We start from the raw sequence: 113,636 nt of genomic DNA, 5'->3' as shown, positions 1-113,636 counted from the left end.
AAAAAAAAGAGTGGGAAGAAAAGACCTTACACGCACATCTCAGTCACCCACCCCCCTAATTATACGTCTCAATCCGCAAACTATCCGGACTCCCCCGCCCCCGCCGCGTCTGAATCGTATCCCTCGACCCCCGTCGAGACATATCCTCCCCACCCACCAACCCCTCGCTTGATCTCTGCGCCAGTTCCTGCCGTCGCGCCATCACCACCGGTGAGTCCGAGAAAAGCACCCGCCCGGGGGCATACGTGCACGGGCTCTCGCGGCCCTCGTCCTCCGCAAAGTCCTCGTGCGCCGCCTCCCGCACGATCCGGGGAAACGTCCGCAGGATCACATGCCGCGTGGGATCCCCCTTCAACCCGACGCATCCTTCCTTGGGCGTTCCGTGTTCGTCCCATGCGTCGTTGCTGACCGCGTCTGCGTTGGGAGATGGCAGGGACGCCAGGATGAGCTCGCGCTCGACCCGCGCCAGTCGCCATGTCTCTGCTGCAAGCTTGACGATCCGTCGTACCGCCGTGAGCAGCGCGTCCAGGCGCGTCGGGTCCACGAATGGCTTCAGCTGTCCGACGATCTCGTCCACGATGACCGCCGCTGCCACGTTGATTGATTCCTTGGCGTCCGAGGTCGTGTACGCCGCTTTGAGCGTCTGCTGACGCCAGAATGTCTCGCGCCGGACGGACTTGCGGCGGATGTCCATCGACAGCATCTGGAAGAATGTGTCGGCCTTGTCGTATCGCCGGCCGAGCGTGAACAGGAACGGTTGGAAGATCCGGTAGGTCAGGGTTTTCGACAGGACGTGCTGCACAAACGCCGATCGCAACTCGCGCGACGCCCGGGTGTTGTCCAGGAACGACGGCAGCTCCGAGGGTAACTTGTCCAAGACGTCCTTGGGGGGAGCAATGGGAAGGTACGCAAAGTACTCCTCGGACAAGGAGACAATCTGTTGGGAAAGCTGGTCGAAGCAGTCGACGCTAGATATTCAAATTCTTAATCAGAGAAGGTACATTTATAACATTATCCATATATCCTCATCATACTCATAATCATAAAGTTCTATCCAAAAAAACAAAGACAGAAAGAAAAAAGACATGAACAAGAAGAGAAAGACCGAGATATGCAATGTGGTCTGGTTCTGTTTTGGAAAAGAGAAAGAAAAACACAAAGAAAGGATACAAATGAAAGTTTTAAAGGAGAGGCATGTCAATGCTTTCAGAGACAGAAGATCGAAAAACAGTAAAAAGAAATGAAATAAGGATGAAAAGCAAAAGGTCTTCGACTGCGATGCAGTCTCAATGCACTAGGGCACTTACAAGAAAGAATCACCCTTCGTGCTCTTCAGGTCAGTGGCTTCTCCGAGGCTGGTCAGGGTCTTCCGCAGCCGGTCACAGTCATTGCCCAGATTATCAATCGTCAGGCGCATCCCTTCCGTGGCACCTTGAAGCTGCCGATCCTTGAAAGCGCCCTCTTCCTCCAGCTTGGCGATCTGTTCCAGTCGTTCCGCAATCTCCTTCTCTAACCCGGCCACCTCCTCGGCGTGGCTGGCCTTGAGAGAATCCACCTCCTCGGTATGCGACTGCTGCATATCCGCAACCTCCTTAGCATGTTGCTCCTTCGTCTGCTCTAACTCGTTGTGTTTGTCTTCAAGCTGCGTCTTGGTCGTATTGAGATCGGCCACCGTGGAGTCAAACTCGGACTGGAGCGCGTCACGCGACGCCTGCATCTCCTCCTTCTGCTTCTCGTAGTCGGCCTTCATCGCTTCCTGGTCGTCGAGGAGCTCCTTCTCGCGCGCGGCCAAGGCCTCGGCCGCCGCCTTCTCATCTTCCGCCTTGATCTCCTCGAAAAACTCGGTCAACTCCTGCTTCTGAGTCGTCAGGGCTTGCTCTTGCTCTTCCGTCCGTCGCTCCAGCTCCTTCGCATGGCTTTCGCGGGTTTCCTCCAAGTCGTGGTTGAGGTTTCGGACCTGCGTCTCAAGCTCGGATTTCGAATGCGACAACTCCACGTTGGCTTTCTCCGAGTCCTCGTATCTCTCCTCAAGGTCTTTCCACTTCTCTTCAAGGTTCCCCAACTCCATGCGCAGTTCGTTGATCGAGTTTTTAAGGTTCCTCGACTCCTCTGCGCTCTCATTGGCCGCTTTCCGCATCTGGCTCTGTAGGGCTTCAATGTAGAAGTCCTTGGACATGATGGCCTGCTCATGCTGCGTCTCCAATTGCTTGAACTCGATTTCGCGATTGTGCAGCTTGCTCTTGGTGTTCCTGTAACTGCCCATTAGGCGGCTGATGTCGGGAATAGCATCCTGGATCCTTTGTAGAAGCTCGATGGGCTCGTCATGGTGCTCCGGAGGCGACATGGTCCCCTTGCCGTTGATCCCAGGTGCGCCCCCGAACCCTAGATCGCGCAGGGCTTGGAAAGACGCGGTGTTGGGAGTCTGCTGGGGCGCGGCGTGATGCATGGTGGGAGAGGCGTGATAGTATGGGTGGTACGGCGGCAAGAACCCCGCGGAGCTCATCACCGGGGACTGGTAAGCGGCAGCGTAACTGGGCGCCATAGTGACGGGGGCAGTTGGGGGAGGCATAGATCCCATGGACTGCGGCATATGCGTCACGTGGGGGGCCATCATCGGAGACATATATGGGCGGGCCAGGGGACTGCTGGCCTTGGGTAAGGGGGAGGCGGATTTGGGAACCGGAGAGGCCCTCCTCTGTCCAGGAGACGCGGTCTTGGCAGCCGAGGAGCTGGACTTGCGCACAGGAGAAGCGGTTTTGGGGGACGGAGAGTGTAGAACGGGCGAAGGGGCATGGTTTGTAGAATACGGCGGCGGTGCCGGAGAAGCAGGCTTTTGAACAGGACCAGCAGTCTCTGACAATGGTGAAGCAGGTTGGGCCATGGGAGAAGCCCGAGGGGAAGATGAAACCGGCTGCGGGACTGGCGAAGCAAGTTGCGGTATGGGGGACGTGATTGGGGGTGTAGGAGCCACCTGCACGTTGGGCGAAGCTGGTTTGACTGACGGTGAGATGGGCTCTAGGGCCGCTGAAGTGGCCTCTGGCACGGGAGTTGCAGGCTTGGATGCGGGTGGAGTTGTCTGATGCACTGGTGAAGAGGCGTGAGGAGCTGGCGACGCAACCGCTGACGAAACGAAAGGGTTCGACATATTCGCTGCATGTGTATCGACCTCGAGAGGACCAGTGTTAGACCGAGGAGAACCCGGGATGAACTGGCGTTCTGTCTCAGAGGGCGACGGCAAAGCACCCGAGGCAGGTTCCTGGAGGCACGTGGGGGTCTGAGGTGCTGTCACCGGCGCCTGCTCTGGTGGTTCCAAAGGACCACCGTTTGTTTCGTGGTAGGTATGCTCTCCGTTACTAGGCCCGGTCCCGTCGACGAACGGGTCGTTGTCAAATTCTTTGAAGTGGGATTCTCGAGGGGTTGTGAAGGCGAGTTGGACATCGTCCGCGTCCTGCTGCTGGTCTATGGACATCTCAGGATTGTCAAGTGGAACACTGTGGTCGGCGTCTGCCCACGAGGGTGGGGTATTTTCGGCAACAGGCTGTGTCGGCTCTTCCGACAGTAGCTGTTCGACACGCTGAAACTCCTCTTCAGGCTGAAACTGCTCTTCGGGTTGGAACTGCTCTTCGGGTTGGAACTGCTCCGGCTGCAAGTGCTCTTCAAGCGGTAGCTGTTCTGCAGGTTGAAATTGCTCCTCGGGCTGAAATTGCTTTTCAGGTAGCTGTTCCGCAGGCTGTATCTGGTTCTCGGAGTGTAATTGCTCGTCGAGTGGTAGCTGCTCTGCAGGTTGGATCTGCTCGGCGGCTTGTAATTGATCTTCTGGCTGCAGCTGGTCCTCAGAATGGAGCTGCTCCTGGGGTTGTGATTGCCCTTCGAATTGCCACTGCTCCTCCGATTGTTGCTGTAGCTGTTCCTCGGGCTGCACTTGCTCCTCAGGTTGCAAGTGTTCTTCAGGCAATGAGTGCTCTTGCTGCACGTCTGGCTCTGGGACTACCTCTGGTTCTTGCGTTGGTTCCGGCAGCGAGCCAGTGGCGGGAGCTGTTTCTGACGATGGAGAGTTGACTTGCGTCTCGGGCTCTGCGTCCGACTGCCGTGGCTGCTCTGGCTGCTGCTCTTTTGGTTCCTGTGAGGCAGGTGCGGGTGGAGGTGTCTGGTTATCTGGCGCATCCTGACCCTTTCCCTTCTTATTCTTCTGCTTGTTATCTGGCTTGGCCTTGCCTTTCTTGCCTTGTTTCCCCATCGTGGGTGGTTATGCGTGCCCAAGTGCGAGAGGCGAAAAGACGTGTCTCCAATGGTCTGATTAAACCGTCAGCAGAGACTCGATTGGATAGTGAACGGCTTAGAATAGTACATCTGCGGGCACCTTTTGACAACGTCAGAAGATATATTTCGAGGCGATAAAACAAGGTCCTCGAAGTGGGAGGACTGAAGAAGCGTAGAAGGATAGAAAATCTGCGGGTCGGGTGACCAAACAGGGCAGCGAGCAGCACAGGTAAGATTTAAAAAAAAAAATAAAAAATAAAAGATAAATAAAAAAGTCAAATCAAAATTATTATTTCCTTTTAGGAAAAAAAAAAGGGAAAATGCAAAGAAAAGAGGAGAGTGGCAGGTGCAGGTGGAGGGGGAAAATAATAGCACGCGTGCAAATAACCCGGCGTCAAATGCCCGTCAAGACAGCAAGCATATGGTTCCGGAATGCCAGGAAGTGAAGTCAACCACTAGGCACCAAGACCGTTCATTGGGTTTCTAGAGAATGGAATGGGAGAAGAGAAGCGGCGGAAGAAGGAAAAAAAGGTCAACTAATAACCTATCCTCCGCCAAAAAATCACACCGAAACAGCCAACAAACACAGGAAGCACTGCGGCCAGCCCCAAGGGGGCTGGGCGAGGCGAAAAGCGGATCGAAGCTCAGCAACTGATTGATACCCATTCATCATGGAGCCAGACGGGGCAAGTAGAAAGTTGGACATGCGTTGACTGTGGATCACCATCCGCTCGATCTCCAACCAGGCCAAAGGCTCATCTCCCTATCCAATGCTAATCGGCATTGGGCATCAACGATAGTTCCCAAGGTGGCAGGGGATATCACGGCGGGCAGAAACCGAAGCAGGAAATTTTTCGTTCTGTCTAAAAAAAGGAGGCGCATTCGGACCTGTGGGATTACGGAGAGGCATGGAAATGAACATGGCCATTATCATGAACAACATGCCAGAATACCATGGAATGACGAACCATCATAGGTAGATGGACATGACCGGAGGCCTCGAAAATGAGAGGCAGGGAGATGTGGGGCCCAGAGCTATATTAAGAGGATGACATGTCGCCATGGATATCCAGAGATTCGACCGCCTGCATGAATTGGCATCGGACGCAACACCAATAACAGGATAGGACGATGGAGCCCAGTGGGGGGCAGTCGGAGTCATCAACACATTCTTGGATCTGAGATAGTTGGCCATGCATGCGGACCAGTAGGAGATGCGGTGTGTCAGTGACTAACTCCGACTACGTTAGCTTTGTAGATGAAGGCCAACACAGCGACCCGCCGGACTCGACTGAGAGTATGTCATTTCTCCCTTGTGATTCGGGCAATGAACCGATTCCATGATCCTTGCAGGGATCTAACTGACAATGAGAGAGAGGAGTCGTTGGGCTGTCATGATCGATGAATGAAGGATGAAGGAAGACGAAAGGGGTTTAGCTTGGTGGGAACTACCGCCTCACTGCGCTATGCCTAATCGGGCCACCCGTGATCCAGTGACTTTGGGGCCTGATTCATGAGGGTCCAGATCACGTGCACTCCGACCTCGAATGGACCGCGAACCATCTCAATCCTCCAACCGGCGACGGCCGATTATTACTCAGTTCTCACGACCCCCCTCTTCACCCTCTCCCCTCCCCCTCTTCTCCCCAATTACAGAACATGTTTCTCGCCCGGCGATCCGTGGCGTCTACGCGCCTGTTGCTGCGGAATCAGCAACCCCGTCGATTGGGTTCCCATGCCGCCCATGCTGAGCCCGTGAACGAGGGCGTCGGTGTACGTTGAACCTCCATCCCATATCTGCCTATCAACACGACGTCATGCATATCCCACTCAATTGAATCACTCCACCCCCAATGGAAATACATTGAGAAAGATTCATTCAATCAACTAACGCAATTGGTTACAACAGCGCAGCTTCTACGTAACCATCGGTAGCATCGCATCCGGCCTCGTCCTCTACCGTCTCAGCCAGTCCGACTCCCCTTCATGGATCACCAACCTGATCGAGAAGTGGACTCCCTCGGAGCAGCTGTTCGAGCACCGCAACGCCATCCACACCGTCGCTATGGAGAAGGCCGCCAATGACCGTCACCTGTTTGGCAGCCAGGGTCCCCGTGAATTCTTCGATCTGAAGCAGCAAGAGTGCGTTATTCGCCCACTCCTAGAAGACAAGAAAGAAAGAAAGAAAAAAAAAAAAAAGGAAACAGTGTCAATGTGAATTGGATAATGGCTAACGTCGATCTATCAACAGAGTCAGCTTCCACCCCGGTCCTCCCTACAACAACATCGCCGGCGGCGCCCCCGACTTGAGCCACGTCCGGGCCCACTACGAGCAGGAGCACAAGACCAAGGAGGAAGCTCGTGTTTTGAGGGCTAAGGATGGCAAGGCTGTGAGCTTGTACGATTAGATTAAAATCATATGTATCTTTCTTCTTTTTATTCTTTTTTATGATCTCGCTGTGTTGTATTGCTCTCAGTGGATGGGATGGAATGGATAGATGCCGGAAGGGAATTGATGGCTGGCATGGTGTACATAGGATGCGGAAGCTAAAGATCTTCTATTTTTGTTTTCACGAAGTTACATGAATTCGTAGCCTCGGTGGATATTCCCGTCGAGAAGTAATTGGTCCATCTGTACCGACCTAGGTAGGTAAGTCTAGGCAGGTCGATATCAAACTCCGGCCTCACTAGGTATCCGTACCTACAGCATGTACCATATACCAAAGATAGACATCGTAAATAGATAGATCACTACGGATACACTCAAACCAAACCCACCCCCAAAACCACCCTCCCAACCCCCCCAGACTGCACATCCAACCTCTGCACGACCTCCACCCCGTCACCGCCAATCCGGCCCAACACCGCCAAAAACTCATCCACACCGCCGCCGACCCCAAAATAGACCTTCTTCGCCGCGATCAACGCCCTCCTCTGCTCATCCGGCCCCGAACGACGCAGCAGCTGCAGCAGCGTTTCGGAGAAGGGGGTCAGTGATGCGGGCGCGTAGATCGTTTCGCTGGCGAGGATGAGCGTTTGCTTGTACTGATTTTGGCTGGTGGTGATTAGGTCCACGAAGGCGGGTGACCATGCGCCGGAGATGAAGTCTATGGTTATGTTTCTGGTGGCGAGGTCTTGTTGGAAGGCTGTTAGGAGGTCGGGAGTTATGTCGAGTTCTTCTTCTGATGATGATGATGCTGGCTCTGATTCTGCTGGTGCTGGTGCGTCCGCGCCTTGCTCGGCGTCAGTGCGGTGAGAAGGGGAATTGATGATGTGGTTCCACGTTAGAAGCAGGTTGGGCAGCGTGACCAAACGCAGCACGACATCATTGTAATCCGCAAAGGTGAGGCGAATCTTCTTGCTGTTACTGTCCGACGAAGCCGGTCTAGACAGAAGCTGCGCGAACAGAGCCAGCGAGGGCACGGCTGTTCCTGCGCCGAGCTATATACACTTATCAGCATACAACATTCTCGCGAAGAAAAGAGTGAAAGCCCACCTCAATAACATGCTGATCCCCATCACCGGAGAGAGCATTCTCGGCGATGACCACCTTGGCCAAGTCAAGAGCGCACTCCCACGTCTTGAACCCGCCTTCATAGAAATTAGGCTTGAGGTCGCCTTGCTCCAGGCCGGAGATGAGTTCCTCATTTTCATGGTCCGCTGAGTCTTCGGCCATTAGCTGCGTGCGGATGTCGAAGATCTCCCGACGCGCGATGGTGAGCGCTGCGCCGGGGGTGGGGTTGGTGTCATCTCCAGCGGTGTTAATCGTGAGTGTGTTATACGATATTTGAGATGGAAGAGTTGAGATCTGCGAATATGGTCAGAGAATCTTGCCTCACGAAATTTCCCATGACGAAGAAGAGATATCCCATGCTATGCCTTTCGGAAGATACATGTATACATCATGCACAGCGGAGGATAGACGGTTCGGTTCGGAGATAAACCCGCATAAAGGAGACACACTCACCCACTCGCTAATCTCATGCCGTTGAGCCGGCACCAGCTCAGGCAAGGCACTGTCTTTTACTTGCGCGACAGCCGAACTCGAACTTCCCTGATCGAGACCGCTCTGCAAATCGGTCTCGTCGGCCTCGATATCGTCTCCGGAGAAGCCGAAGCTAAACATGACTGACTAGGTTCCCAACGATTTGGATATAGCCGGTCAAATTGGATAATCAAGGAGCCGAGACAGTATTGTCAGACACAAAAGTAGGCCAGACAGTGTTGATCTGCCCGCTAGTGATCTCTCCGATGTCTATCAAGTAATGGTGGGGTTGGCTTGATAGATGAATCTGTCGATGGAGCCGCGTGTGTACGAATGAAATTGCCGGAGATATCTCTATTCAGTCACAGGGGCTTCTCTTATCTCAAAAATTGAGATGATAAGTACGAGCCGAGCTAGTCGTGGGGATTTTCTCGCGATGTTCATCGACCGTTCGCATTTCATGTCTAAAATTTGCGCTGCATCGATTGATGACTAAGCATATCGGTGCATGCCTAACTATAACTATAGCCAGTTCAGTCTTAAAGGATCACGGCTCTTACGATTTATGTAGGCATCATTGGGGAAAATGAGTAAATTGAGATGGTGAGGAAGAAAGATTCCCCATTCTATTATGTGTCGTAATGTATCGCAGACCCCGGTATAGCTAATTAAGCCACCCGACAGCCAACCCATGACATCGTTAAAAAGAATCTATACTATAGAATAGATCACACTCTATGCATCTAAACAAGTTGTATCCCACGCTTCCACTCAAGCCGAGCCGTTCACACCCGCCTCGATGGCAGCCTCGACCTTCTCAATCGCCTGCAGCGCATCAGCCGTGAGATCCTCCACGTCCTCAACACCGCAGCTCATGCGGACGAGGTCGTCGAAGACGCCGGCGGCCTCGCGCTCGGCCTTGGGGATACCCGCGTGCGTCATGCTCGCGGGGACCTCGCACAGACTCTCGACGCCGCCCAGGCTTTCCGCCAGCGTGAAAACCTTGGTGTACTGGCAGAAGAGGTGGGCCGCCTTTTGGCCACCCTTGATGCGGAAGCTCAGCATGCCACCGCCCATGCCGTTGCGGTGCTGCTTGATGGCGATCGCCCGCTGCGGGTGCGAGTCGATGCCGGGGTAGTTGACGGAGGTGACGTGGGGGGAAGCTTCGAGGGCCTTGGCGACGGCCGTGGCGTTGGTGGTTGCCTCGCGGGCGCGCAGGTGGAGCGTCTTCAGACCACGGTGGGCCAGCCAGCAGTCGAAGGGCGAGGGGACGGCTCCGATGGCGTTCTGGAGGAAGGTGAGGCGCTCTTTCAGGGAGTCCGAGTTGAAGGCGGCGACGCCCATCAGTACGTCCTAGGTTCTTGATTAGCCGTGTATTCTAACGTGCGCAAGCATATAGTTTGAGATCCGAAACCAGGAGCTAAAAACTTACCGAATGTCCGTTGATATACTTGGTCACGGAGTGCACGACAATATCGGCGCCGTGGTTGAGCGGGTTCTGGACGTACGGGCTCATAAAGGTGTTGTCGACCACGACAAGGATGCCATGGCTATGCGCCACCGCGGCCACCTTCTCAATATCCACGAGACCCAGGGTCGGGTTGGACGGGGTTTCGATCCACACCAGCTTGGTCTCGGGCCGGATCAGCTTCTCCACGTCGCATTCCAGCGCGGGGGAGAAGGTGACATCGACACCGTGGGCGGAGGCCACCTTGGTGAAGTAGCGATGGGTGCCGCCGTAGACATCGGAGACGGAGACGACGTGCGAACCGGGGGTGAGCGACTGGAGGATGATGGCGGTGGTGGCCGAACCGGAGGCGAAAGCGAGGGCATACCGGGCGTTCTCCAAGGCGGCGACGGCTTGCTCAAAGTGATCACTATCGGAGTGCGGTTAGTATGCGATAGGAGGATCTGCGGGATCGTCGTTCCTCACCGGTTGGGGTTGGAGCTCCGAGTATACTCGTAGAGGCCGACCGGGCTGCCAACCGTGGTCTGCGCGAACGTGGTGGACAGGGAGATCTACAAACGCACGAGGTTAGTACAACCCACCATTACATTTATCAGATAGGGAAAAGACGAACCGGAGCGATGACGGCGCCGGTGGAGGGGTCGTGAGGCGCACCGGCGTGGACGGCCAGCGTGCCGAAAGCCTTGCGCGGAGCGGAACCGTTCATGGCGGGGGAAGAATCAGAGTGACCAGTCATTGTTCCTGTCAATCTCAGATATATCAAAGGTAGAGAAGTATTAAAGTAAAAGGCAATTGTATCAAGGGTGAAACTCCAAGAGAAATGCAGAAAAGTAGCTGGAAAGGGATGCAGCCAAAAGAATCAAACAACCGACGTCAGTCAACAGGAAGAAAGAAGAAAAAAAGAAAAAGAAAAGAAAAAGATAAGGATGTTCTAGAAGCACAGAAAAAGGTATTGGAATAAATAGAAATCGAATTAGAAATCGCATTCCATCGAACTTGCCATTAATAATCCCAGTCAGCCTTCCATCCTCCAATCTCAATCGCCTTGATTGCGACCCCTCCATCGCTTAGTGCAGGTAAAGCATGCCATTTGCTCGCTAAACCACTGGTTCTATCCACCTGGCCAACTCGTGGTTTCTTTTACGTTTTGCATCACGCCTCGATTTTATCTGAATTTTTTTCTGGCTCTGGTCCGTGGTGAAGACCGACGGAGAGAGGAGGACAGGGCGTGACATCTCCGCCACTAACCGAGGATCGCAGCCCACGGCTAACCGGACCCAGTTTAGGCAGATCCATGATCGGGTCCATTCCGGGTTTGGTTGATTGTCATTGGTGGTTTGGTGAGATTCGGGTTGTCAATAGTAGCAGAATCCTCTCCATCGAGTATCAGATTAGATCTTCCTGTGTCTGAAATTGAGTGCTTGCTCAGGGTTTGAGTAGCTATCCAACGGTGGACCGGAACAGCACTTGAAAATGATCAACCTATGGGATTTTTGTCGAGTAGCAGAGATCATTCCATTAAATATGTTGCTAAGAGTGAGATCTAATGGTAGATTCTTAGCATACTCCACACAATGCTATATCAACTGGGACATGTCAGCGGATATACTATCATGTAATCTGTCAGCTTTGGCTCACTCACGAGCTCAATCATTTATAAATCAAAGCTATCTCCATCACTGATTGGTTGAAACTATTAATATCATTCTTCAATGTGCATGGTTAGATCTGATTTATAATAAACATATAGAGCAGCTTCGTCATTTGAACATATACCTCAAGTGAGGGGCAGAGTCATACCACGTGATGTGGCTCAGATAAAGTCTCGCATATCGAGCAGACCTCCCTCGTACAAACTGGACCCCATTTGTCTTTGCCAAGATTTCTTCTAATTGAAATGCCCATGGATTCGAAACCTGACATATTCACTTATGCGGATTTCAATCTCCAGGCTCTATGTCGTCAAGCGAGCGCGCTGCGGCAGGGCATCTCATGTGCTTGTAATCCAGATCAACGTCCCGCCTCGGGAAGTTTCAACTAGGCTATCTTTATTGCATTTGAAGACGGGGTACAATGGGTTTCAGATCCCCGCACCCCAGAATATTTATGCCGATGGAAATGGGCATGAAGCTTCTAGCAAGTGAAGCTGCCATCCTCCGATACCTCAAAGTTCATAGCGATATCCCAGTTCCAGAAGTATACAACTATTGGTACCAAGTTCTCTCGGACCATAATTATATCCCTAACTTATCATAGCACCTCACCTAATAATGATATTGGTATTCCGTTCATCTTCATGAGCAAAGCGTCTGGTTAGCCATTATCAGAAATCTAGAAACCAGCTGGTTCTATTCAACCGGACTTAGACACTCCCAGTAAGGTCAAAGTTATATCCCAGTTAGGCGACCTTACCTGGAAGCTTTCACAGCTATGATTTGATACAATCGGCTCACTTTTTGAAGAATATGAGATTTTCAAAGTCAAGGAATGCCTCTCTCGTGGTCATATGCTGCATGAACAATATTCTTTAGACATTCCACGTGGGCCTTTCACTTCTGAAGCAGGGTTCTATGACAGTCTTGGTTCCGCGTTCTCCGGACATACAGAGATTCTGCCTCTATCGCATCATTGTTTTATAGCACCTGTTCCACGTCGGGACGACTACCAATCCAGCATGCAATATAAGAGCGCGGTGAACCTGTGGAACGACTTCATGGCTGTTAGGAATAAAATTAACTCGTCGGACAACAGACTGGACTACATTATTATAGGTAATGCTCTACACGATATTGTACGCCGAATTAATCTCCCAGCTGTTGATCCAGAGTCATTTCCATTGTGCCACGCTGATCTGAGCGTCAATAATATATTTATTAACAAAGATTACAACATCACCTGCATTATTAACTGGGCATTCACTTCGACCGTTCCTGAGTCTTTACTATTAGCCGCGCCAGGTTTGCCATAATACCGAGATGAAATCATCCTGGAGTTACATAGACCCTTTATAGATGGCTTTATTACTGCGGTGTCCAAGTTGGTGGAAGAGAGTCTGATTCACAAATACCAGGAATCACTCAGGCGAGGCCCGGTCTCTTGGAGATTGAGTTAACTCCTTGACCTTGACTCTATAGCTGATCATGATTTCTTTACTACTGTCTGGCACTTCATATATGGTTATAAAAAGGAACTGGGTCAATATTTTTTACAACAGCGGCATTCACCTCACTATATGAAGCTTTACAACAAAGTTCGAAAGGAGGATCAGGCACCTTCGAAAGTTGAGAAAGATGAGAAAGATTATTTTCAGAACAAGGATTTCCAAAACACAATAGCTAAGAAGCTGACCTTCGTGTCTGAATGGAACACACAATATACCGCCAATAATCCACCAAGACTTCGAAAAGATATGTTTGTCGCTTCTCCCACATTATGGAAGTGGATTCAGCAAGCTATGCAGGATTGGGAAGACATGCCTTGATATGTCTACTCCATGGTGAGTGACCGCATGCGAATCTTTACCTATTTATTGATGTCTGCCTCTTTTTGGACTCTCAATAGCTCATCATCTAGCTCCAGAAAAGAAACAAGTGACAATAGATTGTGCCTCACCAATCCACTAATAAGTACGGCTTAAAACAAGACCCGCCTGGCGGCATCAATTCCACTAATATTCCATCTCCGCGGCGCAGTCCGATCCATCCACACCGACCAGTCACCCCAGAGAGCAGGTCTCGGAATCTGCACATACTCCCAGTAATCCGGATACCACCCCGCAAATTCCCAGCGAGGACTCCCGTGACGCTATTCTGCTCATCAATCATGATATTGCGAGGTGCAATATCGGCTTGCGTGAATACTGTACTACCAGACCGCGGCAGCATGTCATGTAACTGATGTTCATACCGACGACCCTCGAAATGAAGGTAGCGCTCGACGATGCGAGCCCGCAAACCCGAATCATTCGTCAAGGGTATGGCTGGATTTTGCAGGTCCTCAAGCATTGGATCCCTTGTTGTGGAGCCATCGGCGGCACATTGGAGAAGATCTTCGAGCTCTGATGGACGTGGGATAGCGCGTATCTGGGAGATTAGATCCCATGTTTGAAGACAAACGGATTCTTTGCTCTTCTCGTCTAGCGTATCCTACCTCTCGTCTAGAAGAGATCCCGTAATGAGGGTCATCTCGATACTCCCGTGGTCAGGGCCGAATTTGGCGGAGAACACTCCAGGCACTGGGACAGAGGTGTGCTTGGAGACGAGTTTCATTGCTTCGGCCTCGGCAGGTCGCACCCCCCTCCCGGACTTGGTCACGAAGGAGAAATCTTACTCAAGTATGATCCTGCGAATCTGTTTGCTAAGAACAGTAATGATTCCTTGGTCAGCGGGGAGGGTTGCGATATCGACAGATGAGGGGCACGGGAATAGGGTTTTTCCTGTTTTGATGTATCGGTTCCTTTCTTGCAGGTTTTCTACTCACATGGATACCGTCGGAAGAGTTGGTCATCCTGGGAGAGAGTTTTGGGATGTTGGTGATATTATATCAATTTTCCGGCGATTTTATTGAACAAAACGGCCCGAGGGCTAGAACAAATCCAGGGATTTGTCAGTTGAAGCGCGGCTATGTTTATCAATATAACCAACTCTACATCGTTCTTGAACCCGTATCAATTGGCTTTTATGAATGAGCAGCAGGCAATGGTGGTGAAACAAGCTGCAGACAACGAACCCCCTTGAGCACCCAACCAGCGACCTGTTAGAGAGAACTGCCAAGGCTGGACCGTCTGTACAAGTCACTACTAAGTCTGTAGAAAGAGGTAGTTATCATGATCAGTGCAAAGCGTCAAATGATAACACTAGACAAGATCCTTCCTATTCCCTGTCATTCATCTTCCGAGCTCCTATTGTAGAAAGAACTAAATGAGTGAATGGGAAGGTGAGTGTAGGATAAGCAATTACAGGGTTTGACTCCAATCTGACTGTCATTATCATGACATTGAATAGGAAGGGGTTAATCTTTATCCTCCATTCACTACACAAATAGACAATAGAGGTCGATGTCAAAGGTTTTGAAACTATCTTATCAAATCTTGTCATTCATTCCATGTCATTTTTTGTCCTCAACACACTTCCATCCAGAAGTTAATATCAAATCCGTATAATATATATATCTTTACTTCTTCTCCTCATCCACAATTATATTTCATCATGAATCCCTCCCTACAAGCAAGCATGGCACAGCCAGTGCCTCGGGCACCAGAACGAGAACAGGCCCGAAAGTACCCAAGATATCCAGTGGAGTCAACAAGGGACACAAAATTACACCAGAACCTTCTGGAAAAAAGACCTTGCGACAAAGACAACTTTCGAAAGAGACTTATACTATCTTTTTTGCACTAGACATAGGGTTACCTCAAACTTCCAGCGCCGAACAGATATTGAGTGGTCGTGGCTGTCTTTTTAGTGCGTCGTATCTTTACCGCAGACGGGAGAAAGCACTTGACTTTGACGATAATGAAAATAAATCTCTCCATGATATATAGATATCTATATGGATCCAGGGACTACTAGATCCCTAAGCTTGAAACAGGAAGAGAAATTCCTCGACGTGCTCCATCTCACCTCAATATCCTGTCGTCTTGGAACTAGACTTCGACAGATTAGTCGCCATATCGTTCGAGATACAATCAGTGGCTGCAAGTCATCGAGTATATGAGGAAGCTGGCGGTGATGGTGAACTCGTCAAGCGCACTGATCCGGTTTGGGATCAGCTGGTTTTACCATATGCCAATGGGCAACCCGACAATGTTAATTGAGGGGCTTCATTTTGCCCATACGAACAGCAGTGAGCTTAGCCTTCGTTTTGAGCGGCCCGAGAAAAAGATGTCGCGGGGCGACAATACACACAATATCAGTTCATCGACTCAACGGCCTGATTATATTGATATCAGTGGGCATGTCAGTGAAATGGTAAGGTTCGTCTATCTGGTCAACCAGTCTATCCTTAACTAACTGGCCATAGACCGTCTTGCACCCACCTTAATACAAACAACCATATTATAACGTCATGTATTTGATATTTGATGTTCTGTCCTCCATTATGGCGCAGAGATGGATACCTGATGCTTGAAACGCACTGACCATCGACGGATATGCATTGCTTGGAGGCCAAGGCTTGATGAGGTACAGGAACAGCAGTGATGGAGGTACCGCCTTACAAGACTGCATTTGCATCAACTACATAAATTAGTTTGATCGTGCGGGCCCTGGTAGGGGCATCCATCTACGGAAATTTACTGCTGTGGCTTGGCGCTGCCAGCTTTCTGGCCAGCTCCTAGGGAGCTGGAAGTTTTATCGCCATATACCTATCATCATGTCTTGTATGTGCTACAGGTTATGTAATTGGTCGTTCACACATCTTATTATCAAATATAACTTGATGAAATAGAATAAGAATCTCATTTGCTAAAACCGATATGCTATCTATTTAAATCCTAGTATCCACATCTACCACCAAGAGATAGGTCCCAGCCCAGCCATTTGCATCGATCCCTGTGTGCAGTTAGTCTCGAGTACTTTATATAAAAGGCATGGCTTTGGGAACATATCAACGTACAATAATGGAATAAGGAGGTTTCCGCTCAACGGCGGCCGCATCCCCGAGGTCAGGGGCATTGGGGATCTGATCATGCCACTCTTCCATCTCGACGCGCAGTCGAACGACTTCTCCCACATCGAAGTAGAAAGTGGACCCGTCATCGTTTTCCCAGATCCAAACCTGGTCGGCGTAGTCACTGTGGGGGTTAGTTGAGCTTTCGGATAAAATAGGTAAAGTGGAAATCTTACAATCGAGCGCCGTCGAGGAGAAGGTTAGGTGGGACGAGGATGTCGTTGAAGAACTCTACACCAACTGTGGAGGGTCAGTACAAACGCCAATCCCACCCAGGAGTGAGGATACATACTCTTGATCCCATGCTCCGTCCCGCTTGAGATCTTCCCCAGCATGATCTCCCCCTTGAACGGGCGAAACACGATCAAACGGAACTTGACTGTGGCGGGTGAGATACCGATCTAGCAGATATTGAAGAGAAGAAAAAGCATACCGTTAACATTCACCAAGCCCGTTCCATGGCCGATCAGGCCGTCGGAAGATTCCAACAGATCATAAAAACCAATGCATAGACCGATTTTCTGAATGACCTATATGCATACCAATACGGAACGATGGTCAGCGGGAACACTTTTAAGATTCGACAAGGAATCCCACCTTGTTCGCGTATTTCTCATTGATATTATCTTCCAGCGCAACAGCACTATATTTGGAAAAGTCCTCTGGCGAGATCTGAATCAGATCCGAGAGGGTCGTCTGCGGGACCCTAATTAGCGGGCGGCTTGGAGGCTGCAGCGCGCATTGCGTTTACCCACCAGGATGAACATTTTGTACGGTAATTCCACACCGCGCGGGTGGTAGGGTTCTCTATCCGGATACGGTCACGGAGAATGGGCGTAGGAAGGAAGATATCGTGAGATGAAATTCCATGTTCCACAGCGATGGGAGATCCAGCTACGCATCGACGGCGACCATCATGACTGATAGACAACCTCAGGAATATCAAGATCGATGAAGTCCAACCAGCCGGCCAATCGCAGGTCGCCGATCCGCCTGGATTTTTCGCGGTGGGTGTCCACGTGATCTGCAGCCATCCTGCTGGTGTCGGAACGGATTAACCGTCGGTCCGTGGACCCTACATAGCACCAGCATAAGGCTGACATAATACAAAATATTGGATGAATGGGCAAGGCAAGGACTACAAATTACCTGTCAATAGGTACATCTATTCTCGTGACATCTAGTCCATTCATGGTGGCGTTGACCTCATATCCACGAAGCTAATTGAGTCTAATAATATCCTTGGATCCATCTCCATCGGTTGCGGCACGAGGAAACCGAGGCCGACAGATCAACCACCCACTAGGAAATCCAGGACTGGCTCGGGTTGTCTTTCCTCAAGGAGTGCCCAGAAGTCATCGGCGTTCCTATCATGATAAGCGATCATGGATCTGTCCGCCCGAGGTGTGCGCCCTCACCAATCAGGAGGTCGCATGTCGATCACCTCATTTCCACCAATTGGGAGGGATGGAGGGAGGAGATGATAGTCCGGAGCACGGTTGATCTTACAGACGGACGGAGTACGGAGTACAGGACTTGTAACGTCCCGACAGATGACTGAGGTAAGGTTGCAGGCACAGGAACTAGGGAAGGTACTTAGACATGGCTCATGTCTATTCTTCCCGACAACCATGTCCCATGGGATTGCAAAAACAATTGAGTTATAATTAGACTTCCTCGGCTTCTTTTGAGACTTTGACGGATGGATCAGACGCACCCATGGGAATTCTCGCCACGACTGAGCCACGAAACCGTCCGGATGACTCCAGGTCACATCGGGGTATCTTCGACGGTAGACACTATTCTTTGTTGCCGGTATCCTATGACTAGATTTTGGTCTCAGTTTTGTTCCTTGCGCAATTGTCTGTGCACGATTATTTGCAGGTAGGACGGAGTCCCTGGATAACGGGTAAAGGGAGGTCTGGTAGGGTAAGGACCTGGAGTCATACCAGAAAGAATAAGTTGACAATCCTTATGAAATAATCAAAGAAAAGAAAGAAATAAAAATATAATAATATTAATCATTAATCCCTAGAAAATAAAATGAAGGAAGAAAAAAATAAAAGAAAAAAAAACCGCTAGAGCCACTAGGCACAGACTAGCCGGTCATTTTCCTCGATGATTTGCTGTATTGCGCGCGTCTTCCCCTTACATATCGTGACTAGTGTGGAACATGCTATTGATTTCATTTCCGGATTGTTATGATTCTGATGGCTCTACCTAGTAGGTACTGGGTTAGTGAGTACTCAGTAGGATGATAATTGACTGTGAAGACCTCGTGCGTCTCGTCCGGGGTCAACGCTAGCGGACACCAACGCTAGACGTTATTAGACCGTCATCGCCTCTCTCTCTCGCTTCTCCTCTTCTCTTCCCTCCTTTCCACTCTTTCCTTCCTTCCTTCCTGCCTGTCCTTTCCTTTCTCAGTTCCCAACCCAGTCTTTCCTTAACTTTGCCTCTTTTGCCCCCCATCCTTGGTGTGGTATTTAATCGCACGGTCTCTCTTTTCTGCGAACGATCCTCCGTTCCATCCATTCTTTTTATTCTACTCCCCAATTCAGTCGCCTTATATTCTTGCTTCATCTCTTACGTCTGCATCACGGATTTCGTGGGTGACTTGCTCTATATATCAACCTCGTGACTTGTGATATTCGCGCGACTTTACTCGTTTGGGAATTTCTGCCAAGATGCACGCCTTCATCTATCTGACTCTGAGCGGCCTGACGGCTCTGGCTGCGGCCGCGGCCAACAACGCCAACAGCTTCAACATCCCCAAGGATGGTTACTCCTTCAAGGCCGGTGAACCCACCACCCTGTCCTGGGATCCCACCACCGAGGGAACCATCACCCTGAAGCTCCAGTGGGGCGCCGTCCTGACCCCTGACTCGGGCAAGGAGATCGCGGGTAAGTCTCGCAATGACACCGAATGACGCGACATCGACTGACCCCCAATCCAGCCAACATCCCCAACTCGGGCAAGTATACGTGGGATGTTCCCGAGGACTTGGAGAAGCAGCCCGACTATGCCATCGAGATCATCTCGGATGACGATGCCGACAAAGTCAACTACCTGCCGCGCTTCGTCGTCGCGGGCGCCACCGGCGAACCGTCCAAGCCGACCCCGTCGTCCACCGCCTCGCACTCGACCACGGAGGAGTCGACCTCCACGAGCACCGACAGCTCGAGCGAGACCCCGACCACCATGACCACCACCACCAGCACGAGCTCCTCCACCAAGTCGGAGTCGACGACTTCCACCACCGACAGCTCCTCCTCGGTGCCCTCCACCCCTGCCTCGACCTCGGCCAAGCCCAGCGGCTCGGCGGACCCCTCGTCCTCGGTGCCCAACACCAACGCCGGTATGATCAACCGCGTGTCCGGTGGCATGCTGGCCCTGGTCCTTGGCGCCATTGCCGTCTTGTAAACTCCTCCACGAACTGGACGTCTCATCCCTCCTGGTTCATCTTCTTCCTTTCTCATTCTCAGCCTCGAGCTCTTGTTGGGACACTTACTTCTTGATGATCTCGGATTGGATGTGCTTTATACCTGACTTTATACCCTAACTTGATACCCCGAGTGTGAATTACATGATCGCGGGGAAAACAACCATGCGATCAGAAAAAAAGCCAGAAGCCAAATCCGTCTTTTCCTTCTTTGTCGGGGTTATGCTGTGTCGGCATTTAATTATTATTACCCTTTTTTCTTTACGCTGTTTTTTTCTTTCTTTCGCCTTTGATTGGAGGCAGTTTGGGATACCTGGTTGATGTACGGGTGGATGGACTATGTAGATATGTATTACTGTAATGAATGACATTCGGCCTGAGCCGACTGACCGACTGCTTGACTGAGACTGTTCTCCCGTCCCGAATCCCGTCCGTTCCAGAGAAATTTTTTCTTTTCTTCTTCCAATTTGTTTGTCACGTCGATCATCTCCCACCTGGGAGATCTGTAAGGTTCACAGGCGCAGGTTTGGTGTCTAATAGAGTGAAAAAGGTGGTAATGAGATTTACCCATTACAGGTTCAATCATTTCCCATTGCAGTGGACCACCCTGCACTGCACTGCGGTGCAGCAGCAACAACTGCAAAGTCGACAGAACCCGGCACCACCGTTGTCGGGATCCACCGACGCGGTGGAGAGGGGAGTTTGTGCGATGATTGGATGGGTTGGGTTTGATGGGTTGTTCTGGTTGGGGGTTGGGTTTGGGTGGTGGGCCCGTCCTACAATTCTCCTGGACTATTTTTTATTTTGGGTTGGATGGTTTGATAGGTGTCTTGTTAGGCTGGTTTTTCGTGGATGATTTGATGATGTAGTGATATTGTACTTGATAGTTAGTATAGATAGGTTGGAGGTAGGTGGTGGTAGTAGGCTTGTCCGATTATATTATGATGCTTCCCCAAGTCCACGGTCTCTAGTATATACGGATACAAATAAGTTACCTAAGGTAATAAATAAATAGCAAGGAAGTCGACATATAAAATAGCGATCAACCGCTAAATCTCCAATCCATGCCATCTCCACATCCACCTTCCACCACGGATATTTCCCATCGTATCCATCTCCCGATCGAATCAACAAGCGCTAAATAAGGTAGGAAAGCAGTGCGCAAGCAATGTAAAACACTAGTATGTATGGAGAGATGGACTAGAGTGGTGATCTATCTATCCGTACTTACTACTTACCGAAGTGGTCACTGCCTCCTTGTGTGATATGTATGTACCTTTTTGTTGCTTGATGGGTGTTGGGGGATGGTGCTGTGTTTGATGCTGTCTTGGCTGTTATATGTCTACAGAGTACATACTTACCTCTGCTTCACTAGGCATATTAGGTACCTCTAGGTAGTATCATATTGGCTGGTCGGATTAGTAGGTACTGGGTATGGAGTATGGAGTACGTATACAATATTATATATAGTATTTCTCCGATGACCAACTATCCCTAGCTTCACTTTAATCAGATATGATATGTCTATAGCATCTTTCTTAGAGGTACTGACTACGTTGTACGTACCTGCGTGGCTGTGAAGTGAGGACATTCTCCGGAGTACCTCCGACGTTTCTTGGCTCTGGTCTACTGTAAAGAAGGCTGTCTGTCTTGTCTTACTCTGATTGCCGTTCCTGCAGGTACGTACTTCTCACTTACCTAGGTACGGAGTACTAGTTCATGTCTCGGATAGACCCGAGCGTATGGATTCGGAGTATTGCTATCATTTATTGAGTTACCTTACTGCATTCTAGGTCAAGGTGGAGGATCTTGAAATGTACACAGGGCGGAGTAGATATCTATTTGTGTTTTTGATTTTAGTAGAAATCATCATTATATGATGTATTTTCTTTGATCAACTCTCTTGTTCATTTTCTTCTATATTGATTTCTATATTGTTGATTTCTCTCTAGTGAACTTTCTCTTTACCTTTTACTATGATAATGATACAACAATGACGTTAGCTAGATGGGCCACTCACAGCGGTCTCAGCCCAGCCTACACCTTCCACAGTAAAAGCTACCATGCAACAGCAAGTAAAAACACCAAATTATCGCCTGCTGTCTTCCAGCTCATACACTAATACAGCAGACCTAGGAAGCCATATACTGGCCCACCACAGCGGTGTCAGACTAGCGCCGATCTTCACGGAATCCGTCCCGCCCAACTAGGCGCACTGGCCATTAGTTCCATGTCCCTACTCTGTGTTACTGTTACTACAGAGTAGATTGACGGCAGTTGTTATCGACGCCAGTCATGACACCTGCGTGGAATGTTGCGCAACAGGAACGACCAAGATAAGGCTGGTAAAACCCGTCCCTTCTACCGATCTGACGATGTCGCCAGCGTGGCGGTCCGTCATGTTATGCAGGCTGTGACGTTGTGGTGCAGCATGTAAAGCATGTGTACCTTATGATGGATATTGTGGGTGGATTTGTGTTTGTTCCTAGTCTGAAACTTTGTATGTGTGTGTAGTTAGGTGGTAGGTAGGTGTGTGAGTGTGTTGGTGAGGTTGAATCTCTCCGCCGGTGATGACACTCCTTCCTGGTTGGGCGTTGGCGTCACTGTTGTAGTCACGTGGTCTGATATGATCTGTCAGGACCAGCAAGTGATTGATGGTGGCAATCTGCCTAAAAGTGATGACTCTCTTAGTACAATTACAATGACATTCTTCTTTTGATTAACCCAACTATACTAATATACCTGTAGCACCGACTATAACAAAGATAAGTCACGGGCCTTATCGCGTCGCACCGTAAGGCGGTGAAGACGAGCCATCCGCCCAAAGTTACCGCCGGCAAAACCAAAAATACGGGCGGTATACACGGACGTGACAGTGTTTCCATACGTTCCATCCACCCAATTCTCTCTCTCTTTCGCTCTCTCTTCCCTCTCCTCTCGGCGCTGCTCTTCTTTCTCTTCCTCCCCTCCTCTCATCTACCTACCCTTCCCCCTCTGTCCATCTTCTCTTCACGTTATCGTCGTGTGGAGCTTTACATTTCAGTAGATTGCCTGACTTCTCACTGGGTTGTCGTCTAGATTCCCTTTTCCTTTGACGTCAACCCTCCTCGTTTAATGCCGTCGTTCCTCCCGCTTGCGCTGCACAGTCGTATCGCCCACTACGTGAACTCGTCCTGTCCTCCTTCGCCTTCGACCTCCAGTCCTTGTCCATACATCCAGACACCGATTCCCATCCGGTGCTTCATAAACGCGGTTCACTCAGATCACACAATACCTCCGCCGTAGGAGATCCTCGTTCGCGACCGCTCTGGCCGAAGGATTCACATCGGTCGCGACAGCGGGTGGTACAGCACCTGGTTTCGCGATTGGCGCATTGTTGAACGGTATGTTCTGGAGGTCTATAATCATGTTTTTCACTGGATTCCGATCATCTTGCGATGATTTCCGAAAGAAGCGTGTGCGGAGGCCTCGGGTGTCATGGTCGTGTTGGAACCCCCCCCAAGCGCTCGCTCGCTCATGGCCAGACGGCCCCCGTCGTCACTGGGGGTGTGATCAAATCTCCGCACCGCCTTCCTTTTGCTCGGCTTTCTGCTGCCCCCAGTCATTCGGCGTCCTTTTTCTTCCTCTTTGACCTTTTCTGTTTCTTTTCTTTTTTCGTGGTGACGTCGGTATCTATTCCATGATATCGGTTTTCCGTTTGTACAGTTTCATTGTATTCCTACTCGCGAGTTTTCGCCTTGCGTTCTTCTTCTTCTTTTTGCCTCTCTAACTTGTCGCCGTTGTTCTAGGACTTCACCCGATCCCTCCTCTTGACCGCCGGCTTCTCTTCCCCACAACCTTCCCGACCGCCACACTACCCGCCGCCTCTTCCGCCGACCCTCTATCCTCTTGACCGACAAGAACATCACATCCCGTCCGCTGTACGCCGTCGTTTATGGAGGTGGCCGAGAGTCGGGACCCTGCCTCGGTGGGTCCGCCAACCGGGGCAGACACCAGCACCACCAATGAGCAGCAAAATTTGTTCCTGGACGATTCGCTCGTCGGCGATGATCGGTCCAGCAGTCTCAGCGAGATCGACGAGATGTCGGACAACATGCCCTCCGACTATGAATCGCCAAGACCAGACCCGGCGCCAGCCCCCGAAAATGATTCCGAGGCGGAAACGGAGCGGGTCGATGACTCCCCGAATAACGTCCGCTCCCGAACCAACATTGTCGTGAGCGCGACCAGCGGCTATGAGCCGAGTCCAAGCAAGCTGGTCCAGTCCACGACGTACGACGAAGTCGACGATGATGAGACTCACCCCGTCGACGATTCCCCCACCAAGCCCCGTTCCAAACCGCCCCGCTCGGTGGAACCCCCTCGGGAGGAGACCTTGGAGCCCGACGGTCCCGTCTTGTCAGACAGCGTGGGTAAGAAGCGGAAGCGGCTTGGCTCAGGTGAGGACGCGGGGGCGACGGAGGCCGACGACGAAGGTGGCCCCCCGCAGAAGCGACGCGGCTCTCTGAAGAGCGAGCTCAGCGATCCACCCGCCGACGACATAGTCCTGACGCCCGAACCCGTGGAAGAAGAACCGTCTAAGACGACTGCGGAGGAAGACAACATCCCGGCCGACAACGCCCCCGAATCGGATCTGCCGGCAGCGCCGGTCAAGGGCAAGAAGGGCAAGAAGGGGAAGCGTAAAGGCCGGAAGACGCGAGATGCCGATGAGGACGTTGACGGCGTCGGTGACACCGAAGGCGGCGCTGACGATCACACCGGCGATGACGACACGGCGGAGCGCGGCGAAGAAGCGGACGATGGCGAGGCGGCTGCCCGACTGGAGGAAGAAGGTAAGCGTTGTTGGACCCTCTCACGGTGCTTCTGGTGCTAATCCTTGGTAGCTGCGAAGCGGACGTCCGCCATGGAGTCTCTGGCCGGTCTAGAACGAGAATTTGCGACCCTGCGAGACAAGTAAGCAAGCATCACCTCTTGGCCAGGTCCACTACTAATCACGTTTGACAGGATATATGACGAACGGATATCGAAACTGAATAACGAGCTCGATATGCTCAAAGGCCCTAATCCCACACACCCCGACCTGTTACGACAGCTCGAGTGCCTGCAGCGATACCGGGATGACAAGATCCACTACGAGCACACCCTCTTCCAGTACCGTCTCAAATCCCTCCTCAACAAGAGCCTCGCGGAACGGGCCCAGGCACACAGCACGTACTTCCAGCGCATTCGGGACCTGCGGGAGAAGCACTCGACGAACACGAGCAAGCAATTCTACGCCATCCAACACGATCGGTTCAAGACCGACGAACTCAGCCCGCAGCAGTACATCCCGTTTCCCACGCGCCGGTCCCAGCAGATCGCGCAGCAGACGGCGTACAACCAGGAGGTGTCGGTCCTGGCGGGGGTGGCCAAATACGTGGGATTCCCGGCGGCGCCTTCGCTGTCGGCCGCGCGGCCGTCGGAACTGGAAGATGATCTGGAGAAGATGGGGGTATGTTTCACGTCTGGAGATCTGAGATGCCTTAGCTAACATGTTTTTTTCTTTTAGATCGTCATTGAACCCAAAGCTCCGGTCTCCCAGCCGCCGACCACCATGCCGCGGGGGCCCATGTCCGCCATGTCTTCTAACGTCTTCCGCACGGCTGCCGAGGAAGCGTTCCTGGAGCAGACTCCATGGGCCAATCCTCTGCACCCGGCGCATCAACAGCAGACTGGGTCGCAAAAGCTTCCGGGCCGAGCGCCGGAGGACCACCGTGCGCCCGCGTACACCACGCCAGCGGGGCAGAAGCGGGTCGTCGACGTCAATGCGCCCAACGGGTCCGCGTCCACCATCGCCGAGAACTCCTCCGCCAACAACACACCCTACGGGATGGAGCAAGACGCCGGGCCGTCAGGTCTCGCCCCGATGGGACACGTGGACTACGACGCGGCGCGCCGATCCGGATTCCGGTCCCTCAGCTCGTCCCCGCTGGACGTGCGAAAACCGCACCCGGCGGCGTACGGGGGGCACGACCACCGATCGCCGCCCGGGGCGGGGCAACACGCCGCGTACTCACCCCCTCCAGCTCGACTGGGCCTCTTCCACTCGGCGGCCTCTCGACGAGAATCATCACCCTCAATGTCATCCAAAGCAGTCAACTCCATGGGTGTGCTGGGCGGACCAGGGTCCAACCAGATGGCGGCGCGATAGGATCAACACCCGCGAGTCTTGCGCTGCACCTTCTTGCGTTTTTTCAAATATTGACGGACAAATAAATACCCATTCGCTTTTGCTTGTTTGTTTACTTTGACTTCATTCTGGGCATGATTGATTTGGGGTTGGATTGGATGGTTGTACATGGAATTGTATTCGGTGTTGTAGAGATGCTTTTGACTGACTTATGTGTATGGACTGGCATGTATGATGGACCATATTTTTTTTTTTTTTTCTTTTGGGGATGTGTCAATAGGGGCGAGCGAGTTGATTTTCTTTCTTTGTTTGCTTGCTTACTTGCTTGCTTGCTTTGTTACACTGATCCATCGGGGACGGAGTTTGCTTGATCTTGATTCTTTGAATGTATGGTTAATACATCTGGATCCACATCGGGACATCTGCATGATGAATAGAAGATTACATTATATTCGTGTTTACGTAGGCTGAATCTAGAACGGCTTGAGTATTGAACAAGCGAGACAAGCTACCGCTAACCACCTAGGTACCTACTAGTACCGACTGCCTAATAGGCAGAGCTCGCTTCCCAAGACCAAACAAGAAACGACAAGACCAGACAAGCAATCAAACCACCTACTCAGCCTCATCCCATCCCACACTAGGACTGGGCTGGCTAGGCTGGACCAGGCCAGACCGCGCGGTATTCAAGGTTGGGAAAATCAATAGTCGGACAGGGCTGGAACACCTCCAATGGTTGCCTGGGCTGGGCCCCGTTATCTCGAGACAATTTCCTGGATCCTGGTCAGACCTGGATGTCTATATATAATGCCTCTTTCTCTCCCTTCTTTCTGGGGTTGAGTCGTTGTCTTCGTTGTGCTCTTTATTCTGTCGTTACTAAGTACGGATACGCTGCCAGTCACTCTTTATTCTACATTCTTTTAGTGCAGTACTTATCTAAGGTATGTATGGTTCTGACAACACCTGACCCTACCCAGCCCTAACCATCCTACTATACATATACATACAGTATATCAACACCATCCATATCAAGAATAAAAGAAGACTAACCAATTTCTCCCCAGACCCCCTCCCCCCCAAAACCAACAAAACATTCAAAATGTCCCGCCTCCTAACCCTAACCACCCTCCTCACCACCCTCTCCCTCCTCACCCCCTCCCAAGCCCGCACCGACCTCAAAGGCTGCACCTCCACCGCAACCCGCAACCAATGGAACGAGGCCTCCGTCCTCTGGTACGTCCCCGGCACCGGCGAAATCTGCGACTTCCCGGACTGCGGCGGCGGTCGCGCCCCGCCCAAGTACGACAACCCCGCTTGCCCGGGTTATACGGGGTCGGCGAGTTACGAGCCGACCTTCCTTCCCGGGTTCGGGGAGGCTACTGCCACTGCTACCGCCACTGCTTCTGCCGGTGGGGACGCGGATGATGCGGCCCCTACTGAGGGTGCTTCTGCTACGGGTGGGACCAGACCTGGTGTGACTGGGGTTGTGTCTGCCACGGGCAAGAGCGTGGCTGGATCGGCTCCGGGCTCTGCCACTGCTGGTGGTGTCTCTTCGTCGGCGGCGGCGGTGGCTTCGCCGTCTGGATCTTCTAGGGCGGGTGTGACCAAGTTGGCGTCGACTAAGACTTCGTCGGTGTCGTCTTCTTCGACTGCCGGCTCGGTGCCGACTTTCAATGCTGCGGCGGGTGGATATGCTCGTATTGGTGGTGGTGGTGTTGTTGGGGTGGTTGTTGCTGCTGCTGTGCTGTTGTAAGGGGTGGGATGTTTGTATCTAATGTTGGATTGGCTGGTTGGAAGGGTAAGGGTGTGTTGTTGGTGTTTGGTAGGTGGTTGTTGGTAATTGTAGTTAGAAGTTAATGTGACTTTTGTCTACAGAAATCTTTGTATATGCTACATGTATATGAATCTGACAAGTCTATGTACAACAAAAAAGACAAGAAAGTTGTTATCTATTCGGGCTAGCGATGGTCACCTTTGAATTCTGTCTTGCTGTTCTATTAGAACACCGACTGATTGCGATGGAACACCGACCAAACCGCGCGAACCTGTTCAGTATACTCTCACTGTGTCGAGGCTGTTGAAGGCATCTGTATATTCAGGCTACGGTGTGTTCCACTCACCCAGCTCTAGTACCAACCCACCTTAATTCCATCCCGAACACTATGAAACCCATACACGACGTGGCAACAGTAAGTCAACGAGTTACATCGCCCTCGCAGGCGGCGGCCAGATTCCATCTTCACCAACGTAGTAAGATCCTTCGAGTACTGTGTAACGTGATGGAGCATCGGAAGATCAGAACCCAGTCGATAGGGCTCCCACGGCCAGACAAAAGGTCTGCGCGAGTCCCGCGACTGCTTGGGTTTGTGTATGTATGGCGCGAGAGGTCGCGGGGTTCTTTGATTCTCAAGGTCATACAGGGACACATGGCCCGAGGCACCTTAACTGGCTGGTAGAACGATTGTGTCCACTGTCACTGTGATGTAGTATGTGACTATGTCTGATAGGGCAAATCTATAGTCAGAGACCATTTAATCGCGATAGAGCGAATATGGGGCAATTTATAGAACCATTATAGAGCCATTTGCGGAATCATTCATATGCCACGTATGCAGACTATATGCTCTTGCATAACATGCACGCTATATTAATTCAATGCAGATTCCACTCTGCAAAATAGATATGCGTAAATCGACTGCTTTATAAAGTACAGGTATCATCGGTGCAATAAGAACAACTGCAGACTGACATCTACTAATCTCTTCCTTCCCCCTCCTAAATAACAACTATGACGCCGGAACAGAAGGTTCCCCAGCGGCCGTATTTACCCCCGACTCGGGCTCCGACTTGGCAGGCCGCGAAGCCAAAGGTTGGGATTGGGATGGTGATTGATTCGGAGGGTCTGCTTTGTGGGGCCGCCACCGCGCGAGAACCTTCCCTGCGACGGGTCGAGATTCCTCGTCTGGATTTGTAAGCTCGGTGGAATGGAGTATGACAGAGGTGAGGGGCCACTTACATGTGCGATAGACGTCTTCCACTGCGTTGAGACAGATCTCTCGTGCCGGTGGTCGGTACATGATTAGATACCTGCGCTTGCAGTTAGTGATTTGTGACCGCGGAGGAGAATGGAAGACATACAGGAATGACTGAACACAGAGATTGACGCGCTCCGGGTCCTTGGCTAGACTGGCCACCCGTTGCGTGATGGGGATCGTGATCTCCGGAATTTCACTGAGAAATCGGATGAAGATCTTGGTATCTCGCGAATCCAGATACGGCAGAAACCCGTCGAGCAGCCGAAGCGCCCACTGGTCGTAGTGCAGAGGGACCGTCGTCTCTTCGTCGTCCTCGCTCCGCTGGGACGCCGTGAACTTCATCTGGATCCGATCATTGTACCACTCTTCGTTTAGCCACATGATCCCGACGTTGACCCGGGCTCGGAAATCCTCTAGGATGTACCGGTAGAGGGTTTCGCGGATGGAGTCTGAAATCGCCGGGGCTTTTCGTGACCCATCTGTCCCTGCTTTCTTGTCCGCTGTCTCTAGGCCTGCCGGGGCCCGCGTTGCAAGCCGCGTTAGCAACGTCACCCAGGCATCCCGGTCGAATGTGCTCCCTGCTAGTCGGGAAAAGCCCAGATGTTGTTGGTTTTTGCCCTTGGCGGGTGTTGGCGCTGCGTCCGTTGTCCCTAACATGCTGAACACTCGGGCAACCGCACCGCGGCCGGTCTCCGCGGCCTCCTCTTCGCTCAGCGGGGGAGGCTGAGGCAGAACAAACGGCCCCAGGGACACCAGGTCCGGCTCCAGATCGGCTACCTCGGCCGACACGGCATCACCCTGTCCTGCTTCCGGCACGGGGAGATCCATCGGCTCGTACTCGGGCTCATAGTCGTCGTCCTCCTCTTCTGCAGCGGGTGATGGTACTTGCGGCTTCGGAAGGGACTTGTAGCGCATTCGAATGGCCTGTACGGGTGTCAGAAAAAGTCCTAATCGTAAGGGCGCTATTCACTTACATCGACAGCCTGGTTTAATGCGGACTGGTCAACACGGGTGAGGACTGGGACCAGGATCTTGACCAAAAGGTCGGCAGGAAGCTGTTTCACGTCAAAGGACGACAGCCCTGCGTCCTCGGTCAGCGTGTAGAGCTGCTGGAAGCTGATGGGTCCCGCCGGAAGAGGAGGGACCTTGATCAACGGCGCCTCGGCTTCAAGCCTCAACCGTTTGGCATTGTCCAGTCCATCCGTTGGCTCCGACGGTAAGCCACGCTTCCGAGTCGAGTCGTCGACCGGCTCCAGGCGCGATTGCATCAACCGCTCGATATAGTGCTGCATCTTTCCGGTGAGAGGATGATTGGGGTTCCTATGCCTTGGTATCAGCGTCCATTTCAGGCCCATTCTACACCGCGCGACATCCTACCTCTTCAAGATATTGATCATCAGGGCCTTCGCTGTCCGTTCCATAGACTTGACTCCAACACGTATTGTGGGCGTTATCGGAGAGCGCACTTGTTTTGCGGGGAAGAAGCTGATCACTGCGTTGATGATTTTGTTTCCGACGGACTGTCGGTTTCGGACGAGAACGGCCAAGCAGTTCAAGGTGGCATTGACGAGGAGAGGGTCACTGCAGAGGTCGCTACCGGTCAGTCCAGATCCAATTCGCCCGGGACGGGAAACGCCATCGCTTACCAGTCCTCTTCTTGGAACACGGACAAGAGCCGGTCCAGCAGGCCCGAGGCCTCGGCCTCTAGGTTCGGGAGCGAGAGTATGGGGTGGTTTCGAGGTACAATAGCCAGGGAAGTTTCGTTCTGGTCGGGGCGCTAGAAGACAGGTCAATCCGCCGTCTCTCGTTCTTTCGGACGGGTCAAGCCCGAAGAAGGACATACTCGAGGGTCCGCTATCGAGCCGTGGGTCTGCACCTGCACCACGCGCTGTACGAATTTGATGCAGCACAGTTTGACCGCAAATGGGAAGCCATCCCACCTCCGCAGGATATCTTGCTTAATGGCCGTCATATGCTCCCAGACGCTTGAATCATTTGGGCGATTGATGCTAAAATATTACCAGGAAGAGTTAGTCGCATGTTCGCCCCTCAAAAGCCTGCCACGCGCGGGATTCAAAACCTTCGCCAGGACCTACGAGACCTCATTCTCCAACACCCCGCGCGCGGGTTCAGACCAAACCAAGCAAGCATCGGTTACCTACATGCGTCTAAAAACCAGCGGGTACAAGCTGGCCGCAGCCTCCACGAGATTGCGCAATACCAATTGATCCGTTTCCGGAAGCTCCAACGTCTCCCGGATCGACTTCAGCGAGTCCGCAGCTAGCTGTTCCTTTTGTGAAGATCGTAGCGCCGGGCTGGCGAAGGTCTCGGCGAGGAAGTCGGAGCCCCATCGTCGCAGGTCCACGTGTGCGCGCGCGCCGATGATCGGGAGGACGCCATTGATGATCTGGGGGTAGAAGGCGGCATCACCTAAGACAAGATTACGGGCGGCATTGAGCTGGGAGATTTGTCCGGCGAGTTGGTCGGGCGGTTGAGCCATGGCGGCTCCGATGCGGGTGCGGGAGCCGGCCACGGAGAGGGAAAATCTAGGTTCTTAGACCGATCGACGGTTTCGAACGAACTAAGTGAAGAGATAGTTAAAGTCTACGTCGAACAGCTGGGAAAAAAAATGAGGCGGATTCCGTCAGACGAGAGGTGACGCGACAATTGGTGGAGGTTGAGCTAGGCGCCACGGTATAGAACGAGTCACGCGAGAGTCGAGACAGATGGGAAGTAGGAAAGGAGGGTCGGAGGGAGGATATCAACGGTTGTTACCGAAAAGAGAAGTCGAATATCCAAGGAATAGATCAATGAAGATGAAATGACGTCCGACCATTCGACAGGGATGGGATTGGATCACGATGGAAGAAACGACCGTTGACGCTGATTGTTTCGGAGCCTGGAGAGCCTGGCAACATTTAATGCCCGGTCTCTCGTTGCGCCGTTCCGGTACACCACCGTACGATACGGTGACAATACCGGGAATACCGCACACCATGCCAAGACTCCGCGGATCTGGGCTGATCTTCCGACTCTTCTTCCTCTTCCTCTCTGTCCACTTCACCCACATCAGTTCATTCATCTTACACCCTTCCACCCAGATCCTGTTCGCGGATACCAAACCTCCCAGTCATAATGGCCACGGGACTGTACGTCCAGCCCCATTCCCCTTGTCAACGACACCCGGTCCTTTCTGCAAGCGGTTATGGATATAGACTGACCCTGTCCTGAACCGCCAATAGCTTCAACTCCACCTACTACGGTAAAGACTACCGCGCCGGTGCGGCCTTGCTGCGCGCCCGTCGGCCCTACCTTTTCAAGAATGCCGCCACCGGTATGGCCCTGGTAGCCTTCACCATCAGCGTCTGTACGTGCATCGTCCGATCTCCGCACACCCCCGCGTCCGCATTGGAATGAGAAGAAAGGATGAAAGAATGGACAGATGGATGGATGAAGACTGACAAAACCCCCTCTTTAGACGCATACACCATCCGCGCCGTCGGCCAGGAAGAGTTCTCCGACGTCAAGGTCCCCGACGCCCCTGCGCAGCCGAAGCAGCAATAGATCCCTCGCACATCCCAGCCGATCCGACCCGATATTCCGTGCAGGTCAAATATGGTCTAACGGGGACGGTCCTTCGATGCCGAATCAATCGTTCAATCCCTGTCGGCACATTCCGTCGTTCATGTGCTTATCTTCGCCTCGTTGGGAAATTGGTGCGGACGGAGTCAAGGCCAGGTTGGGACGGAGACGGATTGGACCGTGGCGTGCCTCTCCCCTCCGCTTACTGCGACTGCCACCCGTGCGGGACATAATTAACAGACGGACGGAACCGGACTAACTGGATGGAGAAAATCCCTGACGAATTCTTCCTCTCTACTACGTTTGTACTTGTATATTTAGTTATAGTCATCTCGGAGTCATAAGATACCACCCTGCCAATTTTATACGCCTTACTCAATGGGATATTTTCAAGGTACACATGGTCATTCATACTTGACTATCATTGTGTCGCTGACATGAGGTGTGAATCATCCATTGAATCGGCTAGCTCTACATCTCAACCTAACTAAGACATTTTGAAAATACAAACGGAACCGAAGAATTCATGGACTTGTTACAAAAACACAAAACAAAGCAAACCAAAGACGCTATCAGGGAAATAGGGATAGACAGACCATCCCAAGAGGCAGAACAGAACAGAAATGCCAGACTCTGCTTTCCCCCTCCTTACTCGGTTCGCAGAACCCTCGGTCCCTTGCGCTTGGTCGCTCGCTTGCGCTTCTGGCCGCGGTCAAAGGCCACAGCGTTGTTGTGGGACCGTCCCAGGTTGTCCAGGTCCTTGACCTTGTAGATTCGGATGATCCAGTTCTCGCTCGTGTAGGCTTCTTCCAGTGTGGATAGCTGGGGTCCCTCGGCGGGGAGTCGGGAGCCGCGGACGCGGTCCATGGCTTGGCCGGGTTGGAAGAGGCTGTGGTAGTTGTGGTAGGACATTTTGTACCTGTTGGAATGGCATTAGCATAAGGTCTGAAAGTGGGAAGGGGGAAAAGAAAGGAAGGGAAGAGGCGTACATTAAGCTGTTACGCATGGCGGGCGCGGCTTCGTCGTCGACCCGATACTCGCCCCGCGCCGTGAAGAAATCCCGTTCCTTGACCTCGTCCGGCCAGATGCCTTCCGCAATCCGGACCATCCACAGGAACTTGTTGATGTCGTCGCCGGAGTAACCCAGCAGTCCGCCGAACACCACCAGCACGTAGTCCACGTCGTGCTGGCGGAGGATGGGATAGCTGACCTCCTCGGGCGAGCTCATCGCCTTGCCGACTGTAGCGATGTGAGTGTTGTTCCACGTGTTGTTGTCGACCAAGGTCGGGCGATCCGCCATGCCACCGATCTGGTAGCCGTAGTCCCACCAGGACATGATCTTCGCGTTCTCAGGCGTGTTCTGGCGAAGCCAGTAGTATGCCTCGCGGTAGTCATCGATAATGAACTGGCTTCCATCCGGCAAGCGGCTCGCCAGAACGACGGAGGGAGACGAGTATGCGTTCGAGGTGACCCAAGTGCAGTGTGCGACGAAGAGAAGGAGGTAGATCGCGACTGATACCGTGACGATGGCCTTCGACACATACGAGGTAATGCCAACGACCGGGCCCCGGGTCGAACGCAGCCCGTCCGAAGAGCTGTCCGCGCTGGACTTCGCACGGGGGAGGGGTCCGGGCGTGGTGAGGACGTAGGTATCGATGATGGTCGAGAGAGCCACAGCCGCGGCGACACAGACGATCGGAGTCAGGGTCAGCATGAGGCGAACCATGACACCGGCGAAGTAGCTTGCGAGGACGGAGTAGATGATGACGAACACGTGCTCGTCATGGAGTTCACGGAAGCACATGTAGACACCGGCAGGGAAGAGCCAGATCAGGAAGTTCAGATCGAAGAAAAAGGCGGGCCAGGCAGTCGGTTGGTGTTCGGATACGGACGCAATGATCGGGATATGGATCTTGGCGTAGCCTGTATCCCACAGGGAGTAGAAACGACCGCTCCACGGGGCGATAACGCCGGAGGCCGAGAGGACGACCAGGCCAAGGAAGGCGACGGCAGCAACGAGAATGATCATCGTCGTCAGCAGGCGCTGGAATTGCTTGCCGGGGATGAAGCCCCGGACAAAGTCGGCGAACGCAACGAGCTGAATCAAACCAAAGATACCCAAGGCAGACATGTGGTCACTGTTCCGGATCGGTAGGAATCCGACGAAAGGAATCTGCATGCTAGCCAATGTTCCTAGAGCATACCAGGTCGTGTAGCTGATATACAAACGAGAGCTGTATCGCCCCATGCAGAGAAGGACGAAGACGTGCAGGGGAATCAGGTTGGTGATGAAGACGTAACCGCCCCAGGCCGACACCATGTAGCCGTAGAACAGCGCGGTGAGCGCACCCCACATGATCGAGCCATTCTTGACAGCCTTGATCCACAGGTAGAAGGTAAAGACCAGCAGGAAAATGGCAATCGCCTCGTTGTCGTAGCTACCGGCGACGGACCGCGAGATGTAACCGGGGGTGATGCCCATAAACGCCGCAGCAAGAAGACCGGCGGAGGGCGAAACCGTCATCTCGCAGGTCAACAGATACATGGCGAATGCGGTCAGGCCCGAGAAAGCGGGCGCCAAAAGTACGCAGATGTTGCGAATGTCAACCGGAATCGTCAGGAACCGCAGGATGTGGTAGATAACACCGCTGGTCACCATCAGACCGGGGTACAGCGTACCACCCGTCACTCGTCCCAGCGGGTGCCATGTCCCTAGATGCAGCAATATCTCGTTAGATTCGAGTGTCTATAAATACCAAATGCCATGTTGTCATGACCGGGGCGACCTACGGTCATCGAACCAATCCCAAAAGCTATGGAAGCCATGTTGAACCAAGTACTTTGTTGCGCGAAAGTTGAACCACGGATCGACTGTACAATTGCGAGCGAGTCAGTAATGTGTCTCGGGGAACGATTCCAGAGGTGAGATAGGAATCAATGGATCTTGAGGCTGCTGGGTCTGGGTCGGTTGATGCCAACATACACTCGTGGATGATACTCTCGAAACCTGGGGAAATTCACGTCAGTCTCCAATCCAATTGATTACTCGCAAGCCGACCGTCCAGAAATCCAATACGTACGAATCACACTGAACAGACGGGAGGACACTGCGGCGGCGGCGATAATGGTCAAGATGATGATGCGCAGCATGCCGCGCGTGGTCCTGCCCGAGCTGCCCTTCAAAAGGGCATCAACAGGGGAGTCGGCCATAATGGCCCGGAGAGAAAGGAACGATGAAAACCAATGAAAGATTAAAAAGAAGGGATCATCTGAAGCGACATTCGATCGTCCCTGGTGAAGTTATACCGAGAGGCGGGAGGAAGTCAATGGGTTGATGGGAGGTTGACCGGTAAGTAGTATGTTTATCATGGTAGCTTCGCAAGGTGGTCACTTCGGGACGGCTTGGCAGGTACATCTCCGTATGTAAGTCCGAGCCGTCAACACTAACTATTCTATTCATCGGGTTATGGCGATCAATTCGCTTGGCATTATAAGGATTTAATCATGAAATATACATCTCAAAAATATACTCTTACCATTAATTGGTTAGAAATTCAATGGTGTCGTGGTGAGATCTGGTAAAGTATGGAACGTGTGTATGTAATGACCTGGTTGCCTGAGGCTTGCTCCGGAGTCTCCCCGCACTCAATCATCATCATCATCATCTTTCTTAGTATCTTCGCCATCACATCTCTCTACATTGAACATACATCCACACTATTGTCTCCTCTTCTTGAATACTATTCTTCTCTGTCTGAACTCTATCTATCCATCCTCCTAGTCTACACATCATGAATCAAACGTCACTCTCCCTCGAACAAATCTCCACGGCGCTCACAGAGGCAGCCAACCCCAGCGACCTATACGACACATTAGCCAAATATGAGAGTCCAGCATTATTTCTTTCAACAACAAACGACAAAGAATCAGAGGTCCTCAGCGTCTTCTACTCGACATTCTTCTTCTCCCACCTATTGACCGATCAAACGTGAGTTTGGAGTAGACGATCGCGGCCATGATTGGATGGGTATACTAAAATCAGACCGTCTTCCAACAGATACGAAGCGCGCGCGATGACCCAACGGATGCCGCAAGGCCTAGCACAGAAAGACCCCTCCCTGCAAAACTGTCTGACGCTATTGCGCGCCGTCTGGCAACAAAATCACGAGCAAGTATACCGGATCCTGCGGGACCTACCGTGGCCGGAATCTCTCAAGTCGGTGGTTCAAAGTTATGATAGTACGCGAACACCCCACCTTGCGCTGTGTCACACTTCGCTGTGGATCTTCCTAACGTGGTTTACTTTATAGCATACTTCCAAGAAAAGACGCTGAAGGAGGTCAGCCACGCCTACGAGGCTATCAAACCGGCTGCGGCTGCCGGCTACATGGGGCTGGACCAATCTGCCGCTGAAAAGGGCGATCCGGCTGTGCTGCAAAAATTCACCGCCTGCGGGTGGACGTGGGATGAACAGGCAGGCTTGTTGTATCCCAAACCGGCGGAAGAGGCGCCCCAGCAGGACGATGGGAAACTTTATCACGACGTGAGCCAAATATTGGCGATGTTGGGGAAGGGCGGGAGCCGATAAGGGACTTCGGGGTCTAGACAGACAGACACATACTACATATTGATCCTAGGGGATCCGCGGATGGCTGCACGGTCTAAGCGACGTCGCACCTCGGGAAATATCCTTTTAATGCCTTGACGATCTAAAGAGCAAGCGATAGAATACAATACGGACGAACAGCGCGCGAACTTTTCCGAGAGTGCACACACATCGGGACAAGGGATCCGCATCGCAACAAACGTCAATCTCGTGCTCTGGTCCAACTGTAGTGTACAGGAAGCACGACAGCCCAGGGTATGTACAAGTCTCGGAGAGGATTCTCTATGATAACCAAAAAAAAGGGAAGACGGTGGAAAAAAAGAAAGGAGGAAGAAAAAAAAGAAAACATCATTCCTTTCGCTCGCAATGACACGAATCTGGAAAATTAGACCAAACAATAGTACATAGTCGGGGTCGACCCCAACCGCGGTTCTGGCACCCGAGAAAAACGGCTATCGAACCGTATATCCGGACTGCCACTCATCCTTGACTCCTTTCCCTGGACTTCTTTTCACATCTAGAGCTCCCCAGCCTTCATCTTCAAGAAAGCCTCCAGGTCGAACCGGCTGTCTTCGGGATCCGTGATGACTGGAGTCAATGATTAGCAGTACATCCTCAATGGTTGGCGGTACAACCGACGGGATGGAAGTCCCAAGGGGGGGGGGGGGAAGGTTCGGAAGCACAGGGATCGCGAAATTCGCCAATCATACCTCCGCTGTTCTGTGCCTGGGTGTTCTGAGGTTGCGTCTTCTTCTGCCACTCGGCCTTGGCCTGCTGGATCAGGCGCTCCTGGCGGGCATATTCACGCTGGGTTTCGGCTTGCTTGGCGCTGGAGGAGATGGAGGACTGGTGGTAAACGCCGTAGACGAGACCGGCAACGAGAGCCGAGTAACGGAGGACCTATTGCGCGAGAAACGGGAATCAAGGGTCAGTATCGAGTGGTGAAGCGATATGAGGCCTCTCTATAAAGAGACGGGTGCGGTGGCCCTTGCGGGACACTCACGTTGACGCCTTGTGTGGAAGCCATTTCGATAAGACCCTAACGACCGGAGCGGCGATTCTAGAGCGAGTGGATGAATTCGAGGGAGAGAAAAAAGCCGGGAATGCGAACGACCGATTGAGAGGGTATCGAGAAGTCAATGGCAGGGCTACCGGGAGTGGAATGGGATGAGATGAGAAGAAGCTTGGGAGGAACTTTGCCCGTCGCGAGTTTTTCCGGTCCGGCTCGGGGAGAGTGTCTGCTTATGTCATCCACCCGAACAGACGCCATTGACATACTGTATGATAAGGTAAATAATCCCCTGGAGGTAGAACGTCTGCATGGGAGAATCTCCCCACTCATCATGTCATCCTCCATGCAACAACGAAAGGCTGAGATTCTGGCCAAACGCGCCAAACTTGCGGAACTGAAACGTCAGAGGGAGTTGCGCCAACATGAGTTCTCCCAGGGTAAAGTCAGTAGCGGCGACGGCTCAGAGGTACGATGCTCCCCTTTTGGGTAAACAAACACAGCTTTAACTAATGCCGATTTATTTCGGGTGTTTAGATTGTCTCGCCTGTTCCCAGTCGCTCCGATAGTAGAGCCGAGCTCGATGACTTGATCTCCCGTCTGGTGGACCGCCCCGGGTCGGCCTCCATGAGCCACGGGGCAGATGGCATCTCACGGAAAGGGAGCCGACCCAATTCCGTACTCAGTGCCAGCCAAATCAGTGGAAACGATCCCGAAATCCTCAGCGCGCCATCGCGACCCATCTCCCAGTCCATTGCTGTTCAGACCGTCGGCGCGGAGACGTACCCGGCACCGACTCCTGGAGCCCCACCGCCGGCGGAACCTCCAGTCGAAGTTGTCACATACAGTAAAGGGGTTCAAACGGATGACCTGAAGCAAGGGCTCGACTCGTCTGTCGACTCGGATGGGGAGGACTCGCAGGACCCGTCGGGCGCCGGCAGACCCCTGAGCAAGAAGGAGCGGGAGCGGGAGGAAGAGATCCGCAAGAAGCTCCGCAGAGAGATCGAGGAGGAAGTACAGGCGAGCCAACGGCAGGCGGAGAATGAAGCCGGGGAGGAGGCGGCCAGGTTGCGTTATCCCCTGCGGGCATTGGACGACGATGAGATGAAGGCCGTCACTTCGTCGGACGATTTTCTGGACTTCGTGGAGCGGTCGGCCAAGGTTATTGAGCGTGCGCTGGACGAGGAGTATGATGTGCTTGCAGACTACGAAATGGGGGGTGTGGATGGAGATTTGGAGGAAGACGAGGGCCTGGGCAAGAAGAGACGAAGCATCAGGGAGGTGTGCCAGTTTTACGACGAGAAGGCATCCAAGAAACGGATGATCAGCGATCTTAGCTTCTCCCCCAAGGTTTGTCACTACACGATCATCCCATGTATCATGAAGTATGTTCTCACCAAACTTGCAGTTCCCCGAGCTGGTTTTGGCGTCGTACACCAAGAATCCCTCGGCCCCCCACGAGCCCGATGGCCTGGTCCAGGTCTGGAACCAACACCTGCACTCGCGCCCCGAATACACCTTTCACTCCACATCGGACATCCTGGCAGCCCGGTTCTCCCCGTTCCATCCCAACCTCATTGTCGGCGGCTCCTACTCGGGCCAGGTCCTCCTATGGGACACCCGCTCGTCGCGCGCCGGAGGCGGTGCCCCCGTACAGAAGACCCCCCTGACCGGCTCGGGGCACACCCACCCGGTGTACAGTATCTCCATCATCGGCACCCAAAATGCGCACAACATCCTGACGGCATCGACCGACGGCGTGGTTTGCGGCTGGACTGTGGACATGCTGTCCCAGCCCCAAGAGTACCTCGAACTGTCGACCCCTCCCCCGTCCAAAACCGAAGACCTCGCCCCCACAACCATGTCCTTCCCGCAGTCCGACCCCACCTTCTTCGTCGTCGGCACCGAAGAAGGCGGCATCTACCCCTGCCACCGATACGACCGCGCGGGCGCCAAAGCCGGCACCGACCACCGCCTCGCCTACCGCGGCCACGCCGCGCCCATCATGTCCACGGCCTTCCACCCCGCCCGCGGGCCCGTCGACCTCGGCGACCTAATGCTGAGCTCCAGCCTCGACTGGACAGTGAAGCTATGGCGCGTTCGCCCGCCCGCCACAACAGCACCAACCTCGGCCGCCGACCCCGCCGCCCAAACCGTCTCCCCAATCCTCGATATCAACCGCGAAGACGTAGTCTACGACGCGCGCTGGTCGCCCCACCGACCGGGAGTCTTCTCGCTCGTCGACGGTGCCGGCAACCTCGAGGTGTGGGACCTCTACACAGACACCGAAGTCCCCGCCGTAAAGGCCACGCCGTCCCAAGGCCGCGGCGGCATCCTCACCCGCAGCCTCAACAAGGTCGCCTGGGAGGAGCGCGAAGGCCGCCGCATCGCCACCGGCGGATTGGACGGGGTGGTCACTGTATTCGAAGTCGGCAAGGGTCTCAGCGGGACGCCCGAGGATGTGCCGTCTGAGGAGTGGACAGGGATGAAGCGGCTTGTGGGCAAACTGGAGCAGAAAGACGGAATGAACTGACTGATCTGATCTAATGTGAAATATGGTTCAGGAGCCTTTGCAACATGTACATCACGTCCTTTTCTATTCTCCCTCCCTCCCTTGTACCGGCTTTATGCGGTTATGCGGTGCCTACTTAGCTTACTTATACCCCGGGTGCCCCAATCGATCAATCGATGTTGATAGCAGAAATATTACATTCAGCGAAGACCTTTACAGCGAGGGCGAGACAGAGATAGAACATTGAGTAAAGAGGGAGATTGCCATAATAACAACAATAATCACGCTATAACCAGTGAGTATCCACCGTCTAGAATTATCAATGTACACAAATGGAGTAAGATATTTATAATCTGATATTTCCAGTAAGAATACACCGTACTATTTAGGTACATGGTATCAAAGAAACCCCTATATTCAATTAATCTTATTTTTTAATTATCTCTGCGCATCTAAAACCAGAGAATCTCTTATTTGCAGTTTTGCTCAAGTCCATCACATGACTGACTGTCTCTCAGTGAATCAGAACGATCTATGCTAATCAGTAGGTGAATCGGAATCCGGGCTAAACAAGGGCCAAGTCAGTACGATCGCACAACACAAATATATATACTTGAGATTCAAAGTATGAGGCAAACCGACTTTATTCTGCAGAACCCGCAGGCCCTGCTTCTGCTGCTGATTGCACCGATAGAAGCATACTGTGAATATCCCCACGATGACGATCATTAGGATGTGGGATCTGTCATGGCCGAACCGTAGTAGTTAGCATGCCGTCTAATCTCCTAGCGATAAAAAAAGAAAGCAAGGGGGGATAAAACTCACCCCACAGCAACCCAAACAGCAGTTGGATACCGCGGCGCCTCAACCGACCGCACGATATAGCTCCCCGCAACACCTCCCAGGCCATTACAAGCTGAGACGGCAGCCGCGACGGTAGCGCGGCTCCACTGGCCGACGATGTTGTTAGCCATGAAGGCGTTGAGGGCGGCCCAGTTGGAGACGTAGGCCCCTGTCGCGAGGAAGGTCCCGATGTAGCGGACTGTGACCTGCGAGGGGAGACCCAGCATGAGGAAGCCGGCGACGAGGCAGAGGGCGTTGAAGGTGATGAGGGGACCTCGCACGCGGTAGGTGTCGCCGATGAAGGAGGTGAGGAGTGCTGGGATGACGGACCAGTAGTAGGGCTAGTAGGGTTAGATTTATTGGTGGATTGATATTTTAGGAGTGAGGAGGAAGAGGGATAAGGAAGAAACATACCGGGGTGGAAAGGAGAATAGACTGGTTGCTGGAGAAGCCCATCCCGGATTGGAGGATGATGGGGAGGAAGTAGTTCAAGGCCGTGGACACCAAGTTGAGGAGGAAGAACATGACGGCGAAGCCGTAGAGTTTGGGGTCGGCGAAGTTGACCAGCACTTTCTGCCAGGAGAACGGTTCCGGGGCGACGTCGTCGCGATCGGCTTGGATGCGCTGCGTGGCGATGCGGGCTTCGTCCTCGGAGAGGAAGTAAAAGCTGTGTTGCGCGCGCTCCGGAAAGTCGATCATCCACCAGTAGGTCACGACGCCGATGACGCAGGAGATGAGGCCTTGCACGAGGAACATCCAGCGCCAGCCGCGCAGGCCGGCTCGGCCGTCGAGTTGGTTGAGTCCGAAGTTGACGATGTTGCCCGTGGCCAGCACGGTCACCTCGCCGGACTGGAGGAAGGCAAAGCGCAGTTGCTGTTCGCGCCGCGTGTACCAGGTACTAACTAGATAGGTCAGCCCCGGGTAGATGCCTGACATCGCCATGCCGAGGAGCACGCGCAAGGCGATCATCTGGCGCCAGGTGTGGACAAAGGCCATGCATAGCGTGATCAAGCCGAAGCAGAACGTGATACCGGCGAACCAGATGCGCGGACCGACCCATCGCACGGCGATTGTGGAGGGAAGCTGAAAGACCACGCTGGAAATGGTGAAGATGAAGATGGAGACTGAGTATCGTGTGCCCTGGAGGTCAAGGTCCTGGAGCATGCTGGTGACGGACGCTGACGAGAGGATGCCGGAGTCCAGCAGGTTCAGACTGCACAGAATGCCTGCTAAGGTACAGAGGCGGATATCGGTCTTCCAGCGAACATGCTTCTCGAGCGACTTCAATTCCTCCGGACAGACATCATTGAGTGTTGACAGCCCAGGGGGCGTATCTTCTGGCCCATCTGCTTCTTCGACTGTGGTCGGGGACTTGGGCTTGGTGGACATATTTCCCACCTGTTCCGTCGCTGAGGAAGACATCCAGACCTCAGTACTTTTCCCACTCGCGATGATTCATGTCGTGGAGGCCGTAGTATTAACTTTTCATGTTGGGATGGGAATAGGGTGGGGCAAGAAGGTGGTAGTGATAGTGATGGCTTGCAAAATGCCGAGGTGCGGATCAGATTCGATTTTCTCCTCTGTCCGTTCCGCCCTCCCAATCAGCAAGCAGGGTGGCCCTCTGCTATACTTGCACGCAGGGTTGTAACACTCTAGTCTCGAGCTAGTCGGAGCTGAACAGCATAATCGAGTCGGATACGGCGTGATCCTTCAATCAGCTCCATGCAACACGAAGTAGGCGCGTCCTTCAGCCCTTCCACCCCTGGATCGACCCGCGGGAGATCATCGACCCTATCAGAGACCCTGGTTTGATTGAGAGTTCATTATTGATGGCTAGGGTGACCCTTTTATGTGTGCTTGACACGGGAGAACGTGGTTTGTCGAAAGCAGCAAGGGATATAGCGGAGAACCTGTTTTGAGGTATGGGTGGTGACCAGTCACCAGACTTCTGCAAATGTTTGATCCTCTGAGAGGTCATATCGCTCGCTTTGGAGTGCGAACGGTGTTGACCGATTGAAGATACCGCCGGAAAGATGCTGCATGGTTTGCTGATTGGATCCCTGGTCGATATACAAGGTTGAACGGAGATATCACCGCCATTAGAGGGATTACCAGGCAGAAAGCAGAGACTTAATTCAAGATGCAGATGGAGAGATGACCCCGCTATTTTGAATCGGAGCTGCAGGCAAACAATTGTCGAATCGGACTCGATTGAGACAGGTTGAACATTGCATTGTGATCAACAGCTTCCCACTATCTGGGCGCTGAATTATCTTTGTGTGAGAGGTAGCCATGATGACTCTCCCATAATAAGAATGATAATGAAAATAATTCTGGCGACTGTATACAAATATTAGAGCGGGGGGTCGTGCTATGGTATCTGCATGAAGCCAGGGAGAGAATGACAGGACATCCAGCCGTTCTTTGTCTGTACGAATAGAATAAATTATATAAAAAATATTGCAGGAAAGGTGGATCATATAAACTAGATTATATAAAGAGTAAACCATATAAACATAAATGATAGACAAATGAGCTCCAGGAAAAAAATATATTAATAAATATAGAAAATAATCCATATTACATGGAAAATAAACTGCAGAAAATCCAATGACAGTTGCTATCCACGAACCACTATCGATCAATTAGTCCTCCTGGATGAGTATAAATTATTAATTACATTTTTTCACTTCTTTACAAAATACTACACTGGTCTCTCCATGTTTCAACCGGACGAAAGGAGATGATATAAGACTATAAAAACCGGGTCCATCTCCGCTCTTATCGATTCCCCCACCTTGGGGAGTCTGGATGTGACTTGTACAACTACAACCTCCACTCTTTTGCTTCATTCTCTTTCCACCGACTCTCCTCTCTCGTATATTATTCTTGTCATTCTCTTACTTTTTATTTATATATCATCCCCCCCCTCTTCTATCCCCCACTAAACAGCTCACCCCGATACCATGGTCGACCTCATCTCTCCCCCCGACCCGCGTGCCTTACTCCCTCCGTTATTAGCTTGCCTCCCCACGGCGTTTGCTTCCCCCACCCCTCCTCCCGCTTTCCTCCCCCTCCTCTCGCCCATTCTACGCCAACGTGTTCAGTTCCTCGGCTCCGCTACCACGTCCCCGACCGAATCGTGGCTTCGACTGCTTTGCTGGGATGCGGGGAAGGCCGAGCACCTCCAGAGGGTCGTGGACGGCACTGAGTTCGAACCGCACCCGGTCTCGGGCGAGATCGAGATACACGGGGAGGTCCCCATCGTATATAAGCGGGTGGACGATGAAACGCTCCACTCGCGCATGGTTCTACCGGACTACGGGTTGATCGCGGTCTATCTCTGGTGCCCGAACGATCAGGATGGAGGGGGTCCCGGGTGGCGCCTGGCCGAGCTTCTGCCCGAGGAAGGCAGCGGGGGCGACAATGCCGACTGGTCGCTGTCGATCGGCGAAGCAAAGACCCGATCACAGGAACAGCTGGTGGAGGATGCATTGAGAGCTGCGGAGACACGCGAACCGAGTGCCCCGCCGGCCGCGGACGAACAAAAAGAGGAAGATGATGATGACGATTACTGGGCCCAATACGACGCCACACCGGGGAGGACCCCCGCCGTCAAGACACCCGCTCCCAACCCGGTCTCGTCGCTACAGCAGCAGAATGCCTCCGAGGCCTCCTACTTTTCTCGTTACGCCGACGTTCAGCCGGCTTTGGACAACCACGACCCCGAGGAAGAACAGCCTGAAGTCGGACCGTCGTCGCTGAATGGAGACATGCTGGCCAGTCTTCTACAGCGACAGATCAACGGCTCCGGGGACGACGGGCCTCCTCCCGTCGCGAACGGGGACAGCACGATGCCTTTGAACCACCCGCGACCGTCGTCGACGCCATCTATGAGCTCGGAGGCGGTCTCCAAGCTCGAACAGGAGGCGGAAAACCAATCATCTGGAGAGATTGCTGTCAAACAGCATATCAGCTCGAACCTCAAGAGTTTGTTCCGGTTGGCGAAAGCCACGGGGATTTCGCGGACCGATTTTCAGTCGCTGGTTCAGACGGAACTGGAATTATTGAATGTGTCCGATCATGATTGATGACTTGCATTTTATCTTATTCTTATCGTTATCATCTATTTTTGCGTTTTTTATTTTATTTTATTTTTTTTACTATTGGTCTGGTTATATTTTCTTGGGATATTGATCTTTTTGATGTGTCAAGTCCATCTGTTTATAATTGCATGGTGGCTGCGGCGTATTGCGGTACGTTTCTTCAACACTATATCGGCACATATAGATAATGCATGGGATCTTGGTTCTGGTCTGATTCGCATTGACCTGGCAATATCATTTACACATAGCCGAATACAATTATATATTCCAATATTTGCATTTTCCTCCAATATAACGATGGAGTAGTCGGTCCTTGGTGAGACTGAGGGTCTGTTATGGCGCAGTCGGACCCACAGCTTGATCCGATCCGCCCATGTTTGTTGAAGACACGCAATCCGTCTTCAGCGTTGACTTCATCCTCTTCCAAACTCCATCTTTCTTTTCATTTTCTTTCTTCTTCTTCTTCTTCTTCTTTTATTGTCTGTTATTCAATTGATTGATCTTTCTACTTGGTCATGCTCTGTTCATGATCAAGTCCTTTTTTTTCAATAGTAGGTCGTTGTCCCCCTGGGTCGTTGTCCCTGCTGACAGGTCTCACCGTTTAGTAATTTAGACCCCCTCACTCATTCCTGAACCTTTCTTTCCTTGTTTTCTTTTTTCTCTCGACAAATTCAGCATCATGTCTTCTCCCTCCCCCTCTCTCCGCAAGAGAGTTGGGAAGACGGAGACCACTCCGGTCCCCGAGGCCTCGCCGGGCAAAAGGGGGGCGAGCTCTCCGCGCAAGTCAGAATGGGATTATCGGCTGGCCATAACCATTATGACCGTCTTGGCGTTCCTCACTCGTTTCTACCGGATCTCGTACCCTGACCAGGTGGTTTTTGACGAGGTGCACTTCGGAAAGGTAAGCGGCTCGATCGATTGCACGCGCGGGAGGAACCTCCTGACTGACGCGGAACCCGGTGGGATTCGATAGTTTGCCTCCTATTATCTGCAACGCACATACTTCTTTGATGTCCACCCTCCGTTCGGAAAGCTCCTCTTTGCCCTGATGGGCTGGATGGTGGGCTATGACGGCCACTTCCTGTTTGACAACATCGGCGATTCGTACATCGACAACAAGGTCCCCTATGTCGCGCTCCGCGCCATGCCCGCGACGCTGGGCGCCCTCACCATTCCGGTGGTCTTCCTGATCATGTGGGAGTCGGGTTACTCGCTGCCCGCCTGCGTGCTGGCCTCGGGACTCATGCTGTTTGACAATGCGCACATCGGAGAGGATCGGTTGATCCTCCTCGACGCCTCCTTGGTCCTCACCATGGCCCTCAGCATCCTCTGCTACATTCGATTCTACAAGCTGCGCCACCAGCCCTTTGGGCGCAAGTGGTGGAAGTGGTTGCTGCTGACGGGCGTGTCGATGAGTTGTGTCATCTCCACCAAGTACGTCGGTGTCTTTACCTTCGTCACCATCGGCGCCGCGGTCTGTGTCGACTTGTGGAACCTGCTGGATATCCGACGTGCGTCGGGGGCCCTGACGATGGTCGGCTGGACCAAGCACTTTGTCGCCCGCGGCTTCGCCCTCATCGTCGTGCCTTTCCTCTTCTACCTCTTCTGGTTCCAGGTGCATTTCGCCATTCTCACGCGCTCCGGCCCCGGTGACGACTTCATGACGCCGGAATTCCAAGAGACCCTCAGCGATAACGCCATGTCCGCCCAGTCCGTTGGGATCCAGTACAACGACGTGATCACGATGCGCCACAAGGACACCAAGGTTCTCCTGCACAGCCACTTCGACAAATATCCGTTGCGCTACGACGACGGCCGCATCTCGAGTCAGGGCCAGCAGGTCACCGGGTACCCCTTCAACGACACCAACAACCACTGGCAGATCCTTCCCACGGTCCCGCTGCCCCACGAAGAGACCGAGGGACACAAGGTGCGCAATGGCGACGTGGTCCAGCTGCGTCACCTGGGCACCAATTCCTACCTCTTGACCCACGATGTCGCCTCGCCCTCTCAACCGACCAACCAGGAGTTCACCACCGTGCCCCCGGAGCTGGCCGAGGGCGACCGCCACAACGACACCCTGTTCGAGATCAAAATCGAGCATGCAAAGAACAGACAGGAGTTCCGGTCGCTGTCGAGCCACTTCAAACTGATCCATGTGCCCACCCGGGTCGCCATGTGGACCCACACCACGCCGTTGCCCGAATGGGGCTTCAAGCAGGCCGAGATCAACGGCAACAAGAATCTCCTCCAAAACAGTAACCTGTGGGTGGTGGACTCGGTCGAAGGGGTGCCCGCGGATAGCCCGCGTCTGGTGAAGGAGGAGCGCAAGGTCAAGCACCTCCCGTTCCTGCGAAAGTACCTGGAGCTCCAGCGGGCCATGTTCCACCACAACAACGCCCTGACCAGCAGCCACCCGTACGCCAGCGAGCCCTTCCAGTGGCCCTTCCTGCTGCGCGGCGTCAGCTTCTGGACCAAGAGTGACACCCGCGAGCAGATCTACTTCTTGGGCAATCCGGTCGGGTGGTGGATCGCTAGCAGCCTGCTGGCGGTGTTTGCCGGAATCGTCGGTGCCGACCAGTTGTCTCTCCGCCGCGGCGTGGATGCCGTGGAAGATAGTGAGTTGTCCTTCTTTCCTTTCGTATAGGCTGCCTTTGCTGACCTGCCATTAGTTTGGGGACCGGGTGCCCGTTCGCGTCTGTACAACAGCACCGGCTTCTTGTTCCTCTGCTGGGCCGCGCATTACTTCCCCTTCTGGCTGATGGGTCGCCAGCGTTTCCTGCACCACTACCTCCCCGCACACCTGGCATCCTGCCTGGTGACGGGCGCGCTGGTGGAGTTCATCTTTAACATCCAGCCCATCGTGGTGGAGGCGCCCAGCTCTGACGAGGATCCCGCGGGCAAGGCTAAGGCGCATCGTCGCGTGGGGCATTTCGTCACGGCCAAGGAGCGCATGAGCGGCAAGTCCCTTGCGGCGGGCTGGTTGGCGACCTTGGTCATCCTGGGAGCGACCTTCTGGGGATTCTGTTTCTTCGCGCCGCTGACCTACGGCACCCCCGGGTTGGACGTGCAGGGCGTCAATGCCCGCAGGTGGCTCGGCTACGACCTGCACTTTGCCAAATAGTCGACCATTTGCCTGGACGGGCTTGTTTGTTGATGGCAACCAACCAATCCATCCTTGCCCCTCTCATCTATATGCCTCTTCTCTACTCTCTTCTGCACCTGTCCCATCCAAACTTTAATCCAAAATGTACTATGATCCGCGCGAGGACGTACCGAATACCCTTTGTTGGCGGTAGTTATGGATACATCTTTATGATCTTGCATTGCTCGTTCGCGTAAGCTGATTCCTTGTCTCGATACAATAATATGAAATATGAAAAGAAACTCTTCATGTCGAACGTCTACCCGATCGGATTGGCAGTCAAGATACATTGTTCACCAATTTAAAAAAACGCCGGAATAAGAATACATATCAACTATCTGAAACCAAACAATCAAAATACATATAATCAAAAGCAATCAAGTCATCCTCTTCCCAATCTCACTCTCCCAATTGCGCGACTTCTCAAACCCATTCGACGCCGTCTGATAATCCATCATCGCCTGATAAACCTCCTCCTGACTCGTCAGCACAAACGGCCCATACTGCACAACCTTCTGGTCCAGCGGCTGGCCGGCAACAAGAATAAACCTCGCCTCAGCGCGCGCATTCTCCGGCACCGACACCTCCACAAACTCACCCCCCTGTTCAAAAACAACATTGTGAAACTCCTTCACCACCCGCGTCTCATCCCCGGACCCAAACACCGCCGACCCACCCAGCACATAAGCAAACGCATTCCACCCCACCGGCAACGGCTGCGCAATACGCCCGCCCGGCCTAACCGTAACATCCAGCAGCCACACAGGCGTATACGCCAAATCGCGCACACTATCCACCCCATGCGACTGGCCCGAAATCACCTTCACCTCCACCCTCCCGCCGTCAACATCAGCCCGCGGGATCTCCGCCGCGCGCAGATCGCGATACCGCGGCTCGCACATCTTCAGCTGCTTCGGCAGGTCCACCCACAGCTGCATGCCGACGTTGGGGCTGCCGTCGGCGTTCTCGTGCGGCATCTCCGCGTGCATGATGCCCTTGCCGGCCGTCATGAACTGGAGATCGCCGGCGCCGATCGTGCCCTTGTTGCCGGCGAAGTCTTCGTGGTCGACGCCGCCGTGGAGGAGGTAGGTGATCGTTTCTTGGCCTCGGTGCGGGTGGTCTGGGAAGCCCGCGCCTTTGCCGATTGTGAAGTGGTCCAGCATGAGGAAGGGGCTGAAGTGTCGGAGCTTGGAGGTGCCGATTGAGCGGCGGACGCGTGCGCCGGCGCCTTCGGCTTGCTCGATGGCGAGGAAGACTGTGCGGATTGTGCGGGGGATGGACATTTTGGTGTAGGTTTTGGTGGTTGTTGTATTAGGTGGTGTTGGTATAGTTGTTGTAGTGTTGTGGTTTTTGAGGAAGGTGGGTAAATGAGATTGTATAGACGTAGTGATCTCCTTGATGTGATCAAAGTATAATGTAAAGACAATTGCAATGCTGGCAATGAAAAACGACAGAAACAGTCTCATCGAGGTGGGCGGGCTCCTCTTTATAGCTGTGGGGGTCTCCGCTGGGGAAGGGAGTCGAAGGTTGAAGATACTTCAAAGGTCAGTTAGTCAATGTTATGATATTTTGAATAAGCATGGTATGTGAAAGGGAGGATTTATAGATAATCAAATAGCTACTGGGGACCGTCATTCTTTGAAAGAATTGGACAGAATTTATAATTCTATAGATCAGTCATGGATGATTGATGCTGATGCGATGAGTGATGACTGATCGCTGATTGAGATGATTGTCAGCACGCTAGGCCGTTTGCGGTTAGTCTATCTAAACCAGACCAGGCTAGCCTGATTGGGACAGACACGTGTGATAAGAGATGATGTAATTATGCCCTGCTTTCTTATCCTGCTTATATAACAGATGCAATAATACCAGATGGTTAGATTACGGTAATTCACCCCACAATACTGCGCTTGTTGGTCTTTACTCTTTCCAACTGTCATGATCGGATCCATCCATGGGTCCGCTATCTATCCATATCCCATTCCGACTCACGAATATCATCATGCTACGAGCATAGCTCCATACTGTCATTCTCCTCTTTCTCAATGCCACTGCTAGATTGAATCTTCTCCCTGCCTAGACTCGTTCATCCACCGATTGAATCATTGGACCCTCCTACCGCGCAGCTTCCCCCAACAGGCCAGATAGTCGCTTCTGACCGCACCAGGAGCACAATCGATCGACACCCGGCAGGGTCTGCCAGATGCAGACATGGGTCGACCCAGCTGGACAATAGCCTCGTGGCTGGCACTGCTCTGCGCGACTCCCTCCGCCTGGGCCAGCAAGAAGGTGTTCAACATCAATGATGATCTACTCGCCTCCCCTCAGGTATTTCCGTTTCCAATGGTTTCCTGTATCGAGATCAATGCGCTGATGTGATCGCGCGTCTAGTTCCAAATCTTCTTCCCGAACGAATACATCCCCGCCACGGAGGCTGAGGACTTACTGCAGTCCCAACACCGCCCGGCCACCTCAGCCGTGAGCGGCCTTCAACAGAACCGCGCCCAAGTGCACCTGAGTAATGATGCGCATGATCGCCAACCACGCGCCCATGCGAACGAAGACGAAGCAGAACCAGGCCCCGCCTACGAGGATATGATTCTGGGCGGGTCCCGCTATCTCTGTCGGATCCCGCATGTCGAGCCCGAAGACTTCAGCCACCCGAATGGCTCGGCGGAGGAGAGCGAGGCGGAGCAGCAGAAGGAGCTGGCAAGGGCCACAGACCGAGGCATGGAACTTCTACGCGAGATGGAGGGCAAGTGCTTGTACTACGTGTCCGGGTGGTGGTCTTACTCCTTCTGCTACCAGAAGCAGGTGAAGCAGTTCCATGCTCTCCCTTCGGGGAGTGGTGTTCCCAGCTATCCCCCCATGGAGGACCCCACGACGCTCTCGTTTATCCTGGGCCGGTTTCCCCGGCCGGACGACGACGGCGATGATACGGAGCCGGAGCGCAAGAGGAAGAAGAAGACGACGGCAGATGTCGCCAGGCTGCAGACGAAAGGGGGCTCGCGGTATCTGGTGCAGCGGCTCGAGGGCGGGACCCAATGCGATCTGACCGGGAAGCCGCGCAAGGTCGAGGTGCAATTCCACTGCCACCCGCAGTCCACCGACCGGATCGGCTGGATCAAGGAAATCACCACGTGCTCGTACCTGATGGTTATCTACACGCCGCGTCTCTGCAACGATGTCGCCTTTCTGCCGCCCGAGCAGGACGAGGTGCATCCGATCGATTGCCGGGAGGTCCTCGAGGCGGACGAGATCCCCGAGTGGGAATCCCGACGGGACACGCACCTGGCGCAGCAGCTGCTTGACGCCACCGAGCAGCCTGAGTTTGCTACCGTCGGGGACATCGAGGTCGGTGCGCAGAAGCTGGTCGGATCGGAGGGCAAGAAGATCGAGAAGGGTCGTGTTGCGTCGGTGGGCGAAGAACGGGTCGAGATCGTGGCTAAGCGCGAGGGCGGCGAGGTACAGCAGCTGTCCCGGGAGCACTTGAAGAAGTACGATCTGGACCAGGAAAAGCTGGAGACGCTGAAGAAGCGACTGGAGGATCTGGCGCAGGGCAAGGATTGGACGTTGGAGGTAGTCACGGCTAATGGAGAGCGCGGACTCCGGGGGATTGTGGATACGGACGAGGATGAGGAGGTGGAGGAGGAGGAAGAATCCAAGGGAAAGCCTTATCACGAGGCCGAGAAGGCTGGCAGTCATAAGCCAGCCCCGCCAGAGAAGGAGGGTCATGGCCAGGTCCCGGTCGAGGAGAAGGGCCATAGCAAGGACAAGGCCCCGGTCGAGGAGAAGACTCGGGACAGCCCTGGGGACCCTCTCCCCGACTCTGGGTCATCGGAGGAGAAAGAAACGGCAGAACCGGGCAGTGAGGAAGAGTTCAAACAGGATCAGCGGAAGAAGATTAAGGATGAGCTCTAAGCTGTTGATTTTTGGTCCATTTACAGTTATGGTTATCTATCATTTGTTCCATCGTTCTATATCCGGGTTGGTTGTGGATGGTTCTGCATGAATTGTATATTAGTTTAGGAAGAAACGTCCAAAGTTCCTTTGACCTTTCTTTCTCTATTTCTCTATTTCTCTATTTCTCTACTTCTCTATTTCTCTACCTATCTATCTATTTATATATATAAATATCTGATACTATTCGAATCGACGGTGGTATATCTTATATAGACTGACCGCCTTCGGGCCCCGCTCTCCATGATTCGACCAGATTTGCCCGACGATCTCTCTCCCTCCTTTCTCTCTCTTCACTTCCACTTCCACTACTTCTCTCGCTCTCTCTCTCTCTCTCTCGCTTCTCTCCTTCATCTCATTCTCCTCAATTACCCACCTCTCTCCCCCCTCCCCTCCCTCTTTCCTCTCTATCTCCCCTTGAAGTGGCGAGTGTTCCCTTCCTCGTCATAGTTCTACCACCAACTAGCACGGACGACTGACGCTGCCAAGACGGTTGGTGTCCTCCACATCCAATCCAGTCCAACCCACGAACTTATCGAACCCACCGAACGACCAACTTCACCCATCTTCTCCCTACCACCGTCTCCCCGCCCCCTCTATTAAACCGGCTGGGTCGTCTTATCGAGGAAAACCTTCCTCCGTCTGTCAATCTCCCCTTCCGATTATCCCGTTACGCTCCGCCGCTGGCCTGACAGCACCTCAATATGGGTTTCGTCGGTGTCTACTCGGCCATCTACGACTACCAACCCCAGGGACAGGGGGAATTGGAGTTGCGCGAAGGTGATCTGCTATATGTTCTGGAGAAAAGTGCCGACGACGATTGGTGGAAGGCTAAGAAGAAGGCGGATCGTGACGATGAGGATGAACCGGAGGGTTTGGTGCCGAACAACTATGTGGAAGAGGTAAGGCTGGATCGCGATGCAACCCCCTCTCCTCTCTCCCCTCATTCTGAAGCGGGCAATCCTGGTTATTGGAATCCTGGCGTCGGTTGAGCTACCCCAGCCGTGACTATTCCCAGCGACCGATGCGAGCTTCATTTGATTTCCATTTTATTTCTATTTTGGCAAAAGTATCGACTTGCTGACGCGGCCTCCTAATGCACAGGCTCAACCAACCCACACTGCAAAAGCCCTCTACGACTACACACGCCAAACGGACGAAGAGGTATCTTTCTCCGAGGATGCCGAGCTGCTGGTGTACGACACCGAGGACCCCGATTGGACCCTCGTTGGGGTGAATTCGGATTATGGGTTCGCCCCCGCCAACTATATTCAAATCATCGACCAGTCGGCAGCGTCGGTTCCTTCGCCTCCATCGCCTGAGCCGGCTCCCCCTTCACTCCCGCAACGACCGGCCGCCCCCCCGGCGGACGAGTCCCCTGCGTCCGCCGCCAGCCCTGCCATTGACTCCGCCCAGAATCCCGCCGCGGCGGCCATCGCAGACATCATCCACAAACAGCATGCGGTCGATTCCGAACCCCCCCGCTCCGTTCCCCCGCCACCCCAGCCCTCGTACGAACCCGAAGACAGCTACCGCGAACCGTCGCCGCCACCTCCGGTGCTTCCGCAGCGCCCTCCGTCGGGGCAGATTTCGTCCCCGGTCATTCGCGAGCCGCCGCCCCAGCCCTCTCCACCCGCACGCACGCACCTCTCAGGCGTCCGACGCGGGGATCAGGAACATGTCAAAGAGTCTCCCCCCTATCCCCGATTTGGACAGCCCGCCCCACGGTCTCCCTCCGGCTATCACATGTACAATATCAACGAGATGGTGGAAGTCATGGGCAAACGGAAGAAGATGCCGACGACCCTGGGCATCAATGCGGCCACCGGAACGATCTTTATCTCCCCGGAGGATGACGGCGACTTGCAGGAGTGGACGGCGGACAAGCTCACGCACTACGCCGTGGAAGGGAAGCACGTGTTCATCGATTTAGTCCGGCCAAGCAAAAGCGTCGACTTCCACGCCGGTGCCAAGGACACGGCCCGAGAGATTGTCGGTGCCCTGGGGGAGATTGCGGGCATCTACCGCGCAGAGGGTCTCAAGGAAGTGGTGGCCGCGGGGGTGGGCGGTGCGCAGAAGACGGGTCAGATCCTGTATGAATTCATGGCCCAGGGGGACGATGAAGTGACGGTGGCCGTGGGTGACGAGGTCATCATTCTTGACGAGACCAAGTCGGACGAGTGGTGGATGGTCCGGCGCCTGAAGAACGGCAAGGAGGGTGTTGTCCCGAGCAGCTATATCGAGATCACCGGCACGGTGCCCAAGGCGCCTGCTGGTGTCGAGTCGGGGCTGTCGACCGTCGAAAAGAACCGCCTGGAAGAGTCGCGTCTGGCCAAGGAAGCGTTACACAAGTCGAAGACGGAGGACTCGCTCGACTCTCCCAGCCCGGAGGTAGGCCGTTTTCTTTTTTTTTTTTTTTTTTCCCTTGCATCACCCAACAGCCACGAACCCATGAACTGACTGGAAACCTTTTTCCTCTTGCAGCGAAAACGTGACAGCAAGAGCAGCCACAAAGCGAGTAAGTTCTCCTGCTCCGTCCCCCTTGCCTCGTGCCGGTGTGTTGATAAAAAGGCTCTGTAGAACCGGACCCGACCAAGACGAGACAATGGACCGACCGTACCAAAACCTTTACCGTGGATGCTCAGTTCATCGGTCTGCAGGATGGTAAGATCCACTTGCATAAGATGAACGGAGTCAAGATCGCGGTCCCCATCGCCAAGATGTCCGCCCAGGATCTGGAGTACGTTGAGCGCGCCACCGGTGTGTCGCTGGATGAGGACAAGCCGCTGTCGGACATTCGCAACCGTTCTCAGGCAGATGGCAAACGAGCCGGGGCGTCTTTCCAACAGTCCGACTACGACTGGTTCGATTTCTTCCTGAAGGCCGGCGTGGGTCCGCACCAATGTGAGCGATATGCGCAGAACTTCGTCAGAGACTCCATGGACGATAGCATTCTCCCTGATATCACGCCCGAGGTCTTGCGCACCCTTGGTTTGAAGGAAGGGGACGTCCTGCGGGTGATGCGCTACCTGGACACCTTATTCATCCGTGGCAAGCCACGAGGACGCAATGTGAGTTTCGGCGGGGAGGAAGTGATCGGCAACGGGGAAGACGCCGGGGGTCTGTTTTCGGGCCCTGGGGGCGCGTTGCGCAACAACACCCGCAAGGGCCGGCCTGCGCCAGCGGTCCAGGCTGGCGATGTCGTGGACCCCAAGGCTTTCGAGCAGAAAGACTCGTCCCAACCAACCGAGCGGAAAGATTCGCCGCCGCCGTCGACGCCGGCTGAGCAGCCAGTGAAGAAGGGCTTCGATGATGACGCCTGGGAAGTCAAACAACCCAAGCCGACCGTTTCGGCCTCGGCTGCGACAACCGCCTCGCCCACAGCCACGGCGTCTCCCACCACCAGCAGCCAGCCTATCACCCAGAAACAGCTCACGGGGGCCCTGGCCGATCTTTCCGTCCTTCACCCTCCGCTTCAACCGGCCCAGACCCAAAACGCACCCGTGACCGCGTCTCCCCCGGTCATTCAACCCCAGGTGACCGCAGCCCCAGTGCAGCCGCAGCCGACCGGTGCGACGCCCGGCTTCTTCAACCAGCTGGGCCAGGCGCAAGGGTTCAGTCCCCAGGCGACTGGCCTGCAAGCGGCGGCCCGACCCCGCCCACAGGCTCCTCAAACCATGGGCCAGAGCTCTCTCCTCCCTCCTCCCCCACCCCGACCTCTGTCGGCGCCGCAGAACTTCACCCAACCGCCGAACTCCTTTGGCGCTGCTCCCCTGCAACCCCAACTGACCGGCATCCCGCAAGCGGGGCCCCCGGTCGCTCCCCCCGGACAGAGCCTGGCCGAACTGAACCAGCAGCGCTTCCAGCCACAAGTAACCGGCTTCGCGCCCCAGAATCAGTTCCAAAATGGACTGGCCCCGCAACCGACGGGATTCCAGCCCCAATCTCAATTTGGCATCCAGCAGCAACAGCAACAACAGCCGGGTTTCCAGGGTCTCGCGCCGCAGCCGACAGGCTTTGGCGGTTTCTCCGCGCCCCCGCAGCAGCCTATGCAGACCGGCATCAACTCCACTCTCCCGCCTGCCTTGCAACCCCAGCCTACAGCCATGAATGGCATGCCGTACAGTGTATCTTCACCCCCGCCCGTGCCGCCAATCCCCCAGCAGCCAACCGCTGCGCCCTTGCAGCCGCATAAGACCGGGCCGCCCCCGCCCGTTCGCTTCGGAGTCAAGCCCGAGGCGAAGAAACTTGCGCCACAGCCGACCGGCATGAAAGCCAATCTTTCACAAGCCAGTAAGCCCCTTGCCCTTCTCTCCAGATATTCTCGTCTAGTGGAACGACTCTAACGCATGATTGCACCAGCTCCCGCCAACCCATTTGGCTTCTAAACTGCGAACAACGTGTATATAATTTTTTTTTCTTCCCCCACTATCTACCGGCACATGACCTTTCCAGCCTATACATTTGAATTCCCTTTCTTTTTTGCTCTCCATGGAGACGGACGGGGTTGCGCACATACCGTAGATGATGCTGTCTGTAATGTGAAAAAATTCTCTTCTGGACACCGCGAGTTTTGATTGAGACAATTATACATACAGGAAGAATCTCGGAGTGTCTTGTTTGTCACGCAGCGCTTCAGCGACTTGGCTTTCCTTCTTTCCTTCTTCTTTTTTCTTTGAATCTACCTACCTCTGTTATTTCCTTTGTCTTTCCTTTCCTTAATTTTTCTTTCCTTTTCTTACCTTTTTCTTTTTGTTGATTTTCTTTTCTTGTTGACCCAGACTTTTTTTTGACCTGTGAAGAACTGACCCAATACTGTGTATGTAATGTTGATATTTAGACTTTTTAATTCTTTTTCTTATTGTTGTGTTTTACTCAGATCTCTTACTTGGCTGTGGCCATCGTCGAGCTTCTTCGATTAAACTATATAGTGTACCTTGGGTGTCTACTTATCGCTGATACGTGTGTTTAGCTCTTTCCTTATTTTCCTGGCGTGTCTATCTTCTTTTCGATCTTGTATAACCCCCTCGGATATACCGACTGTAGTCGAGCTATTTTCAACTTGTGTTTCAATCTCAACTACTTACCTACCACCGACTTAATTATGCACCTAGGTAGTAACACCCTATATCGGTCTGTCATGTGTGTTGTATCTGGGAATGAGCTCAAGGGGTATTAGTGTAGTAAACATGTTTTCCGTACATACAATATGTCACAGGTAGTGGGTACACTGGTGTGGTGGTGCAGGGTATAGAGCGTTTGCGTTGTGTCAACAGAGAGAAGGCATCCCTATGTATCTATGTATATATGGATATGTATGTACACATCCACTCTATTGCGTGGTCTATTGATGATCATTTTATGATATACTATACAGATGTTGAATTCCACCAGGCAGAAGGGAGAAGAGGGAGGATCAATCAATTCTCCCCCCACAGTCCAAAAACATGCACATCCTCCGCAGAGTAAAACAGCCCATTGTCAGACAGGATCATATCTGAGAGAGGCGTCTGGCTGGTTCGTTCTACTGCGCCCGCGCCTGCTGGATTGGTACCATCCTCTGGGAAACACCCCACGGGAATACCCGTCGTTGTTAGTGTGGAGATTGCCGCGTCGTAGGGCAGAGTGGTGGGATCGCCGCTGCTGTATAGAGTGCTCCAGATGTCGTGCTCGGGTGGGTTCGTGGGTGCGCTGGGGGTGGGTGTCATTGTGGTGTTTGGGTCCCCTGGTTGTGTTGGGGCGCCGCTGAGGATTTTCCCGGGGGATGATAGTGGGGTTGGGACGGAGGGGTCGATCGCTGTCCCAGCCGCCGGAGACTTGTCCTTGACGGGACCGACCTGGCCGAAGAGCTGGTCGACTTGTCTGCTGCGGCGCTCCATCCATTGGCGGTTACGCCGACGGACGTACTCTGTGACTGCGGCGCGCAGGTACGTTACGATCTGGAAGAAGCGGCAAGCGTGCGGATCGTGGGGCACGAACAGGTCCAGGAATCGCTCGGCTTTGTTCATCCCGTCTTCCAGCGGGAGGAGGTTGTCGTAGTCTGCGAAGAAGGCGGCGCCGAGGACGACGGCTGAGTTGAAGACGGAGTTGATGAGGAAGGGGAGGCGTCGTGGGAGAGAGGTATGTTGGGAGTGAAGGCCGTCGACGAGGTCGAGGCAGCGGAGGGCGGAGTACACGCATGCGTCTGCGAATAGGGCTATGCGGGAGGTGCTGTTGCTTTGGGAGTCGGCGGTGCCTGTTGATTCGCGATTGCGGTGGACGTGGTGGGAGATGCGATAGATGAGGAATGGTCTTGTTAGTAGGATAATGGACCAGTAGTATGTGCCGAGGATATGGGCCGCCGCGAGTGTGCTTCTCTCGGTTTGTGTGTCGTCTTGCCGCTGCGTCTCGGGCTGGAGGAAGCTGGGGAGGTTCCGGACCCAGGTCCGGTGTTGATTGGAGATAGCGTCTGCGACGCGGAGCGAGACTACTTGTTTCATGTAGACCTCCGTTAGGATGCGTTCGAAGATGTGGCATAAGGAGACGACCGTCGTGGAGAGCTGTTCTTCCGGAGAGAGCAGTGGGGTCCCTGCGGCGGTCGCGGCATCGTAGTCGAAATCCGACGTGGCGGGCGGACGACCGAGGGAGGAGCTGAGGAAGAGGTCCATCATCCGCAAGCTTCTCCATACGTGCTCGCGGGCCTGTCGCTCGCGCGCGCAGAAGAGCGCGTTCGCATCTCTCCGGTGGATTCCTACCGCATAGGCGGCCCGCAGGGCGATTCCTAGGTTCATGAAGGCTCCGTTACGACGGCAAGCCCCGAGCATGTACATCGAGATCAACACGTACGACTGGATAGTGTAGATACTCGGGGTCTCGGTGAAGGCGGAGAATGCCAATTGGCGGCCACTGATAAAGTACTGCTCGGCGGAGGTCTGGTCAATGTCGGATGCTTGCGCCCCGATAGCCATGACTAGGTAGAAGATCGAGCTGACGGTGTCCTCATCTCCCGACGGGTCGTCTACCCAACCGACCAGCCGGGAATAGAACTCGTCAAGATCAAAGAGGTCGAGCAGCGGGCTGGTCGCAAGCACGTACTGGTTGGCCAGTCGCTGCGCCTCATCTTGACACGGAGGAGGGACCAATGAGCCGGTTTGCGGCGTGGAACTGTTCTGAAAAGCTTCCAGCATCGAGTGACGCGAGTTGTCCTCCGTGAACTCGCATCTCCCAATAGACGCTGACACGATGCGCCGGACGCTCTGCAGAAATGACAAGCTGGCTGAATCCCCGATATACATGAATTTCCCCTGCCCGTCCTGTAGAAGTCTCGCCACCTTGGGTACTGGCGCCATACCGTCCCTGTCATCCACCGCCTGCTGCTCCGTGGTGCCGCTGTGATCCTCGAGCGAGTTCAGTAACCGATCCATGGCTGGCTCCCGCTGCGGGGTAGGCAGTATGTGCTCGCTCAACAACATAGTGTCTGTGGCGCTCGTATTCGGCTTCAGCAGGCGGGCCGGCTTGTCGGAGAAATGGCATTCGGAATCTTTATTTCGTTGGATACATATCGTACATGGTTGCTCGCCGTTGCATTTCTGTTTCCGTCGCTTACAGCTGTCGCATGCACGGCGACAGCGGAGTCGGGCTCCGGAGGGCAGACTGGCCCGCGGCATCACGATCACTGCCCAGACGGAGACTGTGGGCTGGAATTGAGGAATTCGGTAGATACCGTTGGGAGTGAAAGAGGAATTGGCGTGTTTCAATCTCCGTAGTACACCCCGCGATGCCGTCCGAACCTAACCCCACTGGTAGTCATCTCTCGCGACGGCATTCAGATGGAAGACTTTGCTTTCCCCTCAAGGGAGGTCGAGTAGAGTTGAAAAAGAAGCATGGAAACTGGTGAATTGGAAAAAATTGAGGTCAGGGGGCATGCCATGGATTTGGCAACCAAAGAGGGGAAAAAGTGAAAATCTCGGGATGATCGACCGGGATTAAGACGATTTATATGTTTATCCCCGGATTCTGTATGTGGGGCTTACTAACTGCACTATAATAACTACCTTCATCTCCAGCTATATATTTGTTAAGCCTTCATATTCGGACACTCATTGATTACAACTTCATTACCACATTAAATACATCATTCATCCCCCTTAAGGTCGGAAAGACACGATCTTCCCCCAGGTGTCAGCAGTACCCCAAATACCCTGGCGCAGACACGACAGCTGCACGATCTGGCTATGGTCGACGAAGACGTTAACATCAACGCCAAACTCCCGAATATACCAGTTAAACACCTTAGGGTCAGCAGCTTCGAACATCACCCGCTCCGACGGCAGCTCCTTCATGATCGTTGAGACCACGTCGGTGCGCCACGAGCGCACGTTCTCCGTGATGCCCTCGGACTCGATCATGAGACGCTCCACGCCGGCGTCCAGGAATCGCCGTCCCAGGTTGACCAGCTTGGATGGGTCCGACGTGCCGATGGCTTCAAGGTCTGCCTCTGAGGTGTCTCCTCCCGCGCCGAACTGGATGCCCAGCTCGGGCTTCGCTTTCAGCTTGTAGGAGTGGACTTTGTCTACCAGGCGCAGCCAGTCGTCTTCGGGGAATGAGAGGAATCCGGATGAGAGTTCGATGACGTCGAATCTGATACCGGGGTTAGACCGATCGTGCTTCCACATCCGAAACTGGGGAGAATGACGTACCCTAGGTCTTTGCATTTGGTGAGGTATCTGTCGAAGACGGTGTTCGGATCAGGGTGTGTCAGAAGATGCTCGGCCCAGCCGCCCTGGTTATATTAGCGGAGATCCCCCAAATTTCCCGTGTTGGTGAAGCGAACCGTAGACACATAGGACCCATTCTCGTGGGCCAAGTCAATTAGCTCGCGCAGACGGTTCTCCTGGAAGAGGGAGAAGGAGCCCCCGGAGAATTTCAACCCATCCACATGCTCGCCCATTCTGATATGGCCGTTAGGAGAGGTATTGTCTATCAATTGCTTCCGTCTACTTACGTCTCGAGCACATCGGATAAGTATCGCTTACCCATAACCTGTCGTACGCCCATGGGTTAGCTTCGGAATATGTCATAGGCATCCAAGGGGTGATGGGAGGTATGACATACCGAATAGTATGGCCCTCTAATCTCGGTGACACCCTTGGACCGGGGCTTTGGGGGTCTGGGGTTAGATCGGGCGAAGCCAAACCCATTCTCCTTGTCTTGTAGTAAAGATACGCCATTGTGAACAGGTGCCGTGGTCGAGAGGCCCTGTGAAGCAGCGGGGATCTGGCGCGAAGCCAGGCTGAGGATGTTCCTCGAGGAGGGAGCGATGCGAGGCACGGAAAACATTGTGTTGTGTTGTGTTGTTCAAATCAATTGGTTTGAATTGAGTCTGTACACTAAGTGAGAACAGCTACCTATAAATGGCGTCGTCAGGATATCTGATATGCACCAAAGCCTTCCAGATTTGGGATTGTGCTAGTTCACTCGGTCTTCGGATAGGTTTGTCGTCCGGGTGGTATGAACATACCTTGATGTAAATCACCGTTCTGTTCGTGGGGAACCCCGATACCGGTGCTACAGATGATAGGTGCCTCTCTCCATTCTATTTAGGCTTCAATCCATGGGTTTGCACATCTCGTCAAGCTTGAAGTAGTTGCCCGTTCGGAAGGTGCGCGATGAAGTCAGCATAACGACATGGTGGACAGGTCATGACGTCATGTCTGGAGGAGTGAAATTCCAGGCCACGATCATTGTTAGTGATTGATTGTCAGTTGTCCGATTCACGGAAATAACTTCCAATGGCTCAATATCTTCTCTAGACTGATTCTAGCAGTCATTCGTTGCATTATGCTTTTTCTGAGTTCATCGATGGTGGATGATATAGGGCTGCTTAGGGTTTCAAATGGCCCGCCTTAACCCTCCGTCCCTATATCGTCTCCGGTCCAGCTGCCTCATCCTTTCCCATGATACTGGGCGTCTATCGAATTCATGAAAAGTTCAAGATTATGTATGATACGCATTTGGTCCGCTATTAGGTGGTGTCGTCGTCTCCCAACATGACCTGGCAGACGGACCTTACCGGAACACCTCAACCAATAGCCGATCTGGTTGTCCCTGTATGTCCCATAAGACTGGGCCAGATGGGAAGACGTAGCACGGATGCTGTCATGCTTGACCATCTGTTTGGTTCAAGTTTCCCATGAGCAGTTGCATTGACGATGGTCTAGCCATGTTTGGGTGGTTGTACCGAACTATAGCCACTCGTAGTCGGCCCCGACAATCGCCGTCGTAGTACAGAGATGCAGTTAATTACACGCCAGTCCATGTTGGAATATCCAGCGGTTGGCTGCTTGATAGTTCAGTTGGTAATCACCGGGCTTGAGCTTGAAATGGTAAAAGAGAAAGAGAGAGGCATGAGGTGCTGGTAGCCTGAGTGTCCTCTGTCCATACCGGTGGCGCGATGTGGTGTTAAAAATGGGAGTAATTCTCGACAAAGAACAATTTGGCCGTCTGAAAACATGACTCAGATGATTTCCATTCTGACCGAATTTTTTGATTTTTTTTTTTTTTTTTTTCTTCATCCAGTTTAGTTTCGTTCTTCCACTTCAGTTCTTAAAAAAGGGCCCAGCCACCGGGATGATGCTATTCGGGAAACACGGTAGGACAGCCAGGTCACACAGTCCCATCAGCATCATCATCGACAGACCGCAAAGCAATCTAATTCACGAATGCCAAGAGTAGAGATGGGACTGCTCATTCGTTCAACCCAGATCCTTTGTATAGATTCAAGTGACTTTTCTATGTTCTGTCCCGAGGGCCAAAGAGATGGTTCCTCCCGGCCCAGGATCCCATCCACTGGTCGTTGGTCATGAGACACGAAAAACCACGGAAAAAAAAGGAGTGTCCAATGTATCTGCAACTTGATCTGATATGAGCTTGCATGTAGTCTTTATGCAGGTATGCATGGCTGGATGGGAAGAGAATTGGCAGAGTTCCTGCCTGTTTCACGGCTAATGGTAGTCTTTTTATCACCCTCTTTGACTTCGCTTCTCTCTTTTCCTCTTTTCTTCGCTTCTCACTTCTGACGTACCTTTTATCTTTGGCCTGGAATAACATGTCTAGTTGTCTTCCTGTACCACTGCGCCTTCTCCCTGATGACCCAGCCGTGAGTGTCTGAAGCTCACCCTGCAGGTCTCGTCCTCTCTTTCTATACATTAATATTTCCGCCCTACCTTTTACCACTCCACTCGTACATCATTATCACTGACCTCACATTGCCCTTATTTTCCTGACCCACGCTCACCATGGGTGCGGGGGCGGTTTTAGAACCGCTGGTCGTGATAGTCCTTCTCTTTGGGGGGACCTGGATCAACCGTACCATGGGCAGGACGTGGGGATCTGGATCCACCGATCTTGAATCTGGCAGTTCCACCCCGACAACCTCCATCAAAGATAGCTTATTGTTAGATGGGCAACCAGCATCGCCCAGGTCTTCTAGATCATCCAGGCCCCCTTCTCTCCGGCCCCTGGAGGGTCGATGGCGCCAGAGACAGATTGGGCTCTTTCACTCCACCTTCACCGTGACGACCCCCAACACCGCCGTCTATCAAGATCGCCTGTTAAGCCGGTTACTCCAAAAGTTTCCGTTTCTCGTCGAATGCTGGTATTGGGCTTTGGTCTATTGGGTGTGTTCGTCCACAGTTGGTGCTGGGTTGCGACTAGGCTGGAAGAAGCTAACTCACTTGATGCATGTGTCTAGACATACCAACTAGGTCGGGCGTTCACGGCAGTCACCCTCCAAGAAGGGACCGTCGACGTCGCGAGGCGGCATGCGCTACAGTTGATCCGCTTTGAGAAGGCGATTGGGCTGTTTCGGGAGGTTCCGATTCAGCAGGCTTTTCTTCGACATCCCAGTGTGATGAAATATGTTAATTGGACATATTCCTTCATCCATATTCCCGGCACCATTGCCTTCCTGGTTGGACTTTACTACTACACCACCACCCGGAACCGATGCGACGAGTCTCAACCTGGGACACCTAGATGCGTGATCGGCATGTCCGCGGCCGGTCCGCGCCTCTATCAAGCCCGGCGACGAACCCTGGCCATGTGCAATTTGCTCGCATTTGTAGTCTTTACGCTCTGGCCCTGCATGCCTCCCCGCCTGTTGAGCGATCCGAACGTCGAGGGCCCCGAAGGCGAACTAGGACGCAGCTATGGTTTTGTGGATACCGTGCATGGAGCCAATGGGACGGGGAGCGTTTGGACACAGAATCGGTTCTGTAATCAGTATGGTATGCGAGATTGAACCCGGGCCAGAGAGCCACGATGTAAGGGACGAGTGCTAATTGCCGCATTTGATAGCCGCGATGCCCTCTCTGCACTTTGGCTATTCGCTCATGATCGGGCTCACAATCATGGCTATTCCATTGCCGTCGCATCATCGACAACCAATAGGCCGCTCCCGTTGGTGCATTCGCTATCTAGGGATACCGATGCCCTCGTGGCGTCGCCTTGCCTGTCTGGTGGTGGGATCCGCTTATCCCCTGCTGATTCTGCTGGCCATTGTTGCCACGGCCAATCATTTCATTGTGGACGCCGTGGCTGGGGCCCTGGTGTGTGTACTGGGGAGGAGATTCAACCACCTCCTTCTGAGCCTGTTGCCGCTGGAAGATTACTTCCTCGCCCTGGTTCGAATCCACAAACCCGAGCCCACGGCCGTAGACGCCTTGGGAGAGTTGGACGGGTGGATCGACGACGACGACGAGCTGGGGGGACAGCTTCTTCCCCGATGATCCTAAAAGAAGGCACCCTTCGCCTCCATATCGTCCTCGCCCCCACGTCGTTGTGTAATTCTGATGATACCTTATGGCTGCAGCCCCTTGGGGGGTGAGGTTGAGGTTGTCTCTTGTCTACTATCCTTACCATCTGCTTCTTATAGAACCTCATTCTGGATATAGCGGCTATTAATATGCATTCATTTTTATTCATTGATGTCTTGTCTTGTCTTGTTCCTGTTTTTCACATAAAGAGGATCTATGAGTAGAGCACTGAGCAGTGTGTATCGTGTTTCTTGGATGATTTTCTGGATGATTGATATCAAGCGTGGCCCCTTGCTAATCACCTTTTGGTTCTTGTTTTCATCTTATTCTATTGCATATTTTCTTTATCAAAATAAGTTCCCCATGGTAGTATACCTTGTAGTATAATTTCTTCAGAGTCAAGAGATCAAGGTAAATTTGGTTGAAAGAACGGTAACTTTGATACCAGATCGAGAGGGGATCGCGTAACGGGGCGGTACGGGCCGTAATGAATCCACCGGTGACTGCAGTGCTTGCTTCATCCTCCTCATTCCTTCTCATTCACTCTTCGACTCATTCTCTTGTCTTCTTTCTCTCCACTGGGCCATTTCTGCTGTGTGCTGGAGTATAAAGTTCCACTGACACCCATTACATTTTTCTTCTGAATATATTCTCTTGGTTGGACCTGTGATTGTATCTTCGGACGGACCTTGGATATCCCTACTACTACACAGTACATACTCAACTACGAGGTTGGTCGCATATACCTTCAAGCCACTGGCTAGATCATCGCGCTGATACGTCTTTTAGTTATTTTGCTCTGGTGCCTTCCAGCATCTCTCTTACTGTTAAAACGATCAGTTAGGTCGTGGATGGATCCTGGTTCACCCCTCGATTAGCTTCGTCTTGTCGCAGATTGTGGCGCATCCCCAGTTGACACTGGTTTGTGAGAGCGTGCCAGTCAGCTGTTCTGTATCTCCAACGGACCTCTCCGGTTTCAAGTTGTCGTGATTTGGTCTGGTCGTGGTATTCGCCGTGACCTTGCGCTGTGAGGGGAGCTGACCGACCTTGGCTGTTCATTTCGCCTCAGTCTCTCTACCTTACACTGTCACCCCACCGCTATCGCGGGTGGTGTGGATATTGATATCTACCATCTGTGTGCCGGTTTGACCACAGGCTTCTTGTGGACATTCATTGACACCTGTGATACCGTCAAAGAGCTGTGAACGCGTTGTCTCCGATCCGGTCGCATCGTTGAAACACCCAACTGCGACGACACCCAACTGCGACGGAACCCCGATAGTTATTTACCGGGGAATTGCGAGCAATTGGACCATCTCCACCTATTAAGAAACATCAGGTACGAATTGTCATGAATTTTGTTGGATTTTAACTAATTTCCTTTTGTTTGGGGAGGTCTGCAGCGGGAGCAAAACCGTTGCGTCATTTGCGGACTGGGGGAGCAACCGCCGTTCCCTTTTTTTTACGCGTTGTTCCATCTTCCCGCCTCCCGTCGCGACCTTCTCCACCACCATCTCTCTCTCTCTCTCTTCCCCCCAGTTCTCACCTTCCCTCTTCATCCTTTTCCCACTCCAACCCATCTCCGACTTTTCCACCACCACCCCCTGATTGGAAAGCTAAAGCTTCTCCTCTCATTCTCCATCCCTTCTTCCTCCGTTTACGTGTTTGTGAGCTCTGTCGCGCATCATGGCTGAGGACACGCCCACCGCCGCTGCGCCCGCTGCTGAGCCGGAGCGCGCTCCTGCAGACTCTAAGGCCGGCCCCGAGGAGTCCACTCCCGAGGTTCCCAAGGAGAAAGAAGCTGAGGCGACCAATGGGTCCGACAAGAAGCCCTCCGGTAAGTCATCCGCAATTAATCCCTTCTCCTCCCCCCTTGATGGACAACCCCGACAGGGTGTGACAAGGTGGCGTGGCTAACGGTTTCCGGCTTGTTTACGACAGAGGACGCGACCGCCACGGAAGACAAGAAAGAATCGACGGATGCTTCCGCCGAACAACCTCCTGCCCCCACGACCGACGCGAAGGAGCAGTCTGAGGAGAAGGCTGCGCCTGCCGAGTCGGAGGCCGCGCCCGCTGCGGACGTCTCCGCGACTCCCGCGTCCGCCAAGAAGTCGGGAGGATCCAAGCGCAAGTCTACCGGCGGCGCGTCGGACAGGAAGTCGCTAAGCCGGAAGAAGTCGATGTCTCGCGTCACCCACCTGCACGCGCAGCCGGGCGAGTACTACCTGGCGCGTCTCCGCAGCTTCCCGCCGTGGCCCTCCATCGTCTGCGATGAGGAGATTCTCCCCGAGTCTCTCCTCGAAACGCGTCCGGTGTCGGCCAAGCGCACCGATGGAACTTACCGCGAGGACTACGCCGACAGCGGCAAGCGGGCTCACGAGCGCACCTTCCCCGTGATGTTCTTGGAGACGAATGAATTGTGAGTCCCATCGCGTCGTACGATCCTATTTGCGATCTTCAATTTACATATCTATCTCATCTATTGTTGAGTTTTTTTATCTTTCCGTTGCTTCCGACTTTTCCTGCACCTTTCACCGCCAGAGACTAATCGTTGGTTATAGCGCGTGGATCCCGAATATGGACCTGTCTCCGCTGGATCCCGAGTCCTGCAAAAATGTGTCGCCCAAGAGCAAGGGCAAGCTGCTCCTGGCTGCCTACGCGGTCGCGTCCGAGGCGCATGATCTACAGTATTTCAAGACCCTGCTCGCCGACCACCAGCGCGCGCTCGAACAGGAGATCGAGGAGAAGGAAGCCCAGGCGGCCGCCAAAGCCGAGGCCAAGGCCGAGCGTGATGCGAAGAAAAACAAGCGGAAGAGCATGGAGATCGTCGACGATGAAGACGTCGATATGGAGGATGCGAATGCGGAATCCAAAAAGTCCAAGAGCTCGAAGAAGCGCAAGAAGGATGCGGAGACCGAGGACGACAAGGTTCGTGCCAGCCCCAGACAGACCCCGAAACCGACGGTTTTTCTTCTCCCCTGTGAACTAACATATTCTCTACGCACAGCCGGCGAAGACCCCCAAGACCAGCACGAAGCTGAAGTTGACGACCCCCAAGACCCCGGCCAGCGAAACGAAGAAGACCCCCTCCAAGAGCAAGCAGGCGGGCGGCAGCAAGAAGGCCGGCAAGGCTAGCGCCAGTGAAGCCGAAGAGGAGGCCGCGCCAGCCAAGGGATCGGCGAAGCCGGTTAACCCGGAGGAGGCCAAGGCGAAGCGGGAGAAAGAAAGTATGGCCACCCTCCTGAATCTCAAATGTGATCCAGAAACTGACGGTTTTGTTGCAGTTCTTTTCGTCCGTCATAAGCTCCAGAAGGGGTTCATTTCTCGCGATCAACCGCCCAAGGAAGAGGAGATGAACGCCATGTCCACCTACTTCACCAAGCTCGAGAACTACGAGGATCTGGAGGTGTCGGTGATTCGTGCCACCAAGATCAACAAGGTCCTGAAGATGATCGTGAAGTTGAACACGATCCCGCGCGACGAGGAGTTCCGATTCCGCGAACGCGCCATGAACATCCTGACCAAGTGGAAGAACGTCCTGGACACCGATGTCGGCACCCCGGTCGCCGAGGAGAAGGAGAAGGACGAGAAGCCCAAGGCCAACGGCGTGCAGAAGGAGGACAGCGTGGACACCCCGGCGAAGGAGACCGACGGCGAGAAGGAGAAGGAGGATGAGTCTAAGGCTGAGAAGACCGAGGCCGCCGACGAGCCGATGCCCGATGCGGACGCCGAGGATAAGAAGGCGTCAGCTGACGAGCCTGCCGCAGAGGAGACCGACAAGACGGCTCCCAAGGTGGATGAGGAGGCCAACAAGGAGAAGACCGCGGAGGAGGAGAAGACCGAGGAGAAGACTGCTGCAGCGGACTCATGAGGACGAGGAAACAACACTAGAGCACAAATGACTTGAACCATATTCTTTCTTATCTCTTTTTTTTTGCTGTTGTTTCCTGCCCCAACAACTAACTTCATTATGTCTCCTACTTTTGCTGCTTCCCTGGTCTTGATCCGGCTGATAGCGTTACTCGCATTGGTTTTATTTCATCGTTCCTACTTTCTTCGACTTTTGTTTTTTATTCACCCTGTCTGTTGTATGCTGCTTTTTATCTCGCTTTCCATCTGCTTGTTTGTAATCAATCATGCTGCTTATTTACTTTACTTTACTCTTATTCCGTGGCACTTTCTATTATTGGGATTGAATCAAATTCATAACGGAGAAACATTGCGAAAATCCAGAGATTGAACATGAAACGACGAGCAAAAGGTAAAAGGAAACAGACAAGAATAAAAAAAAAGAGGGAGAAGAATAGTCAAATGTTAGTTTCTCGCCTGTGTGTTGTACGGCCCTCCTTCCGTTCACTCAACTCAGCTGTACGTGCGTACGTCCCTTGTCCCGATCGATCTTCTCAACGCTGCGAATAGGACAAAAAGAAAGAAGGGAGGAAGGAGATATTGGGTCTGGAAGAGGCTGTGGGGATTATGGATGGAGGGGAGGTTGGTAGGTCAGTTAGCAATGATAAAATTCTTACTATATATAGTTTGCGACGCGGTCTCGCGAGCTAAATAGATCGTAAGATCTGGTTGACATTCTGCAAGAATGATCCCGATACATGATATAAGTGATGACAGAAGTAGAAAAGAGACAGATTCTGAACCAGCAGGATCCAAACATGTTTGGTCGCTGTTACGTTGACGATACATCGGCTTTAAGTAGTAGTGTGGATGCTTTTCTTAAAGAACAGATACGATTGGATCATATTGAATTCCTTCATAGTTGTCTTTTTGATAGCATGGCCTGCCTTTCACGCTTACTGTGAGAGTATACCTTACAAACGGAATAACACTGCTACTGTACATAGGTAGATCTTTCAGGAGAATTGGCGGCATCAACGGTTCTGAACTTGTTAAGTTGGCTTCACTTTTATGCATCATCTGTGGACCAAGGCCAAATTCTCTCTACCGTTATTTCTTTACCCTACAAGTTTTTTTTTTTTTTTTTTTGAACCGCATGTAGCTTGTCGTAACGAGAACCACCCCGAAAATATCCAAGACAGATTGATATTCCAGTCTTCCCGGTCAAAGCAGATTGTACAGTGAAAATAGGCATCAATATCATATCATGTATACCGCAAGCACAGGTTTCACATTCAAGGACACACACACAGCTATTCTTGCGGGAACGATCTATGGTACATTCGCAGCAGATAACATACCTTTTTTTCAGATGAGCCTAAGCAAATTGGACAGTGAGAAGAGTCTTGTATAACAGATTTTCTCTTAGCCGTATGTCAAGTTCTCGTCCCTGGCAGGCCCCCGTTTCAAAGACATCAAAGTTCAAATAGGCGATGCACGTTTGCCCAATTTCGGCATGGGTATTCGGAAACCAATCAGTCCATGTCTGCTCGGAATATTGCTGGGTTGTATAGTGGACTAATCAAATAGTACTCTGCAGTCCAGCTAACATGCCAACCGATTGCAGACACTTCCACGGTCAATAAATCGTTAGGGTCAATAGATCGTTAGGTGTCTATCTACTCATTTATCTAGTGTAGTTCTTTCTGAATCTTATGAACAGTGGATGATAGGGTATGGTATTATCAATCTGTGGGTGTGAAGACAGAATAATTGTGGTCAAGTGAAAAAAATATCTAGCACATGAAGGATGTGCGTCGCGATTCTATCTCGTCTAGCTGGTAATTCGAGTAAAAGTAATCAATCCAATCCAATCCAATCCGTAATGACACCACATGTTATAAAACAGATAAAACCCACGCCTGATGCGGTTCCCCGTCCCTGTCCTTGTTTCTATGTATATGCTAGACCGTGTCTCTATATAGCAGTGTTTGATCATGGACCAATGAAAAGAAAAGAACGCAACCAGTCATGCAGATCACCCAACCGAGACATAAATGGAAAGAAAAGATTATATAATGATTGTTCATCAGCGGAGACGCCAGGAATGTTGATATCTCCAGAAATATTGGTATCGAAGAGGACAGAAGAAAGATAAAGTGTCATGAACAAGTTCAAAGACGGGATTCACGAGCCCCTGCCTTCGGTCCCGTCTGGGACTCATCCACAGCGACGATGGCGATGACGCAGATGTCGTCGATCTTGCCGCCGCGGTAGTAGTCGCCCGGGTAGTAGCGTTGGGCTTCCTTGGCGAAGGGCCCATCCCGGCGGATATCCACGCTGGCCAGTTTGGCCTCGCCAGCGATGCTGGAGGCGAGGAATGACTGTAGCGTGTAGGGCTGGTCACCCATGGGGCTGGGTGCACCGGCCGGCAGCAGCGAGCTGAGCCCAACCGGCCCCGTCAGCTGGTCGAGTTGGTCGGAGGGCCGGATGCCCATTTCCGGGGTGGCATCCCAGGCCCCCGTCAGCACCATGCGGCTGGTGACCAGCTTCAGGATGTCCTGGTTGTTGAGGTTGTCGTAGACGCCGTCCGTGGCCAGCATCAGCACATCGCCGTGCTGCATCTGTAGCGAGGTGACGGCGGCGTCGCGCGGGAAGTCCTCGAGGAAGGCGCCACCGAAGATGGAGGCCTGGGCCCGCATACGCGGCGGGATGATGCTGAGCTGGTAAGGAGTGTTAAAACCGTGCGTCTGCGGTGCCGAGTAGTGGTGGACGGCCGCCAAACGTAGCAGCACGGAGCCCGAATCGCCTAGGTTGGCTAGCTCCACCCGGCCGTCCTCTAGGCCCACGCCGACGGAGGCCGTGCTGCCCCCCGCGCGGACGGTCTTGTCGGCGACGACCCGATCGTAACCGGCCTGGAGTAACTGCTTTGCGCGCAACTGCTCGACAGGAGCATCCCATTCCAGCGCTGACTCGGCCATGTAGTTGCACAAGGCGTGCGAGAAATCGGCCGGATCGACGCGGGACTCGGACCACCCCCCGACACCATCCGCCACGGCGAAGGCCACGGCCCCCTGATTCTCGGGGGTGTGTCCGACACGGCTGACGAAGAAGGCATCCTCACCACTGTCCGGTCGCCGTTTCCGTCGCAGAGCCGGGTCCGTCACATCCGGCGCCACTCCCAGCGCATCCTGGCGATCGGGGAAGAAGTTATATGCATTCTTGGCGGGGACGAAGGGACGGCCCTTGCCGGAGGAGGACGCCGCGACCCGGTAAGAGATCCGCGAGGGGGCAGACGAGTCACGCGACGGAGTAGAATGAAAGGCGCGGTGGGACGAAGTCGAAGAGGATGTCGAGAGCAGGAACCGGCGTCGAGCGGAAGAGACGGAGGGGCGACAAGGGGACGATCCTAAGAAAAACCCGGATAACTCGCCCACCAGGGAAGAGACGCTACTGCCGGCATGACCGCAGGCTCTGGAAGGGGGCGCCAGGTTGATCATCAGCAGGACGAGCGAGATTGTGTCGTGGTTGCGTGGAAATCGCGGTGGCCGTCTCGAACCGATCCTTATCTGATCGCCCTCGAACCGACAAGATAGGAATAGAGGAGGAGGAAGGTAACAGGAAGACAATCCCAGCAACCAATTGTGAGTTGAGAGAAAGGAAGAGAAGACAGACTGAGAGGAAGAGAAGGAGAAGAAGGGAAAGAAGGGTGAGTGAGGGAGGAGAGGAAGAAGAAAAGAATGAGACAAGAGAGATAGAAAGATGAGGAAAAAAAGGATCGGAGCGACTGACCGCCTTGGGTTATCAATCACTTTATCGAGATTTTCTTCCTTTTCATTCCAATCGATGGAAAGATGGGAAGAAATTCATTTCTATTTATATACTTGTAATTAATTATTGATTGATTATCTATCAATAAATCGAACAAAACGCACTGTCCGTGGGGAGTCTATACAGTGCTTCTCTCCTCCGGAGCTTTATCAGGATCAACTTCCGCTCAACGGATCTCTTCCTTCGTTTTCTCCCTCCACGAATTCATCCCACTCCATCTCCTTCCAACCCCAAGAACCCCCCAGTATTGACCTTCTTTGGATTGACCCTTTGATTGCTTCGAGTCTCGCCACCAGTGCGCTCATTAATCACCTAATTTTCCGTCTTCTCCCCCTGCGAGGGGCGTGATTCGCCATTATGATGCACCCCGCGAGGCAGGCCTATGTCGAGGAGGCTGAGGTATGCTGACCTTCTCGCATCATTGATTTGATCGCATCCCCAAAAGACACCGTCTAGTGCTTATGCATCCCTCAACTGACCTCGTATGCGGCGATTACTCTAGGACACCGACATGGGAATTGATCTAGCCAATATACGTAAGCAAACCCATCCGCGGGAATGATCTTGAAGTACACTCCATTCTGACGACTCCTCCCTTTCAGCCGTCGATCATGATTATGACCTTCCTTCTTCCGCCGCCGGCATCCCCGCCGCGAGGGCCTCGGCCATCCTGTCCCAGTTCGAGCGCAAACGACGAGCCGCCGCCATGGCGGTGCCCACAGACGATAGCCGAGTGCGAGCCCGCCTGCGCGAGCTCGGGGAACCCATCACGTTGTTCGGAGAAGGCCCTGGAGACCGAAGAGACCGACTACGCGAGCTCTTGACCGATCTGGCAGAACGACAGGACGCGGCGGATGCCGATGTCGAGATGCGCGAATCGACCACCGAGCTGGGCGCGGAGGAAGAGGATGAAGGCGAGCAGCAGGAGGAGTTTTACACGGAGGGATCCGATGCTCTTCTCAACGCTCGGAAAGAGATCGCGCGTTTCTCTCTTCCGCGCGCAAAGGCCCGCGTGGCCCGCCAACGCGAGGAATCCACGATCCCTCTCCGCACCCACATCAAGCATCGCAAGGCCATCAAAGAGAAGCTGCAGGGTTTCGACCTTTACGGGTCCCAGATCGCCGGCGATCGCCCCGTCAGTATCTGCCGATTCGCACCCGACGGCCAGACCATCGCTACGGGCAACTGGGGCGGTGGTATCAGCCTGCTCACCGTGCCCAACCTCGAGGAGAAGCGGTCCTTCAAAGGCCACTCAGATCGCGTGGGGGGTCTGGCGTGGTACCCCGGGGCCACACTTCCCACCTCCACCGTGTCAGAGTCGTCGGTCAACTTGGTGTCCGGCGGCGGCGAGGGGAACGTGGCCCTGTGGTCGCTGGACCAGGACCAGCCGTTGGCGACGCTCCCCGGGCACAGCGGCCGGGTGTGCCGCACCGAGTTCCACCCGTCGGGTCGCTATCTCGCGTCCGCCTCATACGACACCACCTGGCGGTTATGGGATGTCGAGACGTCGCGCGAGTTGCAGCTCCAGGAAGGTCACTCGCGCGAGGTCTACACGGTGGCGTTCAACGAAGACGGGTCGCTCCTGGCGAGTGGCGGCCTGGACAGTATTGGGCGCATCTGGGACCTGCGCACCGGCCGCACCGTCATGATCCTCGAGGGCCATATCCGGGAGATCTACGGTCTCGACTGGGGGGTGGACGGCTACCGCGTGCTGACCGGGTCCGGCGACGGCTGGGTCAAGTGCTGGGACCTGCGGCAGGTGCGGAACACGGGGGGCATCGGTGCCCACAAGAGCGTCGTATCCGACCTGCGATGGTACAAGGGCGGGGAATCGTCATTCCTGCCGGCGGCCGAGGGCGCGGCCGGCCAGATGGAGGTCGACGGCGGCGCGGGTGACCCCCCGGCTGCTCCTGTGCAACCGAAGAAGTCGGGCACGTTCTTCGTGAGCAGTGGATTCGACAAGAATGTCAACGTTTTCAGTGCGGATGACTGGTCGCTCGTGAAGACCCTCAGTGGGCATTCGGGCAACGTGCTCAGTACAGATATCAGCAGTGATGCCCAGTGGATTGCGAGCTGCGGTCATGACCGGACAGTCAAGCTCTGGGGGATTGAATAATTGGCGAGTTGTCAGAACAATATAATATCCGATCCTCGACTGTTTTTACCAAAATTAAACTGGAAGCCTGTGGTCTTGACAGGCTGGGCGTACAACGCGCGGTACCGCTTACACGTGCAGGTACCTCTCTAGCTCTTGATGACTGGGACGAAGGCTACTGTCGATACATGAATCCCAATGGCTAAGACCGACCCCAACAAATAGATGAAGCATGGATGTACGATTCAGAACGCCGCCTTGAAGATGCATGAATTGAGTGTCTATCCACCGTCAATGATGAGCTATACAATAATTAACATGCCATATACAAGTGTGCCTGTAGAGCTTTCCTTCGCTATGAGTGCCATCAGTCTTTGCCTTGTGTATTTCGATTTACTTGAAAATGACGTCACAGGCGTGGACTGCTGACTCATTACACGTGATTTCTCCGGTATCTTTTATCGTTCATCTTCGCCTTCATCTCCCTCACCATCTGACTGTATTTACGACTAGCATTGCATATCCACGGAGACCTCGTCTGAAAAACTACATTTTACGAATTCTGTTTTGTATACAAATCTGCCATATTCCCGACTCCTCCACACACCCGACATGAGCTCTTCCATGCGCGCCCCGAGACTGCTCCAGCGGCTGTCTGTCCCGCGCCCAGCAGCCGGTTCTTCGCGGCCATTGCTATCCAGAGCATCCCCAGCTCGCCAGACATGCTGTACACTCTGCCAGTTCCGATCGCAGACCTCTCCTCGCCACTATGCAACGATGTACCAACAAACGCGCCGTCTAACCACCACCGCACCCGCCGCATCCCCCGCAAACAACAGCACCGCCACCAACACCAAAGAAGACATCAACGCAACCACATCCACCCCCACCCCCGACATAACAAACTACTACACAATGTTCCCGAACACCATCCCAGCCGGCCCACCCCCAGCGTCCCCCTTCGCGATCCCCATCGCCGACCTCCGCCGCGAATTCCTCAGCCTCCAAAACGTAATCCACCCCGACAAATACCCGCAAGGCGCCGAGAAGCAGCGCGCAGAGGCCCTCTCAGCGCGCACAAACGAAGCCTTCCGCACGCTGGCGGACCCGCTCTCGCGCGCGCAGTACCTCCTGCGCGAGATGCACGGCATTGACGTCACTGCTGAGGATGGCGCGTCGAAGCATGCGCTTGATCCTGAGACGCTGATGGAGGTGATGGAGGTGCAGGAAACGATTGAGGAGGTGGGGACGGCGCCTGATGCGGAAGGGACGATCGTGCAGATGAAGAAAGAGAATGATGAGCGGGTGAGGGATTGTGTGGAGGCGCTTGGGGAGGCTTTTGATCGGGGCGATGTTGAAACTGCTAGGAAGGAGTGTGTGCGGTTGCGGTTTTGGTATAGTGTTGGGCAGGGATTGCATGAGTGGGAGCCGGGGATGACGGAGATTAGACTTGTTCATTAGGTTTCGATCTGGTTGTCTAGATGCATTTTTATAGATTAGTTGTTGGATTGTCTATGTATGTATGACTTCTTTCTCTCACACTATAGTCAATATAGGGCGCAGTCATTATACCGTCGTCCTTGGCAGGTCGTTATAGTTCCAGCTCTCTTACTCACCTACAGTTACCTAACATCTAGCACTTCATATACTACTCCCCAATCGTCAAACCCAGTCATGAGACACTCCATGTGTTGGAGGAACTCACTCCCAATATATCAAAACGAACCCTTTCCTCCCATAAAATCATTCCCAGATTCTAAAACATCATATCAATCTTACCCAGCGCAGTATAAAAATTGGAACAACCTAGTATAAAGCTCAATATCTAGTCACTCACGTGACCTGACAGCAAGGTGAGCATTGATTGGCCCCGCTCGGACACGGCGGGCAGATCGGTGGGGCATCATTCCTCAGGCTCTCTATCTATATCCTCGGTGTATATAACCATCCTGTTGCAAGAGAACGAGATAGGCCGTTTACAAAGTGCAAAGTGTCATCATATATGTCATTGGAGTAGCTATACTACTGTTCATACACTACGTAATCTAATACTCTCAATTTTCAGATGTTCATTCCATTAAGATCTAGATATAGGTACACACGCGGGGTCTGCCAGGCACTCTACAGCCGACGCCATGCGCATACATACCTACCTAATTAGTAGGGAAGCGCCCAAAGACTAGCCGTAAAGGGGGCTACAGAACAAGTATGACATCTTCTTTATAGTTACATGAACTAGCTGGTTCATAGCTGACCCCGTCCATGTATTAAGATTAGGACGGTTGGGGGATAAACAGCCACGTGGGATGGCTCTATAGATGTTTTTTTGAGGGTAATTTCTAACAATTTTATCAAATTACAGTAATCGTTTGACTTGCTCTGTTTATGGTTTATTTGGTTATCTTCCTTCTTGGGAATATGGGATCGGGAACACCTTGTATCAATGGGGCAGGGCTATATTTACTGTGTAGGGTTTGTGGGTATCTATATATATAATGTTGTTTGGTTTGATGGCTATTATTGCTTGACAGTAGAGATTACTGGTAAACTGGTGGCTATACTAGGATTTGATTATTATTATTTCGATTATATACACATATATTGAAGTAGCACTACTTGATATAGATTATATATATCATGGTAGTATTAGGTTGAATGATGGAATCATCATACCCTAGAGATACTACCATATGCAGGGGTTGACAGTTCTTCACCCACGCTACCTCGAACCGACTCAACGTGGACTCATTTCCTATCCATTAGCATTATTATCATGTTTGAGCAAACAGACCGCTCCGTCCACCGATAGGACAAGACTGTTGGGTTGGCAAAGAAGGCGGGAATAAAATCCATCGGGCAACAATCCCAGCAGCCACCTATAGGGTTGGGCAGTACAGTGGAGACCCCTGACCCAACCGCCCTAACAAACAGAAAAAGTAAAAGAAAGCTGCACCTTTGATCCCCGCAGTCGCTCGCTCGCGTGAGGGAGCTTTGCATCTTGGCTGGTTGATGATGAGCTGTTCAGTGAGTGGCATGGCCTATGGTATGTTTTTTGGAGGGGACATCCTGCCCCGGCCCCACTAAACATCTGCCAGCACTTCCCTTGAATGTTTCCCCCAAGTTTGGTCTGTCGACCTTCTATCGACTCTGCAGTTGCACATACATGCGTTGAATAAGAAAAAACCCATCAATCAAAGAAATTGCACGGATCGTTGATCGAGGCAATCTCCGAGGTCACCCGGTGGCTGGGGTTGCTGTTTTCTTTCTTTCATGCTCTTTGGGTGAGGGTGATAAGCACGACCAACCTGTTGGCATCGTCACAAAAAAAGCTAGCGGTCAACTCGCTTCAACCCCATCATGGATGCACACGTAGCACACTATCGTGACCCCATTAGGGGGTCGGCTTTCGCGCTTGGAATAGCTAAGGCTCGGTCCGTCATTCCAGGAAGGGGGATAAGAGGACACTGCGCTGTGCTTGACCTCCAGGGGGTGGGGTCGCAAGATTGATGTTTAGAAGATATAATCCTAACTCTCAGTATATCAGTACATAGTAGACATTCTCTAGTTTTGATTATTTTGCGAATCCTCGCTTTTGTCTTCCTTTTCTTCAACATACCTTGGGCGATAGCCTAAGGCGAGCACAGTGACCGCCAATGGCGACCGGTCGAGACTACCGAAGGTGAGCTTTTTCTTTCTCTATTATTATAATTCTTCTCAGATTTTTTCGGTCTTATTTTTCTGCCTTCTTTTTTTTTTTTTTCTTTTTCTTTTTCTTTTTCTTTTCTCTTTTTTCCTTTTGACTAGCTGGCGGCTGTGGTTGTCGCGGTTATCGTGGCTTTGAGACTGTGCCCGCGACATCCATTGCACTGCAGTCGAATCAAAATCATAATACCGACCTCAACGGTGTTGTCACTGACGCATCGAATGAAACAGCATCGTCTATTCGCCGCCATTTACCTTCTTGGTCGGTCCCCAACACACTAAACTCACAGTCCAGTCGGGTCTCGCCCAGCATGTCTCCCAACCATTGGATCATTTGATGAATGGTCAGACCCGCGAGTCAAAACACCATATTGCCGTCCTGGAGGAGGAGGATGTCGAGACCTTTGTGGCTTTTTGCGAGTACGCCTACACGGGCGACTATACTGTGCCGCCACCCGGGTCTCGTGAGGAGGAGCTGGAGATCCCTGTGGTCAGCAACTCCTTCGACAGTCACACGGGTGTGCCTCCCTTTGTGCCGTCGCCCCCGAACTCGGGCGGCTTCTCCGACAGAGGAGGGGATGACTGGGCCGGTGAAGAGTTTGATCCTGGCCAATACCCGTCGCAGACCGTTGAGGCAGAGGCAACAACAGGCCAGTATGACCTGACGACCGAAAACCCTGAACCGACAGGCGAGGCGCCAGAAGACCCGGCGACTGCGACAGTAGAGTCTGCCGAGCAGCAACACCCAACTGCAGAGAGTGACCCGCAGGACAAGAATGACGATGCGCGGGGCCCCCAAAACCAGGTCAAGACAAGCAAAAAGAACAAGAAAAACAAGAAGAAGCAGAAGGGTGGTGCATCAGCGGAAGATCCCGGCTCGAATTTGACGCCCCCCACCACGCCGCCCCCCGAGAAACCGAAGGAGGGATTTGAGGGCCAACCCCCCACTGCTGAAACCGCCGAAGTATCAGACGAATGGGAACGATTAACGGGGGCACCTGGTGCCGCTGATCCCGAAGAATCTGCACAGCCCACCGACGTAGCTGAACCGGAGGACCTCGAGCAGTCGGCACCCATACCGCCAGAAGACGACACCGCTGCGCACCCCCAACAAGAGGGGGATGAAGGTGAGTGGAATGAGCAGACTCAAGAGGAGACAGGTAGGGATGTGAAGGGGCCCACCAGACCCCCAACGAGGTCCTTCATCGACTCGTCTTTCGTCAGACAAGATTTCTCCAACCGGCACGAGACGGGAATCAGCCTCTGGGATGAGTTTGCAACCATCGACTACGTTGATCCTCGCAAGTTCAGCACTAGACCGCCGAGCTCGTTCTCTGGTCACCTCCAGCCGAGCGGATCAGACCTCCCATATCTCTTGTTTCACGCCAAACTCTACGTGTTTGCAACCCGATATCTGATCCCCGCACTGGCGCAGTTGTGCCTCCGGAAGCTGCATCGAGACCTTGTGTACCTCGGATTCCCCGAATCTGCCACCGACAGGTCCGACCCGGAGCAGATGATCCTGACCAACACCAAGGCTCGCATGGTGCTCGACCTCCTCCACTATGCATACACCAAGACGACCCGCCTCGAGCCGATATCACCCACTTCGGCCACTCAGCTGCGGGACAACGAGCTGCGAAGGTTGGTCATTCATTATGCAGCCTGTAAAGTGCGGGACCTTGCGGAGTTTTGTCCTCCGCTGGAAAGAGAAATGGGATACACGTGGACTGGCTTCGAAAAGCCCTCGGCGCGGGGCCTACGTGGGCTCCTGGACACCACGACGGAGCTGGCGTCAGATTTGGTGTACCGGATGATGTGAATGGCTTGTTGGTTTCTCGCCGCTTCTTTGTCTTTTTCCCTTTTCTCATTTCTCCATGTCTTAATTTTCTTTTCTTTTCTTTTTTTTCCCCCCTCATCGATTCTTTTCTCTCCCAATTTTTGCTGTTCTTCTCTTTTCTCATTGTTTCTCATCGGGCGATTTTTCTTCCGTGACGGTTTTGATACTTCCGCCCCCTGCATGTATATTCAACCTCGTACAGAGCGATCACATAGCACCCGCATATATATGCATGGCCAGGTGTACGGAGTAAATAAAAACATGGCTTACAGGATATCAGAAGCATGTAATCTTACTCAAGCATAGGAGACTTGTGGCGGATGGAAGGGTAGACGATCCTCGGGTATGCCTGCGGCTGATTTTCTTGCGTGATCCAATTTGAAACTCTGATTTGCCAAAGGAGCACCGTGGGGGAATCTTAAAATGTTAGTGCTTTGCAATAAAACCTGGCAGGACCAATTGAACTTTCCCTCATGCGCAGTGTGACATGGATTAAGTTGGCCTAGGAGACGATCGTCTCGGTTCTGAAGATTTCGAACTTTTTCACCCGCCCCACGTCTGCATGCAAAACTCGTTTAATCTCCCATAGAGACACCTTCCTGAATAGGGTGATGTTGTTGTAGCTCTTGTAGCTGAGACTGGGCCGCCTGTAGAATGATCCCATGTTGGATACGATCATCACGTAGAGTTCTTCGTCGCTCATGCGACCGCCTTCTAGACCCACAGACCAGCCAATGACGCTGTGATTCCCCGCAATAACCGCGAAAGCCGGTCTCTCCACCTAGCCGGCATGGGTTTGGGGAAAGCGAAGCGAGAATGAGGTTAGGTCTAAAAGCCATTCGCAACAGGGGTGATTGCAAGTTGTCATCCCAGCTTGCCGATGTCTAGAACTTGCTCGATGCATTCATTATGAGAGGACGTGGGATGTCGAGAGGAGAAAGCGCGAGAAAATTTGTGATGAAACCATTGGCCATACCCTAATTTCCGACTCAACTCGGGTTCACATGCACATGATCCCTTGTTCAAACCAAGTTTGATTTACAAGGTGAGAACGGGCCTTAAACTGTTGTTGTAGTGTTCCGTCCGATCCATTGACCATCCTGCCGGAGATGAAGCAAAAAAGACATGCCCAGATAGGACACAGCCGTGCGATTTCGCCAAGACAGATCACATCATTGACAAGGAACAGAAACAGGGTGGGTATGGGTAGGTTTTGAGATAGGACCTGGGGGAGGGAATGACGAGGTCGAATCTTCCGTGATTCGGAGCCAAGAGAGACTCTTGGCCTTGGCATATGTATACCTGTGGGACGGAAGCTATTCATAGATGGATTGGTGGCAAGGGCATGATAAGAACTGCAGGTCAGTGGAATGGCGGTATGAAGAAGTGGCGAAGTGCAGAGTGGCAGAGTAAACAGAGAGAGCTAGGCATGAGATCGTAAGTTATTCATGATGCCTAGATTAAGGGCTGTTGGAGTGAGAAGTGATGCCATCCGCAAGCCACCCGTGATCCACAAATTACTAGTATGGATGACCCTGGGGTGAAATGGAGCACGATAAGGCTCTTGGAATGGAGGTGCCTGGAACTTTGAATGCGAATTAGAATCAGTGAAGTCGCCCGGGCGAGAAAATGGAGATCCTAAAAGTCTTGGAAGTCTGGGAAGACATGGTGTTGTTGATTTTGGGCTGCAATGTAGAGAACGTCGATCCACTATCACCTCACACAGCCCATCTTGGCAGACGTTTTATATATAGATCAGATCACATTCGGCGATGAACTTCCAACATTGGCGATTGAGTCAGTAGGCAACCCATGTAGAGAGTCGGGCGCGTATCCCAACAAATGAGAGAGTGAGGTTTACGAAAAGTGGAGAGCAAAAGGAGGAAAAGGGGACGAGAAGAAGAGACAAAGAGAAGAGCTGAGATAAGAAAATAATTATGTCACACATTGTGCATCCATTATCCATCATGGATAATTCCATCTTTTTTCCATCTGTCTTTTTTTTAAACTTCATCTTCAACCTCAACTTCATCATCATCTTATTCTCTCCTTCCTTTCCGTCACTTCCGTCTCTTCCATCTGATCCATCTCTTCCGTTTTTTCCGTTTCTTCGAATCCCCTCACCTCCTTTTCCTTCCCATCACCCCTTTTACTTTTTCTCCTTATCAGTAAACAATCACAGCCACTCGCCGGAAAGCTTGGCAGTGGACCTTCCCGTGGATGATGCGTCGTCGATCTCCCTCTTGGCGGACTGTTGTTGGATTAAACGGCATGGGCTTTTCCACGCACGTTGCACGTCCTCCGACTGGCTCGTACCTGATTAGCCTTTTAGAGCCTAACCCTGCTCCCGTGGACCCACACGGCTGACCCATCATCAACCCGGCATTTCTTGTCCTTCGTTCCTTTTAAAACCAAGACTTCGGGCCGATATGGGTGCCCGCCGACTTCCGCCCTTTCAAAGGGGCCCGGCCTGGTGGTTCTTGGCGATGGCGATAGTGCCGGCTGGGAAGGATTTGGGCTAAAGTCTGGAAGGAAAACATGATTCCCAACTTGAGGTGTTCCCGAAATGCATTAAACTTGGTGATATGGGAGGACCAGTTTCGATCTGGCTGATCGGACTGGTCAGTGAGTCGATGACTGGAAGACCCTCGGGAAAATTTTCTGACAGCATCGTAGCCATAGGGTTCTTAGGGCAACCCAATCACTTTTCCCCTAATGATCACGCTGAATCCTGTGCAAGGCATCTGGACTACAGTGGATGATAGCTGTCGTGGTTCCGACCCACCACAGGCTCCAGAATTACCATCCATGGCTTGGCAGATGTTGTCTGGCGTCGCCATCGTGAAGATCATGAACTATCTCGACTCTGTCCGAGGGTTGCCCCTAGGCATCGTCACCTCACTAACGACTGCCGAGAAATGATCCACCGCATCCTCTCACCCCCCGTGGATCCCTGGTCTCTGATGTGTTCCTAATGTTCCCGTCCCCTGTGGGATTTTTGACCCTCTTCAGCGATAATCAGAGTTTCGTATGCATGTCGCACAATGTCTAAGCCAACCATGGCTGATGTGTGGCTCTTGGCGCGCCCACTAGAATCTCGACTAGTGACGATTGATATCAAGGAAGAGGACAGGCTCCTGTGCAATATTTGCCCCCTACACTTTGATCCATGCGCGTGGGGGTTTGTGTCAGAGTGCATATATGGACGATGCCCACCACCCTGCAACTATTCTCTAGTTGATAGATCTCAATTGAATACCATTGGCTTCATCTGTTCTCGACCCGCCTCGACTGTCTGGTCTTGCTTTGCTTCTCATCCTCTCATAGTTTCACGTTTGTCACGTTGACTGCTGCCCTACATTCGTGTTGCCCACTTTTCATTTGACTTTCGTTTAATTCCTTATCAATACTCTGCTACCTGGTTTCAAATTGATCGAGCTGCAGGAGATCCGTCGCTTATCGATTTCTTGTTTTGTTTTGGCACACCGTTTTGCATCCACTTCGGAGGTATACGGTTCTGATCATTTTTGTCCAGTGGTGGATCGTTTCTTCTGACACCACACACTCCATCTTCAGCGGTCTCACCGGATTGTCATTCGTTGATATATATTGTCCTTCCTTCGTTCATCATGTTCTATTCTCACCAAACCCCCCAGCCGAGTCCCTTACCAAGTCCTATACCAAGCCCTTGTCCCAGTCCTACTCCAACCATACGTTGCAGCCCAGCTACCAGCCCTCACAACGCCATGTTCCCTCACAACACCATGTTGGAAAGCCAACAGGTTCCTCCTATGTCTTCCCATTCAAATGCCAGCATGCTTGATCATGGCCTGGAGAAGAAGCCCATGCATGTGGACTTCCGGGAGCGGCTGCGGCATTTCACTTGGGCCTGGTACACCCTCACAATGAGCGGCGGTGGGTTGGCTGTGCTTCTGGCCGCCCAGCCCAATACGTTCCCAGGGTTGCGGGAGATTGGACTGGCTGTCTTCATCATCAACCTCTTCTTCTTCGTTGTACTTTGTTCGGCAATGGTCGCCCGATTCGTCATCCACGGCAACCTCCTCGACTCTCTCCGCCACGAACGCGAAGGGCTCTTCTTCGGTCCATTCTGGCTCTCAGTCGCCACCATCATCTGCGGACTATACCGGTACTTTGGAGAGGACGCTGGAGAATCCTTCACTCTCTTCCTCCAGGTCCTCTTCTGGCTCTACTGCGCTTGCACATTGCTCACGGCCATCATCCAATATTCGTTTGTCTTCTCCTCCCACCGCTACCGCCTCCAAACCATGATGCCCTCGTGGGTTCTACCGGCCTTCCCTATCATGCTGAGCGGCACCATCGCCTCCGTCATCGCCGAGAACCAGCCCCCGAGCTCCGCCATCACTATAATCGTCGCGGGGATTACCTTCCAGGGCCTCGGATTCTCTATCTCCTTCATGATGTACGCCCACTACATCGGCCGGCTGATGGAGTCGGGCCTCCCCTGCAGGGAGCACCGACCGGCCATGTTCATCTGCGCCGGGCCCCCGGCCTTCACGGCGCTCGCTCTCGTCGGCATGGCCCAGGGTCTGCCGGAGAACTTCCGCCTGCTGGGCGACGAGAATGCCCTTGTCGAGGGTCACGTCCTCGAGCTGCTGGCCATCGCCTCAGGCGTCTTCCTCTGGGCCCTGAGCCTCTGGTTCTTCTGCATTGCTCTGATCGCCATCGTCCGCAGCCCACCCACGGCCTTCCATCTCAGCTGGTGGGCCATGGTCTTCCCCAACACAGGATTCACTTTGGCTACCATCACCCTGGGCAAGGCGTTGAACAGCCAGGCGGTCCTGGGCGTCTCCTCCGCCATGTCCGTCTGCATCGTGTGCATGTACCTCTTTGTGCTTTTCTGCAACGTCCGCGCTGTCATCCGCAAGGAGATTATGTGGCCTGGCAAGGATGAGGACGTTTCTGATTAACTTACCACGTTTCCCGTTAGGAGGCCATGTTGCCTCCAACCCCCCATTCTCCCTCCTTTACACCTTTCTCCTCGATTATATACCACTGCGCTCACTTGCCCCTTTCTTTTTGTTCTGCGTTGCGTTGTTTGATTTGACATGACGTTTTGTTCGGCTCTATAGATTGATTGTTTGGGTGCACACTGGCACGGCGTTCGGGATACCATACAGCGTTCGAACATCGGCACTCTGCTTGTTATTATGTGTGTTCTTTGCTGTTGTTTTTTCATCTCAACTTGCATCTCACTGTTACTTGGCCTTGGCATACCCCTAATTGTTTTCTTTGTCTTGTCTTTGTTCTCTTTTGCATCGCATCCATCCAGACTGGCATATTGTTCTGAGAGTACTACGTTAAAAGTGTTTTTTATTTTTATCCAATTGTTAGCATATTCGGTTTTCCACAATGTTCCTATTTAAAACGTAGATTATAAACGTATCTTGAGAAAAAAAAATCACCACACGGCTACAAAAGATATCGTGACACTTGTGCTTCGTGAGTAACCAACTATACATTGAGACATCATATGAACAATACCAACCGTCTACAATTCATCATACTCTACACTACTACGGAGTACTTCTACTACGAAATAGAAATACATAATAGATATAAACAAAGAATAGATAAGGAAACAAAAGCACTACCCAACTAGCGCCCCCTTCCCTCCCCCCTTTTTTACCCCAGGCCCATCAGATCTACTACCCAGTGGGCCAGTCCGAGTACGAAGTACGGAGTACACTCTAGAAAAGAACAATATCCAACAAGCCAAGATAGGCATCCCCCTTGTAGATCAGATCGCAGACCCATCCTATTTTCCTGGGTGATAGATGATAGACGCAGCGGAATCACGCCAAGAAGCCAAGAAGCCAAGAAGCCAAGAAGCCAAGAATTACGTCTCCGTTCCGTCTTTCCTTCTTTTGTTTGCTTCTTATCTATGCCGCTGGGAAGTGGAGACTGGGGAGAGGAGCGGGCTTCGTTTGAACAGGGTGGGTGGATCCGTCCCGCTCGCTATTTGTTTTAGATCTTGGTGAGATCCTTGTTTTGTTTCTTTCTTCTTTCTTCTTTCTTCTTTCTTTCTTTTTTGGAGTGATTGGAGGGGGTTGGTTGTTGACTACTAACCAAGTACGGATACTTTAGTATGGTTTGGCTGTTCAGGTTGGTGAAGTTACTCCGTACTTGGAGTATTTTATGTTTTTATCCATAGATTGTTATGCTATTCCTTTGGGTTGTTCTAGTGTCCTTACCCTCTTTCTTTCTTTCTTTCCCTCTCTTATGGATGATTGATACCTTTTAACCACCAAGAACGAAGTCCTATCAATGGAAAAGTACGGGGTCAATAAGTTTACGGATAGAGCCTGGGGTACCGAGCAAGGCAACCGTACCAAGTCAAATAGAATAGTTAGGTTAAATTAGCGCATCTACTACGCACACACTATCAGTATCCATATCCATATCCACCCAGATCGGCAATCGTCCGCCGTTTCTGGTTCTGGGTCTCTGGGGTTTCTGAATTTGTCATGCGTTACGCACGCACGCTCGTAGCCCACATCGACGATAGTATGAGATCATGCCCGTGGGGAACACGGGACTGGGGTGGAGTGGGCTATCATTCTTGTGTATTGATAGATAGTAGGTAGCTTGTATCCACTGTGTTCCCGTTCCCCACGGGCCGTCTTCTCCCCGCAGCGGCACGATGTGTGTACCGCATGGTGGATAGTTGGTGTTGGTTGGCATTACCGTGCCCTAGACGACGGACCACCTCGTCTCGTCTCGTCTCCTCGACGAAGACGTAGGTATTTATTCTCGCGGAGTTGTGCACCCTCTGGTGTTCTGTTAGACACCATCTATCTTTTCTTTCATGTTGACAATGGGATGGGGAGCTTACGTGTTTGTCCCGTTGCTGATGCAGGAAATTTGTTTTTAGCCAGCCTAGAAACGGATCATTTGGTTAGTTCGGCAAGGTAGAGAGGGATTGGATGACCCTACAGGCTCTGTCGCACTACTGGGCTGTTCACTGCACAGCTATGGTGGTTTTCGGGAATGGTTTACATAGGGTGTCTGTTGATTCATTGTATTAGTATTAGTTTGTTTGATTCGGGAGGAGGGGCCAATTGAACTTACGTTCCCAATGAATATCTCCCACATTGCTGCACGGATGTGGCCTTTTTGTTTTTAGCCAGCCTGTTCAGATGAAGTCAGATGTTGTGTCATGTCTATATTGATAGAGGGATATACTTACAAGCTCTGTCACTTACTGGGCTGGCCACGCTGCAGCTGCTTGAACAGGGCTCTTGTGTGGTAAGATTTAAGGAACCTTGTTCTGGGAGTGGGATGCGAGGTGTCCGTCGTCTAGGGCTGTACATGCCAAGCAATGGTGGTTTTTGAGTGGACGAAGGTGTAGCAAAGAATCACAGCAAGAGCACGTCCTAAGAGGACTAGCCGGCGGACGGGCAGTCATTCTTTATCCAGTCTGGTATGGTTGGTTAGCACGTGCTAGGGCTATCAAGGGACCAGTGTGGCTTACAAGCTCTGTCACTTACTGGGCCGGCCCGCGGTGCCTGGCAGATGCTCTTGCTGGAAAAAAAAAGTAAGAAGTATAAGTCTAGCCAAGATCATAGAGATCAAGCAAGTCTAGGTCTGATGGGCCCGCTGGAAGATGAAGTCTGCACCGTCGTCCTAACCAGCGGATTAGGACAACGATGGAGGGTAGACATAATCTACCCATCGATGTATGAACACTTCCTCATGAGATATTATCACCTGCGGACCAGACCACCTGTTAGTCGGTTCTAAGACAGGGGAAGACTTACCGTTTGGGGGAAGTCTACGGAGTGTCGTGTTCGGCCGATGGAGTCGATCTGTTGGGTGATCATCATCAGCGCATCGTGGTGATTTCAGATAGAGCTTACAAGAACGCAGTCCCGGGAGATATACATAGAGGATCGAGAAAGAGAAACAGGGACACCGGATGCAAATCAACCGACAGGGGATTGCGAGTAGACGAAAGAAGCGGCCAGAGGGGGTGAAGCGTACATTCTTGAGTAAGACGAGATGGATCGAGCAGGGGGGGTATACTTTCAGCGGACAGATGGTCAATTAGGTTCACTCGAGGGATTGACTGGACTGACACTGGGTCCATGGTCCATATCGAGGTCATCACCATTACATCGGGGACACGACTACTACTTAGCAAACGGACAGCATTTCTCCTTTGCGGGTCAAGCGATTGAATGGGAAGAGAAAGAAGAAGAAGAGAAGAAAGAAAGAAGAGGGGAACTCCCTTTGTATCATTCCATTCATGTAGACCCGTCGAATGCTGCAAGGGAAGAGAGACATACGTCCCAAGCTGGCGGCGGTATCATATCCTGCAGCAATCAACGGCCACCACGCTGGGAGTTACCAGAGATCTCTGGGTAGTACTCTTCAGTCTCACCCACCGTGTTGACTCCATCTCGGAATCAAGGGTAGCTGACAGCTGAACGACCGATCGATCGCATCTTGGGACTTGCGACGATATCAAATCTCCGGATAGGAAGGCAGTTCAGACCGATGGATGAAACGGAGACGAAGAAAAGCGGACATAGGAAGTAGGCAAGGTAGACAAAAACAGAGAGAGGAACGGAAGGAACTGTACTGGTTACATTTCTGGCGAATTTTATATACATCGAAAAAAGAGAGAAAGAGAGAGAAAATAAGATCAAACCTGGAGAAGGGGGGTAGACTGTAATATTAATTTGATGGATATTTAGACGGTGTGTTGGAGGATCATGATTGTGTGAAGATGAAGATGAGAAGAAGAAGAAGAAGAGAAAGAAAAAGAGGAGAGAGAAAAAGAGAAGCCATTGAAAGAGGGGTGACAACTCAACCGATTCCCCATAGGGCGATCCTAGCGGTGAACAGGACTGAGTCAGTCTATGTTTTGATAATAATTATAAGGATGATAATTTGAAACAAGTGAATTTAACGCCAATAATCCTAAGATACATATAGACAAGGTGGGTATCATTTATTCAGCATTTCCCAATCAAGCTGATTTATATGGCTTCAACTCCAAGAGAAACTGGGAATCCCCTTCTCATTCCCCTCATTCCTTTCCAGGATCCACGCAAGGATGGAAATCAACAGAATCATAATGAGAATGAGGAGTATGCAAGTTGGCGCTTGGCAGCCACGTGTGGGACCCAATCACGACCACCAGTTGGCGGTCAATGTGGTCCCAAATGCATCGGGCATCCACGCTGGGAATCTCTCCATCTCCAACCCATAAAAAGAACTGACGTGGTGTCGTACTCGTCCAGCGCGACCCATGCCTTCATGGTCTTCTCCCAAGGATCTCTGCCACGTGCACGGTGGTGTGGGTGTTTCAACAACCTGAAACAATTCTGTGACCCTCCTTCAAATCTCCTGAAACAACCCATGAGAAATGGTTCCTGATGGCTGAGCTGAGCTGTCGCGGGCCGGAGAGTTGTAGATCGGTTTCCTTCCATCCATCCATCCTTCGCCCAGTATCAAACTAAGCCACCTTACGCCCAACGTTGCCAATACCGCGCCCGACCACACTGACGATGACGTCGCTCGTAGTGTTGTCGTCGCTGGCATCGCGAAGACCCCAGCCGGGACACCCGAACTTGGTCAGGTCGCGCGCCAACTGGATGACGCTCTCGTCGCCCACCACCTCTCGCCCCAGCTGCAGGCGACCGACATCTTCCGTCCCCATCGTCATGAGTCCCAGCATCGTCGGCGCGGCGGCGGGCGCCACACACCCGCCCTTGGAGATGGTCTCCAGCAGCTGGTACGCACACTGCTTGCCGATATCCTCGGGCGGCTGACCGCCCGACGGCGGGCACGCGACGTCCGCCGAGTACAGACAGCCGGTCGATGACTCGGCGACCAGCGATAGCCCGAATCCCAGACCAATCTTCTTCTTGGCTGCAGCGCTGGTCTTGTCGGGGGCGTCGACGAGCGGCGCGGACGACATGTCTGAAAAGACGTAGGTATCCGGCGACAGCGGGTTAAGGATGCCACGGGCGGTTTCGATCATCCGGGCATTGTTTGATCCCGACGTGCCGACCGAGTAGGCCACACCGCGGATGCGCTTAATCCGACCGGCATTCAACATGTGTAGTGTCTTCGCGAGACGGACCTGGTGCCCAAAGACCAGCTGCACCTCGCCACCACCGCCCTTGCCGTTCGGGCCGGGGTTAGACCGCCGTAGCACGCGGAGCTCAATGTTGTTGAAGATGCCGAATTGGTTGTAGAGCGGGAGGATGGCGGTCCGCACGCTGTCGACGGACATGTCGCCCGTCGGGGTGGACGAGGTGATGACGCCCGGACCGCTGAAGAGGACTCGGATGGGCGCCTTGGAGAACGGAGCGAGGAGACAGAGCGGGACGAGGAAGTAGCTGACGCCGCGCGAGCAGTTCGGCGGGAGCTGGTGGTGGATGACGCCGCCGCTGGCGCCATTTCCGGGCGCGCTGCCCGTGATCAGACCGGGTTTGAAGACAAGAATCGTACCGGTATACGAGATCTCCATCTGCGAGCCATTGGTCACGCTCTCGATCAGACGGAGGAAGGAAATCTCATGCGGGGCCAGACCGGGATTGGTGGACGACGGGCGAATCTGGGAAATCTGGATGGTGCGGCCGGTCAAGACGGAAAACACCAGTCGCCAGACGAAATTCTTGTGCGAAGTGAACCGGACGGGGGGTTGGGAGGTCGCCATGGTGCGATTCTCAATCGGAGTCGTGCAAATGGTGGTGAAACTGAGCAAGAACAAGATCCAACTTCCGACGGAGAAAAGAGAAAAAAAAAAAGTAGATCGAGAAAATCAACCGGGGCGGTGGATGATCCGCTCCGATGGTGGTCCGCGCTTAAGCCCGGCGTATCTCCGGGTATGGGCCTGAGGAACCAACGATTAGAAGTAAATCATGAAGCATGAATCATCTCGATCATTATCAATCTCCTTGATCTTATCCATCCCTTCTTGATACTTACCTGTGCTATCTTCTTACTGCCCTCAGAATCATAACTAACTCAATTACCCCCGAGACAACATGCTTCCCCCAGCATTAAACATCCCCAAATGGTACATCCCACCCCAGCATACCTTACCCCTCCCCCACTACATGACTTACATACTGTCTATCACCACCTCACCACCGCAATATCACCACCACACCTCAACCAACAAACCCAACAACTAACCCCTCCCAATCAACAGGCTCGAATCCAACTCCCACCTCCTCCAACCCCCCGTAAACAACCACTGCATCTACCACCCGTCCTCCCCAACAACCCCCGGCTACACAGTAATGATAGTCGGCGGCCCGAACGCACGCACCGACTTCCACATCAACCCAACCCCGGAATTTTTTTACCAATACCGGGGATCCATGCTTCTCAAAACCGTCGACACCTCGGCATCAACCCCCGTCTTCCAGGACGTGCCTATCCACGAGGGCTCGCTGTTCCTGCTGCCAGCGAACACGCCGCACTGTCCGGTGCGGTTTAAGGATAGTGTGGGGGTTGTTGTGGAGATGCCGAGGGGGGGCGAGGGGGTGATGGATGCCATGCGGTGGTATTGTGCTGGGGAGGGGTGTGGTGAGGTTGTGTGGGAGAAGAGGTTTGTGTGTGTGGATTTGGGGACGCAGGTCAAGGAGGTAGTGGAGGAGTTTGGGGCGGATGAGGGAAAGAGGACTTGTGGGGGGTGTGGGAGGGTGGCGAAGACGAGGTTTGAGGAGGGGGAGGTGGTGCAGCCACCACGGTTTCCGGAGTAGCGTGTTGTATCTTGCTTGTTGGGCTGTTTTATTGTGTTGTATTCATATCTATTTTACCCTACAGCAATGGTCATATTTTGAACAAAGGACTCTGTATCCTTGTCAATTGTATTAAGTGCACGCGGCCTATATATAGTGATTAAATGCATCAGGTCCAAACGCTCGAAGGATGTAAGCCGGCGAGTGTATCAACGAGGAATATAAAAAAAGAAAAAAAGAGAAGAGAAGAGAATGAGAAACAAAGAAGGAGGGGAAGGTGAACAGAAGAAAAGGGAAAAACGTCCAAACAGACTCAAATAGCTGAACGGAGCATGAAGCTATTAACACATGGACCAAGCGGCCCTGGAATAATAAACAACCCTGGCAATCTAAGGCGTCTGCCACCGATAAAGAGTATAGTCAAGCATCAAGACACTAGCCAACAGGATGGAAGAAGAGTGAAGAGATAGAAAAAAGGGAAGACCAAGATCAATGGATATACCGATGTTGAAACAAGCAAAGGGTGATTAAACAAAATAGGCAAAACAGACCCGGCACGCTGTACCATGAGCACATCTCACATTACACAGTGGAGGAGCGTTGAAGGTCGCAAAAAAAATAAAAAATAGATAGGAGTGAAAGAACATATCTAGGTGCCCGTCACCATGAAATTCATGTCGATATGCAGCCCCATTTAATCGTCAAACGGGCAATCGATGCTCTCGTGGCCGTCTCTCTCGCAGAGCGCACACCACTTTGTTTCATCAATCACACCGCTCGCTTTCCCAGCCACCGGGGCCATGGAGGTTGTTGACATGGACGACGACATGGCCATGCCGACTCCTTTCAGTCCCTCTGCCACCACATCGCGGCCGGTCTTCTGGGGGGTTGTGCTCTCACTTTGGCTCGAAGGAGTCGCGTCCCCAGCCGCCGAGCTCTCCGAGGTCGGCTTGTCTTCCGTCGCGGTCTCATACTGGGAAGGCCCCTTGGACGGTGCGTCTTTGTTCTTGTTCTGCGCACCGAACATGTTGGAGCAACTCAGAATATCATGATTCCCGGTTTCGCAGATCTCACACCACATGGAATTGCCGTCGTCCGAGCGGCTGTCGGACTCGGGCATTGTCTCGAGGCGACGGTGCGAGGCATCCGGGGCCGTGCGTTGGGGAGGATAGGGTTGGTAATCGTCATCCGGCTCGGGAGCATCGTGCCAGTCACTAGGGACCACGGTGCGATCCGACAGGCGATGCGAGTGGTTGCTAGTAAGGTGGTTGCTAGCCTTCGACGTGGACCCGGTCTTTTGGTGGTGGGGGGCCGCAACAGTGACTGTCGAGCTGCGGGTCCGACTGTTACCGTTGGTCTGGGACTGTTGCAGCTCCCGCTCCAGCTCCTCGATCCGGTAGGTCTTCTGTTCAGTCAGGCGTTCGAGCTCTTGGACCTGTTGCTCCAAGTCGGCCAGGTGCTGAGGGTCGTGGTCGCCCTGGGACTTGAGCCCATTCTGCTGAAGCGCATGGATGTCAGGATCTCCCCGACTCAAAGAATGGATGATGGCCTTCAACCCGCGGATCTCGTCGTCCTTCTGATCCAGCTCCCGAGATTGACGGGGCCCACCCGTGCTGGATCGAGGGCCTGCAGAGTTCTCTCGCTCTCGCTGTAGCTCGAGCTTGGTCCTCTCCACTTCGCCTCGAAGGAATTCCACTTCCGCCCGAGCCTCGGCCTCTCCACGGCGGGCATCCTCGAGACCTTCCTCGAGCTCCGACACGAGCTCTTCGAGCTGCTTTAGCTGCCGGGCCACCTCCTCGACATCCTCCCCGCGATCTTGCAGTTCCCGGTTGTGCTGCATCACCTCCTCGAGCCGCTGTTCGTATACCCGCTCAGTTTCCGACGCGGCGATTTCCAAGGTGTCGAGAGTACTGCGGAAGTCGGCTCGGTGCAGATCGAACTCGGCCATCAACTGCGCGATCCTGTCGTTCTTCTCCCGCAGCTGGGCCCGGACCGAGAGGGCATCGGAGCCCTCGAGCTCCTCCAGCAGATGCTGGAATTCGGATAGCGCCCCGGCCTGTTCGCCCAGCTGTTGGTCGCGATCCGACAGCTGTTGCTCGAGGTTCGACACACGGTCTTTCAAGCCTTGTATCTCGGCCACATTGGACGTGCGGATGGGGAAATCCGAGGTTCTGGTCGACACGGCGTCATCCTCCAGGCTCACTCGCGAGGGCGGACGATCGGAGGCCCGAGACGGAGCCTTGACGGGGCTTCCTTTCACGGGACTCCGCGGATAACCGTTCGAGCTCGGAGCAGAACGGGCGGCGGCGGACGGGGTGCGTAGTCCGGCCAGGCTGAGTTTGGAGGGAGGCGGACCCCGGGGGGATTCTGGTCGCGGTAATGAGGGCCGTCTCACTCGCGGGGGCCGCACGGCGGGACTCGTACCGGGGCCCACGGACTTGCTGAAGTTGACCGGTCGGGAGGGGGTGGGCGGGTTGGCGGACGGGCCCATGGAGGACGACCCGGACGACCGTTTGCAGACATATTTGTTGTTGTTCATGGGCACGAAGATGCCCGACCCGGCGATGGACGTCGCAAAGTACTTCTTCCCATCCACGTCACCACTGTTCTTCCCGCGTCTGGCATGCTCCGCCGCCAATTCAATCCCAGCGAACTTCCCCGGCTTTCCGGCGACAGTCCCGAGATATCGGACCGTTCCGTACATGCTACCGGGAACATTCACCAGGTCTCCGACCTGGACCTCGTCGAGGGGCGCCATTGGAATGTTGGTATGGTGCGGGGAGGGGGCAGACGGTGGAGAGAAGCGTTGTCGGCCGTCCTCGTCGAGGATTTTTCAGAGGACGGGAAAGTAGGAAAATTTAGCAGAAGGGGGGGACGAGGACGCAGGGAGAGTCGGAGCAAGAGGCGGTCGCAAGGGACGGTCAGCAGGGAGTGAAAGGGGTGGAGCGAGAGCGACTCGGAGTGAAACGTCGAGGCAGCACAATGGATGAAGGTGAGCAAATTGAGTGAGACCGGTCACAGACCAGCAATAATCATGGCGTATTTGAAGGACTATCGACACTAGAGAAGCCGGGTGAGGCCGTCGGAGGATTTTCTAGGATTCTAGGACGGTCGAACGAGTAGGAGCCGGTCTCTAGAAATCAACAACCCCAGTCTGGACCCAGTTCCAGCTGTTGGGCAGCTACCGAGGGGTCTTGTTTATTATTATTCCCAGGGGGAAAACAAACCCAAAGTGAAACCCCACCGTGGTGGATAATCTCGTGGGAAGTTTGGGTTTGGACCTTATTCTGAAGTGTCGATAGCAAGAGTCAACACTGGATTAGGGACCACGGTCCAGGGGTTCAAACGGGGAGCCACCAGAAGCCGCGACTAGTCCGTTAGACGGGGATCAACTGAGTTAGAAGCTTATCCGAGAATAGACAGTCTCCTGTCAACAATGGGCAAGGAGAGGAGAGAGGCGAAGTGATCCCAGACGAACCATGGATGGGGTTCTATCTCCACTGCGGCGAGAGATGACCAGTCACATCAGGGTGGATTACGTCAGTGGTGAGTAATTATCCACGTGAACTAGACTGCATATGCTTAGATTAGTCATTGATGTAGAGCTTTGCTTACTACGGTATTACATAAGAGGTACATGTATGCAACTTGTACGGCGTATAATTCAATCCTCTAATCTGACCAGTTGCAGGATTCTGGTCATCTTTATAATCATTCCTTGGTTTTCTACAGTATCTGAATACACTCTTTCATTTTCTGACGTTCTGTTCTGGCCACTTGTCCCCTGTCCTTCCAAACAGCCTTCGCGGAAGTGGAGTTCCAGCCGCCCTGATCCACCCATCATCATCCAGTTCAGCCTTAGTTGGAGCTGCACGTTACATCTTCCAACCCTCCACTCCATCCCTTCCTCACTGCCGTCTCCCCCGTCGTATACACCCAACCAGGAAAAAGAAAAAGAAAAACAAGAACCGTCAGAATGGCGCAGTATTTCTTCGATCTGCTATATAATTTCACGGATTGCATGTGCTGCTTTCCCAGCACGCCGCAACTGAAGATCAACAATCGCAGCTTTAAAATGCTGCGACTCCTAGGTGAAGTATGATCATCCGTCGTCCCTTTTCCTTGTTATTGGTATCCCAATGTCGCGTTCGGGTGGAGCTGACCGATTGATTCGAGTAGGGTGGCTTCTCATACGTTTATCTTGTTCAAGACAAATCAACCTCCGAACTCTTTGCGCTGAAGAAGATCCGTTGTCCATTCGGTCAGGAGTCCGTCTCGCAGGCCCTAAAGGAAGTGGAGGCATACAACCTGTTTGCGAACCAGTCCAACATCATCCATTCGATCGATCACAGCGTTGCGACCGAACCGGGGTCCAAGTTTCGCGCCGACGGGGGCGATGCTGGCTCCAAGACCGTCTACATTCTCCTGCCGTATTACCAACGCGGGAACCTCCAGGATGCGATCAACGCCAATCTAGTCAACCACACCCGCTTCCCCGAAAAGCGTCTAATGGTGCTGATCCTGGGAGTCGCCCAGGCTCTCCGCGCCATGCACCAGTACCGGGTGAAGAGCGGTTCCGGAACCACGCGCAAGGCCAAGGCGGTTCGGCGGGAGGGCGCAGAGGCCGACGCGGAGAGGACGATGACCATGAAGCCCCAGCGAAGGGCCAGCCAAAAGGTTGCGGACGACGAGGAGGACGAGGAAAACGAGCCGTTGATGGATGACGAGGTCACCCAGAGTCAGCAAGGAATTGCGGATGGCCAGCTACGCCCCTATTCCCACCGAGACATCAAGCCTGGTATGTTGTAATGCAAGTTATCGTTGGGACAATCGCTGACCGCTACAGGCAACGTAATGATCGATGACGACGGTCGGAGCCCGATCCTCATGGATCTGGGGTCCCTGGCGCCTAGTCCCATTGCCATCACGTCGCGGTCGTTGGCCATCGCCGTCCAGGATACCGCAGCCGAGCATAGTACCATGCCGTATCGCGCCCCCGAACTGTTCGATGTCCAGACGGGCTCGGTAATCGACACCAAGGTCGATATCTGGTCGTTGGGATGCACGCTCTATGCCTGTCTGGTAGGCAAGAGTCCCTTTGAAGCGCGAAGCGAGGAGACCGGCGGGAGTCTGAGTATGTGTATCATGGGTGGCGATTGGCGATTCCCCGACGAAAAGTCGGGCGCAAACAAGGGCAAGTCCAAGACGGGAGGCGGAGACGCCCAGCAGGCCGATCCCGCGACCATCAGCGACCCCGTCAAAGATGTTGTCCGGAAGTGCTTGCAGGTGGAACCTGCCGACCGACCAGACATCGATGAACTCATCCAGCTCATCGAAAACGCCATCAAGGATCTTCCGGACGACGATGGGATCTCAGGTAGCTCCCGTTAGACCTGAGCGGATTCTCTGTCCTTGGTCGTTGATCCATGGGCGACGTGGTCTAAACTACATATGTACCATATGAGCCGATTTGCTTGCACATACATGTCCCTCTTCTCTGCTGTCCGTGGCTGCGATTATGCCATCTGCCGGTTTGATCCTGCGCTTTGTTGATTTATAATTCTCGAGTTTGATACCACAATTACATTGGCTGCAAGCGGGTTTTGCAGGAGCTTTGACTGACTTGATTTCGAGCGGACTCAAGTCCGATCTTACCGTAGGACGAGTGGGATGGACAAATACCTTCAAGGTCTCGTAGAAGGGGACTGATAGGCGTAGACCAACCATCTACCTGGTTGGTATTGATAAAGTGATTGGCTATCTCATTGGAGACTTTAGCTTCTCCTTGGTAACCGACAAAGAGCTGCCCTTCTCCCCGCTTTCTCCTCCCCAACTATCTTTCCCCCCGAGGAGAATAACCCAACATTGGACCTTCTCCTCACCAGACACGAGAATAACCGGACTGTCATCTCTCTCACCTCCGCACCAAGTGGATCACACACGATACCCCCATCCTCCACAAGGGGTCGCGGAATGGTTTCCGGTACCCCTGCTTATCGCCACTGGTCCCCGATCCTGGGGGGAACAGATAAGTGGCTGGAAAGGGCGATGATATTCCCTCGATGGGGTTTAGGGTGATGCAGGTATCTGATATCAGAGGCCGGACGGCAAAAACGCTGCAAAGATACTCCAATCAGTGCAGATCGTGATTCGATGGTCGAAGCGGCATTCCTGATAAAGTGTTCTGGGCTGCCGGTGTTTATATTCCGAGGTTACGCCCACATGGGCAATTGTCTCTTTCGCTGTGGGGTTCTTACTAGACCACTGCACCGTGATATAACGACTGATGGCGCCTCTGATCGACACAAATGCCATTCCTGGCACTTTCACACTGGTGGACTCGGACCATGTGGTGGCCCGTCGCCATCTAGATGGGGGCAAATCGGACATTGTTCTCGTCCCTGAACCGTCTAATGATCCTGACGATCCGCTCAATTGGTCGCCTCGACGGAAGCTGTTATCGACTATTTGCGTCAGCACGTAGGTTGTCCTCATCCATGTCCTGAAACGTTTTTAACAGAAGTAGGTATACGCTCTTTGCCGGGATCGGGACCTCGGTCGTCTATTCGGTGCTCACTCCCCTCTCGGAGGTTACTGGGCTTTCAATACACACGCTGAATGAGGGTACTGGTTTTTTTTTCTTGCTTGCGGGTTGGGGACTGCTATTTTGGCAGCCGTTTGCACTGCAGTATGGGAAGCGGTTGACGTTTCTGGTTTCATTGATTGGGGTTATAGTAAGTCTATGATGTATACACTTTATATACAGGGCTGACTCAATGGTGCATGAAGGGGACACTGATATGGGGGTGAGTGAACCACTGCACGCAGGGGTACAGCATACTGACGAACAGGCCATTTGTGCAAAATAATGGACAGTGGATAGGACGAAGCATACTGGCGGGCTTCTTTACAGCCCCAATTGAAGCCCTCCCAGAGGTCGCCGTGACCGACGTGGTATGTCTACTTTGGAATCGGCGAGGAGGCGACTAACGCGTGCAGTACTTCACGCACGAGCGCGGGACCTATATGGGTCTTTATGCCTTTTTCCTAGCCGGAAGCAACTACTTTGCGCCTGTGATCTGTGGCTTCATCGCCGAGCACCATGGGTGGGAATGGGTCTTTTACTGGCCGGCAATTTTCTGTGGCTTTGCGTTTGTGTTTCTGTTCTTCTTCATGGAGGAGACCAACTATGTGCGCCAGATGGAAGTACCCGAGGAAACCCCCGATGAATCTCCAGCTCTACCAGAGCCGACTGAGAAGGAGAAACCTGTTCCTGTTGACACGACGCAGGGCGATGCGGAACGAGGAGTAGTGTATAATAAGAGAAGCTACCGTGAGAAGCTCTCCGTGATAGGGGCCCGACAGCCGAGAAACAACATGTTTCGACGGTTCTACCAGACGCTGTATTACTTGAGTTGGCCAGTGGTTTTCTACGCGGGGTTAGACGCTTCATGCTTCTGAAAGATGAATACTGACTCCAATAGATTTTCTTACGGCTCTTATTTGATCTGGTTCAACGTGCTCAATGCGACTGCCTCGATCGTTCTTGGGGGGGAGCCGTACAATTTCGGGTATGCGCTCCTACTATAAACTATTGCACCCATATAAACTAATTGTACAGATCATCGATGGTCGGTCTTAGTTACGTTGCGTGTTGCTTGGGGGTCATATTAGGGTACGTACCTCAATACCACAGTATCTGCAAGCACAAGCTAAGAAGTTAGATCCCTCTTCACCGGCCGCTTCAGCGACTGGCTCACCATCCGCCTGGCTCGACGCAACAACGGAATCATGGAAGCAGAGCACCGTCTTTGGCCTTTTGCAGCCTGTCTACTACTCGTTCCTGGATCCTTACTTCTGTGGGGCGTAGGAGCAGCACACGAAGTGCACTGGTTTGGGCTATTGGTGGCTATGTGTGTATTGGCACTGACCAACACGTGTGGCGTGACTCTGAGCGTGAACTATCTGGTGGACAGCTACCGGGAGCTCAGTGGTGACGCCATGTCGAGTATTATCTTGGTTCGCAATACGATGTCGTTTGCTGTTGGCTATGGGTATCTACACCTTCCGTTTCGTTCTCTACATGTTTTCCGCTTCGCCTACAGTCTAACACTATGATAGGATCACACCGTGGATCGAAAACCTCGGGTACCAGGATTGTTTCATATCGGCTGCGTTTGTCGGCCTGGCCTGTTCGGCTGTCTTCCTCGTCATGATCAAATGGGGCAAAGGGTGTCGTATTCGCAGCCGCGAGAAATACTGGGCTATCGTACAAGAGAACCAAGCGAAAGGGATGGGCCATTGACTTTCAACACTATGTACCAGACATACATACACATCTATATACTCAATCCAAATCAAACACACAAAAAACGAGAAAGATCAAACCAAATGAATATCCCCCTTCTCATCATACCCAATCTCCCTCATCCTCACACTCCTCAAATGATCCACCCCCTTCGACAACTCACAATCATGATAAAACAACCACCACCGTCCCTGAAACTCCACAATAGAATGATGCGTCGTCCACCCAAGCACCGGCTCCAGAATCCGTCCCCGATACGTGAACGGCCCCCAAGGATTATCCCCAACAGCATACACCAAAAAGTGCGTATCGCCCGTCGAGTACGAGAAATAGTACTTCCCCTGATACTTGTGCATCCACGCCGCCTCGAAAAACCTCCTCTCGTGATCGTCCGCCGCAATGGGCTCGCCCGTCTCCGGAGCCAAGATCGTCACCTCCTCAACATCGGTATCAAACTGCAACATATCATCCGTGAGACGCGCCACGCGCGGGAAAAGCGCACGCACGCCCTCGCCCTTCGGCTCCTGAGGCCCGGTCTTGCTCGCGTCGAACACCCACTTCCCTGCATCGTCCCGAGACCAACACTGCAACTGTCCACCCCAGATACCCCCAAAATACATATACGCCTGCCCGTCATCGTCCACAAACGACGCAGGATCAATACTGTAACTGCCCTTCATGAAGTCCTTCTCCGCAGTGAACGGGCCCTCGGGCTTATCCGCCACCGCAACACCCATCCGGAACAGGCCATCTGGTGCCCTAGCGGGAAAGTACAAGTAGTATTTGCCATTCTTGGTCGCCGCGTCGGGAGCCCACAGCTGCTTTGCGGCCCAGGGGACGTCTTTGTCGGCCAGGACGACGCCGTGGTCGGTTACGGCTGGGGCGCTGCTGGTGGTTGCGTCTGCGGATGCTGGCGGGGGGGCACTGTCCATGGAGTAAACGTGGTAATCGACCATGTCATATTGGTCGCCATTGTCGTTGAACTGGATGTCTGTCTCGCGGTCGTGAGAGGGGTAGATGTAGATTTTGTTGTTGAAGACGTGGGCGGAGGGGTCCGCTGTGTAGATGTGTTTGACGAGGGGGGGGGTTGGGGGGGCCATTTTTCTTTCGTTTTTCTAGTATACGATACTAGTGTTGTGGTTATGATGGTAGTGATTGAGTTGTGATTGCAACGATTGAACTGGAATGGCTATGTTAGTACAGTATAGATCTGGCATAGGGTGGCGCTTTATAGGTATAAAGTAGGTATATTAACCGATCAGCCTAAACATCCCACAGGATTCATCCAGTATAACCCCGCAAACTACTCCGTCCTCCGTCCTCCGTACCGGAGTACTTATCTACGTATACAGCCGGCTAAATGACAGGGGTCTGAAACGGTTCGAGTTTCCATCCTCGGTCTAACGCTCAATCTTTCTCTATTGCTATGCTCATGATAATGCGGATCTAATGCTGAATGAATGACGCAATGCATGGATAAAGGAGAACATCATTGAGTCCTGCTCCGGAGAAGGGTTAAAAAGGAAGAAAAAGGAAGAGAAAAAAAAAAAAAAGAAGAAGAAGGGGGGAAAGACAAAACTAATTAAAGTGTCCAAACTTCATCCTCATCGCCACCTCCGAATCCTCCCTCGACCGCAAAAGACACTCGTCCCACTCGCGCTCCATCCTCGCCAACATTTCCGCCGCCGACTCAGGCTCCGATTCCGCTTTTGCCTTGGCCTTCTTAGAAGACGACCAAGCGGTCTCCGGGGCCTTGTCCCGCACAGGCGACTCACACCCGCGCAGACCGATAAACCGGCCGAATCGTCGGCGCTTGGTGCTCAGGTCTACCTGACCTTCGCCGTCTGAGCCTAGCCACGCCTGTACCGTGACTGGGTAGGAGGTTGTCGCGGGGAGAGGGGGCCAGACTTGGTGGAAGTGGCGGGCGAGGTTGTCGAGCTGGGCGGAGGTCAGCAGGTGGAAGGAGAGGAGGTTCTTTGGGAAGTCGGGGTGTTGGAGGCCTGTTGTGCTAGAGACGAGGGGGCACAACGGGGTTCGGAGATGGCGGAGGACGGGGTGGAATGAGGGATGTGCTCGTGAGAAACACTCTTCTGTGCGGGGGGACATGGGCGATGAGCTCATCCCTGAGGAGGACTGTGGTGATGGGGGTTCGACCACGATGCGCGGAGGAGAGAACGGATGGTTGTTGTCTAACATGTTGCAATCTTGCAGTGTGTCGCTTTGAAGAGAGCCTTGAGAGATCAGCGTCGATGGTCTTGTGGTGGAGAGTCTCAGGCCGCACGAGACGAGACTGCCGTCAGTCGGTCGTGGCAACAGCTCTCTCTATATAGGAAGCAGTCCAGAACCTTGTACAATGAACCAGGGAAACCTCTAAAACATGAAACTCTGCAGAATCGGGACAGCATTGTTCTCATCGTCCACTCATCTTTCATCCCGTTGTCTTTCATCCCATTCCAGGCTTCTATGCTGTGAACAACAACTTGGTAACGAATACGCTTTGTTCTTAATTTAGCAACAATGAAAACCAAAGAGACCCTCATTCATAACATCGTGAACAATAGATTGAGAGCTATGTAAACTGAATCATTGACAAACGATCGCTTTCAAGTGCAGAAATCAATGACATTGACAGAATTCGTACCCTAGTTCATGGCCAACTTGGCCACATCCCGATCTATCGTGCCCCGATTATTCGACACGGGCACACTATTCGGGTCCATCGCAGGAGGCAGCCCAACATGTCGGTTGATGAAGTTGAAGATGGTGTGATGCCACATCAGCGCATTCTCCGGATTCAAAACCCAGTGGTTTTCGTCCGGGAAGGTCAAGAACTCGCTGTCAATGCCCTTTGTCTGCAACACGTTGAATGCAGAAAGACCCTCCGCGATGGTCAGACGATAGTCCAATTCATTGTGAATGACAAGGTGCGGGGTCTGCCAATGCGCGGTATGCCGGGACGGATCCCATTGTTCCCAGTTCTCGGGAACCTTCCACAAAGGACCCTGCAGATCGTGAAACGGGAAGTAAAGCTCTTCGGTTGCAAGGAGTGCCGTGCAGCTGAACACCCCATCATGGGTCACGAGCGCTTTGAACCGTCGACCGAGGGGGTGACCCTGCATCCAGTTGACCATGTAACCGCCGTAGGACGCTCCCAGGGCAACAGCCCGCGATGTGTCGACATAACCCATGTTCTTTTCGATATACTCGAACCCCTTCTCGAGGTCGATATAGGGACTTCCACCCCAGTTCCCGCGAATCGCATCCGTGAAGGGCTGGCCATATCCCGTGCTCCCAGTAGGGTTGGGCGTGACGACGACGTATCCTTGCTCCGCGAACACTGCGGGATTCCACCGGGTGCTCCACTGGTCATTCCAGGCACCTTGCGGACCACCATGGATCAAATATGCCAGCGGATATCGGTGTTCCGGGTTGAAGGTCGACGGCTTCACCACCCATGCGTGAACGAAGTGGTCATCCGCCCCGGGGAACCATATTTCATCGACCTGTGCAGAGGATAGCCCGAAAGTCGCGCCATCGCGGCCAATAGAAGAAATGACCTGGGCATCCTCAGGGGATGCCGGGTCGATGATGGACCACTGACTGTTGTCCACCATGCTGTTGCTCGACACCAATAGCTTGGACGAGCCCGCACTTGCCGGTAGCACATCAGTCACATAACCCGAGTGGGTCAGCTTCTTCAGTACATCGGGTTTGGAATGGCGGATGTTGTCGAGCGGGAATTGGTACAAAACGCCCCGGCCGTTCTCCTCTACCGACACAAATAAGGACTTGTCGTCTTCAGCAAAAGACAGACTTGACGGGCTCAGACGCCAAAGACCCTCCCCGTCCGACGAGGCAAACGCCTCGATCATCTCGCCGTTCCACGGGTTCGGAACATATAAGATCCTGTTCTTATCGGACTCGTAGCCATCATGGCTCATTGCCAGCAGAGCGATGGAGCTACCGTCGGATGATAGAACGGGACTGGACATCGCCCCCTCCAGACCCTTCGCTACACACACCTTCGACTCCAAAGCATTCATACCCGTCCACGAGAACATCGGACAATAGTAACAAGAGCACGATGTGTGAGTGGCAGGATTGAGACTGGGATCTTTGGCAACGAAAACAATCGCAGACGGGCTAATATCAAAGTCCCCTGCGCCGCCAAACGGCGGGATAGGCGACTCCACGCCAGGGAGCCCACTGACGGCGATGAGGTTCGTGAGGCCCGATATCGTATACTTGCCCGACTGTCGGGTAGCCGGACTGAGAGGCGTCTGCTGGAGCAAGCCATACCAGATGGAATTCCGCTGGGGCTCAATATACGAGTCCCAGTGTCTCACAAATAGCGACGTGTAGTGTCGGCCCGTACTTAGCGGCTTCTTAACATCATGGGGATTGAACAGCGAGCCATCCTGGTTAGCCTTGCCCGTAACAGCAAACCCGATCTTCCCCGGCTCCACGACCGTAACTTTCAAATCCGAGACAGGGCCCGGCACGGTTCCCGCCGTGTATGTCTGGTCCGCGTGCCGCGCATCCCCGATAATGAAGGTAGTGTTGCCATTTGCCTTGGTCTTCAACCAGATCAGCTGATCCGTGTTGCCCAGCCATTGCGCCGAGCTGGCGCCGGGGTCGTTGGTGATCAGCGCGGATAGGCCGGTGGGGATGTCCAGCACACGGATCTCATTCGTTTTCGAGTGGGAATCGAACGAGTACGTGGTTTGGGTGTATATGGCGAGGGTGCCGGATGAATTGGGCACGGCGCCCGAGCGGCGGGGGGCTCCCAGAAGGACCCTGAGGGGTTAGCACCACACAAACTCTCGAGGCAGTAGGAAGCAATGGGCTCCAGGATTGAGTAGAAAATTCTCTTACTCCGGGGTGAACTTCATTGATCTGATGGTCATATCAATGTCCCTTGATCCGCCGATTGACTAATTAACGGTGAGATAAGATAAAGATCAGACCAGCTATCAGAGTGGAGCCCAAGATAAGAGATTAGGAGTTGCCAAGACAGGAACAGAAATTGAGAAAACCAACGAGGGAGACAAATAGAGAGGGAAAGAGAGAGAGAGAAGAAGAATGGAAAGAAGACAGAATTAGAAGAGAAAATGAAGAAGAGGGAGGAGAGACAGAGCGGGGAGCAGGACGAAGAATGTATCCCAACCGTGGCTGGACAGCCAAAAGGTACCCGCCCATGTGACCTTTTCACCCCTTCACCGACTACCGTGTACGTCATGGTCGAAAAAAATGATCAACGTGGCAAGCTTGCAGATAGATACTAGTATAATGTACATCAATTCCAAATGTGAATAGTACCAATCCAATGGGGGGTTCCATTCCCCACAATTCCCTTTCCCTTTCCCTTTTCCAGTAATTATTTATTCCTCGTCTTCCTCCTCGCTCTCGTCGTCCTCTTCCATCCCCTCCGCGGCAGTGACCTTGAATGTAGGCGCCTGGTCGACACCCACGTAGCTGTCGCTCATCAGGTACAGAGTCAGCTCGTGCTCGCCAGGCGATGGCACGATGTACTCCAGCCGCAGATCGAGCGTCCGGCCGATAGTCACGCGCTTGATGGCGAGCAGGCTCTTGGTCTTCTCGTCGCCGACCACCAGCCACCAGTTCTCCATCTTCTTGTTGGGGTAGAAGGGCGCGTGCACAGTCGTGTCGGGCTCCTCGTCTTCTTCCACCTCGCGCTCGATCTTGACCTTGAGGTAGGCCGGTTCGCCAGAGGTGACGTTCTCCGGGTCCTCGACCTGGAAGTCCAGGTCGATGTTGGGATACTTCTCGTTGGTGAACGCCGCAGCCTGCGCCAGCTGCTTGTTGTCGAGGCCAAGTCGCTTCACCAGCGTAGCGTAGTTCTTGTTCTCGGACGGGTCCATGGCCTCCATGAACTCGAAGATGTCGTTGATTCTGGGACGCAAGTTAGCACCGTGCGGGGAAAAATTCAGTAGATATACATACTCGTACTCGTTGGCCACCTGGATGACCTCCGGGCCGAAGTGCGGGATCTGTTTCAGGGGACTGTCGCGGTCCCACATAGCCTGGACCACCATCTGCGACATCTCCATGGCGTTCATAGCGTTGAGGTGGCCTTCCGACGACAGCACATCCACACACGCGCTGAGCAGATTCAGCACCTTGCTGACGATCTCCTCCTGGTCCTTGGCGAGATCAATCGGTAGCTGCATGCGCGAGAAGTGCGCCTGCAGCAGCACAAAGGCCTTGAAGTGCGGCGACTCGTACGCCGACTCGGACATCTTGACGGGCACGCGGTCGTACACGCGGCGCAGAATGTGCTCCTCATGACGACGCATCTGGATCGACTCGAACTCAGTGGCAGACGTGACGATCTCCAGGATACCCTTGAGCTTGGTCCGTGCCGACAGCGACAGGAGGAAGGTCTGCATGGTGATGAACGAGATGTTGTAGTAGGCGCCGATCATGGCGGCGTTCAGCGGCGACACGCTGTCGTCCTCCTCGTCGAGGTCGATGATCTTGGCCTCGCTCAGTTCCTTCAGCGTGTTCTCAACCATCTCCGATAGGAACGTGCTCAGTCCCTCGTGGCTGACGTCGCTGAGCCCGTAGAAACTCGGGTTCGCCAGCAGACGCCGATAGAAGTAGGTGTACGTCATCCAGTCCACGGCATCCTGGGTGGACCCGATGGTCCGCGTGCTCACCTCCGTCACGAACGCATCGTGCATGTAAGCCTGCAGATGGGATTCAACCGGCAGCGCTTCGTTGAGGAACTTCTTATAGTATTCACGCTTGACGGAGGGAACCATGAGTACGCCGCGGCCGATCTGGTCCTGGCCCGGGCGAGAAGCCTTGCCGAACATCTGCAGGATCTCGCTGATCGGGTAATCGATGTACCGATGTTCTCTACCCTCGAAGAACTGGGTCCCCATGACAACGACCAGATGTGCCGTAACATCCAGCTCCCAGCAGACCTCCCGCGAGGCCAGAAGCACCTGGATGGCCCCGATCGAGAACAGATGGGAGACAATTCGCTTGTCGGTGGAGCTCAGCGCCTCGTGGTAGTAACCGATTCCGTGAGAGAGCGACTCGGCCAACGTCCGCTCGTTAATACGACTGAGAAGGGGCGCCATCTCGCTCACCTCGGCGTTGAGGAAACGGTCTTCGTCATCATCCACGGCACATGCAGCCAACAGATCCATGGCCGAAGATCGGGTCTGTTTGCGGTTGGGCACAAAGATAAGAGACGGCTTGTCCGGAGACAGCTGCAAGATGGACATATAGGCGGGCCGGGCCATAGCGAGCATCAGTGACGGGAAATGGGGAATGCTGAAGGACTGGATATGGAGTTCCAGGGGAACGGGGCGAGCATGGGGGCTGAAGTTGTAGATTGTGTGCTTGTTGGCCCCAATCCACTCGCCGATATCACGGGCGTTGGCGAGAGGCACGCTCAACCCGACGATACGCATGCCGTTCTCCAGCTGCAGCGCGATAGAGTGCATGCGGGAGACCACGACTTCGTAGATGTAGCCACCGTAACCTCCGAGCATGTGGAGCTCATCCGCGATGAACAGCTGCACGGATTGCACGTTCTTGCGCCGTTGCCATTGTCGGGACAGGACGTCCCACTGCGTAGGCGTAGCGAGAACCAAATCGGCCCGCTCCAGGAGCTTCAGATCGGCAGTGGTTTCGCCAGTGAGCTTCACGATGTTCTTGCCCCCACCGACCTTGCTCAGCCGCTTGCCCCAATCGGCAAGTTTCTGATCAACAAGCTCCTGGAAAGGAGCAACATAAACCGCCCGGCCACTGTCTCCCTGAGCCCAATTGCGGAGCAAGGCAAGTTCTGCGCAGATGGACTTGCCGCTACCAGTAGGAGCGCCGACAAAGACATTCTCGTCCGAGTCGTAGAGGGACTTGAACGTCTGGGTCTGGATCTTGTTGAAGTACTGCCAGTCTGGATACAGCTTCTGGTAGTCGTCGCGCTTCAAGGCCTTGACGGGAGCCCGCTGCATGTCCAGCAGGGGCGTGTGAGGGGGGAAGCGTTCCGGCAGAATCAGCTTCTGGAAAGACACAGCAACCTTGGTCTCGGAATGCATCCAGCGGTCGGAAACAAGGGTGATGAAGTAATTGGGCGGCATCGGTTCCGTGATAGGCACGGTGAAGTCGACTAGGTGCTCGGTGACCTCGCCTTGGGCGTAGTCGCGGCGCAGGATAAACCGATCGTGGAACAAGATATCCTCCCCATCGCAATCCTCTACCAAGATCCAGAAGTCCTGCGCAGTACCGTGCAAGTCATCGTCCCACACGAAGTTGGGAGTGATGGTCAGCTCAACCCGGAGCATGGATCGCGTGATAGGTTGGACCTGGGCCTGGACTTCCAATCGAGGGAATTTGGCGACCAGATCGCAAACAATCCGCCCAGCCTTGGGCATACCGAGTAGCTCACCCATCCGGGGTGGGTCGAGATCGAAATAGCTTTGCCACGGCACGTCGATTCTCTCGGCCTTCTGTAGGATATCCCGGGGGCAAGACGAGAACTGGCGAAGCGGGGTCATCGTAGGCCACATGCGTCTCTCAGCCATCTTGCACAGATCGAGAGCAATCTTCGCGACGGACGACCAGCCCTTCTTCAAAGAGATCTCGAAGATGGCCCGGAGAATACGACCAGCCGACTGGGTGACGTAAACCATATCGGCCATCAGGGCCAGCCCTTCCAGCTTGAGACGCGAGATATATGCCTGCAACAAGACATTGATCTTCGCATGGGGCTCGTCGATACCCTCCTTGACAGGGACGGGAACGCGACCGAGGAGCTTGGCCAGCTCAAGTTTCTCGTCCTGCCGGACAGGGATGTACTTGAACTCGTCACTGAGAGCGAAGATGCGGAACAGCTCGATGGTGGTGATCGACGGCTGAAGATGCTGCGAGTACGTCAACATGGAGTTGTGGCCGATATAGTAATGCGAGGCAACGCGGCCCAGCTCCGTGGACTGTAAGCGGCCCGTCTTCTTCTCATACTTGACAAGGCCCGCTCTCTCGAGGATAATGGCCGCCGAGTGGACGAGGTCCACCCGCTTCTGCTCCAACGCGTCGTCATCTTCATAATCCGCACCGACGCTGTACAGGCCCGGAGATCGAAGCATGCGCACAAACAGATAGGTGTACCCCAACCAGTCAACGCCTTCGTCGCGAGTCCGGATGTTTCCAAGCACAACCTCGGCATTCATGTTGTCGGCGAGCTTGCTCATCAACTGACTTTCGATAGGAAGTTGCTGGTTCATGAGCGAGAGATAGTATTGGATTTCGGCTTGCGCTGTAATGATGATACCCTCACCGAACGTGTCGAACTGCGGACGACCGGCTCGTCCCAGCATCTGGAGCACATCCTGAGGACTCAATTCCACCCAGCTGCCCTTCTCGGGAGAATAAATCTGGGTACCCTTGATGATGACCGTGTGGGCAGGAAGGTTGACACCCCAGGCAAGCGTTGCGGTACACACAAGCACTTGGAGACTGCCATCGGCGAACAGAGCCTGCACGGAATCACGATCCGCAAGACTCAGACCGGCGTGATGGATACCGAACCCGTACGGCAACAGATCCTTTAGCGAAGCATCATCCACCGACTCGGCTTCCTCGGACAGAATAGCCCGACTGGCTGCATCACTGCGCAAGATCTGACCGATGGTCTCCATCTCTAGGGCCTTGTCCCTGATGTACTTGGCAGTCTTGGCGGTTTCCTTTCGCGAGTGGACGAAAATCAGCATCTGATTCCGGCGTTGCCCGACTTGCTCGAGCACTTTGTTGTAGCAAATATCGTTCATCGTCTTCAGCTGCTTGATGGCCTTCTTGTCTGTCACGCCGATAAACTCCTGCTTCAACGGACAGGGTCGGTAGGAGCCGTCAAAGTGGAAAAGGCCCTTGGCCGGGTCGATGCGGAGGAAATTTCCTACGTCACGATAGTTGGGGAGTGTGGCACTGAGACCGACGATTCGCACTGGATCACCGGTCTGCTCACCCTTGCGGATGGTCCTGCTTACGATGCTCTCGATGACCGGACCACGCTCGTCGTGCAACAAGTGAATCTCGTCAATGATGATAAGGCGCACCAGGTTGATGTAGCTTGTTTCGGATCCCTTACGGGTGATAACGTCGAACTTCTCGGGGGTGGTGACGATGATCTGTGTTTCGGCGATCTGCTGCTTCGTGAGCTGACGATCACCCGTCAGCTCCGCCACTCTGATGCCGTAGGGTTCGAGACGCTTTCCAAGGTTGCCGACTTGTTCCTGGACCAGGGCCTTCAGCGGGGAGATGTAGACAATCTTGAAATCATCCAGCATCACCTGGCCGGTCTCCGGGTTTCGGTTCTTTCCGATCTCACGGAGGATCGTGAGCATGGCGACGTTGGTCTTACCGGAGCCCGTGGGGGCACAGACGAGCATGTTGCCGTCATCCTTGAAGGCAGACGGGTAGCACTTGGTCTGGATCCGATTGAGCTCCTTAGAACTTCCAAAGCCAACACGAGCCCAATCCGGCAGCTCGGTCGTGGACATGTTCTTCTCGCCGGGTTCCCGCTTGGCCTTGGGGGGCGGCACGTGGATCTCTTCGTAGCCCTTGAAAGTTCGCTTGGTGGAGCCCTGGGGCAGCTTAACGTTGGGGTTCGTCATCAGATGGTTACCCTGGTGGAAGACGAGATTCTCCAAGTTGATCTGTCGCTTGGGCTGCAATCCACGCACGAGGCCGCCTTCCGTGGGTTTCTCCTCGGGTTCCGGGGCCTTGGGCACGTCGACGTCCATCAGATCAACCTTAATCTTCTTCTCCGGCCGGCCAGCGCCGTCGTCGCGGGTGTGTTTGCCACGGATCTCATCCAAAATGGCACGGTTCCCCGCCTCGACCATCTCGCTTTCAACCAGATGGCGAGCGTCGGCGTCCTCGGCCACTCTCCGCCAGCGAGTCACCCAGACGATTTTGTCGCGGTTGGTGACGAGCTTGGCGACCAGTTCCGGGTGGTCATAGTCGAAGAGTTCCATCAGGTCGTTTTCAACGTCGCGCAGGGGCTTCTCTTCGCCCTGCTCGTCCTTGCCACCCATGATCTCGAGGGCCTCGAGGGCCTTTTCTTGTTGGATATGCGCATCAGAATACGCCGCACCGATTTGACGCTGGAGCCAGTAGGCATCGATCTCCCGGGCCGCGACCGCTAGGCGTTTATCGCCTTTATCGTCCCGGCGATTCAGGCCGCCGTCTATGACCATTTCCTCGGACTCTTCCAGCCCCTCCAGGTCTGCCTTTTCGCCCGATGCATCGTCGACATCCTGCTGGTCGGCCTCGTCCTCGTCGGACAATTCGTCGTCATCACGGATCTCGTCGACGGTGCCCATGCGCTCGTCGTCCTCGTCCTCCTCGTCGAAGACAACGGCAACACCCTGTCGCTCGTCCAGTTCGCCATCGGCATCACCGTCCAAGCCGCCGTCCATATCCTCGTCTTCGTCCTGGGCGTCGTAGTCCGTAATCTTCTTGCCTAGGTTTACCAGCTCGTTGAACTCTTTCGGATTCATCGCGCTACCCAGCAAGTCATCGACCTCCTTCTTCTTATCAAAATCCTTCATATCCTCATCCTTCAACAGCTCGAGCACGGCATCAGCCGCACTGCGCACCACCTCATGGGGCACATCGCCCAGATGGTTCGCCGTCATAGTGAGGATAAGATCGTAGGTGACACGGGTAGCGGGGGTACGGGGGCGGTACTTCAACCCCTCAACCAGCGCATCCGCCGCAGAGAGAATGCCCTGACCGCGTAATTGAGCGGGCTGGCCACGTTGTCGCTTTCTCTGTTCGCGAGCGAGCACGTCCTCGCCTTCCCGAATAGCGCCGCGCTCTAAATCCGTCGGCCCGGCCGTCTTCTTCTTCGACTTCGGCGCGTCGTCACGCGAGATTCGCGAGCCCATCTCTCGGATGCCGATGCGTCCGGCAAGGGATTCTGGGTCGCCGGTGGGTTCATCGTTGACGCGGGAGACGAATCGACGGTCCGCCTGGAGAACCAGGTTGGACATCGCCGAGTATTTGTACTGGGAGATATTTTGGTCCGCCATGTTGGCAGAGGCGTCCGGAGTGGGACGATCCTATATTTGATAAAAAAAAAAAACAAAAAGGAAGGAAAGACAGGTGAGGTATCGTAAAATGCGACTGCGAAAAAAAAGCGTCGTCTGGGCTCGGGTGGAGCTCAGAATCAACCGGCGCGTCGAGACTCCTGTAACCAGAGAAAAGGGAAAAGATGAATTCTGTGATTGATCAGAGAGTTAGAAGGCTTCACGAACCTGGAGCATCCTCCTGCAGAAAACAGGAACACTTGCGGTGGAGGGTTGCAAGCTGCGCAAAAAAAGTAATTGAAATGATGAGAGTGGCAGGAGTTCCGGGATGAAGTTGGCCGCAAGTTCGGGAGACGCAGATTTCGGTGGCGGCGAGAGCTGTGGCTGCCTGGGTGCCTTGACACTTGGTGCCTGAGGCATACAGCCATGCTATCCGCCATCGTTCTCCACCGTCTGTCCGTACTGTAAATTATTGATATGGCTCGAATTTAGTTAACTATTTGGTATATTCAATTCGAACCGTCAAAATTATCTACGATGGTAATCCACCGGCCAGCATCCACACATCTTGTAAGACTCACCCTTATACTAGGATAGTATCTTGCTACGATAGCGAAAA

General features: G+C 53.3%; 41 protein-coding genes across 41 annotated transcripts; 20 read left to right on the top strand and 21 right to left on the bottom strand.

The window, feature by feature from the left end:
* Window positions 1–1,047: 1,047 nt before the first annotated feature.
* On the bottom strand, window positions 1,048–4,371 carry BDW47DRAFT_112936 (uncharacterized protein). The gene has a single exon (XM_024814275.1). It carries the CDS (start codon window positions 4,235–4,237, stop codon window positions 1,304–1,306), a length of 2,934 nt encoding a protein of 977 aa, XP_024668091.1. The 5' UTR covers window positions 4,238–4,371; the 3' UTR covers window positions 1,048–1,303.
* Window positions 4,372–5,825: 1,454 nt separating this feature from the next.
* On the top strand, window positions 5,826–6,833 carry BDW47DRAFT_112933 (putative NADH-ubiquinone oxidoreductase 178 kDa subunit). The gene is made up of 3 exons (XM_024814274.1): window positions 5,826–6,033; window positions 6,170–6,402; window positions 6,512–6,833. Exons 1-3 carry the CDS (start codon window positions 5,920–5,922, stop codon window positions 6,666–6,668), a joined length of 504 nt encoding a protein of 167 aa, XP_024668090.1. The 5' UTR covers window positions 5,826–5,919; the 3' UTR covers window positions 6,669–6,833.
* Window positions 6,834–7,023: 190 nt separating this feature from the next.
* BDW47DRAFT_134667 (protein-histidine N-methyltransferase) lies at window positions 7,024–8,653 on the bottom strand (the record flags this gene model as incomplete). The annotated part of the gene is made up of 3 exons (XM_024818140.1): window positions 8,228–8,653; window positions 7,757–8,068; window positions 7,024–7,701 (listed from the first exon to the last, which is right to left on the bottom strand). The coding sequence occupies exons 1-3, from the start codon at window positions 8,384–8,386 to the stop codon at window positions 7,024–7,026; spliced, it is 1,149 nt and encodes a 382-aa protein (XP_024668089.1). The 5' UTR covers window positions 8,387–8,653.
* A 241-nt stretch (window positions 8,654–8,894) lies between these two features.
* BDW47DRAFT_112931 (cystathionine gamma-lyase CYS3) lies at window positions 8,895–11,169 on the bottom strand. Its single transcript, XM_024814273.1, has 4 exons — window positions 10,327–11,169; window positions 10,179–10,264; window positions 9,678–10,122; window positions 8,895–9,598 (listed from the first exon to the last, which is right to left on the bottom strand). Exons 1-4 carry the CDS (start codon window positions 10,447–10,449, stop codon window positions 9,017–9,019), a joined length of 1,236 nt encoding a protein of 411 aa, XP_024668088.1. The 5' UTR covers window positions 10,450–11,169; the 3' UTR covers window positions 8,895–9,016.
* A 441-nt stretch (window positions 11,170–11,610) lies between these two features.
* BDW47DRAFT_120689 (uncharacterized protein) lies at window positions 11,611–13,194 on the top strand (the record flags this gene model as incomplete). The annotated part of the gene is made up of 6 exons (XM_024815526.1): window positions 11,611–11,743; window positions 11,851–11,923; window positions 11,970–12,025; window positions 12,176–12,670; window positions 12,725–12,763; window positions 12,848–13,194. 6 exons carry the CDS (start codon window positions 11,611–11,613, stop codon window positions 13,192–13,194), a joined length of 1,143 nt encoding a protein of 380 aa, XP_024668087.1.
* A 152-nt stretch (window positions 13,195–13,346) lies between these two features.
* BDW47DRAFT_134666 (uncharacterized protein) lies at window positions 13,347–14,219 on the bottom strand (the record flags this gene model as incomplete). Its single annotated transcript, XM_024818139.1, has 5 exons — window positions 13,347–13,454; window positions 13,508–13,848; window positions 13,906–14,009; window positions 14,043–14,148; window positions 14,201–14,219. The coding sequence occupies 5 exons, from the start codon at window positions 14,217–14,219 to the stop codon at window positions 13,347–13,349; spliced, it is 678 nt and encodes a 225-aa protein (XP_024668086.1).
* A 1,935-nt stretch (window positions 14,220–16,154) lies between these two features.
* Window positions 16,155–17,370, bottom strand: BDW47DRAFT_112930 (DNA-directed RNA polymerase III subunit RPC25). Its single transcript, XM_024814272.1, has 7 exons — window positions 17,138–17,370; window positions 16,980–17,078; window positions 16,816–16,912; window positions 16,675–16,761; window positions 16,559–16,622; window positions 16,329–16,506; window positions 16,155–16,264 (listed from the first exon to the last, which is right to left on the bottom strand). Exons 1-7 carry the CDS (start codon window positions 17,147–17,149, stop codon window positions 16,220–16,222), a joined length of 582 nt encoding a protein of 193 aa, XP_024668085.1. The 5' UTR covers window positions 17,150–17,370; the 3' UTR covers window positions 16,155–16,219.
* A 217-nt stretch (window positions 17,371–17,587) lies between these two features.
* On the bottom strand, window positions 17,588–18,306 carry BDW47DRAFT_112929 (uncharacterized protein). The gene has a single exon (XM_024814271.1). The coding sequence runs from the start codon at window positions 18,013–18,015 to the stop codon at window positions 17,797–17,799; it is 219 nt and encodes a 72-aa protein (XP_024668084.1). The 5' UTR covers window positions 18,016–18,306; the 3' UTR covers window positions 17,588–17,796.
* Window positions 18,307–18,609: 303 nt separating this feature from the next.
* BDW47DRAFT_112927 (GPI anchored serine-threonine rich family protein) lies at window positions 18,610–20,230 on the top strand. The gene is made up of 2 exons (XM_024814270.1): window positions 18,610–19,283; window positions 19,337–20,230. The coding sequence occupies exons 1-2, from the start codon at window positions 19,067–19,069 to the stop codon at window positions 19,801–19,803; spliced, it is 684 nt and encodes a 227-aa protein (XP_024668083.1). The 5' UTR covers window positions 18,610–19,066; the 3' UTR covers window positions 19,804–20,230.
* A 3,526-nt stretch (window positions 20,231–23,756) lies between these two features.
* BDW47DRAFT_129413 (uncharacterized protein) lies at window positions 23,757–26,012 on the top strand (the record flags this gene model as incomplete). The annotated part of the gene is made up of 4 exons (XM_024816989.1): window positions 23,757–24,654; window positions 24,706–24,775; window positions 24,827–25,313; window positions 25,371–26,012. 4 exons carry the CDS (start codon window positions 23,757–23,759, stop codon window positions 26,010–26,012), a joined length of 2,097 nt encoding a protein of 698 aa, XP_024668082.1.
* An 820-nt stretch (window positions 26,013–26,832) lies between these two features.
* Window positions 26,833–28,045, top strand: BDW47DRAFT_112923 (putative cell surface protein). The gene is made up of 2 exons (XM_024814269.1): window positions 26,833–26,932; window positions 27,056–28,045. The coding sequence occupies exon 2, from the start codon at window positions 27,091–27,093 to the stop codon at window positions 27,742–27,744; it is 654 nt and encodes a 217-aa protein (XP_024668081.1). The 5' UTR covers window positions 26,833–26,932; window positions 27,056–27,090; the 3' UTR covers window positions 27,745–28,045.
* A 548-nt stretch (window positions 28,046–28,593) lies between these two features.
* Window positions 28,594–32,052, bottom strand: BDW47DRAFT_112921 (RNA-processing protein PTA1). The gene is made up of 8 exons (XM_024814268.1): window positions 31,189–32,052; window positions 30,870–31,035; window positions 30,673–30,803; window positions 30,404–30,607; window positions 30,001–30,346; window positions 29,130–29,950; window positions 29,008–29,078; window positions 28,594–28,953 (listed from the first exon to the last, which is right to left on the bottom strand). Exons 1-8 carry the CDS (start codon window positions 31,524–31,526, stop codon window positions 28,778–28,780), a joined length of 2,253 nt encoding a protein of 750 aa, XP_024668080.1. The 5' UTR covers window positions 31,527–32,052; the 3' UTR covers window positions 28,594–28,777.
* Window positions 32,053–32,098: 46 nt separating this feature from the next.
* BDW47DRAFT_84149 (uncharacterized protein) lies at window positions 32,099–32,700 on the top strand. The gene is made up of 3 exons (XM_024820009.1): window positions 32,099–32,175; window positions 32,269–32,393; window positions 32,505–32,700. The coding sequence occupies exons 1-3, from the start codon at window positions 32,162–32,164 to the stop codon at window positions 32,588–32,590; spliced, it is 225 nt and encodes a 74-aa protein (XP_024668079.1). The 5' UTR covers window positions 32,099–32,161; the 3' UTR covers window positions 32,591–32,700.
* A 438-nt stretch (window positions 32,701–33,138) lies between these two features.
* On the bottom strand, window positions 33,139–35,949 carry BDW47DRAFT_84144 (dolichyl-diphosphooligosaccharide--protein glycosyltransferase subunit STT3). The gene is made up of 5 exons (XM_024820008.1): window positions 35,689–35,949; window positions 35,592–35,615; window positions 35,399–35,479; window positions 33,598–35,320; window positions 33,139–33,527 (listed from the first exon to the last, which is right to left on the bottom strand). Exons 1-5 carry the CDS (start codon window positions 35,816–35,818, stop codon window positions 33,257–33,259), a joined length of 2,229 nt encoding a protein of 742 aa, XP_024668078.1. The 5' UTR covers window positions 35,819–35,949; the 3' UTR covers window positions 33,139–33,256.
* A 350-nt stretch (window positions 35,950–36,299) lies between these two features.
* Window positions 36,300–37,285, top strand: BDW47DRAFT_112918 (CSN8/PSMD8/EIF3K family protein). The gene is made up of 3 exons (XM_024814267.1): window positions 36,300–36,596; window positions 36,666–36,847; window positions 36,919–37,285. Exons 1-3 carry the CDS (start codon window positions 36,400–36,402, stop codon window positions 37,194–37,196), a joined length of 657 nt encoding a protein of 218 aa, XP_024668077.1. The 5' UTR covers window positions 36,300–36,399; the 3' UTR covers window positions 37,197–37,285.
* A 2-nt stretch (window positions 37,286–37,287) lies between these two features.
* BDW47DRAFT_112916 (ATP synthase subunit e) lies at window positions 37,288–38,360 on the bottom strand. Its single transcript, XM_024814266.1, has 3 exons — window positions 38,218–38,360; window positions 37,925–38,114; window positions 37,288–37,802 (listed from the first exon to the last, which is right to left on the bottom strand). The coding sequence occupies exons 1-3, from the start codon at window positions 38,239–38,241 to the stop codon at window positions 37,732–37,734; spliced, it is 285 nt and encodes a 94-aa protein (XP_024668075.1). The 5' UTR covers window positions 38,242–38,360; the 3' UTR covers window positions 37,288–37,731.
* On the bottom strand, window positions 37,307–37,784 carry BDW47DRAFT_84141 (uncharacterized protein). The gene is made up of 2 exons (XM_024820007.1): window positions 37,676–37,784; window positions 37,307–37,591 (listed from the first exon to the last, which is right to left on the bottom strand). Exons 1-2 carry the CDS (start codon window positions 37,696–37,698, stop codon window positions 37,417–37,419), a joined length of 198 nt encoding a protein of 65 aa, XP_024668076.1. The 5' UTR covers window positions 37,699–37,784; the 3' UTR covers window positions 37,307–37,416.
* Window positions 38,361–38,523: 163 nt separating the features above from the next.
* Window positions 38,524–40,914, top strand: BDW47DRAFT_84129 (putative dynein intermediate chain). Its single transcript, XM_024820006.1, has 3 exons — window positions 38,524–38,692; window positions 38,761–39,573; window positions 39,632–40,914. The coding sequence occupies exons 1-3, from the start codon at window positions 38,558–38,560 to the stop codon at window positions 40,754–40,756; spliced, it is 2,073 nt and encodes a 690-aa protein (XP_024668074.1). The 5' UTR covers window positions 38,524–38,557; the 3' UTR covers window positions 40,757–40,914.
* A 167-nt stretch (window positions 40,915–41,081) lies between these two features.
* On the bottom strand, window positions 41,082–43,162 carry BDW47DRAFT_84120 (putative MFS transporter). The gene is made up of 4 exons (XM_024820005.1): window positions 41,993–43,162; window positions 41,561–41,919; window positions 41,378–41,477; window positions 41,082–41,300 (listed from the first exon to the last, which is right to left on the bottom strand). The coding sequence occupies exons 1-4, from the start codon at window positions 42,998–43,000 to the stop codon at window positions 41,277–41,279; spliced, it is 1,491 nt and encodes a 496-aa protein (XP_024668073.1). The 5' UTR covers window positions 43,001–43,162; the 3' UTR covers window positions 41,082–41,276.
* Window positions 43,163–44,344: 1,182 nt separating this feature from the next.
* BDW47DRAFT_84116 (uncharacterized protein) lies at window positions 44,345–45,940 on the top strand. The gene has a single exon (XM_024820004.1). The coding sequence runs from the start codon at window positions 44,545–44,547 to the stop codon at window positions 45,667–45,669; it is 1,125 nt and encodes a 374-aa protein (XP_024668072.1). The 5' UTR covers window positions 44,345–44,544; the 3' UTR covers window positions 45,670–45,940.
* A 423-nt stretch (window positions 45,941–46,363) lies between these two features.
* pmt4 (dolichyl-phosphate-mannose-protein mannosyltransferase) lies at window positions 46,364–48,808 on the top strand (the record flags this gene model as incomplete). Its single annotated transcript, XM_024815525.1, has 3 exons — window positions 46,364–46,585; window positions 46,658–48,302; window positions 48,357–48,808. 3 exons carry the CDS (start codon window positions 46,364–46,366, stop codon window positions 48,806–48,808), a joined length of 2,319 nt encoding a protein of 772 aa, XP_024668071.1.
* A 398-nt stretch (window positions 48,809–49,206) lies between these two features.
* On the bottom strand, window positions 49,207–50,112 carry BDW47DRAFT_129402 (pirin family protein; the record flags this gene model as incomplete). The annotated part of the gene is made up of 1 exon (XM_024816988.1): window positions 49,207–50,112. The coding sequence occupies one exon, from the start codon at window positions 50,110–50,112 to the stop codon at window positions 49,207–49,209; it is 906 nt and encodes a 301-aa protein (XP_024668070.1).
* A 680-nt stretch (window positions 50,113–50,792) lies between these two features.
* BDW47DRAFT_84099 (PRKCSH domain-containing protein) lies at window positions 50,793–52,922 on the top strand. The gene is made up of 2 exons (XM_024820002.1): window positions 50,793–51,160; window positions 51,224–52,922. Exons 1-2 carry the CDS (start codon window positions 51,044–51,046, stop codon window positions 52,751–52,753), a joined length of 1,647 nt encoding a protein of 548 aa, XP_024668069.1. The 5' UTR covers window positions 50,793–51,043; the 3' UTR covers window positions 52,754–52,922.
* Window positions 52,923–53,369: 447 nt separating this feature from the next.
* BDW47DRAFT_84084 (cytoskeletal protein-binding protein SLA1) lies at window positions 53,370–57,639 on the top strand. The gene is made up of 5 exons (XM_024820001.1): window positions 53,370–53,694; window positions 53,897–55,183; window positions 55,277–55,310; window positions 55,364–57,085; window positions 57,155–57,639. Exons 1-5 carry the CDS (start codon window positions 53,497–53,499, stop codon window positions 57,178–57,180), a joined length of 3,267 nt encoding a protein of 1,088 aa, XP_024668068.1. The 5' UTR covers window positions 53,370–53,496; the 3' UTR covers window positions 57,181–57,639.
* Window positions 57,640–58,212: 573 nt separating this feature from the next.
* On the bottom strand, window positions 58,213–62,110 carry BDW47DRAFT_120672 (coma-domain-containing protein; the record flags this gene model as incomplete). The annotated part of the gene is made up of 8 exons (XM_024815524.1): window positions 58,213–58,316; window positions 58,347–60,561; window positions 60,882–60,883; window positions 60,963–61,411; window positions 61,471–61,553; window positions 61,605–61,722; window positions 61,776–61,813; window positions 61,886–62,110. 8 exons carry the CDS (start codon window positions 62,108–62,110, stop codon window positions 58,213–58,215), a joined length of 3,234 nt encoding a protein of 1,077 aa, XP_024668067.1.
* A 1,958-nt stretch (window positions 62,111–64,068) lies between these two features.
* Window positions 64,069–65,559, top strand: BDW47DRAFT_120671 (phosphatase PAP2 family protein; the record flags this gene model as incomplete). The annotated part of the gene is made up of 3 exons (XM_024815523.1): window positions 64,069–64,449; window positions 64,524–65,058; window positions 65,129–65,559. The coding sequence occupies 3 exons, from the start codon at window positions 64,069–64,071 to the stop codon at window positions 65,557–65,559; spliced, it is 1,347 nt and encodes a 448-aa protein (XP_024668066.1).
* Window positions 65,560–66,977: 1,418 nt separating this feature from the next.
* Window positions 66,978–69,643, top strand: BDW47DRAFT_84046 (PWWP domain protein). Its single transcript, XM_024819998.1, has 5 exons — window positions 66,978–67,423; window positions 67,528–68,005; window positions 68,148–68,514; window positions 68,594–68,813; window positions 68,871–69,643. The coding sequence occupies exons 1-5, from the start codon at window positions 67,273–67,275 to the stop codon at window positions 69,455–69,457; spliced, it is 1,803 nt and encodes a 600-aa protein (XP_024668065.1). The 5' UTR covers window positions 66,978–67,272; the 3' UTR covers window positions 69,458–69,643.
* A 1,586-nt stretch (window positions 69,644–71,229) lies between these two features.
* ppmA (type 2C protein phosphatase PTC7) lies at window positions 71,230–73,154 on the bottom strand. The gene has a single exon (XM_024814265.1). It carries the CDS (start codon window positions 72,933–72,935, stop codon window positions 71,610–71,612), a length of 1,326 nt encoding a protein of 441 aa, XP_024668064.1. The 5' UTR covers window positions 72,936–73,154; the 3' UTR covers window positions 71,230–71,609.
* A 176-nt stretch (window positions 73,155–73,330) lies between these two features.
* On the top strand, window positions 73,331–75,645 carry BDW47DRAFT_84016 (putative pre-mRNA splicing factor). The gene is made up of 3 exons (XM_024819997.1): window positions 73,331–73,665; window positions 73,769–73,802; window positions 73,869–75,645. Exons 1-3 carry the CDS (start codon window positions 73,624–73,626, stop codon window positions 75,380–75,382), a joined length of 1,590 nt encoding a protein of 529 aa, XP_024668063.1. The 5' UTR covers window positions 73,331–73,623; the 3' UTR covers window positions 75,383–75,645.
* Window positions 75,646–75,863: 218 nt separating this feature from the next.
* Window positions 75,864–76,945, top strand: BDW47DRAFT_112890 (J-type chaperone JAC1). Its single transcript, XM_024814264.1, has one exon. The coding sequence runs from the start codon at window positions 75,974–75,976 to the stop codon at window positions 76,820–76,822; it is 849 nt and encodes a 282-aa protein (XP_024668062.1). The 5' UTR covers window positions 75,864–75,973; the 3' UTR covers window positions 76,823–76,945.
* Window positions 76,946–77,994: 1,049 nt separating this feature from the next.
* BDW47DRAFT_112889 (uncharacterized protein) lies at window positions 77,995–78,999 on the bottom strand. Its single transcript, XM_024814263.1, has one exon. The coding sequence runs from the start codon at window positions 78,356–78,358 to the stop codon at window positions 78,107–78,109; it is 252 nt and encodes an 83-aa protein (XP_024668061.1). The 5' UTR covers window positions 78,359–78,999; the 3' UTR covers window positions 77,995–78,106.
* On the top strand, window positions 78,733–81,182 carry BDW47DRAFT_84008 (uncharacterized protein). Its single transcript, XM_024819995.1, has 2 exons — window positions 78,733–79,040; window positions 79,295–81,182. Exons 1-2 carry the CDS (start codon window positions 79,015–79,017, stop codon window positions 80,883–80,885), a joined length of 1,617 nt encoding a protein of 538 aa, XP_024668060.1. The 5' UTR covers window positions 78,733–79,014; the 3' UTR covers window positions 80,886–81,182.
* A 17-nt stretch (window positions 81,183–81,199) lies between these two features.
* BDW47DRAFT_120665 (uncharacterized protein) lies at window positions 81,200–81,742 on the bottom strand (the record flags this gene model as incomplete). Its single annotated transcript, XM_024815522.1, has 4 exons — window positions 81,200–81,320; window positions 81,475–81,502; window positions 81,543–81,617; window positions 81,664–81,742. 4 exons carry the CDS (start codon window positions 81,740–81,742, stop codon window positions 81,200–81,202), a joined length of 303 nt encoding a protein of 100 aa, XP_024668059.1.
* Window positions 81,743–84,694: 2,952 nt separating this feature from the next.
* Window positions 84,695–85,852, top strand: BDW47DRAFT_120664 (tellurite-resistance/dicarboxylate transporter family protein; the record flags this gene model as incomplete). The annotated part of the gene is made up of 1 exon (XM_024815521.1): window positions 84,695–85,852. One exon carries the CDS (start codon window positions 84,695–84,697, stop codon window positions 85,850–85,852), a length of 1,158 nt encoding a protein of 385 aa, XP_024668058.1.
* A 3,919-nt stretch (window positions 85,853–89,771) lies between these two features.
* Window positions 89,772–91,626, bottom strand: BDW47DRAFT_112882 (RNA 3'-terminal phosphate cyclase-like protein). Its single transcript, XM_024814262.1, has one exon. The coding sequence runs from the start codon at window positions 91,612–91,614 to the stop codon at window positions 90,406–90,408; it is 1,209 nt and encodes a 402-aa protein (XP_024668057.1). The 5' UTR covers window positions 91,615–91,626; the 3' UTR covers window positions 89,772–90,405.
* A 228-nt stretch (window positions 91,627–91,854) lies between these two features.
* On the top strand, window positions 91,855–92,668 carry BDW47DRAFT_134658 (3-hydroxyanthranilate 3,4-dioxygenase; the record flags this gene model as incomplete). Its single annotated transcript, XM_024818138.1, has 2 exons — window positions 91,855–91,977; window positions 92,113–92,668. The coding sequence occupies exons 1-2, from the start codon at window positions 91,946–91,948 to the stop codon at window positions 92,666–92,668; spliced, it is 588 nt and encodes a 195-aa protein (XP_024668056.1). The 5' UTR covers window positions 91,855–91,945.
* A 3-nt stretch (window positions 92,669–92,671) lies between these two features.
* On the bottom strand, window positions 92,672–96,076 carry BDW47DRAFT_112879 (CAP-Gly domain containing linker protein BIK1). Its single transcript, XM_024814261.1, has one exon. It carries the CDS (start codon window positions 95,403–95,405, stop codon window positions 93,342–93,344), a length of 2,064 nt encoding a protein of 687 aa, XP_024668055.1. The 5' UTR covers window positions 95,406–96,076; the 3' UTR covers window positions 92,672–93,341.
* A 547-nt stretch (window positions 96,077–96,623) lies between these two features.
* Window positions 96,624–100,952, top strand: BDW47DRAFT_120661 (MFS general substrate transporter; the record flags this gene model as incomplete). Its single annotated transcript, XM_024815520.1, has 9 exons — window positions 96,624–96,738; window positions 96,858–97,445; window positions 97,494–98,033; window positions 99,019–99,119; window positions 99,238–99,381; window positions 99,476–99,601; window positions 99,647–100,086; window positions 100,372–100,701; window positions 100,769–100,952. The coding sequence occupies 9 exons, from the start codon at window positions 96,624–96,626 to the stop codon at window positions 100,950–100,952; spliced, it is 2,568 nt and encodes an 855-aa protein (XP_024668054.1).
* A 77-nt stretch (window positions 100,953–101,029) lies between these two features.
* Window positions 101,030–103,061, bottom strand: BDW47DRAFT_120660 (glycoside hydrolase family 43 protein; the record flags this gene model as incomplete). Its single annotated transcript, XM_024815519.1, has 2 exons — window positions 101,030–102,059; window positions 102,589–103,061. The coding sequence occupies 2 exons, from the start codon at window positions 103,059–103,061 to the stop codon at window positions 101,030–101,032; spliced, it is 1,503 nt and encodes a 500-aa protein (XP_024668053.1).
* A 313-nt stretch (window positions 103,062–103,374) lies between these two features.
* BDW47DRAFT_83907 (oligopeptidase family protein) lies at window positions 103,375–106,103 on the bottom strand. The gene is made up of 2 exons (XM_024819993.1): window positions 105,831–106,103; window positions 103,375–105,752 (listed from the first exon to the last, which is right to left on the bottom strand). The coding sequence occupies exons 1-2, from the start codon at window positions 105,860–105,862 to the stop codon at window positions 103,598–103,600; spliced, it is 2,187 nt and encodes a 728-aa protein (XP_024668052.1). The 5' UTR covers window positions 105,863–106,103; the 3' UTR covers window positions 103,375–103,597.
* Window positions 106,104–106,209: 106 nt separating this feature from the next.
* On the bottom strand, window positions 106,210–113,282 carry BDW47DRAFT_112871 (ATP-dependent RNA helicase BRR2). Its single transcript, XM_024814260.1, has 3 exons — window positions 113,246–113,282; window positions 106,920–113,178; window positions 106,210–106,868 (listed from the first exon to the last, which is right to left on the bottom strand). The coding sequence occupies exons 2-3, from the start codon at window positions 113,018–113,020 to the stop codon at window positions 106,337–106,339; spliced, it is 6,633 nt and encodes a 2,210-aa protein (XP_024668051.1). The 5' UTR covers window positions 113,021–113,178; window positions 113,246–113,282; the 3' UTR covers window positions 106,210–106,336.
* Between the last annotated feature and the right edge of the window lie 354 nt (window positions 113,283–113,636).

The sequence above is a fragment of the Aspergillus candidus genome, assembly GCF_002847045.1.
Source record: "Aspergillus candidus strain CBS 102.13 unplaced genomic scaffold BDW47scaffold_71, whole genome shotgun sequence".
Taxonomy (NCBI): Eukaryota; Fungi; Ascomycota; class Eurotiomycetes; order Eurotiales; family Aspergillaceae; genus Aspergillus; species Aspergillus candidus.
Note: the sequence above shows the minus strand (reverse complement) of the source record. Positions and strands in the feature narration are given on the sequence as shown.

Excerpts from the sequence above, each read along its gene's own strand:
- BDW47DRAFT_112936 (XM_024814275.1), bottom strand. The coding sequence starts at position 4,237 with ATGGGGAAACAAGGCAAGAAAGGCAAGGCCAAGCCAGATAACAAGCAG.
- BDW47DRAFT_112933 (XM_024814274.1), top strand. The coding sequence starts at position 5,920 with ATGTTTCTCGCCCGGCGATCCGTGGCGTCTACGCGCCTGTTGCTGCGG. Across the intron at positions 6,034-6,169 it reads CCGTGAACGAGGGCGTCGGT|CGCAGCTTCTACGTAACCAT; the intron begins GTACGTTGAACC and ends TGGTTACAACAG. Across the intron at positions 6,403-6,511 it reads TTCGATCTGAAGCAGCAAGA|AGTCAGCTTCCACCCCGGTC; the intron begins GTGCGTTATTCG and ends ATCTATCAACAG.
- BDW47DRAFT_112931 (XM_024814273.1), bottom strand. The coding sequence starts at position 10,449 with ATGACTGGTCACTCTGATTCTTCCCCCGCCATGAACGGTTCCGCTCCG. Across the intron at positions 10,265-10,326 it reads CCGGCGCCGTCATCGCTCCG|ATCTCCCTGTCCACCACGTT; the intron begins GTTCGTCTTTTC and ends GTGCGTTTGTAG. Across the intron at positions 10,123-10,178 it reads CGGAGCTCCAACCCCAACCG|TGATCACTTTGAGCAAGCCG; the intron begins GTGAGGAACGAC and ends GCACTCCGATAG.
- BDW47DRAFT_112930 (XM_024814272.1), bottom strand. Across the intron at positions 16,913-16,979 it reads ATGAGAAATACGCGAACAAG|GTCATTCAGAAAATCGGTCT; the intron begins GTGGGATTCCTT and ends GTATGCATATAG. Across the intron at positions 16,762-16,815 it reads GGGCTTGGTGAATGTTAACG|TCAAGTTCCGTTTGATCGTG; the intron begins GTATGCTTTTTC and ends CACCCGCCACAG.
- BDW47DRAFT_112929 (XM_024814271.1), bottom strand. The coding sequence starts at position 18,015 with ATGGTTGTCGGGAAGAATAGACATGAGCCATGTCTAAGTACCTTCCCT.
- BDW47DRAFT_112927 (XM_024814270.1), top strand. The coding sequence starts at position 19,067 with ATGCACGCCTTCATCTATCTGACTCTGAGCGGCCTGACGGCTCTGGCT. Across the intron at positions 19,284-19,336 it reads CTCGGGCAAGGAGATCGCGG|CCAACATCCCCAACTCGGGC; the intron begins GTAAGTCTCGCA and ends CCCCCAATCCAG.
- BDW47DRAFT_112923 (XM_024814269.1), top strand. The coding sequence starts at position 27,091 with ATGTCCCGCCTCCTAACCCTAACCACCCTCCTCACCACCCTCTCCCTC.
- BDW47DRAFT_112921 (XM_024814268.1), bottom strand. The coding sequence starts at position 31,526 with ATGGCTCAACCGCCCGACCAACTCGCCGGACAAATCTCCCAGCTCAAT. Across the intron at positions 30,804-30,869 it reads GCTCGATAGCGGACCCTCGA|CGCCCCGACCAGAACGAAAC; the intron begins GTATGTCCTTCT and ends CCTGTCTTCTAG. Across the intron at positions 28,954-29,007 it reads GGAAGACGTCTATCGCACAT|ACGAGGAATCTCGACCCGTC; the intron begins GTAAGTGGCCCC and ends TTACAAATCCAG.
- BDW47DRAFT_84149 (XM_024820009.1), top strand. Across the intron at positions 32,394-32,504 it reads AGCCTTCACCATCAGCGTCT|ACGCATACACCATCCGCGCC; the intron begins GTACGTGCATCG and ends CCCCCTCTTTAG.
- BDW47DRAFT_84144 (XM_024820008.1), bottom strand. The coding sequence starts at position 35,818 with ATGGCCGACTCCCCTGTTGATGCCCTTTTGAAGGGCAGCTCGGGCAGG. Across the intron at positions 35,616-35,688 it reads CCGTCTGTTCAGTGTGATTC|GTTTCGAGAGTATCATCCAC; the intron begins GTACGTATTGGA and ends GAATTTCCCCAG. Across the intron at positions 33,528-33,597 it reads GCCATGCGTAACAGCTTAAT|GTACAAAATGTCCTACCACA; the intron begins GTACGCCTCTTC and ends CCATTCCAACAG.
- BDW47DRAFT_112918 (XM_024814267.1), top strand. The coding sequence starts at position 36,400 with ATGAATCAAACGTCACTCTCCCTCGAACAAATCTCCACGGCGCTCACA. Across the intron at positions 36,597-36,665 it reads CACCTATTGACCGATCAAAC|ATACGAAGCGCGCGCGATGA; the intron begins GTGAGTTTGGAG and ends GTCTTCCAACAG. Across the intron at positions 36,848-36,918 it reads GGTGGTTCAAAGTTATGATA|CATACTTCCAAGAAAAGACG; the intron begins GTACGCGAACAC and ends TTTACTTTATAG.
- BDW47DRAFT_84141 (XM_024820007.1), bottom strand. The coding sequence starts at position 37,698 with ATGAGTGGCAGTCCGGATATACG. Across the intron at positions 37,592-37,675 it reads AGTGGCAGTCCGGATATACG|ATTCGTGTCATTGCGAGCGA; the intron begins GTTCGATAGCCG and ends CTAATTTTCCAG.
- BDW47DRAFT_112916 (XM_024814266.1), bottom strand. The coding sequence starts at position 38,241 with ATGGCTTCCACACAAGGCGTCAAC. Across the intron at positions 38,115-38,217 it reads CTTCCACACAAGGCGTCAAC|GTCCTCCGTTACTCGGCTCT; the intron begins GTGAGTGTCCCG and ends CTCGCGCAATAG. Across the intron at positions 37,803-37,924 it reads CCAGGCACAGAACAGCGGAG|TCATCACGGATCCCGAAGAC; the intron begins GTATGATTGGCG and ends CATTGACTCCAG.
- BDW47DRAFT_84129 (XM_024820006.1), top strand. The coding sequence starts at position 38,558 with ATGTCATCCTCCATGCAACAACGAAAGGCTGAGATTCTGGCCAAACGC. Across the intron at positions 38,693-38,760 it reads GTAGCGGCGACGGCTCAGAG|ATTGTCTCGCCTGTTCCCAG; the intron begins GTACGATGCTCC and ends TCGGGTGTTTAG. Across the intron at positions 39,574-39,631 it reads ATCTTAGCTTCTCCCCCAAG|TTCCCCGAGCTGGTTTTGGC; the intron begins GTTTGTCACTAC and ends CCAAACTTGCAG.
- BDW47DRAFT_84120 (XM_024820005.1), bottom strand. The coding sequence starts at position 43,000 with ATGTCTTCCTCAGCGACGGAACAGGTGGGAAATATGTCCACCAAGCCC. Across the intron at positions 41,478-41,560 it reads GCTGTTTGGGTTGCTGTGGG|ATCCCACATCCTAATGATCG; the intron begins GTGAGTTTTATC and ends CGGCCATGACAG. Across the intron at positions 41,301-41,377 it reads TGCGGGTTCTGCAGAATAAA|CCCGGATTCCGATTCACCTA; the intron begins GTCGGTTTGCCT and ends GCCCTTGTTTAG.
- BDW47DRAFT_84116 (XM_024820004.1), top strand. The coding sequence starts at position 44,545 with ATGGTCGACCTCATCTCTCCCCCCGACCCGCGTGCCTTACTCCCTCCG.
- BDW47DRAFT_84099 (XM_024820002.1), top strand. The coding sequence starts at position 51,044 with ATGGGTCGACCCAGCTGGACAATAGCCTCGTGGCTGGCACTGCTCTGC. Across the intron at positions 51,161-51,223 it reads ATCTACTCGCCTCCCCTCAG|TTCCAAATCTTCTTCCCGAA; the intron begins GTATTTCCGTTT and ends TCGCGCGTCTAG.
- BDW47DRAFT_84084 (XM_024820001.1), top strand. The coding sequence starts at position 53,497 with ATGGGTTTCGTCGGTGTCTACTCGGCCATCTACGACTACCAACCCCAG. Across the intron at positions 53,695-53,896 it reads CGAACAACTATGTGGAAGAG|GCTCAACCAACCCACACTGC; the intron begins GTAAGGCTGGAT and ends CCTAATGCACAG. Across the intron at positions 55,311-55,363 it reads CAAGAGCAGCCACAAAGCGA|GCTCTGTAGAACCGGACCCG; the intron begins GTAAGTTCTCCT and ends GTTGATAAAAAG.
- BDW47DRAFT_84046 (XM_024819998.1), top strand. The coding sequence starts at position 67,273 with ATGGCTGAGGACACGCCCACCGCCGCTGCGCCCGCTGCTGAGCCGGAG. Across the intron at positions 68,515-68,593 it reads CGGAGACCGAGGACGACAAG|CCGGCGAAGACCCCCAAGAC; the intron begins GTTCGTGCCAGC and ends CTCTACGCACAG. Across the intron at positions 68,814-68,870 it reads GGCGAAGCGGGAGAAAGAAA|TTCTTTTCGTCCGTCATAAG; the intron begins GTATGGCCACCC and ends GTTTTGTTGCAG.
- ppmA (XM_024814265.1), bottom strand. The coding sequence starts at position 72,935 with ATGATCAACCTGGCGCCCCCTTCCAGAGCCTGCGGTCATGCCGGCAGT.
- BDW47DRAFT_84016 (XM_024819997.1), top strand. The coding sequence starts at position 73,624 with ATGATGCACCCCGCGAGGCAGGCCTATGTCGAGGAGGCTGAG. Across the intron at positions 73,666-73,768 it reads CCTATGTCGAGGAGGCTGAG|GACACCGACATGGGAATTGA; the intron begins GTATGCTGACCT and ends CGATTACTCTAG. Across the intron at positions 73,803-73,868 it reads AATTGATCTAGCCAATATAC|CCGTCGATCATGATTATGAC; the intron begins GTAAGCAAACCC and ends CCTCCCTTTCAG.
- BDW47DRAFT_112890 (XM_024814264.1), top strand. The coding sequence starts at position 75,974 with ATGAGCTCTTCCATGCGCGCCCCGAGACTGCTCCAGCGGCTGTCTGTC.
- BDW47DRAFT_112889 (XM_024814263.1), bottom strand. The coding sequence starts at position 78,358 with ATGCAAAGCTCCCTCACGCGAGCGAGCGACTGCGGGGATCAAAGGTGC.
- BDW47DRAFT_84008 (XM_024819995.1), top strand. The coding sequence starts at position 79,015 with ATGGCGACCGGTCGAGACTACCGAAG. Across the intron at positions 79,041-79,294 it reads ACCGGTCGAGACTACCGAAG|CATCGTCTATTCGCCGCCAT; the intron begins GTGAGCTTTTTC and ends CGAATGAAACAG.
- BDW47DRAFT_112882 (XM_024814262.1), bottom strand. The coding sequence starts at position 91,614 with ATGGCGACCTCCCAACCCCCCGTCCGGTTCACTTCGCACAAGAATTTC.
- BDW47DRAFT_112879 (XM_024814261.1), bottom strand. The coding sequence starts at position 95,405 with ATGGCGCCCCTCGACGAGGTCCAGGTCGGAGACCTGGTGAATGTTCCC.
- BDW47DRAFT_83907 (XM_024819993.1), bottom strand. The coding sequence starts at position 105,862 with ATGACCATCAGATCAATGAAGTTCACCCCGGA. Across the intron at positions 105,753-105,830 it reads TCAATGAAGTTCACCCCGGA|GGTCCTTCTGGGAGCCCCCC; the intron begins GTAAGAGAATTT and ends CTAACCCCTCAG.
- BDW47DRAFT_112871 (XM_024814260.1), bottom strand. The coding sequence starts at position 113,020 with ATGGCGGACCAAAATATCTCCCAGTACAAATACTCGGCGATGTCCAAC. Across the intron at positions 106,869-106,919 it reads CAGGTGGCCAACGAGTACGA|AATCAACGACATCTTCGAGT; the intron begins GTATGTATATCT and ends CTTGCGTCCCAG.